This window comes from Folsomia candida, unplaced genomic scaffold, assembly GCF_002217175.1.
Source record: "Folsomia candida strain VU population unplaced genomic scaffold, ASM221717v1 Fcan01_Sc001, whole genome shotgun sequence".
In the NCBI taxonomy this organism is placed as follows: domain Eukaryota; kingdom Metazoa; phylum Arthropoda; class Collembola; order Entomobryomorpha; family Isotomidae; genus Folsomia; species Folsomia candida.
The window spans coordinates 40,047-181,132 of NW_019091193.1; the positions used below are offsets into that span (position 1 = coordinate 40,047).

General features: G+C 37.4%; 13 protein-coding genes and 4 long non-coding RNA genes across 30 annotated transcripts; 8 read left to right on the forward strand and 9 right to left on the reverse strand.

The window, feature by feature from the left end:
* Nucleotides 1–1,064: 1,064 nt before the first annotated feature.
* Nucleotides 1,065–3,504, reverse strand: LOC110841695 (speckle-type POZ protein). The gene is made up of 6 exons (XM_022087387.2): nt 3,385–3,504; nt 2,734–2,801; nt 2,390–2,654; nt 1,799–2,319; nt 1,602–1,744; nt 1,065–1,541 (listed from the first exon to the last, which is right to left on the reverse strand). Exons 2-6 carry the CDS (start codon nt 2,755–2,757, stop codon nt 1,475–1,477), a joined length of 1,020 nt encoding a protein of 339 aa, XP_021943079.1. The 5' UTR covers nt 2,758–2,801; nt 3,385–3,504; the 3' UTR covers nt 1,065–1,474.
* A 2,322-nt stretch (nt 3,505–5,826) lies between these two features.
* Nucleotides 5,827–9,517, reverse strand: LOC110863668 (tetratricopeptide repeat protein 8). Its single transcript, XM_035847054.1, has 7 exons — nt 9,294–9,517; nt 9,025–9,224; nt 8,451–8,751; nt 7,671–7,945; nt 7,447–7,596; nt 6,546–6,924; nt 5,827–6,071 (listed from the first exon to the last, which is right to left on the reverse strand). The coding sequence occupies exons 1-7, from the start codon at nt 9,393–9,395 to the stop codon at nt 5,955–5,957; spliced, it is 1,524 nt and encodes a 507-aa protein (XP_035702947.1). The 5' UTR covers nt 9,396–9,517; the 3' UTR covers nt 5,827–5,954.
* A 1,620-nt stretch (nt 9,518–11,137) lies between these two features.
* Nucleotides 11,138–20,623, forward strand: LOC110863672 (aminopeptidase N). Of its 2 annotated transcripts, XM_022113033.1 has the most exons (16): nt 11,138–11,508; nt 12,864–13,078; nt 13,169–13,321; nt 13,701–13,839; nt 13,929–14,076; nt 14,399–14,432; nt 14,494–14,554; nt 14,904–14,924; nt 14,996–15,336; nt 15,708–15,900; nt 16,313–16,622; nt 16,681–16,823; nt 16,903–17,087; nt 17,517–17,693; nt 19,361–19,592; nt 20,078–20,623. In XM_022113033.1, exons 1-16 carry the CDS (start codon nt 11,191–11,193, stop codon nt 20,399–20,401), a joined length of 2,994 nt encoding a protein of 997 aa, XP_021968725.1. In that variant the 5' UTR covers nt 11,138–11,190; the 3' UTR covers nt 20,402–20,623. The 2 variants fall into 2 exon arrangements, with proteins under 2 accessions (XP_021968725.1, XP_035702166.1); XM_035846273.1 differs by lacking the exons at nt 19,361–19,592; nt 20,078–20,623 and having other exon boundaries at nt 16,903–17,106; nt 17,517–17,653.
* Nucleotides 20,624–21,480: 857 nt separating this feature from the next.
* LOC110863679 (gustatory receptor 5a for trehalose) lies at nt 21,481–36,036 on the forward strand. The gene is made up of 5 exons (XM_022113042.1): nt 21,481–21,692; nt 35,138–35,335; nt 35,426–35,465; nt 35,590–35,775; nt 35,845–36,036. The coding sequence occupies exons 1-5, from the start codon at nt 21,481–21,483 to the stop codon at nt 36,034–36,036; spliced, it is 828 nt and encodes a 275-aa protein (XP_021968734.1).
* A 3,952-nt stretch (nt 36,037–39,988) lies between these two features.
* LOC110841588 (subtilisin Carlsberg-like) lies at nt 39,989–40,495 on the reverse strand. The gene is made up of 3 exons (XM_022087275.2): nt 40,381–40,495; nt 40,142–40,313; nt 39,989–40,071 (listed from the first exon to the last, which is right to left on the reverse strand). Exons 1-3 carry the CDS (start codon nt 40,432–40,434, stop codon nt 40,031–40,033), a joined length of 267 nt encoding a protein of 88 aa, XP_021942967.2. The 5' UTR covers nt 40,435–40,495; the 3' UTR covers nt 39,989–40,030.
* A 26-nt stretch (nt 40,496–40,521) lies between these two features.
* Nucleotides 40,522–41,480, reverse strand: LOC118439098 (subtilisin-like serine protease Pen ch 13). The gene is made up of 2 exons (XM_035860127.1): nt 40,660–41,480; nt 40,522–40,591 (listed from the first exon to the last, which is right to left on the reverse strand). The coding sequence occupies exons 1-2, from the start codon at nt 41,478–41,480 to the stop codon at nt 40,522–40,524; spliced, it is 891 nt and encodes a 296-aa protein (XP_035716020.1).
* Nucleotides 41,481–57,977: 16,497 nt separating this feature from the next.
* On the forward strand, nt 57,978–72,052 carry LOC110841622. Of its 2 annotated transcripts, none has more exons than XM_035846676.1 (8): nt 57,978–58,060; nt 65,242–65,362; nt 65,449–65,604; nt 66,235–67,042; nt 67,586–69,947; nt 70,356–70,479; nt 70,570–70,698; nt 70,789–72,052. In XM_035846676.1, exons 5-8 carry the CDS (start codon nt 69,453–69,455, stop codon nt 71,871–71,873), a joined length of 1,833 nt encoding a protein of 610 aa, XP_035702569.1. In that variant the 5' UTR covers nt 57,978–58,060; nt 65,242–65,362; nt 65,449–65,604; nt 66,235–67,042; nt 67,586–69,452; the 3' UTR covers nt 71,874–72,052. The 2 variants fall into 2 exon arrangements, with proteins under 2 accessions (XP_035702569.1, XP_035702570.1); XM_035846677.1 differs by having other exon boundaries at nt 66,235–66,801; nt 66,909–69,947.
* On the reverse strand, nt 63,366–64,059 carry LOC118434025. The gene is made up of 3 exons (XR_004833716.1): nt 63,724–64,059; nt 63,576–63,643; nt 63,366–63,481 (listed from the first exon to the last, which is right to left on the reverse strand). It is a non-coding gene; the product is annotated as an uncharacterized LOC118434025 (long non-coding RNA).
* Nucleotides 72,053–93,791: 21,739 nt separating the features above from the next.
* LOC110842178 lies at nt 93,792–94,764 on the reverse strand. The gene is made up of 4 exons (XM_022087891.2): nt 94,468–94,764; nt 94,192–94,305; nt 94,016–94,093; nt 93,792–93,946 (listed from the first exon to the last, which is right to left on the reverse strand). The coding sequence occupies exons 1-4, from the start codon at nt 94,681–94,683 to the stop codon at nt 93,869–93,871; spliced, it is 486 nt and encodes a 161-aa protein (XP_021943583.1). The 5' UTR covers nt 94,684–94,764; the 3' UTR covers nt 93,792–93,868.
* Nucleotides 94,765–97,635: 2,871 nt separating this feature from the next.
* Nucleotides 97,636–98,222, forward strand: LOC110841758. The gene is made up of 2 exons (XR_002547250.2): nt 97,636–97,823; nt 97,927–98,222. It is a non-coding gene; the product is annotated as an uncharacterized LOC110841758 (long non-coding RNA).
* A 6,774-nt stretch (nt 98,223–104,996) lies between these two features.
* On the forward strand, nt 104,997–108,454 carry LOC110842135. 7 transcript variants are annotated; one of them, XR_004833643.1, is made up of 4 exons: nt 104,997–105,993; nt 106,264–106,607; nt 107,148–107,690; nt 108,316–108,454. XR_004833643.1 is itself a non-coding variant. In XM_035846349.1 (4 exons), exons 1-3 carry the CDS (start codon nt 105,352–105,354, stop codon nt 107,590–107,592), a joined length of 1,431 nt encoding a protein of 476 aa, XP_035702242.1. In that variant the 5' UTR covers nt 104,997–105,351; the 3' UTR covers nt 107,593–107,608; nt 108,316–108,454. The 7 variants fall into 7 exon arrangements, 3 of the variants coding, with proteins under 3 accessions (XP_035702242.1, XP_035702241.1, XP_035702243.1); XR_004833642.1 differs by having other exon boundaries at nt 108,333–108,454; XR_004833645.1 differs by having other exon boundaries at nt 107,148–107,678; nt 108,333–108,454.
* Nucleotides 108,455–109,943: 1,489 nt separating this feature from the next.
* On the reverse strand, nt 109,944–113,213 carry LOC110856410 (cytochrome P450 9e2). The gene is made up of 4 exons (XM_022104900.2): nt 112,210–113,213; nt 111,296–111,719; nt 110,694–110,945; nt 109,944–110,372 (listed from the first exon to the last, which is right to left on the reverse strand). Exons 1-4 carry the CDS (start codon nt 112,963–112,965, stop codon nt 110,206–110,208), a joined length of 1,599 nt encoding a protein of 532 aa, XP_021960592.1. The 5' UTR covers nt 112,966–113,213; the 3' UTR covers nt 109,944–110,205.
* Nucleotides 113,214–114,833: 1,620 nt separating this feature from the next.
* LOC118437869 lies at nt 114,834–117,970 on the forward strand. Of its 2 annotated transcripts, XR_004836436.1 has the most exons (3): nt 114,834–115,617; nt 116,703–116,832; nt 117,403–117,970. It is a non-coding gene; the product is annotated as an uncharacterized LOC118437869 (long non-coding RNA). The 2 variants fall into 2 exon arrangements; XR_004836435.1 differs by lacking the exon at nt 114,834–115,617 and having other exon boundaries at nt 115,624–116,832.
* A 994-nt stretch (nt 117,971–118,964) lies between these two features.
* Nucleotides 118,965–120,016, reverse strand: LOC118437868. The gene is made up of 5 exons (XR_004836434.1): nt 119,690–120,016; nt 119,520–119,628; nt 119,314–119,410; nt 119,156–119,255; nt 118,965–119,055 (listed from the first exon to the last, which is right to left on the reverse strand). It is a non-coding gene; the product is annotated as an uncharacterized LOC118437868 (long non-coding RNA).
* A 560-nt stretch (nt 120,017–120,576) lies between these two features.
* On the reverse strand, nt 120,577–123,941 carry LOC110841697. The gene is made up of 5 exons (XM_022087389.2): nt 123,706–123,941; nt 123,205–123,533; nt 122,932–123,115; nt 122,478–122,851; nt 120,577–122,403 (listed from the first exon to the last, which is right to left on the reverse strand). Exons 1-5 carry the CDS (start codon nt 123,856–123,858, stop codon nt 122,145–122,147), a joined length of 1,299 nt encoding a protein of 432 aa, XP_021943081.1. The 5' UTR covers nt 123,859–123,941; the 3' UTR covers nt 120,577–122,144.
* A 2,445-nt stretch (nt 123,942–126,386) lies between these two features.
* On the forward strand, nt 126,387–128,490 carry LOC110863073 (zinc finger protein 490). 2 transcript variants are annotated; one of them, XM_022112304.2, is made up of 5 exons: nt 126,387–126,568; nt 126,766–126,843; nt 126,926–127,044; nt 127,116–127,329; nt 127,413–128,490. In XM_022112304.2, the coding sequence occupies exons 2-5, from the start codon at nt 126,767–126,769 to the stop codon at nt 128,206–128,208; spliced, it is 1,206 nt and encodes a 401-aa protein (XP_021967996.1). In that variant the 5' UTR covers nt 126,387–126,568; nt 126,766; the 3' UTR covers nt 128,209–128,490. The 2 variants fall into 2 exon arrangements, with proteins under 2 accessions (XP_021967996.1, XP_021967997.1); XM_022112305.2 differs by having other exon boundaries at nt 126,388–126,568; nt 127,416–128,490.
* Nucleotides 128,491–128,739: 249 nt separating this feature from the next.
* LOC110841709 (zinc finger protein 91) lies at nt 128,740–137,584 on the forward strand. Of its 4 annotated transcripts, none has more exons than XR_004835106.1 (18): nt 128,740–129,318; nt 129,395–130,313; nt 130,403–130,679; nt 130,755–131,435; nt 131,510–131,877; nt 131,940–132,143; nt 132,208–132,312; nt 132,410–132,613; nt 134,071–134,307; nt 134,638–134,841; nt 134,911–135,015; nt 135,090–135,260; nt 135,335–135,538; nt 135,617–135,781; nt 135,842–136,021; nt 136,098–136,512; nt 136,735–137,320; nt 137,488–137,584. XR_004835106.1 is itself a non-coding variant. In XM_022087401.2 (17 exons), exons 4-17 carry the CDS (start codon nt 131,397–131,399, stop codon nt 137,086–137,088), a joined length of 2,955 nt encoding a protein of 984 aa, XP_021943093.2. In that variant the 5' UTR covers nt 128,740–129,318; nt 129,395–130,313; nt 130,403–130,679; nt 130,755–131,396; the 3' UTR covers nt 137,089–137,584. The 4 variants fall into 4 exon arrangements, 2 of the variants coding, with proteins under 2 accessions (XP_021943093.2, XP_035708499.1); XR_004835105.1 differs by having other exon boundaries at nt 136,735–137,316; XM_022087401.2 differs by having other exon boundaries at nt 136,735–137,584.
* The last annotated feature ends 3,502 nt before the right edge of the window (nt 137,585–141,086 follow it).

Here is a 141,086-nt window from a genome sequence, read left to right on the forward strand (position 1 = left end):
ACGGCATTTTTTCAATTGTTTTTAACGGCTTTGGATTCAATTTAGTGGGACCGTGGGAACCCAACTAAACGAGAAAATGTCCATGAAAATGGTCAATTTTGATGTATGTCTGCAGATGTATGTATGTATGTAATTTCAGTAAACCCTGGATGAAATCACGCTCACGGCATAATCACGATGGAAATATACTTTTTCTGGTTGTCGGCTAGATGTGAATATATGGGCATATCGTCGGACTAATTCTAAAACCACTTAAGTGCAGTCTCATCTTAATTCTAAAACCACGTAAGTGCATTCGCTTCGTAATTATAAAACCATCTAAGTGCAGTCAACGTTTAATTCTAAAACCACGTAAGTGCACAACAAAAAAAGAAGGAAAAGTTAGAATAGTATAGTTCTGTGATCATACTATAAACTTAAATATGAAAATTAACTGCATATTATTTTGGAATTGCAGTTAGGTTATTTTCCTTCTTTTTTGTTGTGCACTTACGTGGTTTTAGAATTAAACATTGACTGCACTTAGGTGGTTTTAGAATTACGAATCGAATGCACTTACGTGGTTTTAGAATTAAGATGAGACTGCACTTAAGTGGTTTTAGAATTAGTCCGACGATATGTATATTTATGCATTCCATCTCACAGATTCTAGACAAGATTTTACATATATACATATATAAATACGTATGTATACGTAACCTTTTAAACCATGAGACAAACGGAAAGTTGGGATAGTTTTGAAAAGAAAGTTCATTTTGGGATACATATTTACATATGACATGCATCTAGCAACAGCAATCGTCAGTATAATTTCATAACGATTAATTTTTTTTCGAGTATATGGATATCTATAAATTGTTAATTTTCCGAAGATAGCAATCCAACCTTAAAACAAATATGTACAGGAAATAATCAAAATTTCAAGAATACGCACAATCAGTCAAAATTAACATTAGCAAAAAAATAATAACGTAACAATTGATTATTAATCAAAGAATTTGAAAACTGAGACGGAATCTTATCGGGGAAAGCATGTAACAATAAGTTTATGACATTGTGCTAGATTTTTTAGTTTACAGAAACATTGAATCATTTAATAATCCAAAATTTGCGAAGCAATGAAAAATTGAGGGTATTGATATGTATGTACATACATATATACAATTTGTGGGATTGCATCAAGAACATAATTAAGTATTATCAATAGGTTAAATAATTATTTCGTTACTTTTAACAATTGAGAGACAAAAATATCAAATATCAAGAACCAAAATTTCTAACTCCCAAGAGAGAAAGAATATGTAATGCGAAATTAGCTTAATAATCTTATGTACATAATAATAGTGAATTAACATTAACAATACCAAATATAATTAAATTAAAAAATACCAAAACATTGACATATTTACATCGTAATCATTTGTTCCCAATGCAGGCTAAAATTTCTTACATATTTATTATTATAGGTGAAAAATTAAATATCTCGACGACGCTTTGAGGATGGAGGAGCACGCCACAACTGGAAAATTTTGTCCGGATCACTAACAAAGAAAAACATACTATATATTTTTAGAACAAACAAAAATATTTTTTAACCTCACCTCTTCATAAATTTTTCAATCTTCTCCTTCGCACCGGTCATACCGTGTAATTCGCTAAGATTTAAGAGCTCCACGCAATTTTGCCAAGAGACAAGGGTTGGAAGCATCCTGTCGCACATGTCCATCAGTGATTTTATTTGATACTGAAAAAATAAAACATTTGTAATTGACCAATAATTATCATCATGAATTCCCACCTTGTTCGCTGCATTGACAATCTCTTCATAAAATTTGTCCCATGTCTCCTCCAACTCGCCGGTGTAGAGGAACTTTAGTAAGATTTTGAGCCCGTCGCCCCCCAAATCGACCAGCTTGACGATTCCATCAGTCTTCTCCTTCATCTCAGCGTCGAACATGGCCGTAAATACGGCGCTTTGCATGGAGAGGATGAGCCTGTGTGCCGCGATGCGTTGATCATCCCTCGTCACAAAGGTCACATCAGACCTTTCCCCGCTTTCCAGTCTGGCAAGAATGGCCTCCCTATGGCGCGGAACGGTTCTTGCTTGCTCCCTCTCCATAATTAAAGATGACGACGAACAATCCACCGCCGAAATCGTGAAGCTCGGGTTGCCAAAGACTATGCAGACTATGGTCAGTTTCAACGTGTCGCCGACACCCTGATTGCAAATCGACTTGAGGGTCGTGTAGGGCTGACCGCTAAACGAGTTGCAGTTGATCGGCTCGGTACAGGATGCGGTGAAGGTTCGTAAGGCCATTTCTACATACGCATTAAGGATTAGTTCGTTACAAAATTAACGATGTCAACGTTGGCTGATTAATTTTCTTACTAAATTCGTATTTGTGACCTAATCCATTCTCCACGCAGACTTCTAGGGTGACCGGAAGCTCGTGTGGGCCAGTGTATTCGACCAGTTGGAAAAATAGGAAAGGGTTCGACCCTCGGTGAGCCAAGAAAAGTTTCCATTTGGAGACTTTGCCGATTTTGGAGCCTACCGCGAAGTGGAAAGTGTGCCGGTCAAAGTACTTCGGATTAGATGAAAGGAAGCTGAAATTGTTAATGTTCCAGATAAATTCGTGGCGCTCGGTATCCACCTGAAAAACATGTTAAATAATTTTCTTAATGATGAAATCTGTTAAGAAAAGAACTTGTAAATTGGATAAGGTTACTTACATGCGACTGGGCGATCAGCGACATTTTACTGCGAAGGGACACTGCCTTGATGAGCTTATTCTCGAAATCTGGAATAAAATATTACTTGTATGTACTATGCTCCAGTTAATTCGTTAATCGTTAAGTATGGAATTTGAATTAGTGTGTAATGTATTATGTAATGTGTGTTAACCAGGGTCTTTTGACTGTTTCCTTGGAGGATTTCTAGACAGGGTCATGTCAGTTCAAAAATTCTCCATTTTTTTTACAGATTTTAAAGTTTGGGAATATGTGCTATTTTTGCTGGGAGAGTTTGGTTGTCAAGAAAAAAAAATATTCTATAAAACCTCATAAATGCATGCGAAAAATTTTTAGGTACCGTTTTTGATACCGATTCTAGTTCAATTATTTTATAACTATTTTAATTTGCAATTAAATTAAATCGTTGTCATTTTATGAAACGGTTTATAAAATATTTTATTTTTCTTGACAACCAAACTCTCCCAGCAAAAATAGCGCATATTCCCAAACTTTAAAATCTGTAAAAAAAATTTTGGAGAATTTTTGAACTGACATGACCCTGTCTAGAAATCCTCCAAGGAAACAGTCAAAAGACCCTGGTGTTAACGAAGAATGATCTGAAATTGTAATTAAAAATTAGTAACGACTTACTTCCGGTCTTGGACAATTTTAGAGAAAAAAACCAAGTTTGTGTTAACCGTGTTCTCGAGCTAAAGCTGCCTGGTGAACAGACAGGTGGAATTCGTTTCGTGCTTAAGATGACCAGGAAACGGGGCTACTTGAGATAATGGCCGCAGAAGCGGGGGACAGGGGGACAAAGTCCCGACATTATTCGAGGTTCCCATCATCTGCTCATGTTATGTAGACTCCTCCCTCCCCTATCCTACAATGTTAACCCCAGACGTCGTCACATCCTTCGCAGTCTGTTCATCCGAAAAATTTCTGAAATGAAAAATTTCTGCATTTTTGAAAAATGTCGAACTGTAAAAATTCCAGGCTTGGGCAAGATACTTTGTTTTAAGATACAAGATACAAGATAAAGATACTTTTGGAATAAATCCAAGACACTAGATCAAGATACTTTGTTCCCTGTTTTTCCCACAGATACTTAGATACTAAGTAAAAGATACTTTTTAGCATTTGTAAAGATACAACATACAAGATAAGATAAATTATCTTAAATATTCCACAAGATACAAGATACTTTTGATTTTTTGTAAGATTAAAAAAAGATTAAATTTCATATTTTTTGCCATTTAAGTATCACCAGTAAGATGAAAGTCTTACTTTTGAGTAGTTATGCATTGAGAAACACCTTCCACTTTATTATTTATTAATTTCAAAAAAGTTGAGATATCTACTGGATACGACCAACCAAGTATCTGGGATCACAAAAAATGCAAATTTTATAAAAATCCGAGCAAATATGGATTTTTTTGTGACATTTAAAGCACATGAAAACCGGGATTTTGTCCTGTTTTTGGCGCCTTTGAGTGGGTGTGGAGGGCGCAAATGTGGTCATGGAATCAAACTACTTCTGGGTTTTAGTAGGCTTATATAGTACTCCAACATATGCAAAAGACGTCAAGATCTGAAAGCGTCTCTCCTCCTGAGAGTAAAAATTTGCGCATGCTAAAAATGCGCTCAGCTTCAAGTGGTGTTATTATGTTGTATTTCATGTTTTTAACATCAAAGTTGTAAAATATGGGGGCCCTAAAAGTGGATAAGTTGTGTGCACGAGCGCCTTCCATTCAGACAAGTATGAAATTAGACTACAAAACGGAATTAAAAGATAAGCACGAGACAAAAGTGAGACATAAGTTTTACTTATATAGTGAAAAGCATGATAAGTAAGTCCCTTGATAATATTCGCAAAGGCGATTTCTGCACTATGCCCTCCGAAAAATTCTTTTGTTAGACGCCATTTTTTTTAATAAGAGCACTTATTTAGAAAATTACAAAATGACACCTTTCCAAATTTTACCCTATATTATTTTCCAGAGTGCACAAAACTGGAAGCCAGATACATATGTTCACCTATGGTTTGAGAGGGCTTTCACATAAAAAGCATTAGAAATCTCGCCACCCAAAAACCGTCTGGTAATACAGATGAATTTGTGACAACCATCTCTGATCGGCTTTCGTACATCATTGAATACTAGATAATATTAGTTAAATTATCATGACAAAATTTTTCATTGCCACGAGATGGTTTTGGGTCATGGTCATGGCTAGCTATTGTCTTTTAGACTGATGCTTTCACTGAATCCTTGGGGAGAACAATCCTTGATTTCGAGCTACACACTTTTGCCAGTCGACACACATATTTCAAAATTTGTTCTCTTTCTGAAAAATATATTGATTCAGATATCTCCACTCTTTTTGCTCCTCTAAGTAATTCTTGGCTTCAAATTGACTCCTGGAGCACCTCCCACCCACCGATTTTCCTTTTCTTCCTTGGGTTAATGTCATGGTCAAAGTCACCGGATTCAAATCGGAGCACTTGGGACGTCGCTTTAATTTAAAAAGCTAATGAGAACAAATAAAACCTTTAGCAAACAAACCGGGAGTATTTTGGATGCTGTGCGATGGACTTCATGTATGGAACATAAGGCAGAAAATGGCAAAAATTGCTTTTACATAGCGAATCATATTATGAGACAAATGTAAATACTTATGAGACATTTTTTTTCATTTAAGAGACGTTTCACATGTAGGCAAGTTGTATATGATTTATGAGACATTTTCAGAATATTTAGGAGACGCGAAAATTTACTTCCTTGCTTTAATGCACACATTAGTGTAATATGTATAATATCATGAAAACAAGAAATTAAGGACAAGTAAAAAAATCAAAAAATGCAAACAAACACATTAAAACTCCGAAAAAGTACTGCAAAAATTCAATAATCACAAAAAAAAATATATTTTTTAAAAATATGGCTAAATATTGTCAAAAATATTTATATTTGCGAAAAGTCCAAAATATTTTTTAAAATTGAAAACATTTTTGAATTTTTGATAACCATAAGTGTTGATAAACAACCCTACAAAGTTTGGGGGTCGACGTGCTCGAAATGAAAAAGTCATAAATAAATAAATATCCGGCGTATTTTTATTAAATCTTGCATATTAAAATGTTTTACAATACTTATATCGATCTTTGATTAGTCATCTGGTCACCAGATTATTCAATTTGACACTAAAACACACAAGTGGTTTTACATAGTTTCGAAATAAACCCTCAATTTTTGCAGCAACTGTTTCGAATCGGCATGTTCAGGATAGTTGGCGAGGGCTTTTTGTACGATAACATATGCATTTTGGAGATCCCCAACCTAAACGAAACGCAAACCAATTATATGCATAAAGTTGATCAGGCTAATTTCATGTCACATGACAATAACAAACAATGGGAGGTCTCCCAGCATATGCTCTCCGACTTTGACCAAATTAGTGTCAATCGATCGCAAATTTAATTAACATCAAATTTCCCAAAGACACGATCTACTGACACTCATGTTTGGCAGAGATATTTTCATCCGAAAAGGAAAAACTAAGGTTAACTAAGGTTAAATTTTGTACTTTCCAAATTTACTGCGCATTTTCTCCTCTTCGGATGCAACTATCTCGGGTAGAGGGTCGGGTAACAGGTAGCATTTTCGCTACCCGCGACAACCCTCCTTGGCAGATCGTGTTTTTTGCAAATTGCATATCAATAAAATTTGTGATAGATTAACATCTGTCCAAACAATCTGAGATTATATGCTAGGAGACCTCCATTGTAAGTAAAATTACAAGCATTCACTCACCGAATCCGCAATCTTGGCCTGATTGTATAACGGTTCGAACATGAGTGGCGACAGGGATGAGGCCGTCTTAAAAAACGCTACGGCCCCCTCGTGGTTCCCCTTTCGTGCTTCGAGCACTCCGAGATTATTGTAAGCCTCGGAGTGGTTGTTATCACAAGATATCGCCAAGCGAAAGCATTGGGCGGCCCACGTCGTGTCGCTGAGACCCATGGCGATCTGACCCAAATTGTACCACACGTCGGGCAGTGTGTCGTTTCCCGCGATGTGGAGTGCCCTCTGAAAACAATTCAGCGTCATGTCGTACTGCTGCGAGTAGAAGCAGCAGAGACCCAAGTTTACGAACAACTCCGCCGTGTAGAGACCCATTTGGAGGAGGCGTCTAAACAGAAATTGAGACAATTCACGTTCACGAAGTCATTCTCGTAAAAATCGTAAAAACTCCTAAAAATCGTAAAAATGTTACGAGTCCGTACCGACAAAATGTACGGATTTTACCCTAAAATCTGTACGTTTTGTGAAATAATTTTACAAACTTTTACAAAATAAAGAGACGCCCTCCTGGACTTGAGTAAATAAGTTTGCACAAAGTAAATTTTCCTGACTTAAGGAAATAAGTACTTATGTATGTACATAATTTAATAATTTGTTAAATATTAATTATATTATTAATTAAGCCACCGTAGGATTTCAATTATAAAAGTTAAGACAAATCACTGCTAAAGGCATGCTCTCATCAGAGTCAAATAGGGCGAACACATCAGATGAGATATTTCTAAAATTTATAAAAGTTTATAAGTTTCCAATTTTACAATGTTAATAAAAATACTGCGTGAATTGCTTCATTATTTTGCACAGTTTGCTAAAATTTTGCTAAATACCATATTTAATATTTATGGTATACCTGTAAAAGCGGAGTGCCACTTCGGGCTGATCCGTGTAAAAATGATGCATCCCGATGCACGCGATGGCTTCAATATTGGACGCATCTTGAGTAAGGACGTCTTTGTAAAGTTTTACACTCGCCCCCATCGCACCCAGACCTTCTTGTATCCTGAAAATATTAAATCGAAATTTCATTTTTTTTAAATAGTAAAAAAGGATCCAAATGTTTAATTTTTTTCTCACCTCGCCATCTCAATGATGAGACTCACATCGTTAGGAAAGCGTTCCAACCCTTTCCCACAAGACTCCAAAGCCGCTAAGGGCTGATCCAGTTTAAGATAAACCTTGGTCAGTCCGAGATACCCGACGAGCATGGCTTCGATGGCGAGCGAGGCGCGAAAATGCTTCTCCGCGGTGCGTGGTTGTCCCAAACGGAGCCAGCAGAGGGCCAACTGGACCTCCCACCACCAGGAAGGCACGTTCGTGGAGCGAGACCCCACAGTGGCAAGTTCCAGGGCCTGTATATGTACATAAATCATCGCATTGTCATTGAGGCAATTCACGCAGTAACATTGTAAAATCCGTAAATTCTTTACAAAATTTTACAGAAGTTTACAAATAAGGAAAATTAGTTCACAAATTTTTGAAAATTTGCTCAGGTCTTTTTCATTTTGTGAATCTTTGTAAAATTGTTTTACAAAATTTTTCGGATTTTAAAAGTTACTAATGACTGTGAACTTCTTACTGTAGGACAAATTCTCGAGGAACTTTCAATTTTGTACATTCTTAATAGCCCGGTCGGTGTTAATCGTCATCGAACGATGTGACTTAACCGCGCAGTGATAATGGTGATAAAATTGACACCAGCTAGTGACAATTTGTTACCACGTGGGTAAGATTTATCACCATGTGGTAAAAAACATTATCCCCATTTGGTGAAATCACATAAATACATACGTATGCGCACCGCGAGGGGACGATTAACATTCCGACTTTTAAGAGTGTAGATATGTTTTTATGTACCCTTTTAGCGTCGTTCTCAACGTAAAATAGATATTCAAAGAGTGGTTTGGCCAAAGCGTCCTCCCTCCCATACTTATGCAGATTAAGTCTCGAGACATTGATGAAGGCGGCATCCTCATCGCCGGACGAGATCATGGACGCCGTCCCCAGGCGGACGTGTCTCCCCGTCGAGGCGGAGATTGGTCTCGCCGTGGTCGCACGACTCCGCAACGCTTGGTCCAAACTGGTCCCAGGACGGGCGGAGGAGGACGAGCCGGGTCGCAGCACACCGGAAACTGGGCGACCCGACTGGGTCACAGGTCTGGTTAAGGAATTGGGATCAATTAACTACACTGTTAGAAATCTGGTAACCTAGTCAGGTGGGTGTTGATTTCTCGGTGTTAAATTTGCTACCGATTGGTATTAAAATTATACCGCCCGTAAAAATTTGATACTGATATGGTAAAACTTTAAAACGAAGCTATTAGTTAGTACACGGTATTACAAATACTTATCAATACCACTTTGGTACAGTCATATGTGAATACCGCTTGGGATTATTTTAGATAATACTGGATTTCTAACAGTGTCTGACCTGATGGCAGGACTTGGTCCATCTCGAGTAGGAAGCCGACCCCCTGATGTGGCAGGGGTTCGAAGCGACGTGCCAGGCCGGGCCGTCGTTGCGATGGTGTCCTCGCTAAATACAGCTTCAGCAATTCCGTCGTCAAATATTTCTAAAAAGTCGACACGAACTTGTTCCGTTAATGCTCTCGTTTTCAGACTCCACGCAGCCTGCAATATTAAAATTAGTATGTAATGTATGACGTTTGTGCGCGTATGTAAATATGTATGTACATATACCTGATCTAGAGGATTCTTTCTCAGAATTTCTCCACAGTGTGATATGGCCTCTGGAAATTGGCGTTGACGAAAGCGGGTAATGGCGAGGAAAAGAGGGTCCATGTTGAATAAAGATTATTAGTAAAACTAATATTTAGTAGACCATATTTTCCATCGCAACATATATTGGGAATATTTGTAAATTTGTTGTAACTACCTATAATACTCAAAAGTCAGTTTGCACATACGGCTAATCTGTATAAATACGAATATATGAACAACACAGTAGTGTTGTACCAGTGCAAAAACGGGAGAAAGTTGGGCACAAATCGTGTTACGCGTTGCTTAGAAACGGTTAAAGCACAACAAAACCGGCTATGAGTTGGAACAAGTGAGGTCGGGTTGAATTAGAATCGTGATAATCTGCATAAAGGTTGCATATATATGAAGTGTATGTATGTATACTAATTCTGATTTGGGAATGTGCAAAAAGCATGTCATCGATTTGGGGGGCAAGGGAGGTGTCATAAATAGTTTAAACTAGGTGATAGGTGTCAAAGTTCTCTGAAAATTAATAACATGCTTTACGTATCGCCTCTTTAACCAGAGTAAGTGTTCGAAAGTTTGTACACATTTAAGGTCTGTGATTGCCATATAAATTTGTGTTAAATTTTGTGTTTCTTTTAAAAACAACGCGACCGTTATATACATACAAATGTATTAATATAAAGCTAATTTTTCCAATATTCAGACACAGAAATATGATGGAGAGTACAAAATTACATATTTTTAAGCGTACAAATTTATGCCCAACAATATTGCTTATTCAGAATGGCAAATAAAACAGCAAATTGTTGTGATTAACTGCCGTGGGGATGCATAAAAGTACCTGTTCCATTCTTGAAATGTAAATTATTTATGTTTAATTTTTGCACACTCGCTCTCAAACACCACACCGTTTTCTCTCTTTTTTTGCGATTGGATGTATGTATAATTTAAAATAAATTGTTTCTCCTACTAAAGTACTTACATAGATATGTATGTACTCGTATGTATACATACGTATATACACACAGACATATTTATGAATAAACTACAGCCACTAAGGACATTATGCTGAAAATGCATACACATTCTGCCAATTTAACCCCGACTTTGTGTCGGGTCATGGGGCAGAAACAATATGTAAAATGTCTGCCGAGACAACGGCTGACATCATTTCTACTCCGTTATTTAAATATTTATTTACACAGTCATCTGAACGAATTTTACAGGTGATTTTACAACCTTCCTGTCACGATGTGTCATTAATATTTAACACCGACCGAATATGTACAATTGTATCGGGCAATTAGTCTTTGTTTTAATGGATCATGTATTCAATTATTGTCGGTATATGTACATACATATGTACTTATAATTCTATGTACATCGATTACACTTGTGTACGTCAAACATTTGCCAGAACGTTGTTTATCAAAGAGACGCCTTGCACAATGCGGTTATGTATCAAATGACACGTGAACTTGGTCTTATCAGTACCTCACCTTCATCTAAATTAAAGCACACTCTTAAAAATAATGTTACTTTTATTAAAAGTACATGCGCCCTGAATTCTCAATTAAGTAAAATATCTCAAACCCAGTTAAACTTTATTCATTATCAAGTTAACATTACTCTGAATTTAGGGCAGTTTACTTAATTTTGAATTCAGTCTTCATTTACTTTTGAAGAGAATAACCTTATCTTTTAGAGTGTAGCTATCAACTGCCGGATGAAGATAAGTATTATGCATACATGATATCTTCCACACCTACATAATAAGTATGACAAGATTACCCAACTTGGCCACAGTGTGTCTACCCTACTCGGCCCAGAAACAGTTTTTTGAAAGTTTAATAACATCCGTTTAGAAATTATGAAAATCACATTTTTATTTTTACTTCTCGCCGTAGGGGGCAGTATTTCCCATCCGCCCCTCCAAATCGAACCGTCGCCACGATTCCGTCCCGTAAATCCGGTTAAGCACAAGGCTCCAGTGTCACCATTGTATCGCCTCAACGACACCTGGATCCCGTCCACTTATGTTGTCGAAATCAAAGTTGTTCTGGACAACGCACCCGCCGGAGAAGTTCCGTACACGGCGAGGAGTCGCGTCCAAATTTCATTCACTGTTAAAGAGAGAGTTAATTCGATAACGTTACATGCAAATTTGCTGACAGGGTTGGCGTTTAGGGTGAGTCGAAATTATTTTTTAAAAAAATGGAAAATTTCCGATAAATATCAAAGCAAATCAACCGATGCAGTGACCGCGGAAGCATTGGAACGTAGGGACAATGTTCCCACGGTTATTTGATGTCCCCATCATCTGCCCATCGTTATACAGATGGGGAGCTCGCTTCGCTGGATACGAATTTGACCTTGAATAGCCCCACAACGGTTTGTCGTAGCGGGTCACAATTTTGAACAGAGGAGCATGTTATCCTCAGATAGTTGTGTGCAAGAATTCAACTCACTAATTTTAAAAATGCCTCCCCCACAGCCCCCAGAAGTTTACACAGTCATTTTTACTCGTTTCAAACTCCGTCTAAAAAATTCGATCTCCGCAGAAAAATTTTATTTTCAAGCATCCGAACCTAAAGAAGTTCATTTGACTTACATTGAAGGATTGTACAGGTATTTCACTATTCGAAGTGATTTTTATCCCCAATCTAGCGTCTTTGCATTATCTTGGGTCAACTTTGCCTTCTGGGAAGGCGCTGGGTGATCATGAAAAATCACCTTATTTATTTTTTTACTGCACAATTTAGGAAAATGTTGTTCTAAAAGTGGTTTCAATACACGGTCCACATAATACTTTGCAGGTTCCTTCACTTTTTGGGGGACTTTGATAAGTGGGAGGACACCACGATCCGACATTGCAGCCACGACCATAAACTGTTTAAAAAGTTCTCCTTCCGAAAAAGCACCAAATTCCGTGAATTTTTTTCAGCATTTGTCGTGTAGTAAGCTCTTCAAACCCAATTAGTAACTTGTAGAGAAAATAGTTCTTAGTCAAATGTCACCACAAACTCACTCATTCCTCAACAGAAAATTTAAATAATTTTTTTGCAAACACTGGTGAGATTTTTGTTGGAAAAAGTTGAAATGACTGTGTCAACTTCTGGGAGCTGTGGGGGAGGCATTTTTAAAAGTAGTGAGTTGAATTTTTGCACACAACTATCTGAGGATCACATGCTCCTCTGTTCAAAATTTTAACCCGCTACGACAAACCGTTCTGGGCTATTCAAGGTCAAATTCGTATCCAGCGAAGCGAGCTCCCCATCTGTACATATTACCCCCCTTCCCCCGTCCCACAATATTTTTAATAATGTCCCCAGATGCCCCCACGGCTTCCGCGGCCAGTGGTTGTACCTACGCATACAAGGGATGCAAATATTATAAATTGTTGGCATACTAAAAAAATCAGTTGATGCCAGTCTTTAAGATCTTACATTTTCTATCCAACTTATTAAATACATATTCAAATTAGCATAATTTTAATACTTTTATGTGCAAGAACATGTCACAATTTTCCTTAACGATCCACAGTTAACAAACGAAGCTGGAGTAGATATCCCTCTATCACCATACGTTGTCGACAAAGAAGTCGAGAAGCACTTTTTGCACATTCCACTCCTAAGTGGCGTACTCGAACCGGGCGTGACCTACAAACTTCATGCGGAATCTTTAGCCTCCATTTTCCGAGATGGTCGAACCAACGCGTTATACTTGAGCAGTTACCTCACCGAGTTTGGAGATACAAAGTACATTTCCATAAATATAAGTAGATCAAATTTCCTAAAAATTCACTAAAACTTGTGAAAATTTTCTATTTTTTTTTCTTAAAATTTTAGGCTAATCGCCGCCACGCAGATGGAAGCGTACCATTTACGTCAACTACTCCCCTGCTTCGACGAACCCGATTTGAAAGCAACTTTCACATTGGATCTAATTTATGAGACGAAATATAAAGCGATTGCAAACGGAGAAACGATTGGACAGCCTATGTAAATTTACAAAACAAAAAATCTCTAGGATTTCTGTAACCTTATAAGTTCATAATAATGGAGGTATTCATTACGTGCTAGGAAACACAATTTTGATAACAAATTGCAAACCAAATGCTAGTAAAGTTCGCAAAAACAATTTTCATTTCCAATTTTTTTAGGAACTTGCGAACTTTGCTTTTTTGCAAACTCGTAATGAATACCCTCATTCTAATGATTTGAAAATTATATATGTTGATATATATCTCTAATTAAGTTGCGAAAGTTTGCAAACAATTAATTTTGCACAGTTTACGAGGTTACAAACATTAGAGTGATGATGGATATGCACCAGTTTCGATAAGAGGAGTGACATTAATTTTTATCTTATCTTCGATAGCCCTGAACCTGGCCTCGTAGGTTGGGTAAGGTCCAAGTTCACAACAACCCTGAAAATGCCCACATATCTTTTTGCCTTCACAATTGCGGAATATGAATATGTTACTGCCGATGCAGGATTGTTTGCAAAACCAGTTCGAGTATGTACATTTGTAACTTTTATTTGGGTCAAGTTAAAAATGTAAATAACTAATTGTATTTAATTGCAATTAAATTTAATGATACGAAGGTTTGGTCGACACCGAACCATATCCGAGATGGCCTGGGGAACTACTCAGTTAATCTTACGGCAAAACTTTTGAGCTTCTTTGACACCTTTTTTAACACGACGTATCCCATGGAGAAAGTGGATTCTGCAACCGTCACCCACAAAAGCAGTATGAAGAGTGACCTTTTTAAATATAAAAACAATATTTTTGTAATCCTTCTGACGAATTTGGATTAAGATCAAATTAGAGCATTCGGTTAAAAGTAGTGACCAATTTTAAAATAAAATTAGGTCAAAATTTGCGGATCACTTATCTTATCACACGTATTTCTAGTACATATATTTAGTTGCCCTTATTTATTTATGTAACACATTTATGTAAAATATTGGATAGAAGATATCTAATTTGATCCAAACGATACTTAAGCTAGAAATATGAAATTACTTATAAAATACATAATTATGTATGTATGTGTGACCATGATTTCCAGGTGCGATGGAAAACTGGGGGCTAATTTTGTACAGGTATGTATACAACTATTTGTGCTTATTTAAAAGCAATTGAAAAAATATTGCCCACTTTCAGGACGGATCTGCTCATGTACTCACCTCTCGTATCACTGGAAACTTCAAAAAATGCTATCGCGGTATACATAAAAGCCAATTATCTCTAATATTATATTTATTAGTAACTGCATGGCTAAATAGAAAATATCTCAAGCTAAGCATATTAACAGATTTATATTCAGAAGTTACACAAAAATGCCGGAAAAATATTTGATTTTTGTTGGACCAATCTCCTTGTCTTGGTCTTTGAAAATCATTCCCAAATTATTTGAGTTACGACATGAAATAATTTACATATATGTTTCTTAAGGGCGTAAACTCACGTCAAAATCTTTTAATATTGTAAATAAAATACTTTAAACTTAAGTACGCCCAAAATTTCAAGACTATGAAAGCCAGCAAATAATTAAAACTTCTTTTCTTTTCTAGAGCATTGTGTCGCACGAAGTGGTAATTTGATTTAAAATTTGCACTACAATATAAATATGTTTTTTTGTTAATTACTCTAACTAAATCCTCAGGCTCATCAAAATTTTGGGAATTTAGTCACATGTAAATGGTGGAGTGAAATTTGGCTTAATGAAGGTTTCGCCACGTACCTGAGTTACATGGGGGTTGACGCTGTTGCTCCGGAATTTCGACATGGCGAGTGGCAACTTAACGACGCCCTGCAGCCCGCCCTTGCTTACGATTCTGGTCCGGATAGTCATCCCCTGAAGAATTCTGGCCTTACTCCGGCAGAAATTGACTCGTATTTTAGCACAATTACGTACGAAAAGGGGGCCTCGATTAATCGCATGGTTGAAGCCTTCCTCACTAAAGAAACGTTTAAGAAAGGATTGATCCGATATTTGGAGGCAAAGTGAGAAAATTCATAAAATTTTACCGAAAAATTTTAACATCTAAATTGTTTAGGAACAAATTTATTACCAGTAATATGATAATTATTTACATATCATTGGCCGGTAATAAATTTAAATTCCTTCTAGAATTATTCCTACCAATATTGATGGTCTGAATTCATTTTCAAATTTTCTAATAGGTTATTCTGTTTTTGGAAAATGTAAAATATGTAATCTCACAGAAAACCTTTCAGATTTTTTCAAACTATTAATATTGGATGAACAGTATTACGTACAGAATTTTACCAACTCTTTAAATTTGGAGAATTTTGTTACCAAATCGTGAGAAGTACATTTCCTATTAGAATTTTGATTTTATGTTTTTTATTAGAAAGTTCCTAGGCGCCGAGCAAGATGATCTATTCGTGCACTTGCAACAAGCTGCCGTTGAGGATGGCAGAGTCTCTACATTTCCGCCAGGTACCGATGTAAAAACGATCTTGGACACGTGGACGACGCAAGCAGGTCATCCGTTGGTGCGAGTTAGTGTTCACAGCGTTCATGGAGACGTTCTGATTTCTCAAGTATTTGGAACACTGCTAAATGTTTTGAGTCGGTCCAAAATAGCATGTCACATCACATCAATTTACATATGTATTTTGAAGGCCATAGATTAAACTGAGAACCCGTATCGGTGTAATTGAACATTGTGAGCTAACCTAAGTAAATTGAAGCGCAGCAGTGTTTGAATTTTTGTACCTTTTCGGGATTTCTGGCACTGAAAGAAATAATCATTTAGCGATCACTGATCATAGGGATTGTCGTCTAAATGGCGCTTATTTTTCTTGTATTTCTTGCACTTATGGAAGAAGTTGTCTTCAAAAACAATTTATTTTGAAGTGGTTTTAAGACACATTGAGTGGCACGCTATCTTGGACCAGACTGTACATGCAATCTAATATGGTGTTTATAAAATGTTTCCTGCCATGTATCTAGGAACGGTACTCAGACACGAATTCCCCCAATTTATGGTACGTTCCCATCACCGTGGTCACGCAGGATTCTCCACCTTTGCCGAATCACGTTCCAACTTTGTGGTTATCGAATAACCAAAGAACCACGACGTACGATAATTTCCCTGGGAAATGGATTATGCTGAATGCTGATGCCACGGGATTTTACCGAGTCTTGTACGACGCCGAGTTGACATTACTCATTCAGCGACAGCTGAGGAATGATCCGTCCAAAATATCTCCGTTGAGTAGAACTCAGTTGTTGGATGACTATTTTAATTTGGCGTATAAAGGTATTTTTCGAAATTTTATGTTCCCCGACATTTTACATTTTTTATTTCTGGTTTGAAGGGTTCATAAATATCGACACCGCACTAGATCTTACTACTTATTTTGGACAAGAAGATTCTTTTACTGTGTGGGAAGTTGTGTTTAATCAGTTCAGAAATTTATACAAATTTATGGAAACTGCAGAACAACGCGATGCATTTACAGTACGTAATTTAGTTTTATTTTGCACATATCTAAGTATGCAAATTTGTAATATTTATTGACATGCCTCACTTCCTTTAGAAATATTTTCTCCCCAAAATCGACCGTGCTTTGAGGAGAATTGGTCTCGAGAATGAAGAATTGGTTGGTGCGGATGAAATTTTTCGAATGAAATTGATCGACTGGGCTTGTTCTCTAAAGCATCCGGCATGTCTGGAATACGCTCAAGAACTTTATTTCATGTGGAACGAAACCAGAATTAACCCGTAGGAAATGAAATTTACTGTAATTTACGTATTTACTAACGACAATCTTCACATTTCTGCAAAATTCAGCATAAATGTAGTGGAATTATTTGTGCTAGTCAGCTCATTTGCATATTTTGACGCATTCTCGAGAGAAACTGAGTTTAGCAGCGTATCGCCGAAAATGGGCATAATGATGTTTATGCAAATAAGGTGACACGTGCGAGTTCTGCACAAATTCGTAAAACGGGTCGCTAAAGATACTAGTTATTCTTGTTCTTAAATTTTCCCACGAATTGTGAATTTATTTGCTTTCTTATATCAAAAACTATTTACATATTTGCTATGTACTTATGTATGAGTAACAATGCGAAATAAGATGTCGTTAGTACATCCAATATTTGAATACCCAAAAAACCTTAGTTAACAAACTTGACGTTTCATTTGTAGAATTCAGGTCGACATACAACCCACAATTTTCTGCAGTATTGTTGCAAACGAGGGACTCCCCGGGTACCTTTTTGTCGCACAGAGATACGTAGAAACCAATATTTTGAGAGAAGAAGCCCTCAAAACGAGACTTCTACACGGACTGGCCTGCACTCAAGATGAAAGAATCCTGCAAGGGTTAGTGGTAAAATTTACGAAACAAAATCTAGCACTTATGCATCGAAATTGAATATTAAACCCAGTAGTAAAATAGTACCAGGCGGTACTATTTTACAGATTTTACAGATATCTGATCGCGTATTTATTTAGTTTAACAACATTGTTAGTCACACTGAAGACATACCGAGGTTGAACCGATAACACGTGAACGCGGATGACCTTCAATTACTGGTTGAACGGCTTGGAGTGGAAGTCCAGAACATTTTTTATGTGAAAGCCCGTTTCTCGAGCTACAAGTCGGCGTCGACGATTTCAACTTTTGTACACTGATTTGACCATGGCGAGGTCAACTTTAGACCACCCGTCTCTCAAAACTTTCCAAACTCTGTCAAAATTTTTTGGGTGGCGGAGAAAAGCATTTGTTTCAGATATCCAAAGCCGAAAAAATCCATGGGACTTACATAGGCTGACTTAACAGGTATTTCACTATTTTGGATGATTGTTATCCCGAGTCTAGCTTTTATATCCTTGGCCTAGTCCTGGGTCAAAAGGGCAGTGTTCGATGACGCTGCGTCGTGATGAACTATCACTTTTTTTGTGCCCTGGCCAAACAGCTTTGCGACATTAATCTCCAAAAGCGGTTTTAAAACAAAGCCAATGTAGTACTTCGCAGTTACCTTCACTTTTTGACAAGCTTTGATAAGTGGGAGGACACCACGACCAGATAATGCACCAACCACCATGAACTTGTTGCAAAAGTTTTCCGTGTGCGGGATGGTCAATCTTCTTGAATTATTTTCTTCTTTGGGTGTATAGTAAATTGGTCTCTGACTGTTGGTATCTTGTAAAGAAACTAATTCTTCATCCAACGACACTCAGAAGCCACTTTTATCTTTTGTTAGGTAATTCACAAAAATTTTTTTGCAGGTCAGACGACGATTTTTTTTATGCTTGTCAGTCAGCTGATGGACTTGGATTTTTCTTCCTTTTTGCTTCCCCAAAATTTTAATTGCTCGTCGCACACTAGTCTCTGACACTTTGGTTAGACGTGCCACTGCTCTCTGGGGTGGTGGGTTGTCCTCAGAGGTCAATAGGTCAATTTTCTTAAGCACGGGCCGAATTAGCACTTTTCGGGCTTGTGTTTGAGGCATGATGGTTTTCCTTTGGTACGAGCTTGTTGTTGTTGACCTTCATTTTTTAGTACCTTATGTATTTCTCCTTTCGAAACTTGTTGTCCTTGAGTTTTTAAGTGGTTAATTACGTCTGTGTATGAAAAATTAAGTTTGGAAAGTGTTTTTATGGTACCCTTTTACTCTAAGGTCAATGGTCGGGTCATTTTTGAATCTAGAGAGCTAATTTTTTGCTCAGCCCTTGTCAACAATCACAAGTCGATATGCTGAAAATTTGGAACCGAAACTCCAACCCGTTTTGGAGCAATTCAAGAGTGACCGCGTTCACGTGTTATCGATTCATCCTGTAATACCGCCATGGAACATATTTTCTACTGAATGGTAACAAATTTGGGTTTCGCAGAAATGATTTTTTCCATTCTGTGGTAAACCATTACCAGTAGGATTTAGAAACTCGGTTATAGCTACTTACATAGGCTACTATTATGCAGTATTCTTAATAGTTCATATAAAATAATTATGTTCTAGCTAATTTAAATAACTTTTGATACAAAGGTTCTTGGACTGGCCGTTGGAAGGTCCCGAATCCGGCCTCGCACCGGCCCATTTCATCCCCGTGATTGCCCGTGTCGGCATGAATTCAAAGGGCAGATTGTTAGTAATCCGGTATCTTAATGACAACCTAGACGCAATCGTGGACAAATTGGGTGAGGGAAATGTGACCGTCGTCGTAACAATTTTGACCAGCCTGGTACCGCAGCTTTCTACCCAGCAGGAATTAAACGAGGTACATATGTAAATTAACTGGAAGTATATACATAATTGCTTCTACGGCAAAATATAGAAGCAAGTCACGCAGTCCTTGATAACTTTGTAAATTTTGTAAATGAATTTCACAAATTTTTACAAAATAAAAAGACATCCTTAATCTCAGTATGTAAGTTTACAAAAATTTACAAGCCAAATGCCCTTGAAAGTATTAGTACATCAAGTTTTATAAAAGTCTGTAACTTAACAGATTTTACAAAGTTACAAAGGACCGCGTGAAGTGCCTCATAGTCATTTTACCCATTTTCCACACATTTAAATGCATACATTGTTTTATCCGTGAGCATTATCATGATAATATTTACCCCTGTTTATCACCATAAAGTGCACTTTATGGTGATAAACAGTGGCAAATATTACCACATTGGTAAGTTGACTCACGTCAGTAGGATCTAGCATCACATACATATTTTTTTAATTGATTTTAAATTTTTACAAATCTAGCTTGAATTATTTGTTGCAAATCATTTGACAAGATTGAGCGAGTTATTGGACTTGATTAATCGTCAAGTGGACGAGGTTCGTTCAAACATTAATTGGATGTCGCACTGGGGTCAGCAACTTTTAGTTTGGATGAGAGCTAATCCCGATGAGGATCAAGTAACGACCAGCACGACGGGCGGCAGTACATCAACGACGCAACAGACGACATCTTCGACGACGCCGGATCCTACAACGACGCCAAATTCTTCTTCTAGTCAACTTGCATGCGGGGTTACATTAATTGCCGCGTTGTTGGTAGTGGTGACGCAAAGAATTTTATGTTGAGGGTGCAAGTATAGATATTTATGTACGTATGTATGTATTTTTATATTTAGGTATGAATGTTTCATACACGTGGAGCACCTACTACATACGTATATAAATTTATGTTTATATTTATATGCCTATTAATAGTTTAAGGTAAATATTGCTATAAAACTCGATAATGTAAATATGTATTTATGTATATACTTCACATATGAATAAAACAAATTCGGTAAACACGAGTAATTTATGGGGTTCCTAAAACATTGTGTTCTTTTTGCGAAAATGAATATCACATGGTTGTGGAAATTATTGGAGTGTGTTTAAATTCATGCATTTACTAATCCTGAGTAATCTAGTATTCTATTCAGAAATATGTATCTAATTACCAAAGTTTTGTTCAGTATCTAAGCGCTATTAAGTAAATATTTACCATGGCGAGTGAGTGAATACATTAAACACTTTTGGAAACGAGATTAAGGAAGTGTAGAAAAGCTAGAAGAAAATTTCCACTGGAGGAATGTACTGTGCTCTTACGTAGGCTTGTCACCTTATTTGCACAAATCTGCCCATTTTCCATTCTGTCCTTGCCCTTATTCGGCGATACGGGCTTTCCATGTTGAATAAACACTTTCTCTCGCCGTGTCTAAATGTACAAAGGAGGTAACACGCACAAATAATTGCACTATATGCACGTGTACATAATAGGTGAGTATGTAAATACATATGTAGATACATACTATAGGTATGCACATGTACATATGTACACATGTCTAGTGTCTTATGTACATAGACGTCAATGAAATATTCTAACCATTATACGATAATGCTTTAATTACGGACAATCTAACTGACAATACCGTATAGGTATGTACATACTTCGCTAAGACTGTGTACATACTTCAGCTCTTTATGAAACACGGGACACATTTGTTTTGTAAATTTGTAACGTTCAAGGTAAAATTATTCTCGGTAGGACATCTTTGTAATAAAGTTGGGTTTCGAAGTTTATGTATCTGTGCAATATCTAACACATTGTAACTAGATATTTTTTAATCCAGTCACCAGTGTCCATTTAGGAGATTGGGTCAGGGTGCATAATGATTTCCCAGGTTGACATTACTTCTGACCTTGGGGGTCCAAAATCTGATGTCTTAGGAATTGTCAGGGTCAAACCTGTCATCGAAAACCACACGCGTAACGATAAGCCATCCCTTCAAGATAAGTTGCGATACTACCTAATTTTTGGCCGAGTAATTGGAATCCTACCAATTCAAGGGGTTTTCCATCGAGGTTCAAAACTTACTTTCAAGTAAGTTGATATATTTTTCAATAATTTTTATTAGGGATGCTTGGTTAGAACGACGAAATTGATTTACTGATCGTGAGATTTGTAATTGTTGGCAATTCGGGTTCGTAAAATGCTGTCTGGCGGTAAATTTTGTAAACCTTTACATAATTTTAGAAATACTTACAAGGAAAAGCTTAAGTTTTTGTAAACTTATTCAGATCAAGGACGCCTTTTTATTTTGTAAAGTATGTAAAATTATTTTACACAAATTTACAGACTTTACAAAGTTTTATAGGACTGCGTGAATTGGCTAATTAAATTGTGCGGATTCTGTACTACAAAATCTGTAGTTTATGTAGGTACATATGTAGCATAAAAAATGGAGCGTGCACAAATCCATACCTTGGAATACGTGCATAATCCATTTCTTGGCCATTGCGAATTTAAAACTCGTGGAAATTTGCAAATATAGTAATTAAGCTAATTTAATTATTTTAAGGAAATTCAGCCTTGCATCGTGCACTACCTTGATAATCGCACTACTAATCGGTACATACGCTGTCGTCAACTTGATCCAAAGTTTAAGGAAGAATCATACCAACGCTTCTGAAATAGCTTGGGCTGCCCTTCTTCCAGCTCAGTATACGCTTGGGACCTTCTGGTATGAAATTCAAAAGTAGTGAAGAAAATGGCATGGACATTTTTATATTTCAGCTACATCATATTCTTGATAAACGGGAGCAAGTTTTGTAATCTCTTTTCCACGTGGAAAAACCTGTCCCGTCTTCACTTTCCTGTGGACGACACTACTCTCTCGAGAGATGTCGGTATCTGGGAAATTATAATATTCATCTCTACTATTTCGGCAACAATTTCCTGGCCGTTCCTAAGGTAGGCAAACGTTACCTTGAGCAACACATTTAAAACAGTAACATAGAAATTTGTTTAATGTATTAAAATTGAAATGTCACACAAACAATCATCTCGAACAAACCATTGAAACTGAGCCCAGCCTATGTAATTACATTATGATGTTCGGTAGATCGAAACATTTCAAACCACACGTTTGGTTTGAAACCCTATGTACGTCTAGTGTGCCCACTAAACGTGGGGTTGTCGCGGGTAGGTAAAATGCTGCCCGTTATCGGACCCGCATACCAACTACGCGTACACCGTGCGGCTACCCTTTACCCGTTTTGAGAATTACGTTACACACTAATCTACCTCCAAAATAAAATCGGTTTACGTAATTATTTGCTCTTTTGGGTTGATAAGTACTCTAAGATAATTCTATGAAAGTCGTGATTTCATTAATTGTTTTTAAAAATTAACTCTTTGAATTAACCAATCACCTGCTTGATTTCTTGAAATTTTCGACTAAAGATCATTTTCACTTAAAACAATTTCTTCGATGTATACAATTTTTGCGTTCCATATTAAAATTTTTTAACCAAAACCACAAATTGAAAGATTGTCAGGCCGACATAAATACCTGTACATACATATCATTCAATTAAATTAATGCTGAAATTTTAGAGCGAGCCAAGTTTTGGAACACAAAGACACAAATCACGATTTTAAGATAATCTTGTAGAAATAAGTTGAATAAGTGATAGCTTAAAATGTTGCAAGACTCTGCAGAACATTGAGTCGAACGACCTATGTACATGGTAACTTGTTGGGGATTTAATTTTAGCGACTCCTAAGCATAGTTGAAACGTCTCCTAAATAATATACCAGTTACATAAATATCTATACTGAGGGTATTTCCATTTTATAGTCCGAGTCACTAACCTCAAATTTCTGGGCGAAATACGTGTCGCCGAATATTTTACGTATTTTCATCGTAATCCTCATCCATTTCTGATGAGGAATGAAGTTCTAATTTCTAAGAAGTGATTAAAGCCGACAGCAGAGTTTCTTCGAACTGCTTTTCATCTGAAAGTTTGCAAAACACTTCGAAAAATTTTGATGGCAATTTACAAATAGTGTAGATCTGAAGGTGGAAATCAAAAATAATGCACTGAAGGCACATAATCGGACGTAACTAGTTTGGATTTATGTAAAATAGCTCAAATTCCGAATGTTAAAGAAAAATTGGCTGCGTACTGGGTGGTGATCCGAGCGTTGTCAGAGAAAAAGTTTCGTGCACACCTGATATCTTCTGACTCTCGCTGAAGTTGTGCATATTTTGATGAATAATTCGGTTCAGTGTACGCCCAGTGACATAACACTTCGTTCCCGGTTGCTTTTGTATTTAGAAAAAAATTATTGCCCTCTCCACATCAATTTTTCTTACGAGCGTCGGTTTTCTTAAAGTTCGGGGGGCATGCGTTAGACGGGTGTGGCGCCATCAAATTTCTTGCCTGGTTCCTTTTTTCAACTGAATCCTTTATTTTAGATATTGGGCCATGAGAAATGGCCATTGTTTCATCACTGAACTGGTTTAGTATTTTTCTGTACAACATTATAGGCTGGCAAACTTGTTTTTCGACATTGACCACTTTGAAGTCAATTTTAGGATCCATTTTTTGAATTTCGAAATGGAGCAAGCAGGGACTGGTTCAACTTGAACTAAGCTTCCCGAAACACACGCAATATTTTATTTAGCGCTGTTGTTTCAAAAACTATGACAAAAAAGCAACTCGGACTATAAAATGGAAAGACCCTGTATACAAAAAAGTCTCTTAAATGAAAAAACAAGTAATTTATATTTATCTCTTAATTTTACTACTGCGTTAATTTCATACCTTACATAATTTTTTGCAGAAACAAAATCGGTTGGGATTTGCATTACGAGTATCAAAGCTGGAACATATTGACTCTGACATTGAACATTGTTACCCAATACGCCTGGAATTATGTGGACATTCTGATCGGGATATTTGCTCGGGTGCTGTATGGACAATTCAAAGGATTGAGGGAAACTTGCAAGAAAATTGTGCATGTTGACGGAGGGATTAAGGATGAAAAGTATTTGGGAGAGGATGCCGTCTTTTGGGAATTTCTGGTTAACGATCACGGAATAATTTGTCAAGTTATGGAATCGTTTAAGGAATTCTTGTCACCTATTATTCTTGTGACATTTGCTGCCAACGTGTTCTGGATTTGTTTAGTGGTAAGCACGTGATTAGAAATCGGGTAAAGTGACTGATTAATCGGTATTAACGTATTACCGCTTGTATTAAAATTTTACCTTTAAAAATTTGCTAGAAATATCGTAAAACGTTAATATATTATTACTTGTGTATCTCTATATACGCCCTATTATTTATGTACTTATCAAGATCACGTTGGTAGAGCAATATGTTTTTTTGATGATCTTTATTTTTGTGTATTCCCTATATTTCACAATTTTCACACGTCATTACATAGATACATACTTTTTCTTAGGTGAAGCTATGGTGATCTAATGATTAAAAAACACCTAAGTATGCATTTACTACAACGTTCAAAAGTGACAAAACCACATTACTTTACCATTTCTTAACCGATTTTTGCAAAATAAGTGTCGAGAGTTAATTATGATGGTCTACTTTTGGATTCCAACTCTGGTCGGTTGTGAGGCTACCCATTCCTGAGATATTCTCAAAAAACACCCTCCAAAAAGTGACATTGCTTTATAGGAAAAAATTGAGGACCTAAATCAAAAATGTACTGTGGAAAAAAGTTTCTAAATATTTTTAGCTTTCAATTAACTTTGAGATAATCAAAATCGGATAAGAAATGGCCACAATACATATTCATAAATGCAAGTACCACTGCTCACGTGGTGGTATTGCTATGATTCGTTGCTATTTCAAGTGTTTTAATCGCACTTCCCTTCGCTTCACTTAAGCCGCCCGTTTTAGGGATCTATCTTGTATTCTAAGGTCATCTTGACGCCATTTCTTCAAGTGAATCAACTCTATAAATTTTACGCAATATGGAGTTTCCTCCACGTCGTGGTGCGATTCTTCACAATGGCTCTGCTGGCAGCGAGGGTGTCCACGGAAGCCCACAAATTTGCAGACATTTTGGAGCAATGTCCAATCGAGATGTATACACAAAAGGTGCATGCAAAACATACATTTTCCAATAATATGTATGTAACTAATATATGACAGATTTCCATTTTCGAATCAGGTGGCTCGTTTTGAGAGAAAATTGCAAACTGGACGGATTGCTTTAAGCGGGATGAACTGCTTCAGTGTAACGAAACCTTTAATTTTGAGCGTAATCGGTGTCTTAGTCACATTCGAGATCGTCGTGTTGCATGCAATTCCTCGTGAGATGGTGGCAATGAACATGGGCAATTGTAGTGTAGCGAATAATTAGGGGACCAACTTCAATAAGTATTGTGAGTAAACTATTCTAGGTAAATATTACCCGGATGCCAGAGTGGGGTCAGGGAATTATAGTTTGGATGGAATCTGATAGCGCTGAGATCAAGTACGATGGGCCAGCAAACATCAACGATGGGACAAGCGACATAACCAAATACTTCAAGTAGTAAGCTTGCAGACGGGGCATTGATGGTGGTTGTGGTGACGCAAATAAGTTTTATCTAGAGAGAAATTATGGATATTTCTGTCTTTATTTATGCATTCAAGTATGTAATTTTTCACACACGTAGAACATGGTACCTAGTAAATAACGACACCAACGTGTATAAAATTATGTATGTATGTACATATTAATGGTTTAATGTAAAATTTTTTATAGAACTCGACAATGTAAGATTTACATAGTTCACGTACCTTTAATACTGTGTTATTATACATATGTAGTTGTGAAAATCATTGGAGAACGTCTGGACGAGGAAGTATTTTAAACATTATTTATGTAGATGAAAATAAATACATATGTATATACTTTAATTACGGACAATCTAACTGACAATCTGTATACCTCGGTCAAACTATGTACTTAAGATTTTGGTGAAACAGGGCACATTTCTTTTGGAAGTTTTGCAATTCAAAGTAAACTTGTTGACGATAGGACACCTTTGTAATAAAGTTTGTTCTCGTAGTTTATATGTGAAATTTACTTAATTACAGGCAGGGTTCGGAAAAACCCAGGGTTTTAATCAAAAAGTAACGACCCAGGGGTTTTAATGGGTTTTAATGGGTTTTTTGGGTTTTAATGGGTTTTATGGGTTTTATTGGGTTTTATTAGGTTTTACATAAGCAATACATTGAACAACAATTTTCATTACTATTGCAATCCAATTTCAGTTAATATGCAAATCCTCCTTGTCCATGTTAGAATTTGTATCCGTTTCGAAATGGTCCTATTTAACTGATCATAATCTAATACTTTATGTGACCATAATTAATTACATATATTACCTTTTTCTCGAATGCTTCCTCTCATCATAATGAAATCCAAGTTGTTTAAACTTTTTAAAATTTAATATTTCAATGCGATCTTAACGTGTATTATCAATTCTGGAAAAAATCGAGTACTTATGGAACAATGAAACTCATGGAACAACAAAAGTACGTATGTATTATGATCAGGAATATAATAAGTGATTTTTACAGACACACTTCTTTTGCTCATAATAAAGTACTTCGTTGTCCATAAGTACTCGATTTTTTCAGAGGTGATAATTAAGATTGCCTTGAAACATTTTAAAAAAACTTTATAAATTAAAAAAATACTATAGTATTTTGTTTAATTTATTCGCTGAGATGAGAGGAAGTATTCGGGAAAAAAGTATTAATTATGACAGCAAAATGTAAATTAAATGTAATTAAATTATGTATGCTCAGTTAAACATACCTCGTTCCGAAATTATTTTTTATTTATTTTTTGTCACTTGAAACCTGTAATGGCACTCGCTGATTTATTCCTGGTTTTCAAAACTTACAGTATTAATCAAATAGACTGCTAGCTGCCATAAAACAACTTCGTCTAACGTATGACAGCTGTTTTCAGCTTTTAGAATATAGTTTTAAGCTGAAACACAGTTAAAACCCATTAAAACCCGAATAAAACCCATTAAAACCCAAATAAAACCCATTTAACATGGTAAAACTCAATGGGTTTTATTCGTCAACAACCCATTAAAACCCATTAAAACCCAAAAAACCCAACCCAATAAAACCCTGGGTCGGAATACCCTGATTACAGGTGCGCAACTAGCCGTCCGTTTACCTTGAAAATGCTTCCACGTGTTGAACTATGTACTTATGTATTGCCTTTACGAATTCACACATTTGCAAAACCAAATTCCAGTGTCGTTCCTGCAGACTAGTTCACACTGAAAAATGATTTCCCAGGTTGACATTAGGTCTGACCTTGGGCGTCCAAAATCTGATGTCTTTGGAATTGCCACGGTCAATCCGGTCAGCGAAAACCACACGTGCCAGGATAATCCATCCCTTCAAGATAAGTTGCGATACTACCTAATTTTTGGCCGAGTAATCGGAATCCTACCAATTCAAGGGGTTTTCCATCGTGGGTCAAACCTTACTTTCAAGTACATGATTACTTGCCTAATATACATATTACTAAAGAATTTATATTCGGGATATTGGTTCTGAATGAAGAAATAGATTAACTGGTCGTGAAATTTATGAAACGTATTATTTTTGTAATACGAGTTTTACAAATCGATAGATAAGATACTGTCTGTCACTTCATTTGCATTTGTTTTGATTTACAAACTTTGACGTTCTAGAATTTTTATAATTTTTTTGTATTGAGGTAACGCAGTCCTTATGTACCAACATTATAAGATCCGTAAATTCTGTATACTTACAACCTCTACAAAATAAATTTTACAAATATTTCCAAGGATAATTATTATACAAGTTCTTGCAAACTTAGATCAACGACGTCTTTTGTAAAAGTTTGTAAAATTATTTTGCGTGCACACATACATACATATGTACATATGTAACTCATGAATCTGTATTACTCCATGGATTGGTTACTGGCTATATTGCCCTATGATTTTTGTCAGACACAATGTGCATGTGCTTCCACCTAAACTTGTTCCCCCGAACTATAAAGATATTTGATTACGTAGCTGTCATGAAATTCGTCACTTTTGTGAAAATTTTGACAAATATTTGTTTGGGTTTATTTTATTTTATAGATTGATCTATTGTCTTGAAATGTTTTTAAACTCGTTAATTTTAATGCAAATTGTGAATGGACGACCCCAGGGCAGGCTTGGTTTTGATTGGTTACACAGGTAGGGCTTTGTACTGCAGGACTTGGTGCCTTCGCCCCATTTTTGAGCTCAGCTTGAAGTGTATTATGCAGTCACCCCCCAAACAGGCTCAGGTTGATGTTACAGAATGAATTTAAGATAATATTGTTCCTTTTATGTCCATTAAATTTTTTTTCCCGAATATTCGGACACAGGCACCAAATCGTGGCATGAGGAGCGTAGTACAATCTCTTCCCATGCTGCCTCACTTTTCAAAACCACTAGTAACCTATCCATGGTGTAATATAGATTCATGATGTAACTTATGGATTTTACAGGTTAGTAATGATAGCGTGAATTGGCTAATTAAATTGTAGACCAGTATCACCGAACATGGATACTGGATACCTGCGAGATGTAGAGATAACAGGATTTGCATATTATGCAAAAATAGAGCTTGAGAGAGGATGACGGATACGTTCCATCGCTTTTCGCATCGATTTCACTGAATCAAATAAAATTAATTGTAAATGCAATTGTGGGTACAAGGACAAATGTACCACAACATTTTTTGAATTCTGTGCAACCACACCCCCTATAAAAATAAAGGAAGAAAGTTCGGAAAAATGAGAAAGTCAATGTACATCGTGTAGAACAAGAGTTAGACCTATACTTGCATTTGCAATTTGACTTCCCCTTGGAATATGAACATTTTAATGCATCAAGAGTTTCAAAATTCGAAAATTGGCGGTTTTTTTACATACACAGAAATCCTTAAAAACCGAATGGTACCAGCCATTTACTTCGGACAACCCGATGCCAGATTTTTCTCCTTGGGAACAGCTACATTTTCAGCTTTTGTTGCCCGAAGGGAAACGCTGGTACCATGAGAAATTTGGGGTCAAAGTTTCTGAGGGAGGGACTTATACGGCAAGTGCCGTAACTAACGAGGGCTAGTGATATATCAACACATCATTTTTTTGTATTTTGATAAGCCTACATTTAAGTAACCCAGTATAGTTAATTAAATGAGACGCATGATTGAGTGAGGTTGACAAAGTGCGACGGATACGGCACTGACGCACGAATCCGCGCGATGGTGGTGGATACCCACCAGAACCCAAGTTTAACACTTTGTCTTGCGAAATATGGAAAATGCTTTTGTGGAACACTTCCTCTGGTTTAACTCGCTTACAATAAATACATTTCTTAATTTCTTTGTCATTACGAGTTTAGAAACATCGGTGCAAATTTAGAAATAAAGTAATTAATAAAGTTTAATTATTTTAAGGAAATTCAGCCTCGCTTCCTGCACTACGTTGATTATCATACTACTAATCGGTGCGTACGCTGTCTTAAACTTGATCGAAAGCTTCGGCAAGAAGCATACCAACGCTTTCGAGATAGCTTGGGCTGCCCTCCTTCCAATGGTGTATACGTTTGGGACCTTCTCGTAAAAGTTTATGAAATTTTAACCAATTCGAATTAAAGGATTTAAGAAAATTTATATCAATTTTTGTATTTCAGCTGCATCATATTTTGGATGTACGGGAGCAGGTTTTGTAATCTCTTTTCCACGTGGAAAAACCTGTCCCGTCTTCACTTTCCTGTGGAGGACACCGCTCTTTCGAGGGATACTGGAATCTGGGCAATTATAATATTCATATCTACAATTTCGAAATCTACTGCTTGGCCGTTCGTCAGGTAGGCAAACTTTATTATGAATAACGCATCTGCAACTTGAAATTCGTTTAAAAATATTGCCAAATTGAAATGTTTTTATCTAACAAAAAACCGGCATTGATAATTCCACCCCCAAATCCACCTTGATCTGCAGAACATTGTGACGAACGAGCGGTTTGGATATTTTTTACAGGGACAAAATCGGTGTGGATTTGCAGTCCGATTATCAAAACTGGGACATGTTGAATCTTATTCTGAATATTATTACCAAATACGTCTGGAACTATGTGGACGTTCTGATCGGGATATTTGCTCGGGCGCTGTACGGACAATTCAAAGGATTGGGGGAAATTTGTGCGAAAATTTCACCTGTTGAGGGGCGGATCCGGGATGAAAAGTATTTGGGAGAGGATGCCGCCTTTTGGGAATTTCTGGTCATCGATCACGCAATAATTTGTCAAGTTATGGAAGCGTTTAAGGAATTCTTGTCTCCCCTCATTTTTGCGACATTTGCCGCAAATATGTTCTGGATTTGTGTACTGGTACTATAAGAATTGAGATATCTTAATGTGGAAGCTTATTATGTTTTATCAAAACGAACATGCTTTTCAGAATTTATTTAGATGAAATCCAGGTGTTTATGTATCTATGTATGTAGGTATATGATTTATGTGGTATACTAACCAAATCGCTTAGTCATTCGTTTAAACCTTAGTTTTGCGAAATTTGGGAATATTTTTGGGAATTTTGCTGGGTTTCAGAAACCCGAGTGGACCCTACATACGGCTCACGTCAACTTCGCATATCTCGCAAATTGAGCATAGCAACATAAATTCCTAAGTTTTGCGAGATTTCACAAAAATGTCTCTGGAAAGTTTCCAGTGGAAACCCGTGGGATTTCTTTTCGCAAATTTACCCGGCTAATGAGCATGTTCTAATTTCGCAAAGTTATTTCGCAAACTCATCCTCACCATACCCATCAAGAGAAAGTACGGAAATTCATGGAAACGACATCAGAATATCTAGGTGTTTTTAGTAGGTTTGCGAGATTGGCGAGATTTGCAAATCCCAAATTTTGCGAATCCCCTCACGACAGAAATATTTTGAGCTTCGCAAGTTTGCTAATAAGTTGATATGCGAAATAAGACGTTGTCGTTAGTACGCCCATTGTCTTATGTATTAGACATTTTATGTACGTACATTGTATGCATAAATGTGATAATTACACTTTATGATTTAAGTATTCGCCACGCAATTGTGCTTTCCGTGATTTGAAAGATTGCTGGGAAAAAGTGATACACTTTAAAATACGTTCTAGCACAAAAAAATATGGATTCAGCAACAAATTCTGTGCATTTTTAGATTTATCTCGCGTTTTGGAGTTATATAATTTGTATGTTAAACACGAAAGTTAGTCAATCGAGTTGCTTATGAAAATGTTCACAATTTTGTCTTGAATCGGATTCAGTGAATCCGACTCATGTTCATCGTCTTAATCTCACAAATCATGTATTTCACATAAATCACGAGAATAACTTGTAATGTGATTTTAACCACTGCTATGTGGTTTTTCAAACCCTGATGTCCAGATTGTGATATTTTACATAAATATTTTAATTTTATTCTAAGGTCCTTTTCATTTTGACACCTGTTCTTCAAGCAAATGGCGTATACAAATTTTACGCAGTATGGAATTCCCTCCACGTGGTGGTACGATTCTTTACAATGTCTCTCCTGGCAGCAAAAGTGTCCACGGAAGCCCACAAGTTTGCAGACATTTTGAAGCAATGTCCGATCGAGATGTATACTCGAAAGGTGAAGCAAAACATACATTTTCAAATTATATATGTGTACGCCAATTTGTAATATGACTAATTCTGATTCTTACATCAGGTGGCCAGATTTGAGAGACAATTGCAAACCGAAAGGATTGCTTTAACCGGAATGAACTGCTTCAGTGTGACGAAGCCTTTAATTCTGAGCATAATCGGTGTCCTAATCACATTCGAGATAATCTTGTTGCATGCAATTCCTCGGGAAGCGGTGACAATGAACGTTGTGCCGAATACATAACTAATTGACCAGCTTGAATTATCAATTTTAATAAAGTAACTAACTAACAAACTGTCTAAAACATAAAAATATTTGCCCTTGTGAAAATCATTGGACCATGCTATGAATATGCATTTAGTGAGAATCTAGAGATATTTCTTTCAGAAATATGCTATTAATAATTTTTTTCATCTCAACGTTACTAGTATAGCGAGTGAGAACGCATTTTAAACATTTAATAAACATATAAATTCATCAATGTGTACACGTGTATATACATAAATAATATTTCAGTACATACAAACATACATATTATGTATGTTTGTATGCACTTATGTACATAAACTTCAAGAGAATATTCCAATCATTACATGATAACAGTTTAATTAGAGACAATTTATATATTAACCGACAAGCACGTAGCCTATTTCACTCAAACTGCATAATTAAGGTGCTTGAGAAACAAGACACGTTTCTTTTGTACATATGTAATTGGTATAGAAATTCAAGATAAAATTATTCTTGATAGGACACCTTGGTAATAAAGTTGGTTTTCAAAGTTTCGCATGTGCAATTTATTTAATTGCGCATCCGATGTCGAATTAGACATTCTTATTACCTTGAAAATCTTCCCCGTCTGGAAGTGAAGTACATACTTGTCGCCTTACAATATATATTCACACATTTCTATGCATACATATTTCAAACAGACAAAAATTCCTGTCTACATTTTATAGGCTGGTTCACTCTATATAATGATTCCCCGGGTTGACATTAGGTCTGACATTTGCAGTAAAAAATCTCATGTGTTTCGCACCGAAAAAATAATCATGGTAAATTCTGCCACCAAAATCCAGAAGTGTCACGATGAGCAATCCCTGCAAGAAAAGTTACGATACTACCTAATTTTTGGCCGAGTAATTGGAATCCTACCAATTCAAGGGGTTTTCCATCGTGGTTCGAAGCTTACTTTCAAGTAATTGCATAATAGTAACATATTTTTAAAGAATTTTGATATGGAAGTTTGTCCAGAACGAAGAAATTAAATACTTATCGTGAGATTTATGAAATTGGAACAAGTAATTTTGGTAATACAAGTTTAATAAATGTTGTCTGCTAGTTCATTTATCTATGAGTGCATGTTTTGAGCCAAAATTTTTGCGCGCATTCACAACTTTATAGTAAATTTAAGATCAATATAGCTAGAAAACGCATATTTACCCAAATGATATAACAGTAGTGTGCATATAGGAAATGTCGAATATGTACATACATTCCTTAATTTAATTCTTAATTTATGTATGCGTCATTATGAATTCAGAAAACTCAAATTCAAAGAACTAATATACAAATATTAATCAAATTAAATTACTTTTAAGGAAATTCAGCCTAGCATCGTTCACTACCTTGATAATCACGCTATTAATCGGTGCATACGCGATTATCAACTTAATCGCAAGTTTCAGTAAGAAACAAACCAACGCTTTAGAGATAGCTTGGGCTGTCCTTCCCCCAGCTCTGTATACGCTTGGGACCTTCAAGTAAAAGTTTTATGAAATTTTAATAATTAAGAAGGGTCAAAAAAATATGTAAATTTGTATGTAAATTTCAGCTGCATAATATTCTGGATACACGGGAGCAAGTTTTGTAATCTCTTCGCCACGTGGAACAACCTGTCCCGTCTTCACTTTCCCGTGGAGGACACTACTCTTTCGAGGGATGTCGGAATCTGGGCAATTGTAATATTCACCTCTGCAATTTCGGAAACAATTTCCTGGCCGTTGATTCGGTAGACAAACGTTACCTGGAATAACGATGTTAAAGCATTAATGAAATTCGTTTCACAACATGTTAAAGTTGGAATGTGATGAATGTTTCTCTCACAAAATATAATCACAAACTATTGAAAACTTAAGTTACAGCACAAACGAGTCGGCGCAAGGTAGAAACATCTCAAAACGACTGGGAAACAATCATTTATGCAAAGCAACCAATCTTATGAAAAAGTCTACATAAGTACCTGTTCCAATTAATTTATTCCATAGAGAACGAACAAGTTAGTCATTATTATTATTATGGGGTAAAACCCTTTTATAACATCGTTATGTCCGTCTGTCAGTCTTTCTGGTGGTTCGATAACTCGTGAATAGACCCGAATTTGTATATGTGGCTTCATGCAACGTATGCATTTCTAATCTGAATTTCAATTTTGAACAGGTATATATGATTACAAGTGCGGTGCTTTTTTAAGACGAGAGTATTGTATAATTTAATATTTTTAAGTATAATGATCCACATCATTTAAGAAAATATTGTAGAAATAAGTTGAAGGAGCGATAGCTCAAAATCTTGTCAAAATCTGCAGAACCTTAAGAGGAACAATCTTCTTGAATATTTTTACAGAGACAACCGATTGAGATTCCCGGACCGATTTTCCAATTTGGGACATTTTACTTCTGACACTGAATATTATTACGCAATACGCCTGGAATTATGTGGACGTTCTGATCGGGATATTTGCTCGGGCGCTGTACGGACAATTCAGAGGATTGAGGGAAGTTTGTAAGAAAATTGTACATGTTGACAGGCGGATCAGGGACGAAAGGTATTTTGGAGAGGATACCGCCTTTTGGGAATTTCTGGTCGACGATCACGGAAGAATTTACCAAGTTATGCAGTCGTTTAAGGAATTCTTGTCTCCCATAATTTTTGCGACATGTGCTGCCAACATGTTCTGGATTTGCTTAGTGGTAAATCAGATGGAGGAGAATTTGTGCATCTTGAGGTTAAGATATCCTGTTTTATAAAAAAAACATGGATTTCTAGGAATTTCGATTAAATTCGGGTGTTTGAATATAAAATTTATATTGTAAAGACTTTACAATTTGCTCGGATGTTTGCGAAATTTGGCTGAGGTACAAAAATCCGAGTATATATGTAGATTCCCCATAATTTAATGTGTTAATTTATGTACACATATCCATTATGCGATATTTTACATAAATATACATATATATGCATTTTAACTTTTATTTTAAGGTCCTATTCATTTTGGTGCCATTTCTTCAAGCGAAGGACATATTCAAATTTTACGCAATATGGAATTTTCTCCACGTGGTTGTTCGATTCTTTACCATGTCTCTCCTGGCAGCGAAAGTGTCCTCGGATGCCCATAAGTTTGCAGACATTTTGAAGCAATGCCCGATCGAGATGTATACACCAAAGGTGATGCGAAACATAAAGTTACCAATATACACTAATTTATGATAGTGTTAATTTTCATTCTCACATCAGGTAGCCCGCTTTGAGAGACAATTGCAAACCGAAAGGATTGCTTTAACTGGAATGAGCTGCTTCAGTGTAACGAAACCTTTAATTTTGAGCATAATCGGAGTCCTAGTCACATTCGAGATAATCTTGTTACATGCGACTCCTCGTGAGACGGTCGTCATGCAAATGAACAATTGTAGTGTGACAAATACATAATTAGTTGACGAGCTAGCTGCAATTATCATTGTTAATAAAGTAAACTTCTATTATATATATACCTAGGTATATTTAGTTTAAATGACTAATAATAAGTAGACTTTAATTTTAGATACATACATGTATGTACATGTTTAGTTACTTGAAGTATTTAACTAATAATAATATAGTAATTGGCATACTACGACATTCGTGGGGCTCACAAATCTCGCAAATTAAACACAAGCTAGGAAATTCTGCGAACTTTGGGAGAAAGAAAATTGGGGCGCTAGGAAATACTTCAACCATTATATGATAATACTTTAATTACGAACAATTTAATCGACAAACACGTAGGCTACTTTACTTAAACTGCCACTTTACACCCCTTACCAGAGTCCGGCTATGAATGTATTTTAAACTTTTTCAATAATAACCCGATCGGGTTGAAACTTTGGGATATTGTTTCTGGTCAGGCCTAGGTCACACGGTCAAAAAAATGTTTTCACATATTTTACATATTTCCAGGTTTTGGTACATATAAATATGTTTTAACATATTTCGACGATTTTGCAGAAAATGTGCATTTTTTGATACACATAAATATGTTTTTACATATTTCAGCGATTTTTTCGAAAAAAATATATTGTTTTAGAGAAACCTCAGAAATTCACAATACATAAAAAATTTCCATCATCGTCGAAATAATACCACAGCATGTGGAAACGTTGTTAGTTGGTCATTTGGAAATGTAATAGCTTTTTTTTCGTTTCTGCAGTAAAATAAGTTAAATTTGAAGCAATTTAGAGCGAATTAAAAATATGTTTTATATACATATTTTGGCGATTTGATTGAACATTTTACATAAATATTTCGGGGTTTTTAAGAACATATTTATCCGGACTCTGCCCCTTACATATGAAACACGACACATTTCTTTTGTTCGGAATATGGAAATTCAGTATAAAATGGTTGTCAATTTTAATAAAGTTGGTTCCCGAAGAGTATGTACATGTGTGCATATGTAAATTTATTTAATTGCACATACGATGCGCAATTAGACATTCTTGTCACCGTGAAAATCCACCCACGTCTGGAAATATCAGTACTTACATATTTCCTTTGCACATTCACAAATTTACATACATATCTACATATTTTAAACGAAAAATAAATTTTTCAGACTGGTTTACTCTGCATAATGATTTCACGGGTTGATATTAGGTCTGACCTTGCGCATCGAAGATCTGAGGCCTTAGATATTGTCACAGTCAATCCTGTCACTGATAACCAGACATGTCACGATAAGCCATCCCTTCAAGAAAAGTTACGATACTACCTAATTTTTGGCAGAATAATTGGGATCCTACCAATTCAAGGGGTTTTCCATCGTGGTTCAAAACTTACTTTTAAGTAATTTGACATATTTCTTACGCATTTTTATTCAGGATACTTGTTAAGAACGAAGAAATTTATTAAACGATCGTGCGAGATTTGTGCAAATAGTAATTTGGTAAAACAAGTCCAAAAAGTCCTGTGTGTCACTTCATTTGCATGTTTTGAATTAAAATTTTGGACGCATTCGAAATTTTGAATTAATTTGAAGAAATTCTAAGTAATTGGGTCGTCAAAACTGGACATTGCGAAATTTTAGCCAACGAGATAAAAGGCTACATATGTATAAAAAAATACATAAAAAACGGAGCGTTTAATTTTTTCGTCCTTACAAATTTAAGAACTCAGAACTATCTTTTTTAATTTTCAAATAAAGTTAATGCCTTTCGGCAAATTTAATAATTTTTTTATTATAAAGGAAATGCAGCCTCGCATCGTGCATTACGTTGATAATCGCACTATTAATCGGCACATATGCGATCTTTAACTTGATCCAAAGTTTCAGCAAGAAGCAAACCAACGCTTTCGAGATAGCTTGGGCTGCCCTTCTCCCAGCTTTGTATACGCTTGGGACTTTCAAGTATCTAAAAGTTTTATGAAATTCAAAAAATTCAGCAGGATTTAAAAAAAATATTTAAATTTTCAGCTGTATGATATTCTGGATAAACGGGAGCAGGTTTTATAATCTCTTTTCCACGTGGAAAAACCTGTCCCGTCTTCACTTTCCCGTTGAGGACACCACTCTTTCGAGGGATGTCGGAATCTGGGCAGTTATCATATTCACTTCTGCAATTTCGGAATCTACTTCTTGGCCGTTCCTCAGGTAGGCAAACTTTATTATGAATAACGCAGACCTTTTTTGTTCTACGGATTTTATAAAATTTCTCTAGGCACGATGTCAATTTCATCTGGTAGCAACCAATTAAAATTTTTATGATTTCCTATAAAACACCAAATTTTGAATAGCCACTCCCACTACCAGCAGCGAGCCTATTCAGGTTTGGGTGGGTGTAGTCTCTTCGCGATTGAAAGGATGAGACTTCTGCTTTCCTCCGAGAAACGGTGTAAATAATGTGTGAACAAACAAATGACGATCTCAATAATGCAACGCCAATTTATTGTCACAATTAACTCTCTAATTATTACACCAATTGTCCACTATTAGGACCACTGTCTCAGCAGTAAGTCTGCTCTGTTCCGACTCTAAATCACGACTCTTTTCTACCTCCTGTTAACCTTCACTCAAATCCAAGGTTAATTGTTCATTGCCTTTCTTTCTCTTGCCAACTCACCGCCACCGCGAATCAAAATAGTGGGGCGACTTAAAACACAAAAAAGAGAGAGATTTTCATGCATGAAAAGCTTATATTACGCAAAACCAAATACAGTATTTATCTCAACTTGTTTCCAAGTTTTGAGTTGTAATTTTAAGTTTTTGGTAAAAAGTTTTTATAAATGAAATATAGCTTGAAAAAGTAAAAAGTTCTAAGGTGAGGAAGTGCACTTAAAAATACTAAACAAGCTCCCTCCGCCACGCAGATAATTTTACTTCGCCTGGGCTGTCTATTCCATGCATGCAAAAATAAAACTAGGTTGTAAATAAGTCGGTCAAAGAGTCACCCAACAAATTTAAAAGCAATGTTTGTCTTGTATTGTATACTATAGGTTTAAAATATATCGGTTTATCAGTACAACGAGCACGATGTCAAACTAGTTATAATTAATTAAATAATTAATCAATATTTGGGGACGGATGAACCATACAAATATATGGTTCATCCGTGAACCATAATACCGTAATGCCATCATGAATGCATACTAACAATGAGGAGGTGTGAGGTGGTTATCGCCGATAACCACCGGACTAATTTTAAATTTTTCGGGATCAGAAATAAGTGGACCCGTATTTTTTAGTTTTCCTGAATGGGCATGTTTTCGCCCTTGGCGGAATTTTCAAAAAAAATTTCAGCCAAAATCAGGATTTTTAAAAATGCTGTAACTTTTCGAATTTTAACCCGATTTCAAAAAATAAACCCAATTTGTGTTCAGAATTACATCCCTGAAAATATAAAAATTCTTTTTCAGAAACTTTTAATTTTAAAAAAATTATCGTTTTTTGGGTTTCTACAAATTCAGAAATGGCATGAAAATATCATTTTTTTTTAATTTTAAAAATTAATTTTCATATTTTAAGGTGTAACTGTAAATATAGTTTTTTTTACCTCACATTAGAAAAAGAGATACATAAACTCGGGGAAACGGAGTGTATTGAGTGAGAATTGAGCATGCTCGAGTTGCATCATTTGCTATGAAAATTTGGCATTTTTGATGTTTCGACATATGTATGTACATCTAGACTCTGTCCTTTCAATTACTCTGCATAAGATTGGCATATGAATATTTATCACCATTTGACCCATGAAAATTTATATCATTTAAATGAATTTTATAATGTTAAAAATAACACTTATGTACATAATTTGCGATACGAATATGTAAGTAAATAGTTCAAGTTAGTCTGGTTGATTATTTTTGAAAATATTTTTTTTTGTATTTCGTGGGATAGTCCAATTTAAAAATAATTTGGTTTGACTAAAACAAGTTGTGTTGATCACTCAATTTAAAGTCCAAGAGCAGCAGCAACATCGATACGTCCGTAACCTGAAATTCACAAAATATTTTCAATATCAACGTCATCATTCGATCTTCACTTCAATTGTAGCAAACTTACCGAAGGCATGATTTGGGAAATCTCCACCTTCCGGAAGTCCACAATTCCTGTCAGCATTGGACAAGGTGGGGTGGGCTGGCGTGGTAGTGAGGGCAGTGAAGATCTCGTCGTATCCCCAGCTTGGGTTGGCAGACATGAGAAGAGCGATGGCTCCAGCGGTGTGGGGGGTGGCCTGTGATGACGAAATTATTAAAAAATTAGTCAATCTCTCATAAACTAAAGTATTCAGTGCAACCTACCATTGAAGTTCCGGACATGGTGACGTAATTGTTGGCTCCAGTTCCGCACGACATGAGTTGTTTCCTGGTGCGGAGACTTCTGGTTTGAGTTCTCCTCGTGCGTTGGGTCCTCGGGCGGAGAAGGTCGCCATGACGTCGGTGTCAGTGGTGGCACCAACGGAGATAAGGTTGGGCTGATCTCCGGGAGAGGTGGTCGTCCTGCAGGATGACCCTGAGGCTCCGACCGCGAAAACTGGGATGATTCCAGCCGATCGCCACGCAAAGACGACGGTGTTGTACCATGGATCGTTGCCACCACCGCCCCACGAGTTGGAGACGATGTTTGGTCTGGGATTAGCGGTCAAGACCCATTGGCCGCAGAAGATGAGGGTAGCTTCAGTTCCGGATCCTTGGTGGTTAAGCCCACGGCAGGCGACCCATTGGGCAGCAGGGGCGACACCGACACCGTTGGCACGTCCAAGGACGGTTCCCGCGCAGTGGGAGCCGTGTCCCTGTTGGTCAGTTGGTTCCGCCGTGTTGTAGTGCGGGTCGCTCCAGGCACCACAGTACGCGTCAGCGAGGACAACGTGTCCTAGATTAACTCCGGTGTCGATGATGCAAACGACGGTCCCTTCACCTTGAGTGCGCGCCCATGCTTCGGGCGCCCTGATCATGGCAACGCCCCATTGTGGGTTCTGGGTAGCGTTCTGGGCAGACTCGACGACGACGGATGGGGTCATTTGGACGGTGATTTGCTGGCGAAGGGTGAATTCTCCGGGAGTGGCGGCCAAGGAGGCAAGAGTCTGGGGGGTCAAACCCTTGACGAGGATGATGTTGGATCCCCAGTAGGTCTGCGTCTCGAGGCCGAGGGAGGAAGCGACTTGGACGAAGGGGGCCTGAGCAGCGGAGGTGAGTCCTTGCAGCATGACGACGAGGGCGGACACCTTGGCGTCACCGGAAAGGGAAGAGAGCGATCGGCTGGCTTCGACTTGTTCCATGATTTGGGGTAGTTCGAGAATCGCCTCAGTTGCGCCTTGTTGAATGGCGAGGTTGAGGGCGGGGTGGACCGTGCCGGCGGCGGCGACTGTCAAGGTGGCAGCGAGGACGAGAAGCAACTTCATGGTGGAGCTAAGGAGTGGAGGGAAATACGATTGGATTGCTGCTTCTGAAGCAGCGTAAAGAAGTGGGGAATTTGGAACGCTTTTATATGAGAAGGATCAACATGATGAGATGTATGCAAAGATCAGTTTGCATAGGAGTAGAGTAAGTATATGTGGTAATGCGGAGATAAGCGGTTAATCGTTGCCTGGTCAATAGGGAAATCCCAGTTTTGCGTACATTATGTATTTAGATATTTAGTTATCAGTTATTGCAGTTCGTTTCGTCTACTCCATTGATCTGATGAGAGTGAAACGTTAAATCCCGACATGATTGAATACTTACTAAAGATTAGTTAGCATTTAGGTAGTGTTGCCACAAGCTGAGGCGAGATGAGTTTTTAGGCAAACTCAGCTCACGTCACTTTAAATGAGCTGAGGTGAGTTGAGCTCATTTGTCAATGACAAATTGCCATTCAAGGCACGCAGATAAATGCGTAAATATACCTATTTTCAAATTGTATAAACTTGGAAGTTGGATTTTCATTTTAATATAATTGTGTTATTTGTACAAAAGATCACACACCATTATACAATTAATACTTGAACATACAAAAATTGTCACTGTCTGATTATGTGCAACCTGAACGTGAACTGACGCCGTGTGACTTATTTCCAAACTTAAAAAACACTTACGAACGGTAATATTGCATTAAAAGTATTAATTTAATACCAACAAGAAGTAGAAATTTGCGACGTGCACAATTATTTACACTATGACTATGGATTATATAAATATTAATGACATTTATTTGCCTGGTTAACAATCGCATTTATATTAACCATTAAGGTTCCCATGGATGACGCGTTGGCGCGTAATGTCACCCTGCCCCTATCCAATATTTTCAAATGCAATTTCTAAAATCGAATCAACTCCATGAGTCTTGAGATATATGCAACTTTTGATATTTTAATCTAAAGCTAATTTTTGGTACTACAAACAAGTCGATATGAAAAAAAATAAAAAATTCGTTTGCCAATTTTTCACAATAAATTTCCTCGAAGATGAATTTTTTTAAATTTTTTTCAAATCGACTTGTTTGTAGTACCAAAAATTAGCTTTAGATTAAAATATCAAAAGTTGCATATATCTCAAGACTCATGGAGTTGATTCGATTTTAGAAATTGCATTTGAAGACATTGGATAGGGGTAGAATGAGATTATGCGCCAACGCGTCATCCATGGGAACCTTAAGGTTGACATTTATAAGCATTTCGACAATAAGAAATCCTTATAGGGGTTGAGGTCTTGTTATATGTAAAATTTTGGTAATTGATTCGACAGGAACAAAGATGCGACATGTTAATATGGCCAGCATGCAACCTCGACCAAAATTTGACTGCCGCGTTCGTATCCCTACCAGGCTAATAGTATGGGAAGGATACGAGCACGTGATGGTCGAGGTTGTGCGCTGACAGTATTAAATCATGGATCAGGCTGTGAATGTGAAGGATTTGAGCAGAATTGCGCATTTATTCTCGTTCCCTTGCATGGGAAATCTGCTTCTTGGCTAAATGAGCTGGCTTGTGAGTTCAACTCACCTCAACTCACCTCAGGTCATTTAGCTCATGAGCTCAACTCATTTAAGGCAAGCTCAGCTCACCTCATAACTCAACTCAGGAGGAGAGCTTCACCACCTGCCCCTCTCAGATCTTGATGTGCTTTGCATATGTGGTAGGGTCCCATGAGTGTACTATAACCCTGAAGTGGTTTGACTCCATGGCCACATTTGCGCCCGCCACACCCACTCTGTCGAAAAAATTCAAAATTTCGAAAACGTTGAGATATCTACTGGATAGGATCACACAAGTATGTGGGATCACAAAAATGTTAATTTTACCAAAATCCGAGCAAAATTGGATTTTTGGCGAGGGTTTGAACAAGTGAAAACAGGGCTTTTTTCGTGTTTTTATCTCTTTGAGTGGGTGTGGCGGGCGCAAATGTGGCCATGGAGTCAAACCACTTCAGGGTTTTAGTACACTCATGGGACACTACCACATATCCAAAGCACATCAAGATCTGAGAGGGGCAGGTGGTGAAGCTCCCCTCCTCAGTTGAGGTTAGTTTAGCTCACCTCACTGGCTACACTACATTTAGGTGCACATGACTAGGTTCAGATAAACCGGTACATGGTGTTGGACGAGTTGTCGCAAAACTCAAAACGCTCTTACACGTGTCTAATAGAATCAAAAATTAAGGTACACGTGTTCGCGCGTTTCTTCTCAAGGTGCCCCAAATTTTTCATTTCACCCCAAATACTGGGAAAAAACATTGTGACGCTACCAGTGCGGTGATTGATTCCAAACTTGGCATGCAAACCTTATTTGGTATTGCCCACAGTGCCTGAGAGACTTGGCCGCCTAGGTTGAAATTTACGATGCCAATTACCTGACAATTTTGACATTTTTTTTCGTTTTTTTAACATAGTTCTAGCTTATGTAATGGTATCTTTCTAGCTTTATATCTCTACAGAAATCCTATATTCTGCTTCGAATGCCGTTTCGTTGAACCTCATAGCTCAAATATTAAGGGTACTTTGTAGGAAGTTCGATTTTGATGGAAGTTCCCACGAAGTAACCATAATGCTCATTTTCTCTATTAGTTTCAGTTTGATTTACCCAAATTTTTGATATGTTCTACATATTTTGTAGTCAAACAATCGTCAGTTGCAACAAATGTCGAAATAAACCTATAATAAAGGGTCTGGGACGACTCCCTAATAATTTTGAGGCCAAAGAGCATTATTGAGTTTTATTTTTCCAGGTATACAAACGTCAACACAGGAGCAGATTGAAATCTAACATAGCAGTAGATTGATGAAAACTCAATTATATTTCTCTGTCTCTAAATACCTTGAGAAGAAACGCGCGAACACGTGTACCTTAATTTTTGATTCTATTAGACACGTGTAAGAGCGTTTTGAGTTTTGCGACAACTCGTCCAACACCATGTACCGGTTTATCTGAACCTAGTCACATACATACATAATTAAATATTTACGCATTACGGGTTTTCGATCACAATTTGATTCGGCAATACGGGATGATCCTCTTGTACAGCTATCGAATTGCAATTATGAAGATCTAATTTATGCATGACATATTAAAGGGGGAATACCACCAAATTATGGAAATTCCAGTTTTGTGATTGATCAAGTTGGCCACAATTTGATTTATGTCCATCTATTTATGTCCATCTATCTATTAGATTAAAAAGCTAATTCCGACGGATTAGTGAGCAGTAAATATAAATTTCGTCATGTTTTCATTCGCTGTCAGATTTTAAACTAAAGAATGTACAGTATCAAAATGAATAATGGATCTGCTGAATCACCAGCAGAATATCGGTTGTATGTAAATGAATGTATATGAAACTTCCGAAGTGCTCCCAAGTGGATCACCCGCAACATACATACATACATACCAATACAGATATATAGCAACCACTTGGAAATTTTCGTTATAAGGAAAAGTCGCTGGTTTCTCACTCAATCGACCCAATTCTTGTTTCCCTTTATTGTAAAGTGGGGGCGATCTTTCATAAATTTAGATACCCAGCTATGTAGGTAGTCTCCTTCATACTGTAATTGCGAAACGCAACCATTCACCACCATCAAAACTTTTTTCTGGGAGGTTATATCGAAAAATCCCTTAGGATAGCACTAGATTAGGTCCGTAATTGATTTTTCGGTCTCTATTTTTTTTATCTAAAACGCAGTGGCGTTCCTCGGATTGGGACGGCCTGGAGCACATATTGAGTCCGGCCTTTTCAAAACTGGTGTAAATATCTAGTCACTACTACATTGTATGTATCTTGCTTCAAAGTGCGTCGCAGAATTAAGTGAGAATTAAAGCTTAGTACTCGGGATGGAATTTTGACGCCAAGGTGCATGATTCTTTGATCCTATCAAATTACTCCTTCCCAGGAGTTCGGAATTTCACTACAATGTGCAGCAAAGAGGAGTGTTTCTTCAAAGCAACTGTAAAGCGTTCTCTTCCCAGTTGTTGCCAGGGTATGCTCAGGGTTCGCTACCCCGGGTTTTTGTGGGTTGGGGTTTTTGGGGTTTTTGTGGGTTTTTGGGGTATCAAATCTCCGGAAAACCCCTAATGCTTAATGGGGTTTTTGCGGGTTTTTGTGGGTTTTTGTGGGTTTTTCCGGGGTTTTTGTGGGTTTTTCCGGGGTTTTTGTAGGATTTTGAGGTAGATTGAAACAAAATCCCTTAAACTACAACGTAGATCAATGCTAATTAACTTTTCTGCTTCATCTTGAAAGTTTGAGAATTTTCATTTGCGACTTGAATTTCCAAATATCATTGCATATATCCAGATTTACATGTCAAACATAAATTTTCGATGTAACAGTCCAAATCAATGATAACGGTTAAAATTGCATGTTAAAATTGTATATAAAATTCAGAGTTGTATATAACAAGAGAAAATTAGTTTATCTCTAATATATAATTTTACGAATTCTGGTTCAAACTGCCCCAAAATCTACAAAAATCCACAAAAACCCACAAAAACCCAAAAACCCCAAAAACCCCGGAAAAACCCCAGGGGTTGGGTTTTTCTACAAAAACCCCGGGGTTTGAAATTTAATGCTGATTTATTTATTTATTAAATAATTGCTGAACTTACTTTCCCTTAATTTTTTTGACAACTTATTTATGAATTATAATCCCCCGGTAGTTTTATTTTATGCAACTCTCTCCCAAATTCTGACCGCCACATTGACCGGTCTTGTTTCCGCTTCAGAATTATAGAAACGTAACCCTCGGAAGAAATCGTATTTTATACCGGTCGCAGGATAACCCCCGATATAAACGGCGTCCGATCCGGTGCCATTGGCTGGCACGGAAATCCCTACAATTTGGTCGTTCAACTGATTTTGATATTCTACTTTCTCCAGACGACTGCTACTTCCGGGCTGAACAGAGCCGCCAAAGGGGGCCGAGGAACCTCCCTCAGTTCGAAAGAACACACCGGAATACAAATCCGAGATGATGTTCCATTTCACAAGTGGCCAAAGATCGTGGGGCGGAGCGTTGTAGGGCAGCTGGACGTAGATGAATCCGATCGGTACTGCAAAAATTGATCAGGAAAGTGTTACATCAAAAATTTGAGTATTGCAAAACTTACTAAGGTTCATGAAATTTGCGACATTTCGTAAACTGTTGCTGAGTTAACACTGAATTTTGGTGATAAATTTGAAAATCCAAACGGACATGTTTCTACATAATATGTAGGTACATAAGAATATATTATATTCTTATGTACCTATGTGCATATTTATTTCACAAGTAAATTTCGCAACTTTTTGCGAAAAGGGTTGTTAAGTAATTGTAATAGAGGAGAAGTTTGCGTGAACACAGCGAATTTTAGTTTTTTTAAATTCGTACACTGTCCAGCAGCAGAAAATGCATGGAACTAAGTTATCCCAAGGTTCAATTCGAGCCAAAAAATAGAAGTCCAAAATTATTGCGAATTGAATAAATATGTAATGCAAAAAAAAATTGTTTAAAAATTTAAAAATTCCTTTCATAAGAAGTACCTGTAAAACGATTAATTACTTAATTACCTGGATTTTCCACAATTTTGACCATCTTCTCCTTCATAATGTTCAATTCATCACTTAATTTAACCAGCACATTTTCCAACTCACTCAACCGGATGCCCGGTTTGCTCTGACAAAGGACAAAATTTCTCTTTTTGCACGGAATATCTCGCCAATTTCGTGAAGCCCCCAATAATTCGACGCATCCATTGTTGCCGGCGTCCTTACTGGGGAAAGAGGGGGCCCATGAGGAGAAAGAAAAATCGGATCCGTCCACCCAACCGAATTTATTCCCACTTCGCCGAGCCCCACCCAACCAGACCGAATCGGCTGGCGTTATCAAGACGGAAGTCTGTTTTGATAACCACTCCGTCACCAAGGTTTGTTCCGCGGGGGTTTTAATGGTTATCATTTGTGGCGAGTGGGACACGTCGGAGTAACTGGAACATATCTGCGACGCGTCGTGATACGGTTTGAGGTCATCATGGAGACGGACGCATTTCGTCGGGGTGAGAGCAAACCAATCGAATGGGCAGGATGAGAAGGCTAAAAAAGAACTAATTTTAACATTTACTGATAAGTATGTCTGTAAACTGTGCATATTTGTGCACAAATTACAATTATCTTACACCGTTTGGAAAAGAGACGGGTGACGATAATTTGCAAATGTACAAGTTGTAGTAGATATTTAAAAGTGCAAAAATATTTTTTTATATAGTTTCCAAAAAAAATTTGTGTTTGAATTTCGAGTAATTGAGGATATCTTTAAAACTGGATATTTTAAAATTTCTAATTTTCTTGGATTTGCTTTATTTATATCCGTCAAATTTTTGTTCAAGTACCAAAATTTCATGATTGTGTCACCTGATTGGGGAAAAGTTCCGCAAATGCTTAAAAATACAAAATGCTTAGAAAGTAGGAGGAATGTTTTCCTTTGCATTTTTATGAAGTTTGGTGAAATAATAACTAACTAAAATTTGAGTGGATTGACACGTTTGATGGCTTGATAAATAAAGTGGAAGCAATTTGTTGACATTTGGGTAACACGCATCTACGAAATTGGAATGCGCTTCCTCTTTCTATCCTCTTTGTTGAGTTCAACCTGGTTTAATTTCCGTTTTATACGCTATACTTACCGTGACATGGACATACATATTTATATATTTACTGTGTAACGCTCCCTATTCTTTTATGGGATTGCGTGTCCTGATTCACATCCACTTTCGCGGATGCCCCTTTTCTTTGTGTCGTTGTGCAATAAACTTGTAGTAGAAACTCACTTTTTTATAAGAATTATGATTAAATTTATTTACATCAATACCGACTGAAAAATATTGACTTTACAGAAATGCTCGTATTATAAATACGTGGGAGAGCTAATCCTATTATTTAAATTTTAACTAATTATCTAGACAGGAACTTATTATTAAGTTTCCGAAGCCTTAAACCTTGAACTTGATCTTGATGATCACTAAAACTAAACCTGCTGATCCTGAATCTAAACCTACACTTTTCTTCTCTTCTCTCTCTGCTTACTCTATATATACGTGATCACATAAGCCACGCCTACTTGATCACTACCTTTACTTACGCTACATATGCACAAACTACGCCCTCATGATCATGATGATCATGATGACGTAGGCATCATTCTGTGCTCCTCATTCCTATCCTCTCTTCCCCTTCGTGATCTCCTCCTGCACACAATATGGTTTGGACACACATGAGAGGCGAGATACATATGAAAACTACATCTATGTATTTTGAATCCCTTCACCTTTGAAATGCTGATGTCACATTTGCATCAGCGTTCCAAAGGTTGCACTCCCCTCCCCGAACGTTACGTAACAATGGAACCTGTCCACCATGAAGTAACGTAAAGAGAGTTGGACGCAGGGCCAAAGTTAAACTAACTAATCTTATAGCTAGATATATTAATAAAAATTATTTTGATAACCTACTTAATTTTGTACTTCTTAATATTATGTGTAAAAACTATGACACCGCATTTTATATCCTGGAATCTGATATCACTAAAGTACTATTTATCCTATTTGTAACATGTACTATGTATACTACCAGTGTGACGTCATGATGACTACTGTGTGTTACATATATATGTATTGAAGTAATACACAAATCAAAATTTCATGAATTTGTATCTAGAGAACTAACCTTGACCGATTATTTTTTCTTTCTAAATATTAATGTACTACTATAGACTTATCATAAATAAATTTACTAGATATTTCCTATGAAAATTTTTGTTCCAAAATTCCTGAACTTTAACATTGGAAAAATGGAAATTTCAAAATTTCCCTACAATTGAACCTTGCCATACGAAATTTTAATGCTACTATATTATCCTATGATTACTTATAGCTAGAATTCATACTTATTGGCTTAACCCAAGATCGATAACCACCATTTTATAACCTTGTATAAAGCTGTACCATGTATACATATGTATATATATGTAATGTAGGGATACAAAATCAAAATTTTATGAATTTTTATCTCTAAAACTATTGGAGCCTTTTTTATGTTTGTCGTTAAATCTTATTATACATCTAAACATCTATCATATATAATTTTTATAACTTATATTTCCGAAAAATTTTCCCACAAAATTCCTAAGTTCTACATTGGAAAATGGGAACTTTCAAAATTTCGAAGAATCTAATGGGGCCTTTTCCAAATTTATTTTTATTCCTAGGGTACTAACTTATTATCTATTACTTGTGTAAATTTGAAGAATTTTTCCCGAACAATTATTGAGAAACAATTTTTTGAAATCTACGAGTCACCATCACACCATGTTAATCAAGTTACTCTTACTCAAAGCTTATATTAAATGGAAAAATCACTGTAAACATGTTCAACAAATCCAACCAACCAAGATTTTTGCGACTTACGAAGATTGTTGAGGGACTCAGAGGACTGCACGATGTGAAATCTACTCATTTTTTGTGCAATTTCTCTGGATTTGACCTTGGCTAGTTCGTCACGTCGCCAAGACGCACCCTATTGCGTGGCCACTAGTTAATACCACATTAGAACTACGTTAGCTTTGACCTTGAAGGGCTCATCACCCCTCAAGACGCCACCGAACTTCATTCTTTCGAAGATGAGAGAAATTCACCATCAAACATCCTAAGAATTACACTCATTACCGAGGATACTTGTGACCACCGGCTATATTATTATGTCGATCTTTTAAGTAGCCTACGACTACGTCTTGGAGGTGGTGGAGGAGATTGTGAACTATTTCTAGGGTTTACTACATTTTGAAAATTTGAAATTGGACTAAGAATTGGCATTTCTCGAGAAATTACTTCTTGATTATCAGGTTGATGTGACTCATTGGTTCTAATTGGACTTAATTTAGGAATACTATGTCTACGATTACTAGGACTATTTTTAGGTAAATTAGCATTATTAATTGGTACATCATCACCATATACAGCATCATCATTATTATTAATTGTATCAAGAGTATCCTTATCTGACAAGAAGATGATGCGTCGACATTGGATTGTTGAGTTGGGGTCGACGTAATTTGTGATGGTTGTGTCAATTGTGGCGATGTCTGAGGCTGGCGCGGATGGTATCGTCGTAAAAACTGGATATGGAGTGGAGATTTAACGACGCCATCAGGAAATGTGACTTCATACGTCAGCTTGCCGACACTTTTAGAGATGACTCCCACTCCTGGACGAAAGAGAGGGCAAAGACCAGCCGTTATCCCTTTGTCCTTCTCAGAGAGAGTGGTGTCTCGGATGACTACATGGTCTCCAACTTGGAAATGGTCATCTCTATGGCGTTGGTCATAGTACTCCTTTTGTTTCTCTTTGGGTCGGGTCAGGTTCTGAGTGACAAGAGAAAGAATTTTAAGATACTGATTATGCCTGTCAAATATAATTTCTTGAAATGTTTTTGGAATTGACTTCTTTAAAACTTTTAATTCAGAGTCAGTGAGGCCGACATTAATATCGAAAGGTAATTTTGGGTCATTATTCAAAAGAATTGAGGCAGGAGTAAAACCTGTAGACTCTTGAGTTGACGTGTTAATGGCTAATTGTAGAAAAGGAATCTGATTTGACCATTTATTATGAGCCTGGTCATCAAGATAAGCTCTAATCATAGTTTTAACTGTTCGATTGGCTCTTTCTGTCAGATTGGATTGTGGGTGATAAATACTGGTAAATTTTTGGGTAACCTTCCATTGATTACACAAAAATTTTAAAATTGTAGACGTAAAATTGGTACCATTGTCACTCACAATCGTCTCTGGCATACCAAATCTACAAAATACCTGTTCTTCCAATATTTTACCAATTACCGCGGCGGAAGTGCTTCGCAGAGGAAACAATTCCACCCCCTTACTGAACCCATCAATGATGACTAAAAGATGGGTAAATCCTCCAGGAGAAGACTTAATGTAGGGGCCCATGAGATCCATATAAAGGGTGGCCCACGGTTTTTGGACTGGCGACGATTGCATCAAACCAGGAGGTTTCCGATTGTCGAATTTCACGCGCTGACAGATGTCACAGGTGGCGATGTAGTCCACAATCTGTTGACGCATGTTTCGGAAAAATGCGCTCTTCTTGTGTCTGTCCATTGTTTTGTCAACGCCCAAGTGACCACTATAGACAGCGTCATGGAAAGTGGCGAGGACCTCAGGTACCAGAGAAGATGGAATCACCGGAACGATGGTGGGAGTTTTGGTATAATAGACCACCCCATTGATCGTCTCAAAGTCAGGGGACGAGTAATGTGCAGTCATCTCCTCTGGACATCGTTTTTGGTGACGCTGGATGACTTCACGGGCCAGCTGGAGGGAACATGCCTGAATTGGTGGGTACATGTACTCCTCATCTTTGTCAACTTCTGTGGAATCTGTACCTGGATTACGTGATAAAAAATCTGCGACACAGTTATCACGACCTTTTATATGTTGAATATATGGGGACCATTCTTGCAACTTCCAAGACCATCTCATCAACCTGGCATTCGTATTTTTCATGCTCTCTAGGTATGTGAGGGCTTGGTTGTCCGTCTGGAGAATAAATTCGTGACCATCAAGGTACTCACGAAATTTCTCCAGACCGAAGAGAATTCCGTAACACTCTTGCTCTGCTGTTGAGTAATTACGTTCCTCTGAGGAGAAAGTTTTGCTTGCAAAACTAATGACTTTCTTCTCCCCATATTCGTCTAATTGAGAGATGTACGCTCCTACTCCGATATTACTGGCGTCTGTTCTCAAAATGAAAGGCTTTCCAGTGATCGGGTGGGCTAATACTACTTCTTTAAGAAATGCGGCTTTGAGTGCATGAAAGGCCCGTTTTGCGGCGGGTGTTTCGTGATAAGCACTTTTGTTTGAGGTCAACTTACAAAGTGGTTCCGCTAAAATGGCCATATGGTCAATAAATCCATGATACCATTGAATCATCCCAAGAAAAGTCTTTAAAAGTTTTCTTGTGGATGGAAATTCAAAATTTTGAATGGCCCTTACTTTTTCTGGGTCCATTTCTATGCCTTTGGAGGACACAATGTGACCTAGGAAGGTTGCGCGATTCTTCCCAAAATGGCATTTTGATTTCTTAAGTGTCAGGCCAGCTTTTGGAAACCGTTCTAAGACGGTCTCAAGATGCGTTTTGTGATCACTAAAGTTTTCACTAAATACGAGGACATCAACTTGATAGATTAACACAAATTCATCGAGACCCGCAAGAAGCTCGTTCATCATCCTCTGATAGGACGCCACAGCATTCTTGAGTCCGAAGCACATCATGTTAAACTCAAAAAGGCCCCTTTGGGTACAGAATGAGGTGTATTTGCGGCTCTTACGATCCATAGGGATCTGCCAGTACCCTTTCTCTGCATCCATTGTACTGATATACTTTGCGTTGGCCAACTTACGGAGAAGGTCATGAACGCGTGGAATGGGAAAACTGTCATGCTCGGTATATCTATTGATGTGTCTCAAATCAACACAAAATCGCCAAGTCCCATCCGTTTTCTCTTTCAAAAGAACAGGACTTGCGTATGGGGAATCTGATGGACGGATCACCCCCAACTTTAGCATTTCGTCAACTTGCCGGTTGATCTCTGCGTGTTTGTGGGGTGCCGTTGGATACGGACGCTGTCTCTTTGGATGCTCCTCCATCATTTTTATTGTGTGTTTGACACCTTTTATTCTCCCTAATGGGGCATCGACTACGTCGGGAAACTTTTTGATAAGCTCCTTCAGTTGGTCGGATTCAAATTCACTCACTAATTGTAAATTGCAATTGGAGACGTGAACTTTACTAACTGTGAGCGGGGACTGTTGACTTGGAAAGGAGTCTGACAAACCCCATTCAAGTGACCCTATGTCCAACACTAACCCACAATTATGAAGAAAGTCCATGCCCAAGAGCATTTCATTTGAACTGTTCATGACAGCAAATGTGTGAGTGTATTCACGATCATTTAAATTAAATTTTAAGGTAACCATACCAGTAGGAAGAGACTCAGTACCATCTAGCATGATAACTGGTCCTTCTACCCATTTATTTACAGAAAATCCTTTCCCTAATACTTTCCTAAGCGATTTTAAAGTTACAATTGAAATCGTAGAACCAGTATCTGCTAAGGCATTTAATTTACAGGAGGGGAAAGTAATAGGAAGGATAGGAATTAGTCGATTTGGATTTTGAATTAGAGGATGAGTAACCACAAATCTGTGGATGGTTACTCCCTCCTCCCGTTTCCCGTCGCATCTTGTGACGATTGTTGACGCTGAGAGTGTTGATCACTCCCTTGACCACAATTCACTTGAGGTTGTTGACGACGACGACAATTCTGGGTGGTATGGTTGCTTAAATGTGGACAAAATGTACACACTTTCGGTCGTCCTTGTTGCCGGAAAGGTGCCACTTGTTGTTGTTGCTGTTGTAGTTGTTGTTGTTGTTGTTGTCTATTATTTGAGGGTGGTGGAGACTTCCTTCCAGAATTTGCAGAATTTGTTTGATGAGATTCCACTTTCTTCTCACCTTTTTGCCAGGATTTGTACTTGTTGTGGGACTTCTCTTGTACACGACGCTCAATTTTTGACGCATAGTTGATGAGATCCACAACTGTTGCAGCACGACTCGCAAGAAGATTTGCTTTCAAGTACGGGAGGGCTCTTTCTGCAATGAAGGTGACAATTTCTGCTTCTTTGTTATTTGTTGTCATCCTGTTCACTTTCCGGTACTGAAGGTCCGTCTCGAAGGCGAACTTCTGGAACGGTTCATTGTCATTCTGCCTACGTAAAAGTAATTTCTCTAGTGCAGCATGAAGATCAGAATCCGATGCATACATGGTGATAAAATGTTTCTTAAAATCGTCCCATGTACGAGCAAAAAGCTTTCGTTCGTTGCCACCATAATGATTGCTTGGGGTCTTGATTGAAGACTGCAGGCAGTGATAGTATCCAATCTTTCCGAAGAAAGCGCTTCCGTTCCATGTGATTCTCCAATTCCATGATGAAATTTTCAGCAGAATCAATGTTCGGGTTAAATTTTGGTGGAGGGATATTGCCTACTGAATGAAATAAAACGGGTCCTGATGAGGAAGAACGAGTTTGCATGATTGCGTCCGTAGGATTTACGGGGATTTCTTCCTCTTTCCGTTCCATGATTCTGGGACCAGAGATGCACCACGCCGGAATCTCATCATTTTTGTTCTCACTTAGAGGGTTAGTGACTTGTGGTGGAGAATGCGCCAAGAATTGCGGTGGTGGAGGACATGACAAGAATTGTGGTGGTGGAGGGACGCCAAGAAGTTCCACGCAAGATGAGGGGTCATCTTGAGTTGGTAGCGTGGGCTTCATCTCCTTGGAAGGAGCTTGAACCCTTGAATTTGCATGGATGAACTCATGGATGATGCTGGACTGAGCTTGAATAGTTTGGTCTTGCTTATCTATGGCAGTTTGCATCCTCGTCAATTGTTCATGAATCCATGTGACCTCGTCTTCAAATAATGACTTCATGGAATCTTGAAAACTTCCCATTTCCTTTTCCACAATAGCATAATTGCTTTTTATGCAAGATGCTAAATGGTTCCTGTATCGTCCTATTTGTTCACCAAGGTGCCTAATCTTCTCATCTACATATTCCTGGAAGGGCAGATTTGACTGTTGAGGGTACGGGTTGTCATAACCAATAAGGCCGGTAAGGATAGGAGAGGGAGAATTATGCAAAGCTGCCTGTTGCGATACCAATTGTCCTACTGCTTCGTGCCTATTGTCACAACGAATATCAAATTCTGATAAGAGTTGTTTGACCCTAACTTCTAGGCTATTCACCCGACGCCACAATGCATCGGTTTGCTCACCAAGTTGGGAATTTTGATGATTACTCGTTAGAATGAAAATTTGAGCAATTTCAGAGGTTAACGAATCAAAAATGCGTCTAATTCTTACAAATTGATCATGATTTTTGTTCTGGGCGGCAAAAATGATCTCGATATCCCTATTCAGAACGTTTAACTGGTTACCTACTTTTTTACGACGACGATCCGCATTCACAGATTCAAAACGTGGAATCATCCAACAAGGTAAGTGAGGCAAAATGTACTTTGTTACCAGACTGTTCACCAGGACACCGAGCAAAAGGAGAACCGCAGCAATTCCAAACACTTCCATCATGAAGAGAAATCCCCCATACCACCATGATGACGATACGAGGGGCGCTGTTGCCTCTGAGGTCACGTTTCCCTTGAGGTTGGTGAGTCCGGTCATGTCGACGAAACCGAAGAGTTGAGTCAGCATTCCCATGATGTCGGATGTCGTTGCACCATGCAGGAAGTGAAGGAATATGTAATTTAATACGTAAAACACACTTTCCACTGCCAACGACTCGAAACTGTTCACCAACTTCTCCAAACTCACTGTTTATGCCCTTCGCACTTTTTATCGCGAAGGATTTCCAAGTTTACTATTGCACTTTTTGACACTAAGTAAGGGTTTCGAAGCACCAATTTGTAACGCTCCCTATTCTTTTATGGGATTGCGTGTCCTGATTCACATCCACTTTCGCGGATGCCCCTTTTCTTTGTGTCGTTGTGCAATAAACTTGTTGTAGAAACTCACTTTTTTATAAGAATTATGATTAAATTTATTTACATCAATACCGACTGAAAAATATTGACTTTACAGAAATGCTCGTATTATAAATACGTGGGAGAGCTAATCCTATTATTTAAATTTTAACTAATTATCTAGACAGGAACTTATTATTAAGTTTCCGAAGCCTTAAACCTTGAACTTGATCTTGATGATCACTAAAACTAAACCTGCTGATCCTGAATCTAAACCTACACTTTTCTTCTCTTCTCTCTCTGCTTACTCTATATATACGTGATCACATAAGCCACGCCTACTTGATCACTACCTTTACTTACGCTACATATGCACAAACTACGCCCTCATGATCATGATGATCATGATGACGTAGGCATCATTCTGTGCTCCTCATTCCTATCCTCTCTTCCCCTTCGTGATCTCCTCCTGCACACAATATGGTTTGGACACACATGAGAGGCGAGATACATATGAAAACTACATCTATGTATTTTGAATCCCTTGACCTTTGAAATGCTGATGTCACATTTGCATCAGCGTTCCAAAGGTTGCAACTGATATTTGGACTCAACAGGTATTGGCTTTACGAAATAAGATCTACACATTTGTGGATGTACATATGTAAAGCATGCACTGTTAAAAATCTGGCAGAGCCACATAGATACTCCGTGCTGGTATTGATTTGGTAATTATAATTTACTACCGAATTGGTAGTAAATGTAATTTATGAGTGGTAAATTTTTCATTACCACAGCATTACCGAACGGTAATTCCCGTTAATACCTGTTCCGGTAGAGTCACATACATACGTACTCCGGTCGGTAATGATTTAATATCAATTTTCTAATAGTGTGCAGTACTATCAAGTTTGGTATAGGTGTCGACCCTTAACGCGTTGGACACCTATGTATGTTCCCTAGTAAGTATGGGGCAAGAAAGGCTAACTAATCCTACAATGCATCAATTGAATGACAGGAAACTCAAAAAATCATATATGTACATATGTCCAAAATTTTATCGATTAAAATAAACCTGATTTTACGTTTAGGTAAATAACAGGCTTTAGGGTTTACTATTTATGTATTTGATTCAACGCTAACGTAGCCTTTAGATTTCTACGTTGTTCAAAGTTTTAATCGGTATTATTCGGTATAAGGATGAGCAACCGTTTGTTACATTGTGTATTGGTTCTTATATAGGCACATATGACATTTATGGACTGGTCACTGATTGAAAGTGTCAACTTATTTTGACCTGCAGAAAATGAATGCATGAATCGAATGTTATGAAACTTTTGTGCAATGCTAACAATGACCAGACTGAAGTTTTTTTATCCTTTAATGGTCAAAATACACCTTCCCTATATATGTCTCAGTTTGCGTATAATTTCGTAATATGTAATACACTAGTGTAGAAGCCCGTCAATTGACGTGAAAAATAGGCACGTCGATAAGCCCGTTACCCCAACATTAGTGAAGTTAGCCTCTCCTGTTCTCTCTGCAGAGTGGAGAGTGGAAAGGAGAGGCTAACTTCTCAAAAAAGCCACCGACCCAGCAGCGATACACTCGCCTGCTTTATATAGTTTAGATATGTATGACATATGTACATACTATGGATGTCATATGTATTTACATTCCAGTAAGCACTGTAGTAAACATAATCGATAAAGCTCCAGGTATGTATGTTTAATGTGATATGATGGCTTTGCTTATCTCATCCGGTCATTGTCCTTAAGCTCACACTTAAGACCTCAACATACACAAATTTTCGGTTTTTACACATTCATAAGACAAGTGGATTGGAGGAAGTTAACCCAGGCTCTAGATTCCAGAGATGACCAGTCTGGGTTTATTCATCGTATATAAATTAATACGCATTGTAAGTATTTGCATACCTATATACATACATACATATATATGTACACTGTAAAGCATCCGGTAGAGTCACATATGTACCCCGTACTGGTATTGACTTGGTAATAATTCCCTACCGGAATGGTAATAATTTGATTCGGAGTGGTAACGATTTCATTACCACCATATTACTACGCGGTAACGATCGATATTACCGATGCCGGTAGAGTCATACATGTACGTCGTCCGGTAATAATACGTAATGATTCAATACCAATTGCCTAAGAGTGTATAATTACATACATGTTCTTGCACTTGTATGCATTATTCGATTGACCATCAGACTATGAATTGAATACATTATAACTACAAGATATTACTAAGGGGTGTTGATTTAATTCGTCCCAGATGTGTATTTTTGGGCTCCAACTAGATTCACGCATAACCTTCAAACAACCTAATAATTGTTTTTGAAAGTTTACAATGAGTAGAATGAAGATAAGTCCGGATCATGTGCATCACCAGAAGAACCCACGTTTTCACCGCTTTTGAGTTATACGCTTTCAAAAATTTTGGCAAAATCTCATCGAATTAAATCAACATCCTTTACATATTTACGTATTTGATCATATGTACATACATAAAATGAGTGATTATGTGAGTAATTGGTGAAAGTTTGGCAGATTGTTTTCACCAATTTGAGTAAATGCTGTTTTCGAATATAGTAAACTTTCTACATAATGTGTTTATGTTCATGAGTAACTAGTGAAATGTGAGATTATGTGTGCTAAATATTGTGATGAATTTCTGATGAATGATTTTTAAGTGTGCTGGTTTGTATGTGAATTAACTTGCTCTGAACAACTTTTGGTTAAGTTTAAACGTTATAACGACGATAACATTTATTCACTATTTTTGAGTTGTAAATATCTACATACTTGTCAATTGATACTACACTCTTAGAAAAATCAATACCAGATCAATACCAGGCGGTATTCATATGTGACTCTACCGTTGCGGTATTGAATCAATACCAACTGGTATCATTTTACATTAATACCGTCACGGTATGGATGTGAAATTTGCTGTATTGATTTTGTACTGCTTTGGTATTATTATATTTATACTTGACGGTATTAATCTTTGTACACTCGGTATTGAATCACCTAAGCACGGTAGTGACACACGATATCCTTTGGTATTATATTCGTTACCATAAATGACCATGAATCAATACCACGAAATGCAATCATGAAACCGAACGGTATTAAATATTTAGACACTAGTACTGCCTGGTATTGATTTAAAATTTATTTATTTTACCTTTTGCATGAAAAACTTTACAATAAATACATAGTACACACTACGCAATAAGAATTTAAGGAATCTGTATATAATAAAACGACAAAGGGGTAATATATAAATAATTACAATAGTATATACTACAGAAAGTGTCTAGAAATAACAAATGATCCGGAAATGTTACAATTATGTTTAACCTCCATTGCGTCGTGCTCAACTAGATTTTTAGCATTAATAACATGGTATCTATTATCTATTTCCTTAATCCTATAAGCAAATAAATGACGATCAAAATACTCTACAGCTAGCTCTTTGAGAATTAAAAGGCATGCATTAGGCTCAGGTAAAATGAATTCAGTTATTAAACCAAACTTTGGGAAGACCGGTCCAACGCCGTAGCAAACTACAAAGTTCTTTCTGTAATTATATCCGTTGAACCAAATTTGATTTGTGCTCAACATTTCCGTTTCAATCCCAATGCTATTATCGCCCAAAAATATCACTACAGGTTCAATTATATCAAATGAATCTTCAAACTCGGATAATTTTACTTGAAAAATTTTGTCGGTTTTCAACCCGTAGTGACACTTAATGCTTTTAAAGACGCGAGAACTATATTGTTGATGTCTCATTGCGAGAGAATAACAAATATTTTTGAAATTTCTATTATTTTGGGCTAGTTGCGCAAAATAATTGTGCTTGCCTTCGAAACGCATTGTCCTCAGAGAAATTAAAGGGCCCGATTGTTTAATAATATAAGGATAGTGGCACATAAAATGGTGTTTGGGTATCAAATTTTGGTTGGGAAATAACTCTTTAAACAGACAGTGGTGTTTGATAATTGTGGACTTCAACCTCAAAATTGAAGAATCAGAAAACCTTCTAGAAAATATGTAACTCGTACACTCTAACAAGTGCAATATCAGTTCCCAATATTTGCAATGTTCTTGATCAATAATCAAGTCTCCAAGTATTACAGGTAAAAATCTAATTAAACACCACATTTGAGCGGCCTTTTGCCCTATTTTGTTTCCTGGTCCATCTAAACGCACAGGGTTGGGTTTATTTTTGGATTCTAAATATCCATAATCAAAAGCTAATATGCGATAATTAATTGTTTCAAGTGTAAAACAACCCAAACCTATTAACTTCTGCAAAACTATTTTTATCTCATAGGGGATGACACCTTCTAACATGTCATGCATTATATCAACCATAGGAGATTTTAAAAAATTAAAATGACAAAGTTTGTTTAATTCACACGAACGTTGGACCCCGAAAGTTTTTGAATTTAAGTGTAAGTCGTAATTAGCAATATTTCTAATTGACATTTTTTCGTGGTCAAATTCTTCTTGAGTTTCAATTTTTGAAATATAACAGATTCTACAAAAATAATTTGAATTAAAAGATTCTGCAAAACCCAACAGAGAATTGCCACCTAAATTGTCAAATACTACGGAGCAAATGGTCCCCCGAAATATATCATCACCAACTAAAATTCCGGTCGTTTCGAGAATTTTAATATCGGGAATGATGTGTTCCAGTATAGCATTATGGCCATATTTTTTGGCATCCTCACTATAAAACAGAGCAAGCAAGTGAATTTGAGACAGTTGAGAATGTATAGAATCCGGAAAATTTCTTAAAGTAAAATATAGACCCCCTAACTTATGGACACCCTTTTTTGACCCCAAAGGATTGACTGTCTCGAAATCGTCATAAAACAGTTGCAATTGAATGGAGTTGGGAAATTCTGAGAACAAAGTGTTTGTTTTAAAGGCTTCTGAATCTGAAAATTTTTCAATGATTCCATTTAAATTTACTTGCATTTTAAAGTAATTAGACAATTCCGGTGCACGTAAAATTTTCTCTAATGTGTTTAGGAGAGGGATGTACATAAATGTATCCTCGACAACTATTTGCTGCCGCTTGCCCTGTCGAACTTGAACCTCAATCCTACTACCTAAGCTAATTTCCCGTGGTAAAATTAATTTATCATGTTTTTCATAGTTTTTGCCGCTGGTATCCAGTTCTTACTTTACCAAAGCTTGACAACAGCGATTTAATCTGCGAGGAAAAAAGGTCAAAGTTTTCTTGCTTATTAAAAGTTTGTTTCCCTAACTTATTAATTAAATCAATTATTTCGTGGACCGCATACTCCATTTGCTTTGCGATAAAATCCAACTCCGAGTTAGTAACACCATTTGCCGATAAAGAGGAACAAAATTCCCCCAAAACATTTCCAACTATTTCAATACCAGTTTCAATCGAAATGTTTCTAAAATTGTCTAAATTTTCTAGTTCGTTAAAGTTTTCATATAAATTATCATTTAACAATCTACTACCGGATTCTAACTTAGGATAATTTTCGTTTGACTCGAAATTGAAATTAAGATCTGCCATTAAATCATGAGATTTTAAGTGGCGAATAAAACCACTCCAACTAGCTATCGGTACGTTGCACGTACTATAAGGACAAATTAATTGAGCAAGGTTAATATGGTTAAAGTTATGTATGTACTTAACATGACTAATAAATTCGGTAGCTCCTAAAACTATTTTGTTACAACGGGGACAAACAAACATTATTCTGCACTTTCTGCAAGAATTCCGCTGAGCTGGGCAGACACGGATTTAATTTTCCGGGAGAGATCTGTAGTTTCGATGTCAATATTGTAAATAAAGACTTGCAGAAACTTCCAAAAACCTTGCAAATTTTTGTCGTACTCTGCTCCAAACACGTAATGAGATTTAAAGAGAAGATCGGCCGCCTCAGTGATGTTGCTGGCTTCTATTGGCAGCAGGACTTTATCCACGACAAGATAGAATGATGACAGGTTCTTCTTATCATTGCCTAAACACAAAAGGTTGGGCTGTTTTTTCTCTTCGTCCCATGTGTCCAGGATGGATTGAAGTGGGGTTCCACTCTATATATCAAATAATTATAAAGCAAAATTTTTTAGGTTCAAAATTGTGTGGAAAGATTAAATATTTTCATACCTTATAATATGAAATTAATAAGTTTTTTGCATCTGATATTTTACACCGACTCGCTTTCCCCTTCCCTTGTGCAGCTGGAGGAATTAAGTGCAAAAGCACAAAAATTGCTGCCACGGAAGTATCCCAATTTGCTATAAAATATTATCCAGCAAAAACCAAAATTAATTATGAACTAGGACATTATTACGATTTTACTAACCACACTCATCAGCCAAAAATGTCACAAGCGATGGAGATGTAGTAAAATGTTTCGATTTTTCCAGCAGCTTTGGTGCAAATTTTGGCCAAATATTTAGAAAATAACTACGAGACTCCTTTTTCATTAATGAAAATTCATGTGAAATCTAAAATAAAAATTTACAGAATATAAGATGGGACATTAAATATATATCTATGACCTGTAATGAAATGTTTTAATGACACTTTAGCTTCACGTTTACCATAAATCCGCATTCTGAAAATTTTTTGTAAACAATAAGGATTGACTGAGGGTTATTTTGTCTCATCTGCTCTCGATGTGGCAAAGTAATTTCCATCAATCTTCTTATTTCGACTGCTCCGGATTTTGCACAGGTTCCGTTTAGGCGATTTATCAGTCCATCGTAATCAACGTCGTCGCCTAACTCCACAAGCTTTGAGACTTTGGCGGTGGGGCCGCCTTCTCGAATCCGGGTTGTCTTACTTGCTTTTGCTTTTCTCGTTGTATTCAGATTCTTGTGGATGTTCCTTAATCGTGTTTGGATTAGTCCGGAAGGTCCAACTTCATCAAACAAGATGTTCTGAAGTTTTGAAGAATAATTACTATAATTATTTAAATTATTAGAAGCAAATTTGACGTACTAAACCATTAGCTGATCCTGCGTAGCGCCAACATGGGACAATTTCAATAATAGCCTCTGCTAATAGTTTTTGATCCGCGGAACTTGGTGATTCCCTGTAGACATTTTTATTAATTACACAAATATCAAAGTTATTATAGTTATAGCAAGTTTTTATATAATTCACCCCTTAATTTCCACGAGCTTTGATACAAACTGCTTTATAAGAATGGTTGCAGATTTATCATCTACAAAATTTTTAGAATGACACTGCGACACACGACCTGATTCGTCTCGTCATCTTGTTGCAGGAAATTGTGCAGCATCTAAATGAAGAATAATTAATTATTAAAGTCCAGCAATTATTGGTAAATTTTTTGTTCTTTAGAAAAATTAGTTTGTATTGGTAAATGTATTTACCAGGCCAAAATTATCTTGAAATCCATATTCACGTCCGGAAATAGGAATCAGTGACGTGGATGATCTCGCTACAAAATAATAAATACAAAAATATACAGCAATTAATTACTATAAAGCGTAAAGTGTAAAAAAAGGTTTGTTTCCTTACTATTAACTATCTGTAAGTCCGACCTTGGCGGGCTGCCATCAGTGAGGTTGACAGTAAATTCAGAATATTCTTCACCAGCCAATTTAAAAACAAGGTTTGGAATTCCACTGAGTTCCAATAAAATAGGGAATGTATCTATGTCGACCTCCGCACCTTGATCGTCCTCCAAATTGATGATTGACTCATCGTCTAATCCATATTTGTTTCTGACTGAAAATTAAATAAATATAATTAATTCCTTAGCTAAAACCCTCAAGATTATAGTAAAGAGAAAAATTTTCAGGCTTACCCGTTGATAAGAAAGTGTCAAAGTTTCCATCCAAAGAAATCAATTTCTTCCCCCCCAAAGAATTGCCCACCCGAACTAATTTCGAAGAACTCATTATCGAAAGCAAATCGACTTCCAAACTGCAAGCGAGTAGTTTGCAAATCCCGGGCTGATGTTTATACCGGACAAATTCGAGACGGGGTAAAAGTGGTATAAAATCCATACCCATCAGTATTGTTGTTATACCACGTCAGTATTACTATTTAATACTGTCCAAGTTCAAAAATCCGGTATCGATTTTCCGTAAAATTTTGATACCACATCGTCACCTCTTGATGATACCGGTGAGACGGTATTAAAATTTTTCATGGATCAATACCCAGTTTCTAAGAGTGTACCAGTTATTTAATTACTACTTGGGACAATTTGATACAGTTAGTTAAGACAATATTTACAAGTTCACATTCTCAATTGAGGCAGATTGAGAATCGCTATACAGTCTTGTGCAGAGGTTGTAAGGCTCTGCCAAGTTACTAGATGTTACTGCTGCCGAGACGGCGACCGTATTTATGTCAAACGGTCGGACGGGATGGAAGCGGGTGTACGTTCAGGAATTTGAACGCCAAAACTGAAAGCGCATTCCTGAAAGCTCTAAAAATAGAAGAACTTTCAGGTATGCGTACACAATTCCTTAGAGTTCATGCTAAAAATAGAACTTATGGAATTCGCTACATCGTCTTGACCTGACATGTACATACATACGTTACATAACTACAACAGTTACTGCCATGTAACTGTTCATCTAAAAATAAACAAACTGGAATGTGTCTCCAGACATTTATATTTCCGCATTTATGGAATTCATGCATTCCGCGGATTTCTTAATTAGCATATTTATTTATCTACAAAATACACTTCATGTTTCTAAACATAATGTGGATTTTCTAAATACGTTAATATTCTTTAAAGTAAGAAAATCGAAATATTTACAACATAGACATTGTACGATCTAAGGAAAGGCTGCCCACATGCCCCTTTCAGATCTTGATGCCCTTGGCATATTTGGCACCGTTAGGTGAACGATTCATGCTTAATTTTGATTCCATGACCACACTTGCGCCCACCAGACCCACTTAAGGGCCCTTTGAGCGGGCCGTCACCATGACGGTTTCACAAGCCCTTGCTCGATGTAATTATGAAATACCAAAATATAAGAATTAATGCTCACAAATTTGGAAACACATACATAGGAAATATCTACGATACCCGGGATAGACTGTTCGAGCAATGAAACGTACTGCGAGCCGGATGGAAAATGTATTCCAATAAGCAATTCTTCAAACTGTGGCGTGGCAGAGAGTAAAAGCGATGGTAAAATTGCCTAAATCTAGGTGTATGTATAACGAAATCTAACAAATTATTAGGCCTTTCATCAATAGTATCCTGTTTCACTGTAGGGCGGAATCTCGACCCCGGTACATTATATCTTACCTCGGGGAGTATCCTAAGTTTTGTGATCATTGCCATTGTAGTTTCTACTGTGATCGGGATTTCAGTCTTCCTTAGGCAAAAAATGAAAACTAATGATAATGTGTCAACCAGGTCACAATCAGGTAATCTTTGTACTTTAGTACCTATGTCCGAGGGTGAACCAAAAAAGAGCTGGAGCAAAAGGCAGGAAACGAATTTGCATCAAAATCTTTGCACAATATCAAACTTGAAATTTGTGGCACATGTAACAGGGGGTGGATGGGGCTTAGAAAATAGCGATTTTTGCGTGATATAATTCTTAGATGTCCCCTAGCGTTTTGAAGTGATTCGTTTTCTCTGAAGATTTTCAACCTTAAAAATTCATTGTGGCCGCTGTAGTTAATTAACCTAGGAAGTTGAAAAAAATCTATTTGAGGTTTATTATCAAGCACAAAATTCGATTTAAATCGTTCCACTTCCTACTTATTCCAGCTATTTCTTGGTTCACCCTCGTACAAATGTACATACTCTCCATCCACGGAAGATTAAACTTTTACAGAAATTGAGAATTCTGTCAAACTACGCGACTGCCAGTCTCAACTTCCCTCAAATAATGTCGACGGAAAACGTTGAGACTGACAGTGGCGTAGTTTCTCAGAATTCTCTGTAAAAGTTCAATCCTGCGTGGATGGAGAGTACATACACATTTATACGTACTCACGTGCATATTTACTCATTTAACAATTATCTTTATATTACATGATCAACGAAAGATATTCCAATGCAAGTAATCTCTCGTCCGCCCGAAGTGCAACTTCTCCTGCCCCCACCTCACCCGATTACTCCTTTAACACCTCCCTGGAAAAGTAACCCTTCCCTAATCTGTCTTTCCTACTTGGGCGAAGAATTTTTCGGAAAAGTGTACCAAGTTGAGGACCAAGCCGCAATTGCTCCCCCGACCGGATATGCTATCAAATGTATCGACATGAAAAAAACCCTTCGCAGTTGCAGTAGTCCTTGTACTGATCACACATCTTCCCCATCGGACGAAAGTATTACTCTTAAAAATTCCATGAACCTTCTCCTCAACGAGATGCAAATCATGGACGAACTCTCATCCGACCATGTCGTTCGTTACTATGGTTGCTGGGCAGAAGCGGAAGATTGCAGTCAACTCGTCTTAACAAAGTATCGATTAAAGAAATATATTCACGAGTTGATCAAGGATTCCAATAATTCCGCGACATCCACCCAAAATTCGCCCTTGAGTCACATCTTCATCCGGATGGAGCTATGTCACTCCACTTTAAAACATTATTTGCAAGCATACCCTGAACAAGGTGGGGATGAAATTAGTATTGTTCAACAGGTTGCGACTGGACTCCTCTACGTGCATTCGAAAGGTTACATTCATCGAGATATTAAACCAGGAAATATATTTTTTAAGGTAGAATCGTCTTCGGGAAAGTTGACGTGGAAAATTGGGGACTTTGGTTTAGCAGTGATGAGCAGAGACGAAGGAAACGTAGGGGCGGCGGGGACATATCTTTATCAAAGTCCGGAAATGAGGGAGCGATTAAGGTATACGGATAAGACGGATTTGTACAGTTTGGGGTTAGTTTGGGTCGAAATTTTACATAGGGAAAGAAGGAACTCGGATAGATCTGCAGTTTTTGGTAATTTGCGAGGTTACAGTGGAATTGAGAGACGTAAATACATGAATAATTGTTGCATGGGAAAGTTCAAGAAAGTGGTGAAGATTGTGGATCAGTTGCTAATTGCAGATCCGGGAAGTCGCATTTGTTCCGATAAGTTGTGCACCTTATTGAAATGTTTAAAGGAAAATGAAGTCAGTACATATAACGCCGTAAGAATTTAACGCTGCGTTTTTTAAAAAAGTTATCAGCAAAATTTAAATTTTCGAAAAACGAAAATAAGCAAATTTGAAAGCTGTGAAATCACACGCTTAAAAATTGAAAAGCTGCAGATTCACGGGCCGTGATTCACGGCCCTAGAAATTATTTTTTAGGCTCGTAACGTCATTACCAATCCGCAGACTGGTAAAACCTTTACCAGTCTTGGGATTGGTAAAGGCAGACCAACAAATTTGAAAAATGCCATCAGACGAAGAAAAGGAAATGCAAAACATTCCACTATTATGAACCCGAATGTCGACCCCCCGCCCCACAGGGTCAATGGAAGTTTCGAGATGAGCGCTATAATGCATTCTGCAAAGCGAGAGGGCCGGTTGAGACTGGGAAATTACTCCAACCCCACACTTCTCCTCCTCCTCCTCTCGTGAGGAGCAGCCTTAAGATGTCCAGTAATACTTGGAGATGCAAAATAAATAAATTGACCTAACCCAAAATAGTACTTAAATTGAACATAACTATTGCAATGTCATGAAGAGTAGATGTACATATGTAGATACATACATAAATATTCTGTGTATGCATCCTTGTTCTCATAATATGATCGTGTAAATTTACAAACTTATGCACATATCGGTATCTATGTACATATCTAAGCAGTGATTTTAAGTTTATATAACCAAATACTTCGGATTTATTAAGTAATTCAACGATAACGTAAGCTCTATATTTTTACGTCGTTCACAGTTTTAATCGGTTGAGGATGAGCTAGAGGTCGTCATCTTATATACTGGTAAAACTTCACATACATATTTACACACATATATACATACGTACGTTTATACTGATGTGAGTATGCTTAAGTTTGCATTAAATAAGTATGTATGTACATATGTACATATACATATTTATACTTATTTACGTGCATCCCTGTATGCACTGCGAAATCATGCGATAAAGCTCCTGGTACGTATATTGTGATTGTATCACTTATCTGGCTTATCGTATCCGGTCACTGCCATTGCAATTTTCGATTTATGCACATTCACTAGTAGGTTCGACAATATAATTATTTCCAGACAAACTCAATCCAGAGATGACCAATCCTGGTTTATTCGTCGTAAATTAATATACCTTGTATGTATGTAGATAAGTACCGTACTTACATACATACAGAGATAAATAATATAGCGTGTATTTACATATTAAAGTGTTCTTGCAGTTGTTGATATATGTTACTCGATAGGGCATCAAGCTATTGAATAAATTATTACGACAAGATAAACAGATCATACACATGTAAATTGAGCGATCATGTGAGTACATGAATATTCCGACATAGTTTGGCAAGTTGGCTTAGTGATTGTAAGTTAACGATTTTTTGGACTGTAGTAAACTTTCTAAATCTATAAGGTACACTTCCTAACTAAATTAATACCCTTTAAGGTAAGAACATTACAACATTACATTTGTAGTAGAATTAAAAATTTGTACGATCTGAGGAGAGGTTCTTTACATGCCCCTCTCAAATCTTGATGCCGTTTACATATTTGGTACCCCCAAAAAGTTATGAACCTACAACTTGCAGGCTACAAGCTTCCAACTTGCATTAAAAATCCTGTGTTGTTCGTACATATTTTTACATTTCTGTGATCCCAGACATATACGTACTTATGTCATCATACACATGTACATATGTATCCAGTAGAAATGTTAAAGTTTAGAATTTTTAGATTTTCATTACATGATACTGCTCTTGAATTATTTGAAAAATCCAAATTTCGAGAAAGGAACTATCTAGACCAATAATATTTAAGAAATATAAAAATTCGGCCAAAATTGGATATTTTGGGGACAAACAAAAACAAGTCTTCTTTCGTGTTTTTCACACTTCTGAATCGGTCTGGCGAGCGAAAATGTATCCATGGAATCAAAACACTTCCGGGTTCTGTATCGTGTAGAGGAACCAAATAATCACAGGGCATCCATCAAGATCTGGGAGTGGCATGTATTTAGATAACCTCTCCTCCTCTCGTAAGATGTAATTACACTTTTGTTGCAGGAACAGGGTCCAATTCATGTACGCACAACCATCCAATACATACATCTGATTCAGAGAAATGCACGTGAAGCTTCATAGCAAATTCTTCCAATGCGATGCAGACGTATCGAGAAAAGCGTGTAAAAAGTTTTATACCATGAAATGCAGTTCTGTGGGTGTTCCCGATGATAGAGTTTCCTCAGAGAAATGTATAAGTATCTGGGAAAATCTCGATTGTGACCATGATTTGACGGAAATAGGGCACGGAACTTTGCGCAATGATAATACTAGTTCCCTAAAAATTAATGATGGGAGCAGGAAGTGGGTTAACGAGAAGTCTTTCTTTATGGTGTGTGAGAATAACTGTATTTTGGGTGGGTTTAAATGTGGTAACAAAAGGTGTATCAACACTGGCTCGATGTGTAACGAAAAAAATTGTACGAATAGTGACGACGAAATTATGTGTTATATGTCCAAGTCCGAAGTTTACCCCAAAACGACGGAAGAAATCCATGAAATTACAATTAGTCCTTCAGAGTCAAGTGCAGAGGAGGGCCAAAAATGGGCTACACAAGTAAGTGTGACAAACATTAACACCAGACTTGCTAGTTTGGGTCAGCGCACCACACCGCGAACCACACCAGCCAAATCTGAAACTTAGCGCACCACACCGCGAACCACACCGGCCAAGCCTGAAACTTAGCGCGCCACACCACAAACCACACCAACAAAAATTCAAAATTAAGCGCACCACACCGCGAACCAGCGCACCACACAGCGAACCACACCAGCAAAAGTCTCAAACCCAGCGAACCACACCGGGTGTGGTTCGCTGTGGTTCGGAGCGCATTTTTTGCGAACCAGTGGTGCGCCGATCCAGAAACTAGCAAGTGTGATTAACACTTAGACACGTGACGGGCTTGAATTACAAATTATTAAATTAACTAATGTATGTATTTCTTACAAATTTCGATACAAATAGGATAAATCTGATACGATACCCGGCACAAACTGTTCGAGCAATGAAACGTACTGCGAGACAGATGGGAAATGTATTTTAATAAGCAACGTATCAAACTGTGTCGAGGCTGATGTTAAAAATAATGGTAAAATTATCTACTTGTATTTATTAGATACAAAATCTAGCGATTTACTAGTTCTTTAATTCACCAATAAAGTATTCCATTTCGCTGCAGGGTGGAACCCAGGCGACCCAGGTGTACTAACCTTTGTCGTCATTGGCATTGCAGTTTTTACTCTTATAGGAATTTGCATTGCGGTCTTCGTTAAGAAAAAAAAGAAAAAGAGTAAAAGGTCACGATCAGGTAATCTATATGCAGATATGTAGATAAATAATTTTTACTCATTTAAGCTTAATTTTTATCCAATTTAACGATTAATTTTATCAATAACAGATATTCCACTGCCACCAATCCATCAAGAGTTGCAACTCCTCCTCCCCTCACCTCACCCTGTTTTCCCTTTAACACCTCCCTGGAAAAGCAACCCTTCCTTAATCTGTCTTTCTCTCTTGGGTGAAGGCTTCTTCGGAAAAGTGTATCAAGTCGAAGATCAAGCCGCAATTATTTCCCCGACCTGTTATGCTATCAAATGTATCGACATGAAAAAAACGCTTCGGAATTGTAGTGGTACTTCCACTACATCATCTACTACATCGGCCCAATCCACTGGAAGCGTTAATCTAAACAACTATATGACCACTCTGGTAAATGAGATGCAAATCATGGACCAACTCTCATCCGACCAAGTCGTTCGTTACTATGGTTGCTGGGCAGAAGCGGAAGATTGCAGTCAACTCGTCTTAACGAAGTCTCGATTAGAAGAGTATATTCACGAGTTGATCGCGAATTCCAATAATTCCGTGACGTCCACCCAAAATTCGCCCTTGAGTCACATTTTCATCAAGATGGAACTATGTCACACTACCTTAAAAAATTATTTGCAAGCGTACCCTGAACAAGTTGGGGATGAGATCAGCATCGTTCAACAGGTTGCGACTGGACTCCTCTACGTACATTCGAAAGGTTACATTCATCGGGATATTAAACCTGGAAACATATTTTGTAAGGTGGAAGAATCGTCTGGGAAGTTGACGTGGAAAATTGGCGACTTTGGTTTAGCAGTGATGAGCACAGAAGGCGGAAACGTTGGGGTGGCTGGGACTTATCGGTATCAAAGTCCGGAAATGAGGAAGCATTCGCGGTATACGCTTAAGACGGATTTGTACAGTTTGGGGTTAGTTTGGGTCGAAATTTTATATAGGAATTCAGATAAGTCTGCAGTTTTTGAAAAAGTGCGAGGTTTTAATGGGATTGAGAGACGTAAATACTTGAATACTTGTTGCCTCGGAAAGTTCAAGAACGTGGTGAAGATTGTGGATCTGTTGCTAATTTCAGAACCAGATAGTCGAATTTGTTCCGGAAAGTTGTGCAACTTGTTGAAATCTTTTAATGCAAATGAAGTCAGTATAATAATTTAGGGATGCCCGATGTAACATAAATAAATTTACATAGATGTGTAATGTAATGCGCATACAAATAATTTCTGTAAAAATCACAGTTGTAGGAGCATTAAATTCCCGAGTCCTTAAATATGTACTTAACCTTACCTTTAAATATATCAAGTATGGAAATGCAAAGTAAGTAAATAAATTCCTCTACCCCAAAATAATTCACGTAAAACTTTATTGACAAACCGGATAAACGTACACAATAAGGGCGTGTTGATAGTTCACGTAATTATCATTCGATCAATACTATTTTTTTATTGCCAGAATTTTTGCTTTCATGGAAGTTATTTTTTTTCCAGTCAATGAAAATCATAATTGACCGAGTGAAGTGATGATGAAGACATACATTCCATTAAACTATGTGTAAACACGCCTTATGATGAGAGAATTAGTTAGCGAACCAACTTGTAGCATAGTCCAGTCGAACATTGATACTAAAGTCTACTCAACTTATGTATGTACTGTGCGGGTGGAGCTTGTGAAAAGTGACGTCACGCTCTTTTTAATGGGACACCATGATATACCCATCATACAATCAAAAAATACATTTTATTTATTCAGATTCAGTGTCACTGCTTTCACTATCGGTATAATCATTTAAATTGATAATTATGGGAGTTATTAGCTTATCAGAAATGCCATCCTTTTTCCAATATTTTTTTCCTCTTTCTTACAATGTTCTACTGCTTTACACCAATTATCACTGGTTATTCTATTACATGCATCTATAAATAATTGTTTTACATCTGTTTGTTTTTGGGTCACATTATGTGTAGCTACATAATTTTTGGTATTTGCCCAAATCAATTCGATCGGATTAAAGATACAATGATAAGGAAGGAGCCTTAGAACTTCATGACCATACTCTTCTGCCATTTTGTCAATATAGTACTCGACATTGAATGGCTTAAAAGCTTTAACTATGTCGTATAGTTGAACTTTGGTTGCATTTTGAGGGAACTTGATTTTTTTGCTGGTTAGCCATTCTATTATGACGCCTTTTCTCGAACTGGAGGTAGGTACAGCATCGACTCTAAAATTTATATTTGTAAGTCGTACATATGCAACTCTTACATGCTAATAATTATCATGCAGTTTCAATGTTAGAAATAGTACCTCCTTGAATGGTATTTGGCATTATCAATAATTATGACAATTGGCTCTTCCAATGATACTAAAAGTTGCTCAACAAACCATTTTTCAAAATATTCTGCATTCATGTCTTGATGGTAATCCGCTTGTCCGGTATTTGACCAAAAGATATTTAAAACATTCGGCACGAATCCGTCCTTGGATCCAGCGTGCGTGATAATTAAACGATCACCCTTTCCGATTTTGCAATTTGGTGTCGATTTGACGGTGCCGTCGGTCCAAACCTTTTGCTTTTGGTGATTTTTATTGACCCAAGTTTCGTCCAAAAACACTACATTTTTATTGGTGGCATCAATTTCTTTCTTTCGTCTAAAATACACAACAAATTGTACACAACACAATAAATTGCGCTTGACTGAGTTTATCATCTTTTACATTTTTGTTAAAAATCTAGTCAAATAGGGATTAAGTTCAGCAATGCTCATCAATAATTAAATTAATATCACGGACAAAGAGTATGATCATGTTGTACAAATTAAATATGTTTTATTCAAGCATGCAATATGACGGTTCGTTTTCAATAACTATCGATTTTATATGAGTCACGATAATTAAAACTTACTTCAAATAGTTTTTACGTTGTTCAACAATATCTTGTCTTTCCATTAATCGTAATCTGTGATCGAACACTTTATACTCAAATCCAATTTGAGGCATTATAATCCGTAGAATACTAATTTTAATGGGTGATTCAATAAATGTGTCGATTTTCTCATTAATTTCGGTTAAGAGCGTTTGTAGCGTGATATGTGCTCCTGAAATTTATATTATAAATCTTTAATGAAGTGATTTATTAAAATGTATGCATGCATATTTGCACCTTGTTCGAAATTTCTATAAACCAAATTTCGTATCGCGGTTTGATCGAAATCATCAATTTCCCATTTCGTTTTTCGTTTTTTTCGAGGCGGGGTGTTTAGATTAGGTTGTTTTTTAATACAACCTCTCACAGAATTTTCATGGATTCCTAGCATAGACGCTGCGATCCCTGCAATCTGAAGCAAAGGTAGAAATCAATTAATTGGATTTTGAACCTTCTATTCTTATATTAAGGTTAGTCGAAGAAGTATCGTCCAGTTGTAGTACTTACGTTTCGTTTCCCATTGGATAAAAATGCAAGTTGATGATTCTCATCTGGTCCGTGTTCATCTAAAGTTTTTAAATAATTGTACACATTTCGAATGATCTTTCGAGTTCCACTAGTAATTGTAGTTCGCTTGGCCCTTGGGGGTTTTTGGTTGTGTAATAACTGTGGCTGCAGCATTATGATATTATTAATTTAATGATATGTGTGTGTCAACCATAAGAATTTTAGTTGCAATTTGTTAAAAACAAACAATTAGTATTGATGTGTTGATGAAAAACTTTGTTTTGACAGCTTATTTTCCGCACTTAAGTTCAAATAATATGGAGAAAATCTTTGATTGGATGATGAAGCTGACGTCACTTTTCACAAGCTCCACCCGCACAGTACATACATAAGTTGAGTAGAGTATAATTGGGCCAAGTACGATTCTGTGGCAAACCTGAATTAAATCACATACACGAGTTATTAGAGATTTGAATAATGAACGATATAAAATACAATATTTGAATTACATTCATTTTCCACAGTGTATTATCCTTGCACGTGGTTGGTCCTACCGGGAGCTTGTCGAAAAGGCATTCGAAATATTCCTAAAATTTGGTAAGATGTTAGAATAGTGTAAAACAAAAGTATAAAAAAAACTATTTAAAAAGTAAACAATGAAAGTATGGAAACCCACGCTTAGTAAGGTTTCTGAAATTTTATAGTTTGTACAAACGGCGTCAATATTAGCTTCGGTGTCCAACTGCACTCCGAACACTTTGGCTTGACACGTCTTGAAATGTGTGGCGCCCTATAGAACATATTCGCCAGTTAATTAATTGTTTTTAAGACTTTACGGAATGACTCTTAATTTTGCACAAAATTTGTTTGCACAATTTTCTGTGTGACAAACACCCGCTCAAAATTCACACTACACAAAATTGCTGCTTCACTTACGGGAATGATTGCATCGTTGTAACAGGCGTAAAACCCTTGCGAAATTGTGTCGTTGTGCTGAAAACAAAGCGTTTCCAACATGTTAATTGACCACTGAAAGTCCTCGCCCAATCTGAGTTGGCAGACAGGAGGAAGGTTCCAGTAAGAATTGCTGGGGGCAGTTTTGGTGCACGTGGCGACCACCAGAATTACTGAGATAATTTTAAACATTTTTTTTCAACCTGGGGGTAGAAAAGTTTGTCAAAAAGTAAATATTTGCTTTGGTGGAATAATCCAACGAACGACTGATAAACCGATTGTGATTGTGTACCTTAATCTCGATGGGCTTTAAATACGCGTTCGATTGACGCATGTATTTAGGAATCTGTGTAGGAGGCAGGGTATTCCGACCCAGGGTTTTATTGGGTTGGGTTTTTTGGGTTTTAATGGGTTTTAATGGGTTGTTAATGAATAAAACCCATTGGGTTTTACCATGTTAAATGGGTTTTATTTGGGTTTTAATGGGTTTTATTCGGGTTTTAATGGATTTTAACTGGGTTTTACCTTAAAACTATATTCTAAAAGCTGGAAACATCTATCATACGTGAGACGAAGTTGTTTTACGGCAGCTAAGCAGTTTAGTTCTTTAATATTGTACGTTTTGAAACCAGGAATAAATCAACGAATCCATCCCTTACCATCACAGGTTTCAAGTGATACAGAAAAGTAATTTCGGAGTAGGTTAACTGATCATATATTATTTAATACTACTCTAGACCATAACAAGTTCTTTTTACGGATATACTTTTGCTGCTCATAATAATGTATTTCGTTATCCATAAATACTCGATTTTTTCCAGAAGTAATAATGCACCTTGAGATCGTTAAAAATGATTAAATTTGGAAACATTAAATTTTGAAAAACTTTACAAGTTTTATGAATTTTTACTCAACCACAAAAGCCCTGGAAGCTTTTGCTGGTTTGAATTTCTCTCTAATAGGGACATATTTAGGTTCTGTTGGAGGTAGAAAAAGCTTATATTTTAATTTTCAATATGTATGCTTGGAAATGTGTCGTATGGGGGACATTTTCACATGAACTGCTTACAAGACAAGATTTTTGCCGTTCTGGTCAACTTGGATTTCATTATGATGAGAGGTAGTATTCAGGAAAAAGAATTAATTATGGTCCCAAATGGTATTAAATTGTCATCAGTTAATATGAACAGATACGTACATATTCTAACATGGACAAGGATTTGTATATGTATGACTGGAATTGGGTTGCAATAGTTGTGAAAATTTTTTTCAGTGTATTATTTAAGTAAAACCTAATAAAACCCAATAAAACCCATTAAACCCATTAAAACCCATTAAAACCCCTGGGTCGATACTTTTTGAATAAAACCCTGGGTTTTTCCGAACCCTGGTAGGAGGCAGTAATTTTTGGAGAATTTCCATTAAATCTTGAATCCATTATTTGTATTATTGCAATAATATATTCCGTTTCGTTCAATCAAAATTATTTGCGATATTTTTCCTTGTTAATTTGCATCATCAATTTACTCCAATAATGCGAAGTAAGTAATGCTGAGCAAATCTAGGATGCAAATTAACAAACATTTATTTTGTGTGATTTTGTGTTTTCTAAGTATTTACGCAATCAACCCGGATCTTCGTTGGAAAACAGGAATGTATGCAATTTTGAAAGTTAAAAATGTTGTATGCCATTTTAGTGTAACACAGGGTTAGACTTCATTTCATTTCACGTGACGAATTTAAGGAAGTGTAAATTAAGAGATTCCAAAGGATTGGCTGCTGAATGTTTATGCAAACGTATCTGAAGTAATTACTTATTACTGATTCGTGACTTTAGCGCGCTTTAAGGTTAGTCCATAAATAACTGACATCGACGACAGATGAGATTTTTTCAGATTTGTAAATAATTACATATACAGCTCAGGCATGTATTCTTGATCGGGCAGAGCCGTCAGCTTGCATGGGCTCCGCATGACCATGCCCGACTAAGAATACATGCCTGAACAGATATGCATCCATACATACATACATCACATACATTAAGAGTTATTAACAGTTTAGAAGAATATTATGCCGTTAAATTTTTAATCTTTACGTCGTGAAATACTCTAACCTGTGAAATTTGCTACATGCTTTATGCTCCTTAAAAATTGTCATGCTCCACAGAAATCAATAAAAAAAATTAAAGAAGTCCTCATTTTTAGAATGGGTGAACTTGTTTTAGTTCGGTGTGCGAGCGGATACGACAATGAAATTATGTGCATAGAGTAAATGATATATGTAGTGAGTAGTATGTATATGACTTACACATTTTCCTGACTAAAGTATGTAATGCAGATTTGAAGTATATATTTCTATACAAGCTAAGCTTAATCACTCATCAATGCTTCAACTCTACATCATATATATTTATATACATATGTAGATACGTAAAAGTGACAAAATTTCCTCGCAAAACTGCCTGCACAGGAGGCAGTAATATGAGCGTATTGCTTATCGCTTATGCATATGTTGTGTGTTATCACATCCGCCCATTCTCCATAAGCTCACACTTCCCAATATGTTTAATTTTTATACCCTTTCATAGGTGGATTCGACAATATATTTATTTCCACACGAAATTAATCCAGTAAGGACAAATCTTGACTATTCGTCGTTAATCAATTTATATTGCGAGTACATACACATATGTATACATATTTACAAACATACACAAACTGAAAAAAATCTGAAAAAATATACTCGTATCGACTTATACCGGATGGATAAGAAGTACATAGTTTTTCCCTGAGTAGTAAATAATTGATTCTGAATATATGCGAATATATTGCGAATATACTATGATGGAGTTGAATATGTACTTAATAAAAGTATAATAATTTATACCAGTTTTGTAAGAATTTTGTGGTATTTAGTTATACCCATGCCTCTCCGAGTAACTCGGTAGATTGCCTATCAATTGAGCATTGCAGATTGAGACAAGGTATTACAACATATGTCTTAAAATACGCACGTTTCACATATTACACACATGAAAATTGAGTAATTACGCCATTACATAAATATTAAATTATTGCAGCATATATACTCAATTTGGAGAAAGTTCGATTTTATATAAGTGAACACTATATTTTGGAATACAATTTCTACATAAATTTCAGGTAAGAACGTGCATAATTTAGGAATGAAACCAGTTGCCAAATTTGTACGACCTAAAAGTTTGTGGCAGCACCCGGGTTTAATGGATTGTTGTTCAACAATCCAGCACACCGCACTTACAATGAGGGTAACCTGGACCGTAATCGATGGCAAATTCCTCGCATGCGGTGTAGACGACGATGTGTCGAAAGGAGCGTGTGAAACGTTTACTACACGGAGATGCAAGCTCCCGAATCTTTTTGAAATTTTACTTACAATGGAACCTTTTTTCAAGCTACACGAGATAAGCTTAGTGACTGATGCTAAAAAATCAAGCTAAAAATTAGAAATGACGTGGTACTTATCTTTCCGTTGAATGGGCACTTGGAGGTCAAATATTTGAGGGCAAAGTTCAAAGTAGCGGCCTGTTTTTTTCTCAAGCGGGCGAGAGGAGGAGTGAAAATTTTCTCCTTCGAGGTCACTCCGCTCCCTTCACTCTCGCACGCTCGCACTTTCATTCAATGCATATTATTTTTGACAAAATTTCACAATCTCATAAATTGGTGCATAAATTCATATAATTTTATATTTGCTTTTTAAAATCCTACTATCCACCGATCCGTAATAAAAGAGTGACGATGGGTTCAATAAATTATAAGTGAGTCTAATTAAATAATTAATGTATTAATTAATTAGAAATCATAATCCTTGAAGTTGACTTAATTTTATTGCCACATTTCGTTGTATATTTTTGGAAATGCATATTGATTGCATACTAAACTAGTGCGAGAGTGAAGGGAGCGGAGTGACCTCGACGGAGAAAATTTTCACTCCTTCGCTCGCCCGCTTGAGAAAAAAACAGGCCGCTACTGTGAACTTTGCCCTCAAATATTTGACCTCCAAGTGCCCATTCAACGGAAAGATAAGTACCACGTCATTTCTAATTTTTAGCTTGATTTTTTCGTATAAGTCACTAAGCTTATCTCGTGTAGCTTGAAAAAAGGTTCCATTGTTAGACCATATGCTCCGTTATGACGTTGTATTGATACATGGGAAAATCTCGATTGTGAGCGTAATAAGACGGAAATTAAGTCAGGAACATTGCACCATGATAATCTTCTAGCTACTCCCTTACAAAGGAGTAATAGAGAAAGGTGGGCTGACCAAACGTCTTCCTTCAGTGTTTGTGACAATAAGTGTATTTCTGGTGGGTTTATATGTGGTGATCAAAAGTGTATCAACTTTGGCCGGATATGTGACGGAAAGGATGATTGCTTGGATGGTGAGGACGACGAAATCATGTGTTCGATTACATCTACGTCTACCATTGACCCTCCAACGACGACAGAAATCCATGAAAAATTAATGATACATGGCACTAACTGTTCGAGCAATGAAACGTACTGCGAGCCAGATGGAAAATGTATTCTAATAAGCAATGTATCAAATTGTGTCGGGGCAGACGTTCAAAACAATGGTAAATATGCAATTCAGACACGACACCTTAATTTGTGATGAAAACTAACGATTTTTGGACTTTTAATGCATCAACAGTATCCTACTTCCCTGTACCACGGAATCTTGACCCCCTACCATTGAAAGCACCGGCTTTTGTCATTGCCATCGTGGTTATAACTATGATCGGAATTTGCGTTGCAGTCTTCACTAGAAGACATAAAAAGAATAAAATGTCGGCTAGGTCAATATCAAGTAATCCGTGCATATTAGTATAAATACAGTATGAAACTTATTTAATGATACGATCTTATTTTCTTTATATCGACATGATTTCATAATTTAAAAATTTAAAACTCCGTCCAAAAATCTAGAAGGTATCTACGGTCAATTTTCTCGTCGTTGATTCTTAATGTCACAGACAGGTCAAAGGTCAAGATTATTTTTCCGACCAAATTTGAGGGGTAAAAAAAACTTTGTGGATAATAATTTTGAACTTTGCAATATTTTTTATCGGATGCGGCATGCGTTTTGAAGAAAAATGAGCTTTGGGCGGACCGTGTACGATTTTTTTGACGCTATCAGGAACTTTTCGCCAAGGACAGGTTTGAGGTCTAAAATCGCTACGGCTAAAAATCGAAAACTGAAATACACGTTTGTATATCCAGCCTGTATGTATGTATGAAAACATAACTTTTTTTAGACCCCTCAACTTTTCTCGGAAAAATAATCTTGACCTTTGACCTGTCTGTGACATTAAATATCGACAAGGAAATTGACCGTGGATACCTTCTAGATTTCTGGACGGAGTTTAAAATTTTTAAATTACGAAATCATGTCGATATAAAGAAAATGCGATCGTATCATTAAATACGTAACATACTGTACGTACTATTTAAACATCTACTTACATATATCATTTAGTTTGTACTCAATTAAACCACTAATTTTCTATTACATAATTAAACGGCAGACATTCCACTGCAACCAATCCTTCCCGAACTGCAAACCCTTCACCCCCTATCTCCCCCAATTATTCATTTAACACCTCCCTGGAAAAGCAACCCTTCCTTAATCTGTCTTTTTGTCTTGGGAGAAGGATCTTTTGGAAAAGTATACAAATTTGAAGATAAAGTAGCAATTGGTCGCTCGACCGGCTACGCTATCAAATGTATCGACATGGCAAAAACGCTTCGAAGTTGCAGTGGCCCTTCCGGTATATCATCAACTAAATCGGCCATATCTACCCGAAACACAAGTCTTCAAAATTCTATGAATATTCTCCTTAACGAAATGCAAATCATGGACCAACTCTCGTCTGACCATGTCGTTCGTTACTATGGTTGCTGGGCAGAAGCGGAAGACTGCACTCAACTCGTCTTAACACAGTCTCGATTAGAAGAGTATATTAACGAGTTGATCGCGGATTCCAATAATTCCATGACGTCCACCCAAAGTTCGCCCTTGAGTCACATATTTATTCGGATGGAACTATGTCACACTACTTTAAAACATTATTTGCAAGCATACCCTGAACATGGTGAAGATGAGATCAGTATCGTTCAGCAGGTTGCGACTGGACTCCTCTACGTGCATACTGTTTTTGTTCATGAGAAACTAGTGATGGGTGATTTTGTGTAAGTTTAAATGATGATGGTGGAGTTTTGGGAATTATTACAATGGACACAGAGAGGTTAATATTTATAACATTAGTAACGTTGAGATTTATTTACTGTGTTTAAAATCAATATATACTGTGTTCTTGTATTAGCTACTTATTATTTCTTGGGGTAATGTGATACATAGTTTAATTCGCAATCTCACTTTCTCATTTTGAGGCAAGTTGAGATATGCGAAATAGTCTTGTGCAGAGATTGTAAGGCTTTGACAAGTATTTGATGTTATTTCGGGTCTGGTCCGTGGCTGGCTTTATACTGCAGGACGGACCGACAAGCACCCGTGTATGCTAAATCTTACATTCATTTTCCGACTAAAAATAAGCTGATATACATAAATACAATTGTTTGTTCAACATTGGAACAAATACATGCATGCATTAAATACTACGTTTCTACCTGTTTAGCAAACTACAAAGCTGGACAACTTCATCTGCATATGATGAGTTTGCACTGTTCCGTGCAAACATTGATTTGCATGCCTGATTTGCATATACTGCAAGATCAATGTAAAAGCAATGTTAATTTCTCTAAATCTGCATCTTAAATGCAAACTAAACCAGCAATACAATCTATACATTATAACTCAGATTTCTACATATTAGAAATCTGAACATTCCGGCCCCCTTGGACTAACAAGTTCCAAAGCAATATTAATTTTATAATTAGATTTATAATTCTATCATTATTTAACACTATTTCAATTTCTTGATTTGTTTCCAATTCTGGACACGATGCCACTCCTCCGCGGACTTTTCTTGATAGATTCTTGATGCCATATTTAATGGATGATTTTGAATAAGCCAGTTACTGTGGACTTAATTAATATCTTGATGCCACTGCGATGTGGACTTTTCTTAAGCAATCTTGGTGCCACTTGTTGTGGACTTTTCATGAGTTTAGTTGATTTATTTCTTGATGCCACCTTCGGTGGACTTTTCTTGGGCTAAATTGATTTATTTCTTGATGCCACCTTCGGTGGACTTTTCTTAACTTAAGTTTTATTTTTTCATTCTTGATGCCACCTTCGGTGGACTTTGTTGAATAACCATTCTTGACCTAATTAGAATCTTGGGCGTCTTGTACGTCCTCATCATTTAAGGGTTGAAATTGGTTACGATTTCCATGCAGGAAACCACTATGAGATTTGCATTTATTGCATTTTGAGTCTGAATCACAATTGAAACTATTATGTCCCATACTGAAGCAATTAAAACATAATCTCAGATCCTTTACAATTGCCCATCGTTCCGGAACTGATGAATCTAAGAATATCTTACATTTGTACATCGGATGTGAATCTTGACAGCCTAATTTGCAGTTCTGATAATCCGCTTGCGTATGGTAAACATTTCCCGTTTTCTTTTCTGATCTATAACTTGATCCATGGCCACTGTTTTCCAATGCCAATGCGTGACGTTCTAGAAATTCCATTAAATCCGTCACTTTTATCAAGCTGTGGTCCATGAGTGTATGTTCCCATAAGTCTTTTGTTACTGGATACAATTTGCTTGTAATGTGGTATACGCAGAATCGTTCCGAGAATGCATCCAAATCGCAATTTTGGAGTTCCATTGACCTTATGCAACTATTTGCTGAATCGATGACTGCCTTGACTGACTTTGCTGTTGCTGTTATTCGCGGATGTGAACAAAATTTATCCAGCGTCGCGAGCACAATCATACGCAGGCCTCGTTTTAGGTATAGGCGAGCTAGGCAACCGCCTGGGGCGCAAGATTGTCGAGGGGCGCCGGCAGGCGCCCCTACACCCTAGATAAAAACGGCTATGCGGAATTTTAAAATTTGTTGTGGAAAATAACATAAAAACTGACTTTCACTCAAATCTGTGCTACAAAATTTTATTTGTAAGTTATTCACAAATTTCAACTTTCGAAACTTTCAATTTTAGGAATAAACTGCAATTTCTTCGTAACACTTTACAATACAGCGCTGTGAGGTGGTTACCTCCGATTTTCGCCGGACTAATTTAAAATTGTTCACTCGCAGAAATAAGCCAACATACCTATGTACACTTGAATGCGATTTTTTCCCATATGTATGGAGTAATTCTTTAATAAATTTTCAGCCACAATCGGGATTTTTGAAAACTTTCATCGCATTTATCAAATTTTAACCCGATCAAGAAAAATATGCAGAACGTTTGCTAAGAACAACTTCTCGGATATTAGAAAATCCATTTTTGTTAATCGTTTAAATCAAACAAAAATAGTGTTTTGCGCCTCTAAAGATTCAGAAAAACTTGTAGCATCAACTTGTAGCATCAACTCTTCAAAATTAAAAAAAAAATAATTTGTATAATTTCAGCGAATTCTAAGCAAAATTGTACTGAATTTTTAAAATGGTAAAATTGTAACATATACATATAGCATTAAAAAATCGGGTATTGGCTGTAATTTTATTTTGAAATTCTACTACATTCGTAATCCCGAGAATTCAGCAAAACGAAAAAGTATGTGCCCGCTAATTTTCTGAGCATGAGCAACTTGAAATTAGTCGCCTCAAAGTCGGGGATAACCAGCTTACGCTTTTCCATTGGTGTATGATTTAAATTTTGAATAAGCATAGCTTCAAAAACTTAGAAATAATGTGGCTTCTGTTTCTTAACAATATTCAATTATGTTTTTAGTAATTAAAGATGTTTAATCAAACTTGTCTAAAATATGCTGTTTTATGTAAATTCAATTAGTGTAAAATGCAAGTTTGTGTACGGTTATATACAGATAGTTAGGTGTAGTACATAAAACTGTTTTCGAGCGCCGATGGTGCAAGCACGTAGGTGCGCCATTATCGTTTTGCCTAGGGCGCCACATCGCCTAGAACGGGGCCTGATCATACGCTTGCTCTCGTATCGATCATGTAATTGTTTCAATGCGTGGTCATAATGTGCGTCAGTTAATGGCAGCTCGGCAGTGTAGCGGGCAGCCTCCCCTCTCAATAACGCTTTTAAATAAGTGAACTTTCCTACCTTTGACAAGGAATTGTTGGAATGAACTGCTGCATCGAAAGAATCCTTAAAGGTTGTCCACTCCAAGTAACTTCCATGGAATGGTTGAATTTCCAGTTTTGGCAATCTTACATTGGTACTGACTGTGGTGCTTGTGGGAATGCCAGCACTCGTTACAGGATTAATTTTGTTTCTCACATCTCTCAGCGCCACAGACACTTGACGCACATATTTATACAACATCATGTAGGCTGTTGTATCGTCATCTAGATCGCTTGGGTTCAGTATCGTAATTTGCTGGAATCCATCGTCCAGCTTATTAGACCATAAACTCACTTCTTGAAGATATGTATCAACGGTTGCGAGGTCCATTGGGTTGCTAGCATGATCCTTAGTCTCATCAAAATAGAATTTCAATTTAAAGCTAATCATTTCCCTCACCCCCCGCAATTCGTCAAGCTTACCCATTTTCAACTAAAGTTCGATAAACTAGCTATTCACTCTTGTCTACCCCGCCCCCTTAAAATAGGAGCACTATTTTTTACTAATTTAAGGATATCACTTTAACTAATTACTCATTTTTCGAACGATTTATTTTGGGTTCTACCTAAGGAGTTCGCGAGACCATGTTTTTGTTCATGAGAAACTAGTGATGGGGGATTTTGTGTAAGTTTAAATGATGATGGTGGAGTTTTGGGAATTATTACAATGGACACAGAGAGGTTAATATTTATAACATTAGTAACGTTGAGATTTATTTACTGTGTTTAAAATCAATATATACTGTGTTCTTGTATTAGCTACTTATTATTTCTTGGGGTAATGTGATACATAGTTTAATTCGCAATCTCACTTTCTCATTTTGAGGCAAGTTGAGATATGCGAAATAGTCTTGTGCAGAGATTGTAAGGCTTTGACAAGTATTTGATGTTATTTCGGGTCTGGTCCGTGGCTGGCTTTATACTGCAGGACGGACCGACAAGCACCCGTGTATGCTAAATCTTACATTCATTTTCCGACTAAAAATAAGTTGATATACATAAATACAATTGTTTGTTCAACATTGGAACAAATACATGCATGCATTAAATACTACGTTTCTACCTGTTTAGCAAACTACAAAGCTGGACAACTTCATCTGCATATGATGAGTTTGCACTGTTCCGTGCAAACATTGATTTGCATGCCTGATTTGCATATACTGCAAGATCAATGTAAAAGCAATGTTAATTTCTCTAAATCTGCATCTTAAATGCAAACTAAACCAGCAATACAATCTATACATTATAACTCAGATTTCTACATATTAGGAATCTGAACACATACGAAAGGCTACATTCACCGGGACATTAAGCCTGGAAATATATTTTGTAAGGTAGAAGAATCGTCTGGGAGGTTGACGTATAAAATTGGCGACTTTGGTTTGGCAGTGATGAGCAGAGAGGATGGAAACGTTGGGGTGGCGGGGACTTATCTGTATCAAAGTCCGGAAATGAGGAATTGTTTGAGGTACACGGTTAAGACGGATTTGTACAGTTTGGGGTTAGTTTGGGTCGAAATTTTACACAAGAATTCGGATAAATCTACAGTCTTTGAAAATTTGCGAGGTTTGAGTGGGACTGAGAGACGCAAGTATTTAAATATTTGTTGTGGGGGAAAGCTTAAGAAAGTAGTGAAGATTGTGTATCAATTGTTAAGTGTAGATCCGGACAGTCGCATTTGTTCTGAGAAGTTGTGCAACTTGTTGAAATGTTTAAATACAAATGAGGTCAATATAAAAATTCAGTGATGCCTGACATAACAAATAAATGTTGAAATAGAATGGAGAAATAAATGTAATTAATGTAAAAAATAGATAATACGAACCACTAAAATATAGTAATTGTGTAAAAATGAATGATTATTAATCATGCATATGTATGCTGTTTTAAGAGCATTAAATTCCCGAGCCGTAACAAATGTTTCCCTACCTTGAAGATGTCCCATAAAACTTGCACAATAAATAATTTCACCTAACCCAACATATATCCAGTATTCAAATAAAGTTTTATTCACAAACCAGAGACATTAATATATACACAATAAAAGCGTGTTTATAGTTCACGTCACTAACACATCACTCGACCTGTCCGAATTTTTGCTTTCATGGCCATTATTTTTTCCAGTCAATGAAAATTCGAACTGACCGAAAGTGAAGTGATGATAATGTGAACTATAAACACGCCTTAAGGCTAATTTAAAGTAATTAATTGGCAAACCAATTTGCGGCATCCTCGCTTCGAATATTTTTCCGAATTGGCCCCAGCACGAGTCGGTGACAAACCTGAATTATTATATGCAAATGGATGTATTTACGAGACAATTGAGTAATGAACCATCCATTTAACACAAAATATTTGAATTACATTCATTTTCCACAGTGCAGAATGTTCGCATGCGGTCGGTCCTAATGAAAGCTGGTCCAGTACACACATTAGGAAATATTCCTAAAATTTGCGATTGAATGGGTGAAATTTGTATACCCACACAATTCATAAAATGAAATAGTTAAAAATCAGATAAGCAACTGAAGTATGAAAACCTACGCCAAATGGGATGTGCGAAATTTGATAGTTTGCACAAACGGTGTCGATATTAGCCTCGGTGTCCAACTGTACTCCGAACACTTGGGTTTGACACGTCTTAAAATGTGTGGCTCCCTTTAACACAAATTTACGAATTAATAAAGTGATTTTTTTACCATTGCTTAATTTATAAAATTGCAAATTCATTTACCGGAATTATTTCATCGTTAAAACATGCGTAAAATCTTTGAGAAATTGTATCGTTGTGCCGATCGGGTCCACAAAGCGTTTCCATGATGCTCATCGACCACTTGAAGTCCTCAAGTACGCTGGATCTGCAGGGGTTGCACAGAATATAGATTCTACCAGAAGAATCGATCTTATGTATTCGAGTGAGGCTTATGGAAGAACGGGGAGAGCCAACCAAATAACTCGGTGTACATTTGGCCCACCTGGGGGATGGCACCTCCGCATCATCATCATCGCCACATTTCCTGGCATCAAAAAATGATGATGAAAGCACATAGGTGGCGGTGGCACCCCGATTTGTGCACCCTCGTAGAGCATCAAATTTGGAGACGCAGCTCAGAATGGTGTGTTCTGGTGCACAAATGGGGGTGCCACCGCCACCTATGTGCTTTCATCATCATTTTTTGATGCCAGGAAATGTGGCGATGATGATGATGCGGAGGTGCCATCCCCCAGGTGGGCCAAATGTACACCGAGTTATTTGGTTGGCTCTCCCCGTTCTTCCATAAGCGTCACTCGAATACATAAGATCGATTCTTCTGGTAGAATCTATATTCTGTGAGGGGTTGGAGAGTTCTCCGAAAGCATGGCTGGAGGCAGATTTGGCGCATGTGGTGACCACTAGAAACACTGAGATAACTCTAAGCATTTTTCAACTTGATGTTGAGAATTTTTTGAAGAAACAAATATTTGCTCTGGTGGGATAATTGAAAGAACGAATGATAAACCGATTATGATTATGTAGCTTAATATAGGATGGCTTTAATTAAGTATGCGCTTGATTGACGCATGAATCTGTGTAAGAGGTGCTAATTTTTGGTGAATTTGCACTAAGTTTTGAATGTGTTATTGCAATACTTCTTACGGATCCGCTCAATGAAAATGTTTTTGCGATATTTTTTCCTTGTTGATTTGCATCATAAATCGTCTCTCATAATGCGGAGCAAGCAATGCTGGGTAAATTTAGGATGCAAATTAACAAGGAAAAATGTCGCAAATTTTTTTTTGATTGCACGGATCCGTATTATTACAAAGCTTTATATTCATGGAAGAGAAGTTTACTGTGTGTAACATAACAAAAATGTAGTTTGGTTTGTAATTTCAAAGGTACATACGTAATCAACCCGGATCTTAGGAAATAGTTGAAAAATAGGAATTTTTTTAAATAAAAATATACAATATACTTTATATTTTTATACAAAGGGTATATATACCCTTTGTACTACTGGGCTATATGGGCTTGATTTCCACACTACGAATTTAAGGAATTGAAACTTTAGAGGAATATGTATACTTGAAGTGGAAGCTATATTTTGCAACGGGGTGACAAATATGTAAAGACAAATATATAACCCACATTTGTGTAACGACATTTATGTAAACGATATTTATGCTTGATTTTGTCGTTTTGAAAATTCTCGAAATCCTATTTGTTACATATTTGTCGTTTGCATATTGGTCGCTTACATATGTGTCGGGTAGCATAAATATCGTTTACATAAATGTCGTTACACAAATGTCGTTACATTATTGTCGTTTACATATTAATCGTATCACCAATGGTCGAGGTTGTACGCTGGCTATATTATTTGTTGAGAATAATGTGTTTTTTAAATAGTTTATTAGAATTACACAAAATTTAAAAAAATTGCAAAATATTTATGTATCTATATACTACATAGATATGTCCATCACTTTTCTATATTTGCATTTACATACGTACGTACATATTTATTTGTACCATAGATATTTTTAGCTAAACCAGCAGCTAGTTAATTTGCTTAACTGTGCACCTGCAAACGAATATAAAAGGTCGTGAATTCATAGTTGGGTTTAAATTAAATTCCAACCTATTATTAGAGGTGCTAAATAAATTAAAACCAAAAATGCGATAATAAGCATTACATCTTGTAAGCTATCAATATGTTTATTCGAAATGAATTTCGGACGAGTTTTGGCCTGTTCTAATCATCACCCTAATGTCGACAAGTTTTGCAATTTGTGTTGTAAATAAATTTATTTAAGCACAAATTAAATTAATGCAATGATTTAAGGATGGATGTTATGATGTAACATAAATATCTATGTAGATAAAAATAAATACACATGTACATACAGTGGAATTATTAAGTAGCGTCAGCTACTTATTGTGATCGTTTTGTCCGTCCGTCCGTCCGTCTGTCCGTCTGTCCGTAAGCAGGATATCTCCAGAACGAGTCAACATAATCAAACCCCGTTTTCGCCATTGTGCTTCTAATTTTTAGTTCTCGGTCGAGTTCGGAAATTGGGTCAATCGGACCACACCCAACGGCGCCAGGGGGTGTGGTCGACATTAAATTGGACATTAATTTTCATGTGGGGTGTCATTTTAAAGGAAATTTGACGGATATTTCAAATATGTTAATAGTTTTGACCTTATGACCTTGACGACGAGGTCAAAGGTCAAAAAATGCATAATTGTCAAATGGGGTGTCATTTTAAAGAAAATTTGACGGAGATTTCAAGGACGTTAATATTTTTGACCTCATGACCTTGAGATCCAGGTCAAGGGTCAAAGATACATAATTGTCATGGGATATGAGATAATTTTAAAGGAAACTTATATCGCTCTGACGCTACTTTTTTATATTTGTTTGGAGGGTTTATTTGTGCGTTTCACTTCATTTTCATATATCTCACTATGCAAATTTTTGGTGATACGGGGTATCCTCGTTGAGTATCAGAACCAAGAATTGTGCAGTGGTGTGTGTGTGTGTGTTACCAGTTGAACTTGGCGCTTGATTATGATTAAATTACACACGTGTCTTACATTGTCCAAGCTTACGTCACCTAGCGGCAGTTAAGGCACTATGTTGCATTTTTCGTTCCTAGAGGCCGTTATCCGCTAAAGTGTCAAAACGTTTCGAATTCATTGACTAACTAACGGTGCACGCATTTAGATCCGACTTGATCACATGAACGAGCACGCCCTCCAGAGTTGACATTTGACCTGTGACCTGGGCACACACCCACTAGACTTGATATTTAATCTTTGACCTGGGCATACCCACTAGACTTGACACGAGACCTGTGACCTGGGCACACCCACTAGACTTGATATTTAATCTTTGACCTGGGCATACCCACTAGAATTGACACTAGACCTGTGACCTCGGAACACTCCCCCGAGTTTACCCTTAACCTGTGACCTGGGCACACCCCCCCTGCGTTTACATATGACCTGTGACCACTGGGAACTCACGCAATGGTTGACACTTACTAATTTAATTTACCTACCAGCGCCACCTACAGGATGTAGGTTGTTTTTCAGCGCTAGCGGGCGGTTTTTCGCTTCAAATTCTTAAACGTTTTTAAAACGTTAGAACAAGTGAACACTCCTTGAAATTGACTACGCCTCTTGATCTGGACACGCCCTGTAGAGTTGTGACTGAACGTTTTTTGTGGTCACGCCCTTTAGAGTCGTGACTGAACGTTTTTCAAGGTCACACCCTTTAGAGTCGTGACTGAATGTTTTTCGTGGTCACACCCTTTAGAGTCGTGACTGAACGTTTTTCGTAATAAAATAATAAAATATCCTTAGGTTTTTCTTAGAGCCCGCATGGCGGGCTTTGGAGATTATCAGAACCAAGAATTGTGTAGTGGTGTTTGTGTCTATGTGTTACCAGTTGAACTTGGCGCTTGATTACACACGTGTCTCACATTGTCAAAGCTATCGTCACCTAGCGGCACTTTGGCCACTATGTTGCATTTTTCGTTTCTAGAGGGAGTTTTTCGCTCAAGTGCTAAAACGTTTCCAGAACGTTGACTAACACTACAGAGGGTGTTTACAGATTTTGTGGAAAGACAATTTTATGGGTAAACTGCGAACCCTTTATCCGTTTTGGCGCCAAATTTCGAACACGCAATCCCCAAGATCACGGTCACACATGTCCCAAGTTTCAAATTTCTATCTTCAAAAATGAGCGCAAAAAGTGACCTCAAAGTGGAGGAATCGGTGAAAGGGGTTTCCAAACAACAGACATTTTTTATCTCTTCCATTGAAAAAGCGTTGTTCTAAGCATCCAAACCCAAAAAATTCCATCGGACTGGTGTCAGGTTACTTAATGTGCACCCCAGAAAAGGATATCGAGGTCATTCCGGGGTTTGCCTTTAAATCTTGGGCGTCCGGTTGGGTAAATACGGTCGTATATGAAAATGTCGCGTCGTGATGGATCCAAACCTTGTCAGGCTCCACAAATTGCTTCTTTGCAATTTTGACCTCCAACAACTTATGTAAAACACTGTCCATAAAGTACTTCAAGTTTATTTTTGCATTAGACCCAACAGGTATCAATGTTCGCACTTCACGGTCCGTCATTGCACCTGCCACCAGGAATCAGTCAGACAACTTTTCCTTCTTTTCAGACCCATGCTTTGAAATCTGCTTTCGATCGGTTTTGCAGCAAATTATTTTTGTCCTGTTGAAGTTTTGAAGCCAGCAGAGTGTCCCGTCCAATGTGACGACAAATTCGGAATTTTTATTCCCAACATGACCTTGAAACAGCCTCCGGCTGTTAGTTTTTTTGTTTACCATATGGGTAAATTTAAGTGCGCGGACTTTCGCCTTCCTCTGCAAGGCTTTTTTAAAATTGTGCTATAAAATTCGATTAACGTGTCCAGGAGACACCTGGGATTGCATTGTGACCTGTCTTTTGGTTGCAGGATTCTGATTGACATCGTGGCGATCAATGTTCTTCAGGGTGGCAGAATTCATCGTTTTGAGGGGTATGCATTTCGTCGCATACGTTGGTCGGATGAAACTAGTTACTGGCGTTTTCTTACAAAATTGATACAATTATATGTGGGGGACACGATAAGATGGGTTCCAAATTTTTGGATTATCGTTTGGGCACTTTTCGCGGCCAAATTAGCTTCGGAAACCGCTTTTACGGTTCGCCCACTTTCGGGTAACTTTTAGGGGCCATCTTTGAAGATGGAAATTTGAAACTTTGGGCAGGTGTGGTCGTGACCTTCGAGATTGTGTGTGCCAAATTTGGTGCAAATTGGATTACGCGTTCAAAAGTAATAGATGTAATTGTCTTTCCACAAAATCTGTAAACATCCTGTACAACAACGAAACACACCATTCAGATCTGCCGAGACTTGACTATAAATGAACGGGCACGCCCCCAGAGTTGACATTTGACCTGTGACCCCGGCAGACCCACGTGATTTGACATTCGACCTGTGACCACCGCACAAAACCAAGGGTTGACACTTAACCTGTAACCCCACGCTATGGTTTACACTTGACCAGTGACCCCACTCTATGGTTGACACTTGACCTGTGACCTTAAGTTATGGTTGACACTTGACCTGTGACCCCACGCTATGGCTGACACCTGATCTGTGACCAGGGCACATCCACTTGACTTTACATTTGACCTGTTACATGAGCACACCCACTAGACTTGACATTTGACCTATGACCGCGGCACACCCTCAAGGGTTGACACTTGACCTGTGACCCCACGCTATGATTGACACTTGACCCGTGCCTTACTAAAAATTACCTACCAGCGCCAGCTACCGGACGTTGGTTGCCTTTTAGCGCTAGAGGGCGGGCTTTTGCTTCAAGTGCCGAAACGTGTTTCAAACGTTACTGTTCGGCCAGTATTAATAGTCTCAATTCCTTGGAAATTTTTCTAAGGTTATTTGGTTTTTGGAAATTATTACGAAATATCTGCCAGGAACCCTTTCAGATTTTTTCAGACTAATAATGTCGGCCGAACAGTAGAACAATTGAACACTCCCTGGAATCGACTAGCTTGAACTCTTGACCTGGGCGCACCCTTAAGAGTCGTGACTGAACGTTTTTAGTGGTCACCCCTTTTAGAGTCGTGACCGAACGTTTTTCGTGGTCACCCCTCTTAGGGTCGTGACCGAACGTTTTTCGTGGTCGCCCCTTTTAGAGTCGTGACCGAACGTTTTTCGTGGTCGCATCTTTTAGTCGTGACCGAACGTTTTTCGTGGTCACCCCTTTTAGAGTCGTGACCGAACGTTTTTCGTGGCCACACACATAGAGTCGTGACTGAACGGTTTTCGTGGCCGCCCCTTTTAGAGTCGTGACTGAACGTTTTTCGTTGTCACACCCTTTAGAGTCGTGACTGAACGTTCTTCACGGTCACATAATTTAGAGTTGTGACATGTTTTACGTGGTCACACCCCTTATAATCGTGACTGAAAATTTTTCGTGGTTACACAAGTTAGAAACGTGACGTGGCGAACTCTATAATGGAGTCTGTATTATTAAACGTCGTGCTATATAACGTGACAATCAAGTCAACGCTCCTTTTCTCTGTGAATGTAAATGTGTAACAATTAATCAGAAGACATTCGTATCGCTAAACTAAATAAAATCGATTTACTTCGAGCCCGCATTGCGGGCTTAAGAGACTAGTATACAGTAAGCTGCGTGTCTCTCGCTCTCGCGAAATACGCAAATGAGATGACTAGCGTAAATAATTCCACTAAAGTACAGTAATTCTGTAACAAAATCGTAGGTACATTAAATTCCGGAGCCTTGTAAACGTCTCTTCAAATTTTAAAGTGATGTCCAATACTTGACTTGGAGATGTAAAATAAATGAATAAATCTAGCCCAAAATCAGGTAAAAAATAATCATGCACAATTCTTAAATTTTATTGGCAGCTCAGACATGTATTCTCAACCAGGCGAAGGAATCAGTTGGCGAACCAATTAACTGCATCTGACCTTCGAACATTGACACGAATTGGACCAAGTACGATTCGGTGGCAAACCTGAATTAAATTACCTGCGTTGTTAGAGATTTGAATAACGAAAAAGATAAAATGCAATATTTGAATTACATTCATTTTCCACAGTGCAGTATTTTCGCACACGGTCGGTCCTAACGGGAGCTGGTCGACAAGGCACATGAAATATTTCTAAAATTTGTAATTGAAGATGACCAATTAGTATATGTACACAAGTATGAAATTAAATAATTAAAAGGTAAATTTATAACTGAAGTATGAAAACTCACGCTAAGTAAAATCGGTGAAATTTTATAGTTTGCGCAAACGGTGTCGATATTAACCTCGGTGTCCAACTGTACTCCGAACACTTGGGTTTGACACGTCTTGAAATGTGTGGCTCCCTACAACATAAATTCGCCCAATTATTAATGAAGTTTTAATATTTGACAGAATGAGTTTCTTAATTTTGCAAATGGCACAAAATTATTTTGCGAAATTGCGAAATTTTCTGTTACAAACACCAGTTAAAATTACGAACTTTACAAAATTGCAAATTCACTTACCGGAATGATTGCATCGTTATAACAAGCGTAAAATCCTTTCGAAATTGTATCGTTGTGCCGACCGAGTCCACAAAGCGTGTCCATGACGCTCATTGACCACTTGAAGTCCTCGACAAAGCTCATTTTACAGGGGAGAGATAGGTCATCGAATGCATTGCTGAAGGCAGATTTTGCGCATAGGGTGACCACCAAAATAACTGAGATAACTTTAAACATTTTCCAACCTGATACTTAAAAATGTTCGAAAAGCATGTGCTTAACTGGGATAATCGAACGGGCGACTAATCCTAAAAAATATTGTTAATGTGAAGCTTAATATATGACTGGCTTAATTATGCGTTTGATTGACGTACATAAGTATGTGTTCATTTATGTAAGAATCTGTGTAGCAGTTGCTAATTGTTGGGGAATTTCCACTAAATTGTGAATGCATTATGTTTTCGTATAATCTGTAAATCGTATTCTCTATGTATTAGAGTAAATTTAGCGTGAACATTATGAAGTCAAAAATATGGCAGCTAATTTTTGACTGAACAGATACGTACATATTATTACGTGTGTATTATTACAAAGCTTTAACATAACAAAAATATGGTTTGGTTTGTAATTTTAGATTTTAGATCTATTTAGGCAAACAATCAGAAAATAGGAATTTACTTAAGTATTTATGAAATTTCATAACATTTCATTTCATTTCATTTTACTTAAGTAAAAAATATGGTCTGCCATTTATAACCTGGCTTTTGTATACATTTTGAATTTAATGAATTGCAATTTAGTAGCGATATACTTATCATAGGTGTAATGAGAGTTATTTTTTGCAAAGGATTGACAGCTGTATATTTGTTCAAACGCATGGATTAAGTAATTCTTGGCAATAAAGTGTTAGAAGGTGATTAACTGACGTTGAGAAAGATGAGATGGTTTTGGTTTTAGACTTATTAAATAACTATATTTCCTAGTGCAATCGGCGGCGTTTGGATACATCGGAATAAAATAATTTTAAAAAAGCTTGCTTAGGCGAGGCGCTGCTAAAAGTAAAAAACAAGGGTATATCTTTTAAATATCTCGTACCTTTATCATTGTAACAGGAGTTGGTGGATTTGTCTCACCGCAAACATTTTTACAGTTTACCATACCACGACGTTTATTACTTACATTTACTGCTAAGAAATTCAATTATTGCTAATTAAAATTGTATCTATGTATATATCTACATAAATGCTTAAACAAACGATTATTGCTTCGAAAGGGCTGTTAAATTGAGTGGAGCTTGTAAACGTATTATGCGAAGGACCAATATGATCAATAATGTTTATTTAGCTCATAATTTAATTCAAGAGTTAACCAATAATTCAGGTAGCCAATAAAATTTGATGGACGTGCACAATATTCCGCAGGTGTTATTCAATAAATTAAGGTGCTGACACACGAATAAGGAGGACATCACGCGAGGATGTATTTTCTAATTTTATTTACATAGTAAAATAACTAGTTTTCAATACCAATTAAAAAGTGATAAATGATAATTTTGAGAAATTCGTGAACCCAGATTAGATTCTTGCGAATTCTTGAGAATATATTCTTTATTGCTAGAGGCTTGGCGTAAAATTTTTGGACTCGCGGTGATGCAAAGCCACCAACTCCTGTTACAATGATAAAGGTACAAGATATTTAAAAGATATGCCCTTGTTTTTCACTTTTAGCAGCGCCTCGCCTAAGCAAGCTTTTTTAAAATTATTTTATTTCATTGATTTTAGGTGATGCACATTTTCAGACAATTAATTGCACCTCAAACTTGTTAAACTTTTTAAATGAAGACCGAATGTCTTGAATCTTTTTCATTACAAAATTAGTTGAAAATACGTACAGGGGGTCGCAAAATTAATTTAAAAGGGTATTAAGAATTAAATAATCCAAATTTTGAAAATCAATTTAGCAGCAAATAATTTTTCAGATATTAGGTTTTACGGGGATTAGTTATTTCACGAGAACAATCTGGATTAGGGAGGAAGATTACAATTGGCCAATTAATTTGACAAATTAAAATTGCGTAACACAACTACTTGTATTTGGAAAATTGTTATATTGATAGCTAGTAGCAACCAACTAGGAATATTATAATTCTGATGCAGAATGGTTAGCAACATGAATGGTTTCAGACGCTTCCATCAAAACTTTTCCAGTTTTGGACCGATCTCAGTCGGATTTGTTTTAAATGACGCACAACCGATTTCTGCATGATAAAATCAGGTTTTATGCATATAGTCCTGTGGCACAAGTATCTCAAATTTTGATTTTAAAGTTGCAAATCCAAATTTAAGAGCGAAGAATAAAACTTTTATATCGGGCATATTGAAAAACCACATCTCCTAATTCTCCTCTGCACGATTGCTCTTTACTCCATTTGCGTAGGATTAACCGTTTAGGCTCTAGCCTCGCTGACAGTTTCAAAGGGTGTATACGAAAGCATACTTAGGCTTCGCCGTAACCATAGTGACGCTTTTTTGCGGGCACCCATTGTTACTTTTGCCTCACCTAAGAAAAATCGGTGCAAGCTCCCAAAGTTTAATCACTATCATGCCCGATTTACATAATTGAAAAAATTAGTCATAAATCCGTCCAAGACTATTCCAAAAAATGACAGGAATGATGCAATTGTTTAATATATACTTACAATTAGTTGAAATTGATTAATCAAATTAAACAGAATACCGAGAATATTACTAAATATTTGTGGTTATTTTAAATAGCCAACCTTCGCAAACCATATGCACTTTCAAAGATAAGCGGACCCAATGCATAGTGCACGGGATTACACAAGTATGTACATAAATACCCATAAATTCAAACTAGGGTCACTTTGCGGGTTTTTAAATGTAATTAATAAACCGTCAGTACTTTTCGGTACGGCACGTGGATATGTACATATATGTAATTAATTAGTTCCACAAATTATACGTACATAATTATGAGCCATTAAACTTTTCGTACCCTAAATTAAGGCATAATTCGCAGTATCATTATAGAAATTGGTAAACAATCGACAGATATTTCCACAAATTTCTAGCTAAACCAACCGCACGTTAATTTAAATTTATCGGCCTGTGCACCTGCCAACGAATGGCATCGATGCATATAAAAGGCTGCAGAAACAGGGTACGATAATGAGCCCAACTTTTTACAAAGGATATACATTGAAATACCAAAAACTCTCTTCAAAATGAATTTCCGAAGAATTTTGGTCGCCATTGTTCTCATCGTCGCCGCGATGTCGACCGTTGCTGCGCAGAAGTGTAAAACCCATGATGACTGTTCATGGGGAAGTCGGTGTGTTAGAGGAACTTGTCACTAATGTAGGTATTTATTAATATTTTCTCATTAAGAAGAATTTAAATAAATATACATGCAAATTTTGTATGATTATGTATAATCTGATTAATTACTTTATTTTTTCAGGATTGCGACGCTTGGTTTACAAATCGGATATCGGCATGAAAACACAAAATTAATATTAACAATGAGGTCCACTTGTTTAATATTACATTATTAAATATGAAATAAAATCATGTAAGAATTGCAATATTGTCAATTTGGCTTACAAAACTTGGCAGGTTTACAAAAATTGTACACTAAATTCATTTATATTATTAAATAGTTCAATAAGACGCCATTCATTGTGGAAACTAATCATGCGAAATTCTTTAAAATTGATTATATTTACATTTGAATAAAAGAGCGATTAATTATGTCAACTTGCGCCACGTGTTAAAATGAGGGTGTAACCCGTTACGAGGGGAAACAGAGGCGTTAGAAATCGCCAATTTTGCGTTACGTAATTTATGAACATTCCCTAAATCATAAAAAGAATATTTCCATTTCAAAAACGAAAGTTCGAAATACAATTCGAACAAATTGTATGTACGTACTTCTTCTTAGCCATGCAGCATTATCTCTCCAGGTTATGAATTTTCCCCAGATGTCTAACCAGACCGGTAAAATCCAGAAATTGCCTCCCGCAAAAGTAACATTCACGCCGACTGGAACCTTTGTGCCGAGTTTTATGCGCGAATAAATACTTTTTCGAGTGAGTCTTGTACTCGCATTTGTCGCAGGAATATTTCAACTCGTTCCTCGGAAGGTGTTTCGCTTCCATGTGTACCTTCAAGTGGGTACGAGTTGTAAACCATTTGTCACAAAATTTACAGTAATGGTCCTTCCGGTTTTCGTGATAAAATCGAATGTGCTTATGCAAACCACTTCTGCAAAGGAAAGTCTTCGGACATTGGGGACATTGCGACATCTCGCGGGTGGATTTATTTTGGTGGGTCAGCTGTAAGGAAAAATGTGTTACAGATTAACAATGACCAGTAATTTTACGTAGGATAATACATATGCCGGCTCATTCTTCATGAATCTCTATGCACTAGTACGCATTAGCTAGAGACAGAGTTTATTCTAAATGGAAAGCCCTATCGCCGAAGATGGGCATAGTTTATAGTGAGATTTATATATGCAAATGAATTGAAATGCACAAATAATTCCATTGTAATTAAGTAGAATTGAACTAATAACTTACCACGTGATCTTTCAAGGCTTGCGTCCCTGAGAAACTCTTCCCACACGTACGACACGTGTATGGCTTCTCTTTCGTAATATGAATGTACCTACCTAACTAAACCTAAGGAGGAGAGGCCCTCTACATGTCATCTTCAGATCTTGATGCCATTTGGATATGTTGGAGTACCCTGTGAGTCTACTAAAACCCTGAAGTGGTTTGATGCCATGGCCCCATTTGCGCCCGCCACACCCACTCAAAGGGATGAAAACCACAAAAGTCACCTTCAAAAATCCACCAAAAATTCAATTTTGTACGGATTTTGATAAAATTTACACTTTTGTGATCCCAGATACTTGTGTGATAATATCCAATAGCAATCTCAACTTTTTTGAAATTTTCGAAATTTTTGGACATTCCACTGCTCATGAATTATTCGAAAATTTTCACAATTTCAAAAAAGTTGAGATTGCTACTGGATATGATCACAGAAGTATCTGGGATCACAGAAATGTAAATTTTATGAAAATCCGAGCAAAATTAGATTTTTGGTGACATTTGAAGTACATGAAAACACGGTTTTTTTCGTGTTTTTGACACCTTTGAGTGGGTGTGGCGGGCGCAAATTGGGCCATGGCATCAAACCATTGCAGGGTGTTAGTAGACTCATAGGGTACTCCAACATATGCAAAGGGCATCAAGATTTGAAGATGACATGTAGAGGGTCTCTCCTCCTAAGGATAAGTACCTACATCTATATTATAAGCTGGAAACGTCTGTTGGCAACGGAAGTGAAAGTAAATGTTCTGTAACGGAAGTGAAAGTGGAGAAAGTTAAGTTTCAAATGGCGCGAAAATTCAAAACAAATTAAAAATGTTAGTTATCTGGGAGTGGTTGTCTGATGGTGCTTATCTGGGAGTGGTTGTCTGATGGTGCTTATCTGGGAGTGGTTGTCTGATGGTGCTTATCTGGGAGTGGTTGTCTGATGGGGCTTATCTGGGAGTGGTTGTCTGATGGGGCTTATTTGGGAGTGGTTATCTGATAGTGCTTATCTGGGAGTGGCTGTTTGATGGTGCTTATCTGGGAGTGGCTGTTTGATGGTGCTTATCTGAATTAGTTAGCTTTAGAGTTTCGTCACTTCTGTGGAAGTGAAGTGGAAGTGAAGTGGAAGTGAGTTCATGGATCTAGAGTTTTGTCACTTCTGTGGAAGTGAAGTGGAAGTGAAGTGGAAGTGAGTTCATGGATCTAGAGTTTTGTCACTTCTGTGGAAGTGAAGTGGAAGTGAGTTCATGGATCTAGAGTTTTGTCACTTCTGTGGAAGTGAAGTGGAAGTGAAGTGGAAGTGAGTTCATGGATCTAGAGTTTTGTCACTTCTGTGGAAGTGAAGTGGAAGTGAAGTGGAAGTGAGTTCATGGATCTAGAGTTTTGTCACTTCTGTGGAAGTGAAGTGGAAGTGAAGTGGAAGTGAGTTCATGGATCCAGAGTTTCGTCACTTCTGTGGAAGTGAAGTGGAAGTGAGTTCATGGATCTAGAGTTTTGTCACTTCTGTGGAAGTGAAGTGGAAGTGAAGTGGAAGTGAGTTCATGGATCCAGGGTTTCGTCACTTCTGTGGAAGTGAAGTGGAAGTGAAGTGGAAGTGAGTTCATGGATCTAGAGTTTTGTCACTTCTGTGGAAGTGAAGTGGAAGTGAAGTGGAAGTGAGTTCATGGATCCAGGGTTTCGTCACTTCTGTGGAAGTGAAGTGGAAGTGAAGTGGAAGTGAGTTCATGGATCTAGAGTTTTGTCACTCCTGTGGAAGTGAAGTGGAAGTGAAGTGGAAGTGAGTTCATGGATCCAGAGTTTCGTCACTTCTGTGGAAGTGAAGTGGAAGTGAGTTCATGGATCCAGAGTTTTGTCACTTCTGTGGAAGTGAAGTGGAAGTGAGTTCATGGATCCAGAGTTTCGTCACTTCTGTGGAAGTGAAGTGGAAGTGAGTTCATGGATCTAGAGTTTTGTCACTTCTGTGGAAGTGAAGTGGAAGTGAAGTGGAAGTGAGTTCATGGATCCAGAGTTTCGTCACTTTTGTGTACAAGTGAAGTGGAAGTGAGTTCATGGATCTAGAGTTTTGTCACTTCTGTGGAAGTGAAGTGGAAGTGAAGTGGAAGTGAGTTCATGGATCCAGGGTTTCGTCACTTCTGTGGAAGTGAAGTGGAAGTGAGTTCATGGATCTAGAGTTTTGTCACTTCTGTGGAAGTGAAGTGGAAGTGAAGTGGAAGTGAGTTCATGGATCCAGAGTTTCGTCACTTCTGTGGAAGTGAAGTGGAAGTGAGTTCATGGATCTAGAGTTTTGTCACTTCTGTGGAAGTGAAGTGGAAGTGAGTTCATGGATCCAGGGTTTTGTCACTTCTACAATCAACAATTCTGTACGAGTCTGTCACTCCACTGCGGAGTGGATTGGGAGTCAGACAGGAGTACTCGGAATTTGTCATTCCACTGCGGCGTGGAGTGGAAGTGGAGTAGGAGTCAGACACGAGTACACAAAAATTGTCACTCCACTGCGGAGTGGAGTGGGAGTGGAGCACAGAATATAGATTCTACCAGAAGAATCGATCTTATGTATTCGAGTGACGCTTATGGAAGAACGGGGAGAGCCAACCAAATAACTCGGTGTACATTTGGCCCACCTGGGGGATGGCACCTCCGCATCATCATCATCGCCACATTTCCTGGCATCAAAAAATGATGATGAAAGCACATAGGTGGCGGTGGCACCCCCATTTGTGCACCAGAGGTTTCCTAAAATGTTTAAGGAATTTTAAATTTAAAAAATAATTCGGAGAGAAGTGAAGGGCGAATTAATAAATGTATCAGGCCTGTCGTGTCCTCGGTAGTCATTGTTGCCTGTTGTACATACATTAGACTTTAGAGATGAGCCGGACTATGGGTTTTGAAAAACCGATCCAAATACCGTAAAAACTCAAATAGTAGCCGGGGGCTACTATTTACAAAATTCGAGGCTGGGACCCGGCTACTATTTGAGCAAGGCTACCATTTGGGCAAGGTCACTATTTTTCAAATTATGAAAAATGGCAGGGCTACTATTTGAGCACAGCTATTATAATTCTGTTTCCAGAATCAAATTCAGAGTAAATTTTAATAACAGCACCAATTTCTCTCTTAGAATCGTAATATATGCCAATCTTATTGTTTCGGCCTGCTCATAATCAATTTCTTCGATAAGCCGAATTTTTTGTTCACTTCGATTTTGTACGTCTGGGATTAAATTAAATTGTAATTGAATTGCTTAAATGAGCTGGCTAGGAGATACATATGTGATTATATGTATGTATATACATTGGAAGTTAATGCACTGCGATAATGGACAGGGCTACTATTTGGACAGGGCTACTATTTGAGCAAGGCTACAATTTGGGCAAGGTCACTATTTTTAAAATTATGAAAAAAGGCAGGGCTACTATTTGAACACGGCTACTATTTGAGCAAGGGCTACTATTTGAGTTTTTACGGTAGATTATTTTTCGAATTAAAATTTGAAACTGATCGGATCCACGCTTAGAATTCTAAACAACCGATCCGATTGTTTTTTAGGCATTTTGAATAACCGACCCAATTCGTTTTTCACATTTATGAAAGTCCGATCCGATCCGTTTTTTGGATGTAATAGAAGCCAGATTTTATTATTTTTTTTGTCCCAAAATACCAAAGGCATGGGATAATAAATCGAACTAGGTAAAATGTCTACTTTACTAATTTAGCCATTGACATTGACTTATTTAACTCAGATTAATGTTTATATTTCGTTTCATAATAGTTATAAAAATTTTATGGATAAAGGTAAGTTGGGATGACCTACGGATCATGACCTCCTTCTTCAAAAATCTACTTGATTTTGTTTTATAAAGCCGGATCTGTTTTTTTAGACAAAGCCCGATCATCCGATGTGTTCCCATCCATATATGAGCGATCTTGTACGGATTGCTATTCCATGGTTTCCATCGGATCGAATCCGGGCAAAAAGAAGCCCTGAAGTCAGGCATCCGACTCAACTCCGCAATACTTTCACCAGAATGCGATTACTGAAAGTCATTTGAGTATAATAACGAGGCAGCGTAAGGTGCCTCAGGCACTGTGGGAAAATGCGTACGAATCGAGATGGGTCCTTAAATGATCAGTGACTCAAATTCGCATGAAAGTGGGTCAAATGTTAAATATTTTAGGCTTCTTGGTTGATGAAAAGTTTAGTCTGGTTCATCTATGAATATTCGTCTGCATCCTGACTTAGAGATTTGAAAACTTTAACTTCAAATACATAATATATGTACTGCAATTTTCACCTCAGTTAAACATTTACCAATTTCATACCACTCATCGTCCGACTCGTTACTAAATTAATTTCCAGTGCTGCTATGTAATTGAGTCGGACATTTCTATTTTTAACTACAGAAAGTTGTACTTCAACTTTCTACATTTAGGAAATTCGGAATTTCCATATAAGCATCGTAGTTGCATACATGTATTTATGTGTGGTACATTTTTTTCACCTTTTACATAGGAGTTTTTCTTCATTGTAGTGTAAATTGTATTCGCAGAGTTGTATGTGTACATATTCTATTTATAAAAAAAGATAAAAATATCTCTTCCAGCTCTCGTCCGGCTGGAAGAGATCCCAAAATTGCAGCAACATTTCCACGCTGCACTGCAATACTCATCCGTTGCATGAGAAAAGACGTTGCCCTCTTCTCGTCAGTGACAGTCGTGATCCTTGATCCGATTTCTTGATAAGCGACAGGCCTCCTTTGCCCCACACACCTATCATTTCAATGGCTACATTAACAAAGAGGAACCTGGAGGAATTCGTATTTTTTCCTCTTGGTGTCCTCCGCCTTCTCGGCTGCCGCACCAGGAAGAATGCAGGGTTTAGGGAGGTAAGATGGTGCGAAGGTGTCCAAACATGTAAAATCCCATACCAAGGGTCTCCCTCTCGCCCAAGGGATTAACGTTAGGCCGTCAGGGCGCTTTCCGTCTTATCGAGAACAACCTGGTGGCTCTTTTATAGCTGGGGCTCCGGCAGATCGAAGCGCTCTCCAAATCACGTCATTGGCAGCGGTGTGTCGCAAATGACGACCAGCGCTCCTCTTGCATTTAAAGTTAGCCTTTTGATCCCATGATCCCATCCCATGATAGCCTTTTGAAGTGACCTCTGCTCCACAAGGACATTTCTGAGGTTGGCATATGTCGCAACCAAGACGAAGGGCACAAGCGAATCGGAAGAACTCATTTGGGAGTAGGGTGCCAAGTTGTGGAAGGAATGGCATTTAGCCACGCCCCCACGTGCGGCTGTCCCATAACAAGGAGGCGCCCTATATCCTCCGGTGTGGGTGCACCATTTTTGAGGTTTGTATGGTACATATATGTACATACGTATGTCAAGTACAAAGTCAAGAATATGATGATATTTTTAAGACTGATGAGCTGAGATTAATGTGATGTTTTTTTCTCTACCTCATAAATAAGAGGAATAATTTTGACATGGTAAAGAAAAAAACTCGTTTGCATTGTGTATAATAAATATTTAATTATTAATTACGCCTTTTGGCAAGGTTTTTGTCGCCCTGGTCCCGGTCGTAAATCATGTACCCCAAAAATCGTGTTTTTCTAGGCCCTTCTTTTACATACATATGTCGCATAGGCACGATATCATTGGAGTCTTAGACCCCTTCCCCTCCTCCCTCGCGTTACATATTTTATCAAATAAATTGCTTTCTTGTGCCCATATATTAAATAACTGTATATGCATTACTGTGCCTATGACCAAGCCTCTGCAGAGCTCTGGAACTTTGCATGCAAACATACCTATATTCATGCACAATTGCATCACATCGGCTCGAGTCGGGTTGAAAAACTGATAAAAAATTCTATCGTGTAGCAAGTCCGTGTTTCCCCGTAAAGATCTAAATATGTATCCGGCATGCTCGCAGCTGACTTTAACCAGAACTTGGCCAAAAATTGCATAACCATTTCGCGTTCCGATTTTCCTGATATTTATTTACACCGGAATTTCGCACATATTTTATGCCAGTTGTGCTGAGTCGATGTGCAATATTTTTGTACCCTAAAATTCAAGAACACCGTCTCACGTGATTTAAATACCTCAAGCAAACAAATTTGCATATGTGTACATTGTTGCGAAATATGTAGACTAAGTTTTGGTGCACATCTTAGATGTGTAGCATTATAAAGTGAAATTTAAAAATTTGCAAACACTTATTTATGCGCATATGTGAAAAATTTGCACAAAGGTGACAAATATTATGTGAATATTAAAAATGACGTTGAAAAACTTACTACTCGGCACGTTAACCTGGGTGATACTCCTCATTTTCCTATCTATACCATTAACGATCCTCATAATTTGGAAAGTTGGGGTTATAATTGCCGCGAAAATTTTGCGTCCCGATTTATTCCTGCCAAACGCGACCGACTGTATGTTCTCCAATGTTGGGAATGGCTGGGAAAAATCTACCGTAAATGTCGGCTTTGTCTGTCAGATTGACGGAGTCCTAAACGTGGCCGAAGTACGGGAGTTATTTGTGGTAAAATTTTTCTCAAATGGCGTTCCTGCATATGACCGGCTCCGTTCGACAATCGAGATCTGGGGAAAGTTTGGATTTTTCAAGAAATTGGGAGAGGTTGATGTGAATAGGAAAATTTTGGAAAAAACGCTACCTGAAGGGCAAATCTTGGAGGATTTCGTGGTTTCTTGGATGCTGGAAAAATACGAGGAAAATTCGTCATGTTGGGAAATAATTGTGGTTGGCTGGGTGGGGTTTGATAAGACAGTGGTGGGGTTTAAGATTCATCACGCTTTTGCCGACGGCTACACGTTGCTCTACATTTTGGAAAAGCTGACGGGAAATAGTAGTTCGCCCTATTTGGTGAAGGATTTTGAGGACAGTGTTGGGAAGAGGGTAAGATATCTAATACATAGTTTACCAAAATTTGGTAACAAATTATTACCAGCGGTGATTGTACGTGACCAATATTCCGGGTGCAAGTATAGCAGCAAAAGTGGTTTCTAGCGGTTATTTTGAACTGTAATAAATGCATGACGCAAGACTCTACTTCCGCCGCATGTGGCTAAATGGCGCACAAAATGACGTGCTAATCTTACATGAATACACAAAATGGGAAAATTGTCCATTATGTCATGATGACCATTAAATATAAATAATTTGCAGACTCTCCAAATGTTGGAGGTGCCAAGTCATCTACCGGGGAAAATGAAAGGCCCGGGTCCTCAAGGGAGTCCGCTCGCATGTCAAAGGGTGTACCCGTTTCCCGTTGTCTTCTCATTCTCAAGGTTGGACCTCGACATCTTAAAACGGGTCAGGAGGGCGCATAATGTGCACTTTTGCTCCATAATTTTGTCCCTTTTGGCAACCTCACTTCGGAGATATTTACTCGAGGATAAAGCAGTATTGGAGTTACCACCTCATTTATTCATGGCTACGACGCTGCCCTGGCCAAAGCATCCGACAAAAAATCCAGACAGCCTAGAAAATGAGAAGATGTGTAATCACTTGTAAGTCGTAAAATATTGGAAAATTCAATTATTTCTTGTTTTAGAACGTGCATATATTACGTTATCAAAAACACCCAGTTTAATCTCGCCTACCTCTTCCTATCTCTTTGGCGGCGGAAGATGACTCATCGGGGGGACATTTGATATCCTGTCAATGTTAATAACCCCCCTCTTCTTATACCCTGCAACGCTAATGTCCCCACGATGACGTCATCTTCCGCCGCCACTGCCTCTTCCTTATCTTACCTATGTTAAGCTCAACACGAGTAAGATAGGCGACTAAAAACTACTTACCCACCTCTTTGAAACGTAATTTATGTAGGTTCCTTTTTGGCGTGAACTTGAACTATCAAAGTAATTTTGTAGCATTCAAATCACATGGAATTATTTATCCGGGTCACCTCATTTGCATAAATCTCACTACGCCCATTCAGCGCTTTCCATGTTGAATAAGCTCAATGAAAAAGATGCAAATGAGGCGACATTTCCACCATAGGCATTAATGAGTTTGCACTGTAATTTTTGTTTATAATTTAACAGTGTGTCCGCCGTTTTCAATGCACCCATCGGAGAAGAATCACCCCTCGAGAGGCTTCTGCAGATTGAAAAAACCCTCGTAGAACTACAAGAGTTAGGCGTTACGAAATTTTTTAAATTAATTGTTTTTCCTCTTTTTTGGCTATTTCCCTCAATGGGTTTTGGGTCGGATTATGGCCTTGCCGGCGGTTACACGGGCACATTGGGCGGCACTGGATACACTTTGTTGGGGAAGCCTGTCACGCAAATCAATCAAGTCATGGCACTGCAAGACGTAGACCCATTTATGGCAACTAACACGTTTTCATTCACCCATTCGAACCTCTTTGAGTTGACCTTGTCCGTAAATAAGCAACATTTTGGCGATAGGGAAGCAGTCGAGAAAATTTCCAAAGTGTACATGCCAGAGGAATTGGCGAAGCTTGGGGCAGACCTAGACCTAAAATAATTATGGCCGACAAAGGGTATCGCCGATTTTTGGAGAATTTTGTTTAATCTCTACCCCCTCTAATCTCATCTTGCATTATTTGCATAGTGAATACATATGTATGTGCTTTTAGCCCGAACCAGGGCTTATGTAATCGTCATGTTGGTCCGTCTGTCCGTCCGTCTGTCTTTCGATAACTCTCGAACGAGTTGACTGATTTGGACCAAATTTGGTACAGACATGTATCTGGGTAATGCAACGACCGAGTTCGAAGATGGGTTCGATCAGAAAAGTTTTGGACCGGTGGGGGTCATCGGAGTGGGTGGGGTATTATGCACCAAAATTTCAAAATTGTGTTAGAAAGCTGAAATTTGGCATAGAGGTTGCTAATGGCTCCTAATGGAAGAATATGAAGCCAAATTGGTAAAATTTTCATATCCGGGACCCGTTGGGGTGACCCATACCGATTTTCATAACTTGTCCCAAAAACCTGAAATTCGGAACGGTGATACTTAATGGCTTCGCATGAAATTATATGAAGTCAAAGATAAACAAAGAGTAACCAGAGGGGCACTAAGGGGTACCCATACCGATTTCTAAGAGTTTATATATTTAGCTAAAAATTTAGCGTGGAGTCGAAAAAATAACTTAGGATTAGAGTTTTGGAAGGTTGAATTTTGAAATTTTATAATTGAAAATTCTGGCAAACATTGAGTTTACTAATCAACCCTGGTTCGGGCTAAGCAAAGCTGTACTGATAGGTTGTTTATATAATAAAAAGACCATTCGAACTTTTATACACACAATACATTTCGGTTATTTACGTATGTTATGTACATATTTATATTGAAATAAAAGATTAATTGATGGTAACATACATATATAATGATGGTTATTTATATAAAAACTTATTTAGATTTACGATTTTTCCTGGGAATATGTATCGTGATCTGAAGGCTTGCTGCCGGATGGGGGACTAATTTCATGGCAGGCATGTTTATCTACAAAGTTGTGTGTCCATATATTCCTTATCGTGTGAAGAGAATTTTTTAAAAAGTATTAACCGACTGATTAATTCCGCCAAGAAGAAACAGAAGGTTGCTGGATTGTCGGTCTTGAATTCCTTCTGACATAAAATTCTTACTCAATTCTACTCCAATATCCTGCTTCTTGACGTAAATCACTTAATCACTTAAGTTAACAATCCGGGTAAACACTCGAGTTTCTGAAACAATGATTTCCTCACATTTATTGGTTTCCCTGCCACTCCTTCCTGCGGTACAAATAAGCACACCAATTTCCGTTGAGGAAACAAATCAAGCAATTAAATTTTCCATAAATTAATTAAACAATTTCTTAAGTTCTCTATTAAACCCCAAATTTCATTCAACCTTAGAATCATTCTTCATTATCCCTTCAACCATTAAGTACATATGTACATATTCTCCATAAAGTAAAGATAGCAATTATGCATCGTCCCAACTTGCCTCTCCTCGTCTGCCTCTTATTGGCATCATTTTTTGAGGTTAAGAATTTAGCAATTATTTACATAAAAAAATTAAAAAAACACAATTGCAAAACTCGAAATTTCAGAATTCCGAGCAGAAGACTTGTCTTAATGGGAGCAGAAATCAAATGAGACAGCTATGCCACGGGCCCGTCGACCACTGTGACGCGGGTTGGAAAAAGATCAACGATGAGGTACTCCACACCATACCTCAGTGCTACTGCGTCCGACCCTTCAACTCTCAAGAATTAGAAGAGATCAGGACCTGCGAGTGCGATAATTTCTTGGACCAATGTCTCCGCCAACGTGGAATGCTGTACTCGTGCGAATTGGCGAAGCGCCCATGCTCACATGAAAGGCTGAAGGACGAATGTGCAAATTTGCACAATAGGAAGGAGTACAAGACCCTTTGCAGTGGGGCCGAGGAGACTGGGGCAGACGTAGACTTAAAATAACTTAAAAAACTTAAAGATTTTATATTGTAAATGCATGTTTCAAACCGTGAATTTAAATCTCACGGTGTCAGGTTTTCAATGGATAGTGATCAATTCGAATTTCACGGAAATATTGTCATTACATATCTGGCAGCAAATTGTGTTCAATGCAGAAGAGCATCATAAATAGTGAGGATTTATTTTAAACTTATTTGCAGTGGCATATGCAAGTATGTATGTCACAAAGTATGTAGATGTTGAATTTCTGCTGAAGCTGTTGAAGTTTTGGCCGGGAATCAGTTTAAGTTTCTCACCTCAAATTAGCGAATAGTGAAAAAGCTGAAAATATGGGCATTCTAATACGATCACCAAATGTAATGTGCATAATATAGCCATTTAAAGGAATAAATATAGATTAAATATGAGGCATATAGGGATCATATAAATATGTATTTATTGCATATGCAATATAAAGAGAAGTCAAAGTGTACGTGTTTCTTATACATACATGTTTAATTAGGCACTTATTTATGTATATGCTAACATAATATGTTAGTAGATATTATACATATTATGTACTTCTGTGGTACATATGTATTAATCTACATAAATATGTGTTTAAAATTGGAACAAATGCAGGTACGAATTGTCGGATTTTTTTGACGAAACTTCCACCCATCAAACCCCGAAATATTAATGTTGAATTTTAGTCAACCCTAAAAACAGGCCCCCCTCCGGCTTCAGGGAGGCTGATTTAGCATACTTCATCGGAATCGGAGTCTTACTTGAAGGTTCAATCCTGAAATTGTAGACAAGTTGGGCGATCGCGACTTTCACTTCGGCTAAGGCGAATCTCATCCCTGCAAGGAAAAATTATTTTTAGGAATCTTCAGAATTTTTCACTATTAGAAATCAGGTTTAGTCATTCAGGTTTTGATTTCTCGGTATTAAAGTTTCTGTCGTTTGGTATTAAAATTATACGGTTCGTAAAAATTTGCTATATTCTGTATACCGATATGGTCAAACTTTAATACTGAGCTATTAGGTACTACACCGTGTCACTTATCAAGTACAACTTTTGCAGAGTAATATTCATATGTATACCACTTGGTAATATTTTAATATCGGATTTCTAAGAGTGTTCTCAATCGTGGATTAGCAATTAGTAATTAATTAATTACCGATACAATTCCGTGGTCCTGATCCAAATGGGATGTACGTGTATGGAACAATGTTTCCTTCGTTCTCCTTTGAAAACCTTTCCGGATTAAATTTTTCTGGTTCCGGGAAATATTCGGGGTCATGTTGCATTGCATAAATCGGGACTAAAAGTCCTTGTCCTTTCTTCACGATGAGTTCCGTCCCTGGTAGTTTGTAGTCCTTGGTGCACTTCCGATCCGAGGCACCGGCAGGGGGGTACACACGTAACGTTTCTGATGGACAAAATGGCAAATTTATGAGTAAAAATAAGCCATACTTATGGTAATGCGTATTAAATAAGGTTCAAGCTTTCACCATTAAGTTCTATAAAGTGTTTAAAAATTTAACAAAAGAAGTCAAAAATCCCCATCTCAAAAATTCCGACGACTTTTTTTCCCCAGAAAAAAATAACCCTGGTTCAAACCTTACAAAATTTTTGCTGTGAAATAATAATTATCCGCATGAAGTATTTATGTACTTCGTTTAGCAAAACTTAAAGTACTTAAAACCAGTTTTATAAGACCAGTTAAGTTTTCAGGATGTAAATATGTATGCCAATAAAGGTCGTCTTATCTTAACTCACCACTTATCACCATATCCAGGTAAGTCATCTCATGTGCGGCATGATAATCAATGTCCCCACCTTGTTCTTGAAGTACACGTGTCACGTCTGCCCTCAACTTGTCCTGTACATCTTGATTTAACGCCAACGCATACGCGCAGAAGACGAGGAGGGATTGCGTCGTGTCATAGCCGGCTAAGAGAAACAGGACAGAATTGGCGACAACTCCGTCGTCATCGAGAACATTTTCGTCAGAAGTTGACGTCTTGCTAGGATCATCCTTCAGAATGGCGTCCTTTTCGAAGGTTGAAAGTTCATCGTCCTCCACTCGTAAGCGGTTATCGCGTGCTTCCAACATTAACTGGAGGAAATCCGTCCGCTTGGCAGACTCGTTTTTACGATGTGCGATTGAGGATTTTATAGCAGCAGAGAAAAAGTCTGAAGCCTGTAATATTTTGCATAAAAAAATTTAAGTTAACTTTTCTCAAAAATATGTATGTATGTACATATGTATTCATGCGGCGTTTGATTTCATGCACTTTTGCATGCAGTGTAAATAAACCTGCAAGAAATTCAATAAATGATGCCCGCAAAAAATGTTTTTTGCAGGAGTCTCTCGCAAATATGCATTTCTTGGAAATAGTTGTTGATCTCAATATTGAGATATTTTGCGAATACATAAAAATGGTGTGAAAATATACAAAAAATACACATATCTTGGCAGGCAACTGATTGGTAACATTGTGCATAAACTCTGTAAATTCTGTGAATCTAAACTTTTACAAAATTTTACAAATATTTCTTAGGAAAATTAGCTTGAAAATTTTTGTAAATTTACTCAAATTTTCGTTTTGTAAAAGTTTGTAAAATTATCGTGAAAAAGTTGCGGATTTTACAAAGTACCAGACACTTCATGAATTAATGTAAGTACTTACATCCTTTGGAAATATCGTAAGTCCGAGAAACTCTCCCAACTTTGCCGACGTAATGATAATCATCATCTTCAGGAATTGCACCCCACCAAACTGTATTTGCAATTTGGCCGCCATGTCTTCAAACTTGGACATCCCTTTCTGATCAAACGCCCCACTGTCAATCCCACAAACCGCCGTGGCAATAATGTCCATCGTGTATTTGGAGTACGCCTGCATAAAGTCGACCTCATTTCCGCCTGAAATCTCGCCCTCCAAAAATTTCACCAACTTTTTCCCGCTCTCATTAAAAAGTGGGAGGAGTCTCTTAATCTTTCCCGTCGTAAAGGCGGGCGTAAGTTTTGACCGCAACAAGCGCCAATTTCGCCCCATCATAAAGAACAAAGCTTTCGAGAGGAGGACATCCTTCGAGGCGGAATTGTCCCGAGATGTCCGCCTGTCCGCGAAATGGTCGAAATCCTTGACGAACACGGATCTTAGAACGGCTGGGTCAATTATCGTGATCGTCGTCATTCCGAATACCGTGCTGGCAAGGATTTTCTGATTGGCGGCCTTCATTCTTTGATACTGCAAGGAGATCGAGTCCATCATGTTGACCCCTTTAAAGATCCCGACAAACATGCGGAGTGTGGTGCCTCCTCCGTACGCGACATTTCTGGATTCGTAGTAGGCTTTAGTCTGGGCGGAGGATATGTGTGAGTAAGCAACGATAAGGGCGAGGAGGGCGATAAGTATGAAAAATATGGTTAGGAAATCCATATTTTTTAAAAAGTTTTTGGGAAACTTTCGTTTATCAAAATTGTGTATTTATGTACTGCTAAATGTGTAATTGTGTAATACTTTGTTTAAAATGAGCTGTTCAGCAGAGCAACTCGTCAACTGAGTTACTTTTTAGGTGGGCAAAGGATATTGCTTAAATACTTTGTTATGTCCACGTATGATTGTAATTTTTTTAGCAATGTTATATTTATGATGGTCAAGTTGCCAATCCGTATTTATGTAATACACATGATGTTATTCAGCTGACTGGAAAAGAGCACTGTCGGCATATGCATGCAAATGTTGTGTAAGAGATGTACATAAGCGTTTTTTATATGGGTATGCACACTTTTCTATTGATGTGGCTCCAGGAATTGTTTACTTTTCACGTAAGTTTTTTGTGGCTTGGTTGATGAGTCAGGCATCAGTGCTACACAACATTGTGATGGATTGCGTAAGCCGTTTGCACAGAATATAGATTCTACAAATTCTATTCAAACGAACTTATCCAACTTTGTTTAAAATTTTACATCTCGAATTTCGCTAAAAAAATTTCGAAAACTACGTTAATTAATAACTTCAATATAGTACTTTCCTGAGAAAGTTTGAGGGGGTGTAACTCTGGAGGTAGCAGGTTCCCGACGGACCTTTCTTGCAGGATTGTAGTACCCTCCCATACGAATGAGAAACCGTAAATATCCTGGTCGGGTAGCTGCGACCTTCGGTGTTACACCCCCTCAACGTGGCCAGAAAACCCACGTTTTGGTATATATAAACGGTTACATCTCGGCCAGAAATTTTTTTTAATCCTCAAAAATTTTAATCCCGGGTTGGTATGAGTTGCTGATTATAAAAATATAAAAATATGACGACCACACCCCTGGGGGAGTAACTCCCCCCATAGGGGGTGTGGTCGCTAAAATTTTTTGAAATGAATTTCCTGGGTCCCAGTCGTCATTCATATATATATTTTGTAAGGGGCACACCATAGCTGTTCAAACCACAGTGTGGATCCACAAAGTGGACTGTGGTGTGGAAAGTGGACACGATTTTTTTGTGGTTTGTGGAATTGTGGATTGTAGTTTGTGGAAAGCTTTGTGGTTTGTGGAATTGTGGATTTGTGGAGTCCACAACTACAATCCACAAAACCACAGACTGGTCCACAATGTGGACCGGTCTGTAGTTTGTAGGTATTGTTAGGCTTTGTGGCATTCTTGTGAATGATATATATATATAGAAATTTATTGATATATGGCCGGTGGCCCTCATCAAATACATGGAATTATTACAGAGTTAGATATGTAAATGTATAACAGAGTAGTCGGAGGATAGTGGGAAAACCTAGCTATGGTGGAGAGCTAGGAAAACCACTATCACCTCTGGGAATGTGGCCCAGAGGTCCATTCGGCTCCGACTACAGACACCCAGGCAGGACAAATGAGTGATAGGGATCATAGGCAGATCCCGAGAGATAATGGTGATATCCCAATGAGGACGGCGTCGGGAAGGCGGAAGCAAGACGAGCGAAGGTTGTTGCGCGGGGTGTCCACGGACCACGAAATACCCTAGCACCCTTTCGGGTTCGGGCTACGTGTCCCCTTCACGGTCACACAGTGTGACCGGGGCCGAACGACACTACCCACTTGCCCCTTCACCCACTCCTCACAACACAACCGGGTCATGGGACCCCCGTAGGCCCGACTACGCTGCCCACCGCCATGCACGACCCCGTCCTCACTCTTCCACCAACCACCCCCCACGGTCACTACCCCGATATACCAAACAATGACCTACCTGGGGGAGTCCTCCATGGCGTAGATCCTCCCGTGCACTGGGTCCGGCGAATCCATCTTCGCCTGATGGCTCAGCTTGTCGTTGCTGGGACGGGTGTGGCAGGGGGTGTCACCAGGCACGCAGGTGGGGGTGTGAGTGGACGAGGCTCACATGGCGATAAGGCCTTGGGACACACTTTACTTGCCCTGGCACACCCGCGACCCAGATGGAAGAGGATCCAGTTGCAGAGCGAGAGAGAGATAGTGGTGCACGGTTGGATGCCAAAGAGGAACTCTTCTTGTGAATGATATAGCCTTAGATAAATAATTAAACACGTTTCATAATTTTTGATAATGCACACTGAAAACGATGTTATAATCCGTAAGCGGGAATTTGGATCTTCAAATTTCGCGGTAAAAATGCAAATTGTCGCTCACGTATACCATTAAAACTTCGTTGCAATTGAGCATTATGAAAAATTGTGAAACACGTGTTTAATTATGTATGTAAAGCTACATAATTAGAATATGTAGCTGTTCAAACCACAGTGTGGATCCACAAAGTGGACTGTGGTGTGGAAAGTGGACAAGATTTTTTTGTGGTTTGTGGAATTGTGGATTGTAGTTTGTGGAAAGGTTTGTGGTTTGTGGAATTGTGGATTGTAGTTTGTGGAAAGGTTTGTGGTTTGTGGAATTGTGGAGTGTAGTTGGTGGATTGGTTTGTGGATTGTGGTTTTGTGGATTGTGGTGAGATGAAATGAACAGCTATGGGGCACACCCCCAGGTATTTTTGCAACACTATAGGGTCTAATAATACATTGTGGAACGCTATGCAGAACTTTGGAGGGGTCAGGGAGAACAATTAGTAATTTATGGATATGTGAGTAATTGAATTATTTAATGGACATATACATAAGTTAGATGTTTATGTACATGAGTATATACCTATACATAAATAAATAGGATGCTCATTCGCATATTAATATGTACATATGTAGGTATGTATATGAATGTACAATGTACATTGGACAACTCATGTCATCATAAATGGTGTTAACTTTGTTCATTTATTAATGCATAATGACGAATGTATTTAGTGTAAGGATTAATTGCCAGTAATTTATTATTGCAATTAAAATGTTTGAAAAAGGCTTGTTGAGGTTAGTGACGAATGGTCACGCTGTCACAAAAGATTACTTACATAACTTATCAACTGAGGATGTATGAGTAACCTGTCAGGTCTACATACATACTTATGTAGCTATTACATAAATAGTTATGACCACGTGTGATTACAATTTTTTAGATTAGGAGTAGCCATAAACATGGATACGATTTCAATACGGGTGTTATAAAGGCTAACTGGCTGGAAGAGGATCGAAATACGCATGTATTATCTATTTCGTTTGGTGTAAGTACAATTATGCATTTTGCCATACATTGTAAATACATACTACGGACCCAGGAACTTTTTGTTGTATAACTTTTTGTGAATGAGTCAAGCATTACACATGTACAAACATATGTATCACAACTTGACACAAAATTATTGAGCATTGCATAGTCTCAAAGCTAAAATAAATATGTAAATATGACAAAAATATTAGAAAATTTACATGAACACTTTTATGGATATGTAAACTCAGAACCCGAACAAAGATTTCAGGATCCCCATCTAAAGATAATAAATAAAATATCTAATTTCAATATTTTCTAATTTTATGTAAGACAGTAAATTACGATAATGGATGGTACTAGATGAGAAATAATTAAGACTTGCAAAGGCAAGAGTTGTACATTGTCCAAGATTGAAAATTAGAATAATTTATTTCGCAAAATTTGGTCCATTAAATAATCACTATAAAGGATGTAACAATTAATAAAAATCATTGCCAAAGTTAAATAACCTGCATAGCGAGAATATTTCATACAGCATTAGCTGACTAATTAATTGTGTATCTAAAGAGGAAGCAAAAGGTTGTTACCCTGCCGGTCTGGAATTTCTGCGGACATAAAATTCTTATTTAATTCAACTCTACACAAATTCAGCTTCCCGGTATAAATAACTTAACTCCCAATCGGACAAACAATTCGGGTAAGCACTTTTTGGACACAATGAATTTCCTCACATTTATTAGAATTCCTGCCATTCCTTTGGTATAAGTAGGTACAAGAATTTCCTTTGATGAAACAAATAAAACAATCAAATACTGCACAAAATTAATTTCCGAACTTTTAAATTCTCCATAAAACCCCGAATTTCATTCAATCTTAAATTCATTTTTCATAATCCCATCAATCAGCAACTATTCTCCACACAGTGAAAATAAAAATAATGACCCGTCTCAACTTGCCTCTCCTTGTCTGCCTCGCATTCACATCATTTTTTGAGGTTAAGAATTTTACAATTACACTCTTAGAAATCTAATATTAAAAAAAGACCAAGCGGTATTAATAAGTATACGACTCTACCGTCGTGGTATTGATAAGTAATACCGTATAGTAATAGCTTGGTATTAAATATCGGTAGCAAATTTTTAAGGACCGGTACCATGTTAAACCCAAGCGATACCAACATTAATACCGTACTCGCGTTACTATAGAGGGTTTCTAAATTTTATCTGAAACAATTTTTTTAAATCACTTGCAAAAATTTTAATTTCAGAATTCCGAGCAAAAGACTTGCCTAGACGGGAGCAGTAATCAAATGAAAGAGCCATGCAAAGGCGCCATCGACCACTGTGACGCTGGTTGGCGAATGATCCACGAAGAGATACCCTACGCCATACCGCAATGTTACTGCGTCCGGCCCTTCAACTATGAAGAAGTGGAAGAGATCAGGGCCTGCAAGTGCGAAAACTTCCTGGACCAATGCCTCCGTCAGTATGGAATGTTGTACTCGTGCGGAAGGGCGACGGAGGAATGCTTCGAAGAAAGGATAAAGAAGGAATGCGCTAATAAGATAAACAACAATGAGAAGGAGTACGAGATCCTTTGCAGTTTTGAGGATAAGGCCCGTGAAAAATCTGAGAAATCTGGTGGAGGCAGGGCCCGACCTAATGTCTACCTGGACACAAAGTTTGGGGCGCCGCTACCGATAGTCGGAGGTCATGATGACCATCCTCTCCTTGAATAAAATCATATTTTGAATAATTTTTCACAAAGTATGTATTGGCTGAATAGTTAATTGTGTACCAATAAATAGGAAGAAAAAGGTTGTTATAGGCCCGGAATTTTTGCTGACATAAAATTCTTAAATATTTAACTTAACTGTAAAATTCTTCTTTGCGATATATTTAAATAGGTAAGTCAACTTATGTAACTCCCACTCGGAAAACAATTCGGTTACAGACTTTGATTTTTTAAACAATGAAGTTCCACACGTTTATTGGGATTCCTGCCATTCCTTGCGTATAAGTATTTGTAGGTACGTATAATAATTTCCGTTCACGGAACAAATACACTCTAAATAAAATCATTACCAAATCATTACCAAAATGCACACGTATATGACTCTGCAGAAACGGTAATAATAACCACCAGCCGGTAAAGAAATTGATTGAACCCGAAGTGGTAATAAAGAACACTTTTCGGGATAAAATTAATACCGCGATGTATGACAAATGTACTACAATATGTAGTAGAATGTCTACCGCCTGGTAATAAACCATACCATTTTGTACACGGTGTCCTATTCATGCCGGTATTAATGCTTTTTATTATGTATACCCCATTATTACCAAATGTTGTGCAGATTTCCACCGAAAAGAATAGATTTTTTGTTTTTCTTTACAATAATCTTTTAATCAACTATATTTGTTGTAAAATCATTTTGAAACATACTTACATAATTATAAAATTTAAGTATAATGTTAACTATTGAGTTACATACATACATATTTACATATTTATTCTTCTGTTCCCCCTTCAAATTCCGATAAATCAACGATTTTGGATCAGTCCACATGGGTTGACGTCATCAAATAAAATGTCCTGCAGATTAAAAATTCACAATTTTTAGAAATTCTCAATACAAGAGCACATTTAAATAATCCATGAATTTTCACTCACCAGACCCTCCACTGACTTAGAATATCTTTATGAAGGTAGTAGCCTGATTATTGCGGCTGCTAAGTGTTTCTGATAGGAGGTTGTAACAGAAACTTTGAAATTTAATTGATCAAATTAAATATATTATTAAATATTAAGAAGGCTTTAATGACTCGCCCTTTCACCTATATTAACTTGGCTACAAATTCATTAGCTAAAGTTGTCGACGACGTTTTATCGACGCAGTTTTTCTCATTGCACTCTGCAACTAAACGGAAAATTTTGACGCTCTCAGTGACTGCAGCGTTTGCAATCTTCAAAATTGAAAATTTATCTTATATATTTATTTTTTAAATAGTTAAAAATACCGTTAACTGATTGTAACCTGAGTGAAAATATCAACATCATTTGAAATTTGGGTTCTTCTGAAACCATTATTGGACTTCGGCGACTCATCAGGATGTGTAACTAAAAATATACGATATGTTGCAGACTAAGAATAATTTAAGTTTAATAAATTACTCACCGTAAATTATTGATGAAACTTTCGTCGCCGATCTCCTCCCCCTGGTCGTCTGGCAGAAAAATCTCTGTTCGGATTTCTAACTCAAATTTTTGCTTCACTGAAAAAATAAACTTAAGATTGTTATTTACTCGTTCCTATTAAGATGGTGCTAGATCACCATCTTGATAGGGCACCTACATACATACATATGATAATTTGATACTTACATGTTTCCAAAAATTCTATATAATTTCCAGAAGTTTTTATCAGTTTTTTACGTCGGGCAAAAAACCGATTAATTTCGCCATGTTGAATTGAGTTGAGCGGAAAATAAAACTAAAAAATGTGCCACTTTGTAGCGTCTCATAATTCATACCAAATGTATTAAAATTCTTACCTCTACGGTAATAAACTACACCAAAATGTAGATCTCATCAGCACCACAACGGGAAACATTTGTACTGCACTTAAGTAGAATTATGGTAAAGAGTGTTATCTAAATTTGAAGGATATAATTACCGGCTAGTAGGGATTTATTACCAAAATTATAAAGATCACTTAAAATATTGCGGTGGAAGGCTAGTTACCTGTTTGGTATTGATGCGGTAATAATCGCGTATAATTTTTGTAGGACGCGTAATTACCAAGAGCTCGGTAAAGACGCTTATTAGGAATTCTTTACCAAGTTGCTAAGAGTGTATGTAAAGCAATTATCGTGATAAATACGCCCATAGCTTAATCTTATTGTTACACATGTAGTTGGCGATAATTCAGTAATTGATAGCAAAGATAAGTGTGGGCAATAATATAATATATATGCGCCGATAACCACACCCACTGTAGGTGTGGCTTTTAAACTTCGAATGATCTGTCGTGACTACACTCAAAATAAGGTAGTAATGAATCATTACCATGCGGAATGACTATGTGTCTCTACCACGTCGGTTAGGATTTGTCGTAGAAATGGTAATAATAAATTCAGGGAAATTCAAATTTAATACATAATGGTGTTCACTTCCTTAATATTTGGTAATGAATTTGAATTTCCCTGAATTTATTATTACCATTTGTACGACAAATCCTAACCGACGTGGTAGAGACATATAGTCATTCCGCATGGTAATGATTCATTACTACCTTATTTTGAGTGTAGCCATACATATCCGGCTAAAATCTTCATATCTCACTTTAACGGGAGAGTTGCATGATTCAAGATTGAAAATTATCTGTACTGTATTTCCTAAAATATGGTCAATTATTTAAATTTTTGAATAACCACTATAGCGGATGTTAATTGATAAAATAAATCCTTGGCATAGTTCAATAACATGGATATATTTAGTTTGATTGTTTTAATACATTATTGGCTGACTACTTAATTAATTGTGTAAAGTTGTAAAGAGGAAGCAAAAGGTTGTTGCCCTGCCAGACTGGAATTGGACATAAAATTCTTATTTAATTCAACTCCTAAATCCTGTTGCTTGATATGAATAACTTAACTCACGATCGGAAAAAACAATTCGGGTAAACACTTGATTTTTTTGAAACAATGAATTTCCTCTCATTTACTTGCATTCCTACCGCATAAGTAAATATCTAGGTACAATACTTTCGTTGATGAAACAATATAATTTCTTAAATTCCCTATAAAACCCTGAATTTGATTAAATCTTAAATTCATTCTTCATTCAATCCTATTCGTCAGGAAATAAAAATACACATAATGTTTCGTCTCAACTTGCCTCTCCTCGTCTGCCTGGCATTCGCATCCTTCTTTGAGGTTGATAATTTAGAGATTACATTTTACCTGAAATATGCTAATTAAACAAAACTTGAAATTTCAGAATTCCGAGCAGAAAACTTGTCTAGACGGGAGCAGTAGTCAAATGAAGACGCGATGCAAGGGCCCCTTCGACCACTGTGACGCGGATTGGCAAATGACCCACGAAGTGGTACCCCACGCTGTGCCGCAATGCTTCTGCGTCCGACCCTTCAACGCCCAAGAAAGGGAAGAGATCAGGACCTGTAAATGCGACAATTTCCTGGACCAATGCCTCCACCAACGTGGAATGTTGTACTCGTGCGGACGGGCGACGCAGGAATGCTCACAAGAAAGGTTGAAGAAGGAATGTGCAAATAAAATTGCAAACAATGATAAGGAGTACCAGACCCTCTGCAGTTTTGAGGCCAGGGGGTAGCGAAGCCTGGAAGAGGCAGGACCCTAAATATAGATTTTTGAAACTATAAATTTCCGCACATTTATTGGCATTCCATGCGTATAAGTAGGTACACTAATTTCCGTTCATGAAACAAATAAAGCAATTAAGTACGTTATAAATTAACTTAACAATTTTCTATTCAGCCCAGTTGAAATTCCATCTTAAATTCATTCTGCATTATCCCTTCAATCAGGAAATTTTCGATAAAGTAGAAATAAAAGTAATGTTTCGTTTCAACCTACCTTTTCTCATCTGCCTATTTTTGTTCGGATCATTTTTTTGAGGATTTAGCGATTGCATTTTTAGAAATCCCGTATTAAAATAGTGACATTGTTATTAGTTTAGTTTATATGCCCGAAAAAAATTGGTGATATGTTTTGCATAGTTATATAAGTAAGCAATTATCAGAATTCAGAGTTTCATGCATACATATTTACACATGTATTTCAATGAGTAAAATAAATTTCATTAAGTAATTATAATATTTATCATTGATTAATTTACATATTCAATTAACAATATAAATAGTTATATAACTTGGAGTTAAATACAACTTATAAGTTGGATTAAGGGAAATAAGGTGGGTTAAGAGGTACTTTGCATCACAACACTGAAATAAACGCCACAAACTAACTAACCCTTTTTCGTGCAAATCATGCATGCAGACGAGGTGCATTCCTTCTTGTGTCCGGGTCCTCGCTCACGAAGATAAACGCCAAATCCTGGCACAGTTCCATCTTGGTATATCCCCAGACTTAATATCTCGTCCTGCTTGACTGGCTTCAGAGTCTTCAAGACGACCCCACTCGCGCCCAGTTCCTTGGTCAGGATGATGTTTGGAGTACATCCAAAGTGGAGTTTGACCCCAAGCAGGACACACTTGTTAACAACGCTGAAAGATAAGATTATATTCGTACAAAATAAGCACAATTATTATGACTGATGATAGTAAATAAAATAGCTCACCCCACATGTGCACCCGGCCAAGAAATGCTAGCCGTATGTACCCGGTAGTACATAAGCGCATCCATGATGCGTTTAATTTCCAGCCCACTCCAGAGCGGCAAAGTACGAAAATGCTTCTGAAACTCCTCCAAGAACTTATCGTAGTACAGCTTATCATCGCGGGTAAGTTCGAAGGAGCTGGAATCCCTCTCCTTCATAAGCAGCTCGAACTTCTGAAAGAGATCCTTGTTCTTCTGTTCCAGGATGGATAACCGCATTAGTCCCAGCATCCAGAAGGCACTGTCTTGATTCAGATGTATGGGATGTTGAAGTCGTCGTGATGCAAATGATCGCGTGAAAACGGCCAAGTCGTCTTTGCATTCTTTGTGATGTAGCTAAAAAAATATATTAGAATTCTGTCTGAGACTTATTCCAGGATTTTTAATACCAGGAATGAAATAGGTGGAGCATTTACCTGTTTGCAATCAGGACACACGGGCCATTTGCACCTTTTGCAGTCAGTCGCCTTCACTATATCGAAGATGCCATACTCTTGTTCACCCTTTTCGACCCACTTTTCCTGATTTACGACGCTACATTGAATGCACGGGACTTCGATGACGGATCTGATAGACTTCGGATTCTTGTAATGGGCGACACTGCAAAAATAATTGGCAAATGTGATATGATAATGTTCAACAAGGAAGAAATAATAATTTCAACAATACTGATTAAGCAACGTACGTACCATGGAATCTCAATGATTATTGCCATATCAGCCAAGACGCTGTTTTCAGGAATGTCGACCGTACTTTGCATCTCGGCAACCATTCGATCCTCCTTCTTCGCCCGATATTCGTAAGGCTCGCAGTTGTGGCCATCATCCTCTTTGCACTTTTCCGAACAGAAGACAAAATTCTGAGGACAGATAAAGTGGCAATATACTCCTCCAATAGAATCTTCGACCTCCAAGATCTTCCGGCATTTCTTGCAACGATCCTTTCCACAAAATCCAAATGCCCCCTTCTCGGGTTCAGTCGTCTCGACTTCTTTGTTGAGATCATCATTCAGCCCGTTCTGCAATTAATTCAGCAAACGTTAATCATCCAGGCAAAGCAAATGAATAAAATGTCGAAATGTAGTAAAAGAGTGATGCACTTTTTCCACATCGCATCGTTGCAGAAGGAAATTGATAAGCTCTTTATTCTGCAATGACGATTTTATCCATAAAAAAGATCGGTCAACTTACCGCCTCCGTCAACAAAGCCGAGGTTGTTTGACGAGCTTCGGAAATGCCTTGTTGCATTGGAGAGTCTTCATTTTCAAGTTTTTCAACTTCATCGACGACTTTTTCTTCCTTCTTCCTAGAGCCAGACTTCTTCTTTCCCTTGGACTTGGTCATTTTCTAAATTCGTACTAATAACTTTGCAGAAATTAAAAAACTAAAATCAAAAAAATGACTGGAGCGAATACGATTTTGAGCCGGACGAGGAGAGCGCGTGAGTGATGGCAGAGCCACGAGGCGAGGCTGGCGAGGCGCCAGCCAGCATGAAGCTAGGAAAGTGAGACAACGTCTTCGAATTCATAAAAATTCATAAAAATAAAATTCATAAATAAAACTCGGGAACTTTTAAAAATAAAAATAGAAATTTTAAAAATAGAACTCTCCAACTTTTCAGAATACGAGAGTAATAAAAACTTGACTAAAATAAAATAAGGTTCGAGTAGTTTGAGGAGGATTTAATGAGTGATTATGTATTGATTGATTGATTGATAGTCATTTATTCACATGTTATTCCTTGATCAGTACAAATTAATGACTGGTTTACAGGAAGTAACACTAAAAAATAGATTAAGTAAAGAAACTAAATTAACTACACAACGTGGTATTTACAGGCCCCGTTCTAGGCCATGTGGCGCCCTAGGCAAAAACGTAATGGCGCCCCCGCGCACTTACACCGTTGGCACTGGCAAACACTTTTGTCACACCATTCTATATATAAATTAGCATTTCGCACTAATTGAAGTTCCACAAATTATCATTTTTCAAATGAATTTAATTGAATATATTTAATCCCTTAAAAACTAATTGAATGTTATTATGGTACAGAAGCCTCATTACATTTTTTCGCCTTTTGAGAGCTTGCTTATTAAATATCAAAATTATAATAGCGGAGAGGTGTAACGTTTTTATTTCCGCGTTCAACTGAACCAATTTTAAATTATGCAGGTAAAGAAATAATCGCACACATACTTTTTCCATTTTCATAATGCTGTGTTTTCGAAGTCGCGGAATTTGAAATAGATTTTAAACCAAAATTTGGGTTTTTGAAAACTCTAAGGTTTTTTCGAATTGTACTAGGTTCATCACTCATCATCACTCATCATTTTTGATCAAAATTACTGCCCTAAAATTATAAAAATTTATTTTTCAAAAACGTTTAATTTTCAAAAAATTAACGTTTTTCAAATTACGATTTTCAATTCACGATTGAAAAATACTCGTACCATGCAAATTTGAAATTTTGAAAGTTTCGAAAATTTAATTTTTATGTCAGGGAAGTAATTCTAAGCAAACTATACTTGATTTTTTAAATCTGGTTAAAATGCGAAAAAAGTTATTTCTGATCTAAACGATTTAAAATTGGCTCGACCAAAATCGGCGAAAATCGCCTCATAATTATGCATTGTAGCTATTACGAAGAAATTGAAATTTTAACTGGCAGTATGCTCAAGTTAAAATTTGTGAACAACACTTACAAATAAAGCTTTGAACCAGAGATTTCAGTGAAAGTAATTTTTTATCTACTCTTCCTGGACAAATTATAAAATTCTCAAAGCTGATTTTATCTAGTCTATAGGGGCGCCTGGCGGCGCCCCTCAAATATCTGGCGCCCTAGGCGGGTGCCTAGCTCGCCTATACCTAAAACGGGGCCTGGGTATTTACTTATGATCTAAACAAAGTTACTTGTACGTTTTTTCATAATAAACTCCGTGATTATGTACACGTGAGAATTCTCTGAAACGTCTAAAAACCGAAGACAAATTTTAACCTTTTGACCTTTTATATGCGACCTTAATATACATTTGTCGGTCAAACATTTATATATTTTTGATCAGCATGAAAAACCCTTCAATTTGCTGTATCACATTCTCGTCGAAGAGGAGTCCATCTGCCCTTTTTTTGCTGCTTGATGCAGTGGCGGCGGAAGTTGGGGGACATATGGGGACGTTACCATTGTTAGAAAGGAGGGGTCAAAGCATTGATGACTGAAGAAGCTACGCTTGTATAGATGGCTACTTACATACTATCTGTCCACGGCAAGTTGAACCCGGAGATATGGGAGACTAAACTCAGTTCAACGTTAATAAGCATGGGCCGGGATTTAGTCTTCCATATCTCCGGGTTCAACTTGCCGTGGACAGACTATAAGCAAGTTTCTCGTCGGTCGTACGACCGACAACTTAAAAAGCATGGGGATTGTTTCCCCATAGAGTTTTGTTTCCCCTTCCAGGTATTTCAAGGGAAGATTGGATTTTTCTGATTGCTGGGGACCATGTCCCCCCTCTTCTGCCGTCACTGCTTCAAAGACAGGCCATGATGGATGCACTACATAGTTCAGCGATCAAAATAGATGGAAAATAAATTTGGTACTCTTTTATCTGCTGAAAAGGTTGGAATCGATCGCCGATTTACATACATTAGCCGAACCGCATAAAGAATCCAAATTATTTAAGACCAATTTATTTTATTTTAACATAAAAATCATTCAACTTAGGATTATTATAGTTTTTGAAACATGGAAATTGAATGGCGTAGTTGAATTGGAGGAAAAATTTGCATGAATATGAATTTACAAAGATTTCATGTTGCCCATCCACTTTTTTTCTGGTACGAGCAAAACCACAGAATATAGATTCTACAGAATGTAGAATCTATATTCTGTGGAGCAAAACCCAGCTGACTCAACAAACAAACGAGAAAAGAAAACACTGCACACTGGAGAAGTACAGTAATCATAATTTTTAATTTATTAGTGCTTATTTATACTTGATAAGCAAGGAAGGAAATCAAATGTAAATTCAAACAACATTAACCTAAATTACTCCAGGTAAATAGTCAAACTAATCTTAATTTCGTTCAGAAATGTGAAATACAAGATTTGTTTCTGTTATTTTATTTGTCTCGATAATATCTAGTCGATATTTGAAATTATTTGTTGTTTATGTCTTTAAGCTCTAAATTTATAATAAAGCTAATTGTTTCTAAATGATTTATCTATTTATGTTCACACTTCAATTAATTTAGAATGGCTTACATCCTTCCGGACGACAAGGGACGGATTAATCCAATAGAAATAAAGGAGGAGAGGGAAGAATTTCAAAGGTAATTTCGAAATAGGTTTCCTATAGTGTTTTCCTACATTTAAATTTTACCGAAGTTATTAATTATTGCTAATTATTTGTAGAAACGAGATTGTCGACTTGCCAGGCTTACTCAAAGAGCTGAAATTCTTAGAGGATACCTTTCTCAAGACAGAAATTAAACTGGGGACGATTACGGATAAGTGGCAAAGCTATTTTGAAGGTTGCTAAATATATTTGTATGAGAAAATTATGAATGAAATGCTACAATTGAAATGTAATTTTCATCCGCAGACGATATTTCATGCAACTTCAATTTAATTAAGGATTGGATGCAATCAATTAAATCGTGTTTGGACGAAATCACACAAAAATACCGTGACGACTTTGCAGCCCCACCCGAATACTTTCATAATCTTGAACTCCCCTTAAAGCTTGAGTTAAGAACGGGAGAGGATGACAGCGACGGAGGAGTGGATAACAGCAGAGAAGAAGATGACCGCAAACCGTAAAAATCTTACATTTAATTAATCAATCAGTAATTAAAATTCTTCGTCCAATTCAGATAATTTTGCTCATAATTAATTTCAGCAGAAAGCCGCATAAGCAAGAATTGCCAACGTGGCATGACACGAATTCTGGTGATGAACAATCGCCCCCTGCAGATTCCGACGCAGAACAAAATACAAATTATACCCCTCCTCCTCACGATATTTATCAACACTTTGCCATAAACCCTGCATCTTCGAAAAGGTATAAAGTTCCCCTAAATCCAGAAACTTTCGCCCTGGAAAAACCAAAAAGAAAACGAAGAAATGAATTTGATCCTCCACCCCCACCCACATCTGAGTGCCCCATTTGTCACAAGGTCCTTGCACGTGGCGGATTAACCTCTCACATTAAACGATGTCATGAACCGCACGACTTAAAATTTTCCTGTCCCCAGTGTCCATCCCATTTCCATACGAACGGTCAGCTCAAATCACATATGGTGACGCACTCGGACACCAAATCGTTTGTCTGCCAAACTTGCGGTTGGGCGTTTCATCAATACTCGAATATGTTGCAACACATGAAGCGACACTCGGAGGAGAGGCCGCTCAAATGCGACATGTGTGACGCGACCTTCAAGTACAGCCAAGCCTTGAGGTTGCACATCGAGGCGAAACATTCCACCAACTCGAACCAGTGCCCCCAATGTGGAAAAATGTTCACAACGGGGATGAAGTTGAAACGACATGAGCAACAGGTCCATCAATCTGTGCGGAAACATTCTTGTCTCAAGTGTGATAAGGTTTTTAAGAGGGTGGAACATTTAAGGTATCACGAGAAAACGCATGATAATCCAAACACGAAAAATAGGGGGTTAAATAAAGCCAAAGAGTAATAATTAGTAAATATGTATGTAGTGATTAATACCCGGTTTTTGGAAAATTTCTAGTCTGTTGGAATTTTTATTGATATTGCAAAATATTGATTTATTTTAGAATTGTCGTTGTAGGCAAATTTCCAAATTGCTAATGAATACTAGCATAAAATTAATTGTAAAGTATAATATTATATTTGAAATGTGGTCAATTCTGTTAGTTTAAATTTATATAATGCTCTTCGCCAAAGAAATTTTAAATGTCATTAATGTTGGAAACTTTTATATGTTTAAGGTGAATTAAGAAGTATTTAAATATGTATATTTATCTTTTTTACTTGTCTCAAGATGGCAAAATTTAATTTAAAATGGTTTTATACAATTTCATCTACTTCGACTCCACTCCACAAACCAAAATTATAAGTGTATTTTATATTTTATAAATATGTTGTGTTAAAATATATTAATATTTCTTATAACACTTTTATCTTCTTTCGTTGTATTTAGATTTGTACATAAAACTGCATGAAAATACGTATCACTTCACCTGCTACAAAAACAAAGAGAAAGAAAATCATCCCCGCGATTCACTTTTGCATAAGACACGGTTTCTCTCTTCACTTTTCACTTTTCACTTTTACCGTAAAAGTTTTACGATAAACATTAAATAATGAATAATAATTAGCAGCTAAGAAAAACATGGGTAACAATTTTACGCCTTTCCAGACCATCTGACGCTTTAAAGTTTCACAATGGCGTCCAACAAATCACGTCGAGGGACGGGAAACTTATTGCAAGATTTACTTTCTTCCGTCGTCTGTTTGAAAAAATGTGACAAAGAAATAATTTTTACAAATTCAGTTAAATCAGAATTAAAAATTAAATTACAATTTATACACTGCTTCATGTGTGGCGTGAAGCACCAGCGCCGCCCATTATCTGACGTAAAATTTGAAATTTTACGAGAAATTATGCTAAAAGAAAGTTTCCAAAAGTTTTCCACGATTTCAATTTGTCCCCCGTGTTCGAAAACGTTGGATAAACTGGTCGATTTGTGGAAGAAAGTTGATGAGATTTGTTCTTGCATTCGAAGTGTGATCAAATTACGCCACAACTTAACGGACCGAGAAGGTATGCAATTAAATTAAATCGTATTTCACGGAATTAATAAAATAGTTAATCAAAAACATAATTTCTTAATCAACAGATACTAATATACAAATTGTTCACGTTTTGTGACCCGATTAAATGAAACAATTCTAACTTGATGCAATCTTAGTGAACGGTCTGCGTTTGTTCATAAGAATAAAATATAAAATAAATAGTTTCTAAAATTCGACAAAGTGTGAAAATGAGGCAATAATTGATGGACAACTAATCTTAAGTTTACTTAGCATTTGTTTTAGATTTCTGCAATCTTTTAGAATTAAGTAATTAATCCTTATAAATAGTATTTATTAAATACACATTTATTACATCACTTTTACCCAGCTTAACTCTGGTATTTACAATTTACATAGATAAATATGTAAAACCGTGAAAATGTGTATCACTTCACCTGCTACATAAACAAAGAGAAAGGAAATCTTCACCGCGAGTCACTTTTGCATGCCGCACACGTATTTACTTTCTCTTCTCATCTGTTTATTTAGATAAACAATAATAAAAAATGATCAACAGCTATCTGAATTTTAAGAATTAACATGGTTCAAAGTTTTATATTTTTCGAAACCATTTAATCACAATGGCGTTCAGCAAATCGCGTCGGGGGACTGGGAACTTATTGCAAGATTTACTCTCTTCGGTCGTTCTTTTGAAAAAATGTAATGTACAAATAATTTCTACAAATTCAATTAAATCCGAATTAGAAATTGAATTACACGTTTTACACTGCTTCATTTGTGGCGTGAAGCACCAGCGCCGTCCATTATCTAACGTAAAAGTTGAAATTTTACAAGAAATGGTGCTAATAAAACAAAGTTTCCATAAGTTTTCCGCGACCTCAATTTGTCCCCTGTGTTCGACAACGTTGGATAAACTGGTCGATCTGAGAAAAAACGTTGACGAAATTACTACCTGCATTCGAAGTGTGATTAAATTACGCCACAACTTAACAAACCGTGAAGGTAATTAAACAAAAAATTAAATCATCATTGATCATATTTCACGAGTTTAATAAAATAATTAATCAATGGCACAATTTCTTAATCTGTAGATATTGAAATACAAAATTCGAACTCAGATGTACTTTATAACGTTAAGCTCAATGACGACGATAATGATTATTGGTCCGGAGCAAAATGTGATGACGGAGACGATGAAATTATGGTACCGGATTTCGATAATCATGAATCAGTTGTTTCAAAATCTGTCACGTCGCCCACCTTGGAAAGTCTGACTTGTCCCGAGTGCAACGTAACGTTTAAGAAATCTTGGCAGCTTAATAGACACCAGAGAAATCCATGGTTGGACAGATCGGAAGGAAAAAGAAAGTAACTCTAATTTCGGTTATTATTATTTGCATTTACAATTAACAAATTTTAATTTAGCATTCGATGATTTTATAGACGACCCAACTCCAAAGGAAGGCAAACCAGTCTGCAGGATTTTGAAGAATCCGACTCCCCTAACGTTTCCATAAACGTTGATAATACAACTGCCAATAATGAAGACGTCAAAACATGCAAAAACGATATAAGCGACTACGATTTTGTGCCAATCGACGATCTGATGTTCCCAGGTGTGGCCGAATCGATAGAGGCAAGCGAAGACGGCAAAGTTGACGATCTTGAAGTCAATTTTGACTGTGCTAGCGCCATAATAAATAATTCTGAGGGGAATTTCATCGTGGATACGACACCAGAATTACCGCAAGCCCTGACGCAAATTGACAATGAAGTTGCTGTTGACATTGAAGAATTTGTACAATGCAAAACTGAGTCGGTAGAATTGATGAGCATAAATCATCCTGCTCAAGATGTCGTCCCACTTGTTAAGGAACCTTCAGAAAGGTTGCAAATAGCTAAAGTCAAAAATGAGGATGGCAAAGAAGTCAAACTTTTTACAAACCTTGACGGCGTAGATGACGTTGCCCCCAGTGAGTTAATTATTTCTGCGTCGGTGTCGCCCACCTTGGAAAATTTGACCTGTCCCGAGTGCAACATGACATTTGACAAATCGTGGAAGCTTAATCGCCACCAGAAAAATCCATGGTTGGACAGACCAGAACAACACAATCAAAAGCGCAGGTAACCGATGCATTCGTTGCTATTAATGAAACTAAGCGCTACATTTAATTTTGCATGCATTCTGATTATTTCAGAGTCGATTGATCTCTAACGACCTGCAGAATGATACTGCTAAACGGCCAAGACTTTCAAGAACCCGGGCGGAGAAGTTAATCAAAAAGATCACGAACCGTGAAAATCCAAATAGCGATGATAATGGCGACTTTGACCATCTAGGCGATTCCGACTTTCATGATTCCTCGGACAGCAGTATTAGTGATGATGATGAGGTCGAGTCTTCCTCAGATGATGAATCAATTCATGAAGAAGACACTGAGGTATGCAAGAAATCCGGACGATACCAATGTGTCAAGTGCAACACGGCCTACGGATCAATGTACCATCTTCGTCGTCACCTTACAACTTTCGCGCACACTGGGCGAAATCCTCCTCCACCTGCAAGGTAATCACGTAGTATCTAAATTTTATCAATTCCATTCAATTGAAACCCTACTTTTTTTATAGAACTGGAATTCCAACCCAGGGTGAAATAGCTTCTCTAAAATGCACCGTTTGCGCCACAAAATTTGATGACGTGGAAACTTTAACCAAACATAAAAACAAGCATAAAAAAGAATGTGAAATTTGTGATCTCAAGTTTCCACAAAAGTATGGTCTACTTCGACATTTCAAATCTCGAAAACATGATGTCGCTTTAAGATGCCGAAAGTAATTACATCAAAATTACTTAATTTATATGACACAATTATGCAAATTTTCATGTTTACCGCAGATTAAATGATGATGGAGTGGTTACATTCCGTTGCGATAAATGTGATCAGGTCGAGTTTCCTGATTCCCATGGAATATTTCAGCACGTCCATAGAATTCATAATTCGTAAGCTGAATTTACACTCAAGACTCTCTTAATTTATGTATCTAAAAGTACTATAAAAGGAATTAATTAGTCTTTAACCTTTTTGGTTAATATTTAGGTCTTTGGGTCCGATCGAGGAAGAAATCTCCACTTTACGATGTACAATTTGCTGCGAGAATTTTGACGACCTTACAACCCTCGTAAAACACAAAGCTCTCCATGGCAACAAATGTGAAGTGTGCGAGTTACACTTTAATAATCTTGATAAATTTAAAGTCCATCTCAAGGCTAAGCCACATCAATCCGCAATTCGTGCCAGACGGTAGGAAAATTGGGTTCTACTTTGTACACTACACTGTAAAAAATGATTTGCGGATTTTTCCAGCCCACCGACCCCAGCCCGTGGGAGTCCAGCCCACCATTTCCAGCCCGCGATCACCAGCCCACCAACTCCAGCCCTTAATTATCTCCAGCCGTAATTATTTCCAGCCCATAAATATCTCCTGCCCCAAATAAATGAATGTCAAAACGGGGTTTCCAGTATGCTTAGTCTTTGTGTGCCACCGGTTGTAGGTCGAATTGCATAATTTACTAAGGATAATGCAATATGGTATAATTTTTTTTTGCATAAAACGAATTGGTATAATGGTACGTAAGGGATAATTAAAAGAGGGATAAATATACGAAAATCAAACTTACATTTTAAATTAAATTAAATTTTAAACAGTCATGAAGTTGTGAAAGCATTTTCCAACAACAGGAATCAAAAGTCGAAAATGAAGAAGGCGACGGAGAAGTCTTGATGCAACTGAATTCTGTCTTGTCGAAAGTTACCAATGGGAAGTTCAAATTCACTCTCGGATTCACAACGGCAAGTGGAAAGGAAGTCAAAATATCAGAGGAGGTCATGAAGAAGGCATTGAGTCTCAATAAGGAATTTGAAACGGGGGACAGTAGCCGAAAATCGTTGCAACATTTTCCAACACCCATGTACCCCGTTTTGGGTTATAGCATAGTCATTAGGTAGGTAGGTAGGTAGGTAGAGTATAGCACAGTCATTATGTACATATGGAATATGAAGTGAAATTGGTAAAATTTTTGTCTAGAGCGACCCTATGGGGTGACCCATATCGATTTTTAGAAATCGTCGTAGTAAGAAGTGGATTCTGTAGTGGATTCTCATGAAATAATATGACGTCAAATATGAACAAAAAGTAACCAGAGGTACTAAGGGGTGACCAACACCGATTTCTAAGAGTTTATACATTCAGCTCAAATTTAATATGGAGTCGAAAAATAAATTGCAAATTAGAATATAGGAGGGTTGAATTTCAAAATTTTTGAATAGAAAATTTTAAGAAACTTGAGTTTTCTAATAAATCCTGGTTCGAGCTAAGCAAGGCTGTACGGATGGGTTTTTATAAACGGGCTGGAGATATTTATGGGCTGGAAATAATTACGGCTGGAGATAATTAAGGGCTGGAGTTGGTGGGCTGGAGTTAATCACGGGCTGGGGTCGGTGGGCTGGAGTCTTCCGCACACCGTAAAAAATAATGTTACCCTTTTGAAAGCTAAATGCACTCTCAATTCTTTGTTAAGTAAACTAACTCGAGCCAGAGTAAGCTTTACTCCTTGTCAGGTTTACCTTATTTTGGATCTAGTATAGTTCACACGTAGTATTAATTGAGAGGACCTTTATTTTTAAAAAGGGTAACATTACGATTAAGAGCGTGCACAATACAAATATGTATTACATTTTACCTCGAATTAAATATTTAGAGTGGATTCTGAGGGCAACGTTACCTTCGTTTGTGAGCGATGTCCTGTACAACAATCCTTTCCTGACGTCTCGAAACTTATCAAACACAAGGAAAATTGTCATCAGAAGCCAAGAATTTTTCCCGAAGGAAGGTCGTGTATGCCGTGTGACAAAGTTTTCACCTCGACGAGATGTTATAATCTTCATCTTCTCTCCACCCTGCACACTACCACCGTCGGAGGCGTAACATTGGCACAGTATGTTTAATTTAATTTAATTTCGTACTTAATTGAATTCTTCGAGAAAGACCTAGGTAAATTTGAAAAGCAGTTAAAATTGGTGTACTAACGTATGTATGCAGAAGACATGTATGTAATTGTAACACGAAATGGTTATAGGACCGTAGGTAAAAATGCATACTTCAGTATTCACCAAGTTTAAATTTCACTAAGCTATTGTTTTAACTTCACCTAGAAATAAATTATTGTGTTTAAAAATAACCCTTGTCCGACACATTTGGAAGATGTACATATAATTTCTTTGATAAATTTTGTCAAAACTAACTGGAAATTTATTAATATTTATAGAATATTGATGCCAACCCAGGATGAAATGACTTCTCTAAAATGCACCATTTGCGCTAAACACTTTGAGAACGAGGCCACTCTGACCAAGCATAAATCCAAGCATGGTAAAAAGTGTGAAATTTGTGATCTCAAATTTTTAAATGAAATAGCCCTAGGTCAGCATCTCGTATCTCAAAAACATTCCGTTGCTCTAAGATGTCGAAGGTAAACAGGTCAATATCCTTGAAATAATTTATGATAACCAAGAAAGTAAATAGCCAACTTTTTCCGCAGATTAAATGAGGACGGCGTCATTACATTTTCCTGTGATAAATGTGATCATGTCGAGTTTCCCGATTTACGTGCAATATTTCAACACGTGAAGAAAAGTCATAAATCGTAACGTGAATTAAAAATTTAAAAGCACTGTTAACAATTTGATCTTGATTTTTTATTCATGCTGTGTATTTTAGTCAACTTAGTCGCGCAGAAGTGAATTTTGATGAGACCGAGCTATGCACGGAATCGGGAAGATATAAATGTCTCAAGTGCAAGACAACCTACGGCTCTAAATGTCATCTGAGACGTCACCTTACAACGAATTTCGTACACACTGGGGGAAATCCTCCTAATAAGCTATCCGGGTATAGGAAGCTGTTCAAATTTTATAAATATTGTCCCCCAACTAAATAAACATACTTTCTAATATTATTTCCAGGCGTTTACCTCCATCCCAGAATGAAATAAAAACTTTGAAATGTACCATTTGCGCCGCGACATTCGACGACCTCCCAACCCTCGTAAAACGCAAAACTCTGCATGGCCTAGAATGTGAAGTGTGCAGCGTAACCTTTCGTCGACACAAAACCCTTAATCGACATCGGCAGAGTAAGAGCCATCAGTTCGCACTTCTAGCCAGACGGTAGGAAAATCAGGTTTCACGCTAATTAATTTAAGCCTACAAATTTGTATAACATTTTTCGTTCGTTAAAAAATTTAGTGTGGATTCTGAAGGGAAAGTTAGCTTCGTCTGTGGCCGATGTCCTGAAGGGCAACCATTTCCTAATTACCCGAAACTTGACGACCACAGGAAAGAAAATCATCCTGGACAAAACATTTTTAGCCACGTAAGCACCTCACTCGGAGAGACGGAAGGAATGTCCCTGTAAGTTTAATTACATACTGAATTGAATCATTTAACCTTAACTCGTAACATTTAATTCAGGGACTTCGCGTGCACCCTTTGCGACAAAAAATACGCTGCAAACTTCCAGCTTACCGCACATCTCGCCTCTGCGCATATCGATGCCTTCGTTTGTGAAATATGTGGGGTGCGGTTTCACAGTTTGTCTGGGTTTATGTCTCATCAGAAAACGCATGTTGAGTCGCAGAAGTTAAGCAATCGGTAATTATTATTACTTCGATGATCAAATATGTACGTATTTTCCTACCAAAAATATAAATATTTCACGTATTTGCAGACGCATTCCTCCAGAGGACAAATCTTACCCGTGTAAATTTTGCGACAAACGGTTCGCCCAAGTAGGTGGAAGGGCGAAGCACGTCAACTCTGTCCATAAAGGAAGACGCTACAAATGTGACGTGTGTAAAAATACGTTTGCTACTGCACAGTCGTTAAAACATCACAAGAAATATGTCCATAACTTTGAAAATGAGGAACAACAAACTACCAAAGTACACAGGAAGCAGCCGAAATCTAAAACCTTGAAGTGCGACGTTTGCTCGAAAAAGTTTGCCCACCATGTCAATCTCTCGCATATTGAATTAGCTCATTTTCAGGATAAAAGTAAATGCCCGTACGAATGTTCTAATCTGGAATTTGAGACTGAAAACGAGTGGATTCAACATTTGGAAGGATGCACTTCGGAAAAAATTGTGAGTTGGTTTCATTCACTGTCGAATTTATAAATAATCGGGAGGAAGATTGAGACTAAGGATTTCCATAATCCTTATTATAATTTCGATTCTTTAACCCAGTTCTTGTAAATTAATATCTTGATAGAAATGGAATTTGTACAAAAAATTGAATTCAAAAATCGCACGGATTATGATAATATGCTACTGTTTTTAGTTAATTAAGATTTGTTACTGTTTTAGACGGAAGCTTCCCGATGTTCCTGCTACTATTGTGGCGCCTTGTTTCGACACAGATTCCTCCTATTTTCCCACCACCTCCAAGCCCACAAAACCTTTCCTTGTGAAATATGCTCCAAAGTATTCACAAAACAACAATCACTTACCATACACACACATTCGCATCAAGAAGCCAGGCCACATCTTTGTCCAAAGTGTGGGAAACGATTTCGACAAGCTTGGAATCTAAAGCTTCATGTAACTCTGATTTGCGGGGATGACGAAGAAGCCAGGAAAAAACTTATGGAAAAAAGGAAAACACAGTATAAATCGTTCAGAGCAAAGAAGATGAATTTCAAGTGTGACGAGTGTTCGTAGGGATTCGTATCGGAGAAAAGGTTGGAATTGCACAAGAAGAAAGTTCATGATGAAGATATGTCGGGAACGGAGGATAGTAGTGACACCGATTCTTAAGAAACTGGACTTCTTCTCGCCGACCTTATTATAATTATGCTGATAAATCATAAGCAAAATATCTCCATTCGCAAATAGCGAAACATGTACATATGCGTGCATCTAGATTACCTATACACGGCAAAAACGCCCGTCGGTATTTCAGTACAGTCGTATCAAAAATCGCATTGCGAGCCATCCGTACTTAAATTTAAATACATTCCCACTTGCACGGAGTGTGATTGTACTTCGGTTAAGTACGGATGGCTCGCAATACGATTTTTGATACGTCCGTACTGAAATACGGACGGGCATTTTTTGGAGTGTACACAAAATCATACATACCTATACATATGTACAATTACTAACTGAATAAATTCTACACGTTTTGTGACTCGATTAAGTGAAACATTTCTAACTAGATTCAATCTCTTGGTGCTCGATCCACACTTCTTTTGTTCATTAGTAGTACTAATTTAGTACCCAATAAATAGTTTCAAAATTCGTTAAAATATGCAAATGAGGCAACAATTCATGGAGTGTATTATTCGCATTTCGTTTTAAATGTCCACATATTATTAGAATTGATTAAGAACTCGATTAGTACATATATATGTACATACATATTTATCTAGTTACTCTAAATTTTCTTGCCGGGGTAATCATGATCAATTAATACACATGCACATTAATAGGCAAATAGATACATAGGCGTGGTATGAAACTGTATTTAAACCAAATTTACATACATGAAATGTTCATGAAATTTAACATTAAACCTAATTTCAAATGAGTCCATGGAAATAACTAAATTGCACTTGAAAACTACTAACTAGTTTTTAAGCAAAAGACCCGTCACGGTGTTTTGAATAGTGAAATCCTGTATGACCAGGGGAGTCGTACGTTCCACAAAATTGTTACAAATTTTAAATTTGAGTGGGGTCAACGAATCTAAGACTTTTCTCGTATAACGAGAATGTTTTTGGCTCCACTTCCACTTTCTGAGCAGCTCACTCGACCCTTCGAACGTGTTCGAGGCTACCGTGAAGAGGACCATGTTTATGAAAAAGCCGTCCAAGTAAAGTAGGAGAAACATGAGAAATTCCGACAAGGAAATCTCATCTCGAAGTCGGATGCACACATAAGACGACAAAACTTGAATGACGGGAAAGCCTACGACGAAGGCCGGAATTAGGCGCCAACTGGTCGTTATCGTTGCCAGGATTTCGATGAGTTTCAAGTTTTGGTACGTTTTTATGAATCGCGTCGTCATTTCTTGAGAGTCATCATCACTCGATAGGTTGCATCGCCTTAAACATCAAAAACATTTAAAACGGTTAATTTTAATTAATTTTACTTTAAAATTATATGAGTTGACATCGTTAGCAACATTAGTAAAAAAAAAAAGCAAATTTTGCAAGTTCGGAAAATTTGGCTTGTGAACTTATGTATTCGTATCTCCAAGACTTAAATTTACTCAGCTTGCAATTTTGATTAGAAAATTACGGTGCGGTGCAAATATGCGATTTGTAATGAACCCCCCCCAATATGTTGGCTTTGGCTTAAGTACCCGTGCATTTCAAAATTTGAAATATCTCACCATTTCCCAATGATGCGTAGGTAATCCCACATGCAAAAAACGGCTGGCAACGTAACAAAGCATAGACATTATAGTTCGCAGCGACCACGGTAGGGAGTAAGATGACGAATTCCACCACGAGCAAAATAATTCGCACAGAAATTCCAAGCTCAATCCCGGCCCGACAAGTGTCCAACATTGACCCCAAGAAGGGCGGCATACACGGAAATTTGACCAGCATTACAGCAAGCCCGCCCAGGACAAAAATCCCGATAAAAATTGTGGACGGAATGAGACAGGCTAACATTTTGTTTACGAAGGTTCTCTTGTATGGAAACCCTGGAATTTTACATAGGCAAAATTACGATATAAAAATGGTATTCATGATTTTTTCCTATCCTTCCTATCGCACGTGGTGGCAATTCATTATCTGACAAATTTTGATTTGAGATTACTGAGAAAGCAAATTGTTTTCACAACTGAATACATGAAACACTGACTCAGTTTACCCCAAAACCCCGACTACCCCAACTACCCGCAAAACCCAGGTAGAGTACGGGTTTTCAATAGCAAAACCCCGGGATTTTACACTCTTAGAAGTGTGGTTATAATTTTCTAATAAACGTTATCACCAGGCACTTGGTGATAACGACTACCACCGCAATTTTAAGCAAATTATAACCAGATTATAACCAAATGCAAAAAAATGTTAAAACCGGCCTGATAATCATTCGCTCAACAGCGTCGGTATCATTTTGTTGCTACATTGTTATGATTAGGGTCCGGTAGGAAAGTAAAGAAACACTTGAAAAAGTATATTTATTTGTCTGAAAGAAAAATTGTCACTGAGTTGGAACGCGGTAGTTTTGTAGTCCATGCGATTGACTATCCAAATCAGAAAACCGGAAGTCGATATCTCGATTAGTTCAAAAATGAGAACACAAAATTCAGAGGAACTCGCAAAAAAATTTTGCCACTACTACGAAAAAGTGTGCGAGCGCGTTCGGATAATGGTTAATAGCCACTTCGAAAAAGAAAAAATTCATAATGGAGCAATTTGCAGAGTTTTAGATATGTATGAGGGGAGGAGGAATGCTGAATTCAAAAAATTAAAAAATCGTTCTGCTCGTGTAGCGACCCCCAAAGTGATACGTAGAGTTCAGAAGGAAAACAAAAATAACCTTGGGATGTCAGACAGTAATTTGGGCTGCAAATTGAAAATATCAAAATTAAGGTTACGTGACATTAAACCTACGAAGTTGGGGGTCAAATCCAATAAGGCGACACCTGCACCAAAGTACAACCAAGGTCAGCAAAAAAGAGCAAAGCCCAACTCTCGGCAGATTGTTGAAAAACGAGTCAAGCAAAACATGCCCGTGATTCTGGTCATGAATGATGAGATCAATTGCTCGAATGATCCAGATGAAGTCCCTGGGAGGAAGTACTACTCATATACTAATAAGAAAACGTTTAAAGATTCCTTCAAATACACACCGAAGTCAAAATTCCCCACAATTCCCGTAATCGGGCAAGCATTGGACTCATTGCGGGACGACTCAAAGCCGTTCGTGACCACAGCCACCATGACCTCCGAGAGATATCTGAACGATTGTGTAAAGTAGATCTTGATCCCCTTTATCAATAATCGTAATGTACTTTTCTGACCGGACACAGCAACATGTCATTCTTCAAAAGTTGTTCTGGAGTACCTGCGATCGAAAAAAATCGATTTTGTTGCAAAAAAGTAATATGCTCCCTACGTCCCTCGGGCAAGACCAGATGAACGATTTTGGGCATTATGCAAGAGAGAATATAGTCGTCGAACAAAACCACCCAAAAAGTTGGGAAGATTCCGTCACATTTGGACACACACCTCAAAAGTGGTAGCGAGAAAGAGTGGCAAAGCACTTCTGGGCACCGCGAGGCAAATAATTCGCCAGATAGGAAGGATGGGGGTCTATGGATCATATGAAGCAAAAAATTGAACGATAAGGACCTTGTTCTTAACCCTTAGAAGTATCATTGGAATTAATTAAGTTTTCCGGATTTTACAGGCATTTTTCAAATGTTTCTTTACTTTCCGACCGAACCCTATAACCGAGAAGTTATATTTCATTATAACCAATATTGTCACCGGGTTGTCATGCAGACTGAAAATAGTCTGGTGATGTTTTATTTTATTATCTGGTGATGTTTTCTCAAGATTACTTTATGGTTTTACACCAGTCGGTTATGTTCAGATTCAATAATGCTACGCTAGTGGCGCTGCATCACTTTATTGTGTTATTCCTCATCACAATGTCTTATTTAATTAGTGTATCGAATTTTGCACGTGAAAAAAATA

What these genes read in the sequence shown, in the direction of transcription:
- LOC110863668 (XM_035847054.1), bottom strand. Translation starts at nt 9,395, where the DNA reads ATGGACCCTCTTTTCCTCGCCATTACCCGCTTTCGTCAACGCCAATTT. An exon ending in GAAAGAATCCTCTAGATCAG is followed by an intron (nt 9,225 to 9,293) that starts GTATATGTACAT and finishes TTAATATTGCAG; the next exon opens with GCTGCGTGGAGTCTGAAAAC. An exon ending in CTCATCATTGAGATGGCGAG is followed by an intron (nt 7,597 to 7,670) that starts GTGAGAAAAAAA and finishes TAATATTTTCAG; the next exon opens with GATACAAGAAGGTCTGGGTG.
- LOC110842178 (XM_022087891.2), bottom strand. Translation starts at nt 94,683, where the DNA reads ATGTTTAAAGTTATCTCAGTTATTTTGGTGGTCACCCTATGCGCAAAA. An exon ending in TTTCACCGATTTTACTTAGC is followed by an intron (nt 94,094 to 94,191) that starts GTGAGTTTTCAT and finishes TACAAATTTTAG; the next exon opens with AAATATTTCATGTGCCTTGT. An exon ending in CTGCACTGTGGAAAATGAAT is followed by an intron (nt 93,947 to 94,015) that starts GTAATTCAAATA and finishes AATTTAATTCAG; the next exon opens with GTTTGCCACCGAATCGTACT.
- LOC110841588 (XM_022087275.2), bottom strand. Translation starts at nt 40,434, where the DNA reads ATGTCGTGCGGAACTGGAGCCAACAATTACGTCACCATGTCCGGAACT. An exon ending in CCATGTCCGGAACTTCAATG is followed by an intron (nt 40,314 to 40,380) that starts GTAGGTTGCACT and finishes TCGTCATCACAG; the next exon opens with GCCACCCCCCACACCGCTGG. An exon ending in TTTCCCAAATCATGCCTTCG is followed by an intron (nt 40,072 to 40,141) that starts GTAAGTTTGCTA and finishes TGTGAATTTCAG; the next exon opens with GTTACGGACGTATCGATGTT.
- LOC110841709 (XM_022087401.2), top strand. Translation starts at nt 131,397, where the DNA reads ATGGTTGGACAGACCAGAACAACACAATCAAAAGCGCAG. An exon ending in GTTGCTCTAAGATGTCGAAG is followed by an intron (nt 134,842 to 134,910) that starts GTAAACAGGTCA and finishes CTTTTTCCGCAG; the next exon opens with ATTAAATGAGGACGGCGTCA. An exon ending in GATGCACTTCGGAAAAAATT is followed by an intron (nt 136,513 to 136,734) that starts GTGAGTTGGTTT and finishes TTACTGTTTTAG; the next exon opens with ACGGAAGCTTCCCGATGTTC.
- LOC110841697 (XM_022087389.2), bottom strand. Translation starts at nt 123,858, where the DNA reads ATGACCAAGTCCAAGGGAAAGAAGAAGTCTGGCTCTAGGAAGAAGGAA. An exon ending in ATAATCATTGAGATTCCATG is followed by an intron (nt 123,116 to 123,204) that starts GTACGTACGTTG and finishes TTATTTTTGCAG; the next exon opens with TGTCGCCCATTACAAGAATC. An exon ending in TGTGTCCTGATTGCAAACAG is followed by an intron (nt 122,852 to 122,931) that starts GTAAATGCTCCA and finishes ATATTTTTTTAG; the next exon opens with CTACATCACAAAGAATGCAA.
- LOC118439098 (XM_035860127.1), bottom strand. Translation starts at nt 41,480, where the DNA reads ATGAAGTTGCTTCTCGTCCTCGCTGCCACCTTGACAGTCGCCGCCGCC. An exon ending in GGTGGTGGCAACGATCCATG is followed by an intron (nt 40,592 to 40,659) that starts GTACAACACCGT and finishes TCGGAGCCTCAG; the next exon opens with GGTCATCCTGCAGGACGACC.
- LOC110863672 (XM_022113033.1), top strand. Translation starts at nt 11,191, where the DNA reads ATGAAAATCACATTTTTATTTTTACTTCTCGCCGTAGGGGGCAGTATT. An exon ending in TGGGGGCTAATTTTGTACAG is followed by an intron (nt 14,433 to 14,493) that starts GTATGTATACAA and finishes GCCCACTTTCAG; the next exon opens with GACGGATCTGCTCATGTACT. An exon ending in CTTCAAAAAATGCTATCGCG is followed by an intron (nt 14,555 to 14,903) that starts GTATACATAAAA and finishes TTTCTTTTCTAG; the next exon opens with AGCATTGTGTCGCACGAAGT.
- LOC110863679 (XM_022113042.1), top strand. Translation starts at nt 21,481, where the DNA reads ATGATTTCCCAGGTTGACATTACTTCTGACCTTGGGGGTCCAAAATCT. An exon ending in GAGAATTTGTGCATCTTGAG is followed by an intron (nt 35,336 to 35,425) that starts GTTAAGATATCC and finishes TATATTGTAAAG; the next exon opens with ACTTTACAATTTGCTCGGAT. An exon ending in TCGAGATGTATACACCAAAG is followed by an intron (nt 35,776 to 35,844) that starts GTGATGCGAAAC and finishes TTCTCACATCAG; the next exon opens with GTAGCCCGCTTTGAGAGACA.
- LOC110841622 (XM_035846676.1), top strand. Translation starts at nt 69,453, where the DNA reads ATGCACGTGAAGCTTCATAGCAAATTCTTCCAATGCGATGCAGACGTA. An exon ending in GGCTGATGTTAAAAATAATG is followed by an intron (nt 70,480 to 70,569) that starts GTAAAATTATCT and finishes ATTTCGCTGCAG; the next exon opens with GGTGGAACCCAGGCGACCCA. An exon ending in GAGTAAAAGGTCACGATCAG is followed by an intron (nt 70,699 to 70,788) that starts GTAATCTATATG and finishes TATCAATAACAG; the next exon opens with ATATTCCACTGCCACCAATC.
- LOC110856410 (XM_022104900.2), bottom strand. Translation starts at nt 112,965, where the DNA reads ATGGATTTCCTAACCATATTTTTCATACTTATCGCCCTCCTCGCCCTT. An exon ending in TTACGATATTTCCAAAGGAT is followed by an intron (nt 111,720 to 112,209) that starts GTAAGTACTTAC and finishes AAAATATTACAG; the next exon opens with GCTTCAGACTTTTTCTCTGC. An exon ending in CCTGGATATGGTGATAAGTG is followed by an intron (nt 110,946 to 111,295) that starts GTGAGTTAAGAT and finishes TTTGTCCATCAG; the next exon opens with AAACGTTACGTGTGTACCCC.
- LOC110863073 (XM_022112304.2), top strand. Translation starts at nt 126,767, where the DNA reads ATGGCTTACATCCTTCCGGACGACAAGGGACGGATTAATCCAATAGAA. An exon ending in GTGGCAAAGCTATTTTGAAG is followed by an intron (nt 127,045 to 127,115) that starts GTTGCTAAATAT and finishes TTTCATCCGCAG; the next exon opens with ACGATATTTCATGCAACTTC. An exon ending in GAAGAAGATGACCGCAAACC is followed by an intron (nt 127,330 to 127,412) that starts GTAAAAATCTTA and finishes AATTAATTTCAG; the next exon opens with CAGAAAGCCGCATAAGCAAG.
- LOC110841695 (XM_022087387.2), bottom strand. Translation starts at nt 2,757, where the DNA reads ATGTCGCTGATCGCCCAGTCGCAT. An exon ending in AGGTCACAAATACGAATTTA is followed by an intron (nt 2,320 to 2,389) that starts GTAAGAAAATTA and finishes ATGCGTATGTAG; the next exon opens with AAATGGCCTTACGAACCTTC. An exon ending in ATTGAAAAATTTATGAAGAG is followed by an intron (nt 1,542 to 1,601) that starts GTGAGGTTAAAA and finishes TTTCTTTGTTAG; the next exon opens with TGATCCGGACAAAATTTTCC.
- LOC110842135 (XM_035846349.1), top strand. Translation starts at nt 105,352, where the DNA reads ATGACGTTGAAAAACTTACTACTCGGCACGTTAACCTGGGTGATACTC. An exon ending in AGGACAGTGTTGGGAAGAGG is followed by an intron (nt 105,994 to 106,263) that starts GTAAGATATCTA and finishes AATAATTTGCAG; the next exon opens with ACTCTCCAAATGTTGGAGGT. An exon ending in GAGAAGATGTGTAATCACTT is followed by an intron (nt 106,608 to 107,147) that starts GTAAGTCGTAAA and finishes ATAATTTAACAG; the next exon opens with TGTGTCCGCCGTTTTCAATG.